General features: G+C 38.0%; 8 protein-coding genes across 11 annotated transcripts; 4 read left to right on the top strand and 4 right to left on the bottom strand.

Annotated features, from left to right (window-relative positions):
* Positions 1-22,210: 22,210 nt before the first annotated feature.
* Positions 22,211-28,547, top strand: LOC117382957 (alpha-internexin-like). The gene is made up of 6 exons (XM_033980202.2): positions 22,211-22,483; positions 22,948-23,175; positions 24,032-24,241; positions 25,276-25,593; positions 27,327-27,451; positions 28,144-28,547. The coding sequence occupies exons 1-6, from the start codon at positions 22,211-22,213 to the stop codon at positions 28,328-28,330; spliced, it is 1,341 nt and encodes a 446-aa protein (XP_033836093.1). The 3' UTR covers positions 28,331-28,547.
* Positions 28,548-31,009: 2,462 nt separating this feature from the next.
* pcgf6 (polycomb group ring finger 6) lies at positions 31,010-39,713 on the bottom strand. The gene is made up of 10 exons (XM_033979727.2): positions 39,228-39,713; positions 38,548-38,644; positions 37,757-37,853; positions 37,414-37,469; positions 37,266-37,325; positions 36,399-36,519; positions 35,391-35,418; positions 34,535-34,633; positions 33,221-33,307; positions 31,010-32,229 (listed from the first exon to the last, which is right to left on the bottom strand). Exons 1-10 carry the CDS (start codon positions 39,306-39,308, stop codon positions 32,179-32,181), a joined length of 777 nt encoding a protein of 258 aa, XP_033835618.1. The 5' UTR covers positions 39,309-39,713; the 3' UTR covers positions 31,010-32,178.
* A 522-nt stretch (positions 39,714-40,235) lies between these two features.
* On the bottom strand, positions 40,236-44,366 carry hcar1-3 (hydroxycarboxylic acid receptor 1-3). Its single transcript, XM_055227248.1, has 2 exons — positions 44,336-44,366; positions 40,236-42,967 (listed from the first exon to the last, which is right to left on the bottom strand). The coding sequence occupies exon 2, from the start codon at positions 42,946-42,948 to the stop codon at positions 42,016-42,018; it is 933 nt and encodes a 310-aa protein (XP_055083223.1). The 5' UTR covers positions 42,949-42,967; positions 44,336-44,366; the 3' UTR covers positions 40,236-42,015.
* Positions 44,367-52,341: 7,975 nt separating this feature from the next.
* LOC117382955 (transmembrane protein 229B-like) lies at positions 52,342-57,871 on the top strand. Its single transcript, XM_033980200.2, has 2 exons — positions 52,342-52,550; positions 55,093-57,871. Exons 1-2 carry the CDS (start codon positions 52,505-52,507, stop codon positions 55,608-55,610), a joined length of 564 nt encoding a protein of 187 aa, XP_033836091.1. The 5' UTR covers positions 52,342-52,504; the 3' UTR covers positions 55,611-57,871.
* haao (3-hydroxyanthranilate 3,4-dioxygenase) lies at positions 57,861-68,264 on the bottom strand. The gene is made up of 10 exons (XM_033979651.2): positions 68,055-68,264; positions 67,900-67,978; positions 65,074-65,157; positions 64,299-64,405; positions 63,579-63,668; positions 63,461-63,504; positions 62,781-62,926; positions 60,038-60,106; positions 59,872-59,954; positions 57,861-59,216 (listed from the first exon to the last, which is right to left on the bottom strand). The coding sequence occupies exons 1-10, from the start codon at positions 68,141-68,143 to the stop codon at positions 59,144-59,146; spliced, it is 864 nt and encodes a 287-aa protein (XP_033835542.1). The 5' UTR covers positions 68,144-68,264; the 3' UTR covers positions 57,861-59,143.
* A 1,539-nt stretch (positions 68,265-69,803) lies between these two features.
* On the top strand, positions 69,804-91,179 carry papolg (poly(A) polymerase gamma). Of its 3 annotated transcripts, XM_033979793.2 has the most exons (24): positions 69,804-70,184; positions 71,577-71,735; positions 71,862-71,928; positions 71,993-72,074; positions 73,721-73,830; positions 75,330-75,383; positions 75,497-75,608; positions 79,072-79,161; positions 79,889-80,027; positions 80,358-80,430; positions 81,954-82,074; positions 82,159-82,243; positions 83,168-83,221; positions 83,296-83,412; positions 83,524-83,633; positions 83,988-84,109; positions 84,199-84,356; positions 85,030-85,109; positions 85,661-85,842; positions 86,431-86,505; positions 86,588-86,641; positions 87,030-87,133; positions 87,597-87,712; positions 88,656-91,179. In XM_033979793.2, the coding sequence occupies exons 1-24, from the start codon at positions 70,168-70,170 to the stop codon at positions 88,826-88,828; spliced, it is 2,454 nt and encodes an 817-aa protein (XP_033835684.1). In that variant the 5' UTR covers positions 69,804-70,167; the 3' UTR covers positions 88,829-91,179. The 3 variants fall into 3 exon arrangements, with proteins under 3 accessions (XP_033835684.1, XP_033835685.2, XP_033835686.1); XM_033979794.2 differs by lacking the exons at positions 83,168-83,221; positions 83,296-83,412; positions 83,524-83,633; ... (7 more) ...; positions 87,597-87,712; positions 88,656-91,179 and having other exon boundaries at positions 69,849-70,184; positions 82,159-82,247; XM_033979795.2 differs by lacking the exons at positions 80,358-80,430; positions 81,954-82,074; positions 82,159-82,243; ... (10 more) ...; positions 87,597-87,712; positions 88,656-91,179 and having other exon boundaries at positions 69,849-70,184; positions 79,889-80,031.
* A 1,182-nt stretch (positions 91,180-92,361) lies between these two features.
* rel (v-rel avian reticuloendotheliosis viral oncogene homolog) lies at positions 92,362-118,211 on the top strand. Of its 2 annotated transcripts, XM_033979390.2 has the most exons (11): positions 92,362-92,460; positions 92,911-92,946; positions 94,377-94,516; positions 95,789-95,937; positions 98,019-98,110; positions 106,801-106,941; positions 109,500-109,604; positions 110,586-110,804; positions 111,747-111,818; positions 112,050-112,106; positions 113,266-118,211. In XM_033979390.2, exons 1-11 carry the CDS (start codon positions 92,454-92,456, stop codon positions 114,081-114,083), a joined length of 1,836 nt encoding a protein of 611 aa, XP_033835281.1. In that variant the 5' UTR covers positions 92,362-92,453; the 3' UTR covers positions 114,084-118,211. The 2 variants fall into 2 exon arrangements, with proteins under 2 accessions (XP_033835281.1, XP_055083116.1); XM_055227141.1 differs by lacking the exon at positions 92,911-92,946 and having other exon boundaries at positions 92,390-92,460; positions 113,266-118,205.
* A 1,402-nt stretch (positions 118,212-119,613) lies between these two features.
* Positions 119,614-122,559, bottom strand: LOC117382954 (gastrula zinc finger protein XlCGF57.1-like). The gene is made up of 2 exons (XM_033980199.2): positions 122,344-122,559; positions 119,614-121,870 (listed from the first exon to the last, which is right to left on the bottom strand). The coding sequence occupies exons 1-2, from the start codon at positions 122,490-122,492 to the stop codon at positions 120,397-120,399; spliced, it is 1,623 nt and encodes a 540-aa protein (XP_033836090.1). The 5' UTR covers positions 122,493-122,559; the 3' UTR covers positions 119,614-120,396.
* Positions 122,560-123,827: the final 1,268 nt, after the last annotated feature.

Below are 123,827 nucleotides of genomic sequence, written 5' to 3'. Positions count from 1 at the left end.
AAAACAAATAGGCCCTGTTTAAAATCAGCATGTAGCCCATACCTTAAACTTCAATTTTATACTTTTTTGATGGCTTCAACTCATGAATGCAATAGTGTAAAATTGTGTAATAAACTGTTATGTGACTGTATGGTAGTCATCTTTTGTCCGAGGTGTCCCTGAATGCATCTGGAGGAACAGCAGCTGCCCCAGTGACTCCCCCCACCCTCCTCTCTCACAAACACAGTCGGTATGCACCCAACATTTCATCTGTCTCTCTCTGTGTCTCTCTCTGTGTCTCTCTCTCTCTCCCCCTCTCACCCTCTGACTGTCTCTCTCACCCTCTGTCTGTCTGTCTGTCTCTCTCTCCATCTTTGTCTGTCTCTCTCTCCCTCTCTGTCTGTCTCTCTCTCTCTGTCTGTCTCTCTCTCCCTCTCTGTCTGTCTCTCTCTCCCTCTCTGTCTCTCTCTCCCTCTCTGTCTGTCTCTCTCTCCCTCTCTGTCTGTCTCTCTCTCCCTCTCTGTCTGTCTCTCTCTCCCTCTCTATCTGTCTCTCTCTCCCTCTCTGTCTGTCTGTCTCTCTCTCCCTCTCTGTCTGTCTCTCTCTCCCTCTCTGTCTGTCTCTCTCTCCCTCTCTGTCTGTCTCTCTCTCCCTCTCTGTCTGTCTCTCTCTCCCTCTCTGTCTGTCTCTCTCCCTGTGAGTGTCTCTCTGTGTGTCTGTGCCTTTCTCCGTGTCTCTCCCTATCTCTTTTTCTCTCTCCGTGCCCCCTTCTGTCCAACTCCTCATCTCTCTCTCTCTCTCTGTGTCTGTCTCTATGTGTGTGTGTCTGTCTGTCTATCTTTCTCTGTCTCTCCCTCACCATGTGTCTCCCTTTCTCTTTTCCTTTCTGTCCATCACCCTATCTGTCTGTCTCTCTCTCCAAGTCTGCCCCCCCACTCTCTCTGTGCCTCCCTTTCTATGTCTCTCCTTCTCTCACTGTTTCTCTTTCCCTTTCTGTCTATCTCTCTCTCTTCCTGTGTGCCTCCCTTTGTGTCTGTCTATCCCTCTCTCTCGCTGTGTTTGTCTCTCTTCCTGTTTCTCTCTCTCTTTCCCTTTCTGTCCGTCATCCTGTCTGTCTTTCTCTTTGTGTCTGTCTGTCTGTCTTTCTCTCTCTACGCCTCTCTTTCTGTCTCTCTCTCTCTATGTCTGTCTCTCTGTGTCTCTTTCTCTCTCTTGCTCTCCCCCTGTCTCTCACTGTGAGTCAGTCTCTGTCTCTCTCTTTCTCTATGTGTACCTGTCTCTCTTTCTCTGTCTTATCTTACTCAGTTTCTCTCTCTCTCTCTGTATGTCTGTCTCTCTGTGTGTGTGTGCATCTCTCTCTCTGTGTCTCTCTCTCTGTGTGTGTCTCTGTGTGTGTGTGTCTCTCTCTGTGTGTTTCTCTCTCTGTGTCTGTGTGTGTGTCTCTCTCTCTCTGAGTGTGTCTCTCTCTCTCTGAGTGTGTCTCTCTCTCTCTGAGTGTGTCTCTCTCTCTCTCTGTCTCTCTGTCTCTGTGTTTGTCTCTGCATCTCTGTCTCCAAGTCTCTTTCTCTCTCTGTATCTCCCTCTCTCTGTATCTCTCTCTCTCTGTCTGTCTCTCTCTCTGTCTGTCTCTCTCTCTCTGTCTGTCTCTCTCTCTGTCTGTCTCTCTCTCTGTCTGTCTCTCTCTCTGTCTGTCTGTGTCTTTCTCTCTCTCTGTCTGTCTCTCCCTCTCGCTCTCTGTCTCTCCCTCTCTCTGTCTGTCTCTCTCTCTGTCTGTCTCTCTCTGTCTGTCTGTCTCTCTCTGTCTGTCTGTCTCTCTCTGTCTGTCTCTCCCTCTCGCTCTCTGTCTCTCCCTCTCTCTCTGTCTGTCTCTCTCTCTCTGTCTCTCCCCCTCTCTCTCTCTGTCTGTATCTCTGTTTTCTCCATCAACCCAAAACATGCACAATAGACCTGACCAACAGTAGCCCAAGATGTGAAGATGGGTCCCACTGCCAGGCTGCCCCGGTTGTATTAAAGGATGGGTCAAATGCAGGTCACAAATTTCCCACTAAAGTGTTGCAGATAAGAATCTGCTCTCCGTGTTTGTCTGGGTATGTTTCACCTGGTACTACAGTTTCAAACATGCACAGAATCAAATCCTTCTGCCTGGTGTAGTCCAGACCCAGATCCTGCTCTGATCTGTGGATGGTCCCTGGGCACTACAGTGTGGTTGCTCAGTGACAGTAACAATAAACAAAAAAACAAAAAAACATAACTAAATTATGCGATTTGCTCATTTTGTCCATTGAAATTGTGGTTTCAATTTCCTGTGAAAAATCTTTCCTTCCTAGGTCTTCAGATTTGCACATTTAGCCCCTCAAAGTTTCCCCCTCCCTCTCATTTTTCTTCCTCCCTCTCTCTAGCTCCTCTCTCCCCTCTCTTCTCTCTGTCTTTTTTCTCCCTCTTTCTTTCTCTCTTCTCACTCTTCCTTTCTCTCTCCTCTTTCTGTTTCTCTGTCTGTTTCTCTCTTTTCCCCTTACGCTTTTTTGTCTCCATCTCTCTTTCTCCATCTCGCTCTCTCTCTCTGGCTCCCTTTCTCTCCCTCTTTCGCTCTCCTCACTCGCCCTTTCTCTCTTCTGACTTTCTCTCCTCTTTCTCTCTCTCTTCTCTTTCTCTCTGTCTCTCTCTTCATTTCTTACTCTTTTCTCTCTCCAACTCTTTCTTTCTCTCTCCCTCTCACTTTATCCTCTCCCTTTCTTTCTCTCTTCTGACTCTCTCTCTCTCTCTCTCTCTCTCTGTGTGTGTGTGTCCGTCTCTCTCTCTCTTAATTTCTTACCCTTTTCTCTCTCCAACTCTCTTTCTCTCTCCCTCACTTTACTTTTTTCTTCTGACTCTCCTCTTTTCTTCTCTCTCCTCTTTCTCTCTCTGTCTCTCTCTCTCTTAATTTCTTACCCTTTTCTCTCACCAACTCTCTCTTTCTCTCTCCCTCTCACTTTACTTTTTTTCTTCTGACTCTCCTCTTTTTTTCTCTCCTGTTTCTCTCTCTCTGTCTGTCTCTCTCTCTTAATTTCTTACCTTTTTCTCTCTCCAACTCTCTCTCTTTCTCTCTCCCTCTCACTTTACTTTTTTCTTCTGACTCTCCTCTTTCTCTCTTTTCTTTCACTCTGTCTGTCTCCCTCTCTCTTAATTTCTTACCCTTTTCTCTCTCCAACTCTCTTTCTTTCTCTCTCCCTCTCACTTTACTTTCTCTCTTCTGACTCTCTCTTTCTCTCTCTTTCACCTCGACTGAACCTTGACTAGTTTGGGTTCATTTGGGGTAAACTTCAGCGTCTGTTTTGGTGAATGCTTCTGCTCTCTGTTACTCGCTCTTACTCTTCTTTCTTCTGCCTCTCCCTCCCTTTCTCTTTTTACTCTGTCGCTCTCCCTCTGTGTCCCTCTCGTGAGCGCCCTTTTCCTCTTCTCTCTCCCCTCTATCCTTCCTTTCTTCCTCTCTCTATCTCCACCCCATGTCTCCTTTCCCTCTCCCTCTCTCTATCCCTTTCCTTCCCTCCTCAACCGCCCCCCCCCCCCTTTTCTCTCTCTGAAACAGTGAAGCAGCAATGGAGGAGGAGGATGTGCTCTCCCCCTCTCGCTCTCTCTCTTTCCCTCTCTCCCGCTCTCCTCTTTCTCTCCCTCTCCCTCTCTCTCTCTGCTCTGTTCCTCCCTCTTTCTCTCTAAAACAGTGAAGCAGAGCAGGAGAAAGATCTCTCTCCTCTCCTTCTCTCTCCTTCCTCTTCCTCTCTCTTTCTCCTATTTCTTTCTCTCTGAAACAGGTAAGCAGTAATGGAGGAGGATCTCTCCCCCCCCCTTCACTCTCCTCTGTTTCTCTCGCCATCTGTCTCCCTCCCCCCTCCTCCCTCCCTCTCTTTCTGCCGTTTCTCTCCCTCCCTCTCTCTTTCTCCTCTTGTTTCTCTCTTTCCCTTTCTCTGAAACAGTGAAGCAGCGATGGAGGAGGAGGATCTCTCTCTCCTCTCTCACTCCCATCCTTCCTTTCTTCCTCTCTCTATCTCCACCCCATGTCTCCTTTCCCTCTCTCTCTCTCTATCCCTTTCCTTCCCTCCTCAACCGTTTCCCCCCTCTTTTCTCTCTCTGAAACAGTGAAGCAGCAATGGAGGAGGAGGATGTGCTCTCCCCCTCTCTCTCTCTCTCTCTCTGCTCTGTTCCTCCCTCTTTCTCTCTAAAACAGTGAAGCAGAGCAGGAGAAAGATCTCTCTCCTCTCCTTCTCTCTCCTTCCTCTTCCTCTCTCTTTCTCCTGTTTCTCTCTCTCTGACACAGGTAAGCCGTAATGGAGGAGGATCTCTCTCTCCCCCTCCTTGACTCTCCTCTGTTTCTCTCTCCATCTGTCTTCCCCCCTCCTCCCTCCTCTCTCTTTCTGTTCTGTTTCTCTCCTCCCTCTGTCTCTTTCTCCTCTGCTTCTCTCCCTCTCTCTCTCTGAAACAGTGAAGCAGCGATGGAGGAGGAGGATGTCTCTAAATAAAGATCCAGGTCAAAAACAGGAAATGTCTGAGTGAGCCGAGTGGGCGGGGCTCTGAGCAGCGCCCAAACAGAAACTACTGTCACTCTACGGACACAGACACACTGGACTGTTAATGCCACAATATGGGGCTTTTCTGCAGGGCTCTAATGCTATGCAACGCAATATTAAAAGGTTCACTAAGTAACTTTTTCTGGGGGTGTGCCAGCGAGAGGTCAGTGCTTTGCGTGGACTGTGATCAGCTTGGGTGTTTTTAATGGAGAGGTCCACAGCCAATGTACTGAGCCACATGCTGCTTTTACATCTGTCAGTAAAAGTATGCGGCTTAGAGTAGAAACTTAATATTGAAAGCTATTGTTTTTGAAAAGACAACATACAATTAAAACCTGGCCTACTGAATATTAACATTTTCCATATTTCCAAAACAGTCCCGTTCAGATTCGACCTACAAACTGCTCCTAAATACCAGTCTTTCAGGGCCTCCGCTCCAGTCCGCTCCTCTCGTCTCTCCCACATTTCTGAGCTGTGACTGCGCCCTGACTCACGATGCGTTCACTGTCCCCTCACCTTTCCAGACAAACCACCGCCCACCTCGCTGCTGCAGGGTTACACCAGCAGAGGCAACACTGTACTCCGTCAGCCGCTAAAAATACTGCAATTACAAATACTCCAAATATAATCACACTTACAGCATGGGACGTTTATAAATATGGGATTTTTAAAAGGAGAATTTCATCGTGACACAATGGGTTACTAAGCAGATATTAATGACCGTAGAGTCGATTTAAAGTGCACTATGTAACATTTCCCAATTTGGAGGCGCCACCGTGGAGATGTTATAGCATTATTTGGAATGTTCTACAGTATGGTATTAAAATCTAACAAGCATTTATTACATTACAAGCTTGAAAATCATGTATTCTGGAGTGGGGTTGTGCTTCTGTAACGGTAACTCGAGACTGGGAGGGCATCTGGCATAAAAAGTGTGTTGTTCTGACAGTGTGCAGCGGCCTGATTTCGTGCTACTTTTAATACAAAAGACAAAAATGACACAAATAAAGCTGGGTACTGTAGCGTTAAGTGGGAGTAAACCCTCGTGAAAATGATTGTAATTAAAAAGAATAACATTAAAAAGTAAATATTAAGCTCTATATACAATCTGTCTCATCTGCTCCTCTGCCTCTTGTGTCTAACCCGCCGATTTGTATCTGTGATTAAATCCTACAGGCCTGTCATCTGTGGCCATTTATCAATTTATAATCACCTATTCATTGTAATAAAAGGTTTGTTTATCTATATCAGAACAGTAATTAGCATCCCCGTCAAAACATTAATAGCTATGGTCCGATATGGATATTCAGAGCCGATACCGCTATGCTTTTTAAAATTCATTGCAAGAACCAAATGAACTTTTAATTTCTGTAAATCACCAATACCGCCGATAACCGATATACCATCCGTACATATTAGAATGCAATTATTTGTCATTTTTACATGTCCGACATTGATTTGCCTGTTCACAGATTAGACCTGACAAAAGGATTGTTAATATATGTATTTGTTCTTGTACATAAGTGAGCGAATTTGACATTACTGTGATATACTCTTGGTTCTAATGAGTGCATGTACTTAAGCCTGCAGTGGTAAAGGTCGCTCTGTGGTTAAATTATGTATAAACCCGACTAATGACAGCATGGACCTTGCATGGGACAGTATTCAAACCATTTCAAGTCTTCTTCTATCTTGTCATTACTGTTCACGTATTAACTAACTAAAATATCTTTCATTTATTCAATTGTGTTCAATGTTCTAGAGTTTGATGATTGGGTCTGTACAACTGTATTGCTGGATGACATTTAACACTAGAATCTGAAAGCCAAACCAAACTTACAATCCACAAATGTTTAAACTTACGGTATAATTATTTGTTTGGGTTTGGCTGCACAAACTTGTTATATTAATCTTACGGCTTAAGTTGGAGTTGAATAATGGCACCACTTTCTGATGCTATTGTGAGAAAATAATTTTACTTTTGTTTATTTATGCTGAAGATTTTGAACTTTGAGTCAGTTTTGGTTTCAGGTGGAAAGGTCCAGTAATTACAGAGATACTAACCACAAACCAGGTCAACAAATCTGTAATCTGACAGTTAAACAGCAAATTCTACCATAGACTTCTGAGCTGTCTCCAGTTCTATTTAAACTGTATTATATCGCAGTCAGTGAGATTTCCAGTGAGATGTCGGGGTTCCGATTTGTTTGCATTCATGGGCTTTTATCTCAGGAAGTTGTAATTTTGATCTCTCAGTTTGTTCATGAACAGTGTTTAACCAGTAAGATTTTTGGTTGTTAGCCGTCTCAAAAGCTAAACATTAAGGATTTTATTTTACTTTAACGTTACGTCTAAACAGTAGTAGAAGAAGTATTGAATTTTGTAAAAGTACAGAGCAAAAAATACTCAAGTAAAGGTAAAAGAGGTTTTTTAACATAAATTGAAATATCTTATTTCCGTCCATCTTCTCAAAGCAATTAACATCAGATCAGGTGTGGAAGTCGGGCTGCACGTTTTAACCCGGGTTCCTGAGTTGTTTTTCCAATTTGTGCGAGCGTTCATGTGCATTTTACAAGTCGGAAAAACATTATCCCGAGTTTCCGAAGACCACATGAATGCAGCATTAATACTGCATAACGCGCAAGTAGTCCGGCAGCAGCTAAATCACATTCTATATCACTGCTCTGCGGCCATCGCCATGACATCACCATAGCGACGGGTAAACAACTGCTCTGAGGAGAATGTGGAAACTAACTTCATTTAAAACACTGAAATATCTGATATTTGAGACATTTACAGACTCTGAACAGGCTTTTCACATTCGCAGTTGAGACATTTCAGTTTGCAGCCGTGGTAGAAGCGATTTACTGCTGGATTCTACAATGTTGTGATGTCTTGAACGCAACCCATTACAGATGTTTGCTCAAAGTCACCTTGAAAACATGTGAGCGGGATTGCCTCTCCACAGAGCTGACCTGTTACTTGGTTTCATGGTGCCACCTGCTTGTCTATAGGAGATATGCTAGTTTAATGTCACACTGTGGAACATTCTGAGCAAAACAGAACCACAAGAAAACTTATAGTTATTCATGGGTTTCAAGCTACGGCAACCATTTTCTGAGGTTATAGCAATTAAACAATACATATCTAAATATTATATCTTTTGAATGGGGAAAGGTCCACGATGGGTCCTCACAAAGTCCTTCAGATAATAATAATAATACTTAATAATATATTGATTAAACAATGACAAAATATATTAGCTGGAAAAATTGTGCAAATTCGAATTGAAGGAGGATTTTAGGCTTTATTCAGTGAGTGAACAAGTCTTTTTTTAAATGGCCTTCTTTGTGAATGTGCTCCACTGAATCACCACCTCTCCTCCTTCTCACATTACTGAAGTGAACAAGTTTCAAAATAACATCATGTTTTTTGTCAGTCTTCACAGTTGACTCAGATGGGTCCAAAAATAGCTCTAAGTCCGAGCTACAACTTTTCATTGCAGTTTGAATCAGAGAGTGAAAGAGAGATAGAGAGATTATTGTTTGTTCTCTGCATTTGACCCATCCTTCAGTGTCTCTGGGTTAAACCTGTCAGGAGCAGCTGCAGGACCCATCTCCAGATGTTGCTAGTCTTGGTCAGGATTACCTCAGATGGAGGATTTGACCTATTGTGCATGTTCTGGGTTGGGATTGAGTTTTCAGAAGAAACACACCCAGACACAGAGACAACATGCAAACTCCACACAGAAAGGCCTGGGAGTCGAACCAGGAACCTTCTTAGAGTGAGGCAAGAAAATTAGCCACTTAGCCACTGTGCAAGTGAAACACAGACAGAGACAGAGAGAGAGAGAGAGAGAGAGAGAGAGAAAGAGAGAGAAAGAGAGAGAGGTGAACAGGAAAATATGGTGGGATAAAGTATGTGTGTTTAGCCATGTGACGCCTTCAGAGTCAGCTGACTTGCAGGAAACCCCAGCACTGTGTCACAGCCAGTAGTGTTGATAGTAACAATCAAATCATAAACAGTAGTAGTAGTAGTATAAGTAACAGCAGTAGTAGTAGTGGTGGTGGCAAGTGAACAGTAGAAGTTTTGAGTTTCATAATTTCTGCAGCAGGCTCCATGTTGTCCTGTTTTCAAGTGACAGAAATTATCAGGAGCCCAAAAGGTTTCAGTAAAACATTGGAAGAACAAGAAGAAGAAGTCTAGATGTGATAGATTTTGTGGAATTAAAAATATTGTAATTTTGGGAACTTCTGGGAGCCCCCTTGTGGCTGTACATTTGCACACTGTGCCTATGCCTCTGATACCTCTCCTTCTTTTCTCTCTCCCCCTCTGTCTCTCTGTTTCCGTCTGTGTCCTGGTTTGAGAATGCATTCACTCCATTCACTGCTTGAGTCTCACTATTCCTACCCCCCCCCCCTCTCTCTCTCCTATCCTTCTCTCTCTCCCTCTTTCTGCCTTTGCTTCATTCACTGTCCAGTTCCTAACCCTCTCTCTGCCCTCCTCCCCCTCTCTATCCTGTCCTTTTTTCCCTTGCCATTGAGTCCTGCTGTTTCTCCCCTCTCTCCTCTCCCCTCTCTGTCCTCTCTCTCTCTGCCTTCTCTCCATTCACTGTCTACATCTAGCTGCCTCCATCCCTCCCCCTTTTTCCTCTACCCTCATCATTCTCTCTCTTTCTCTCCCTCCCTCTTCTCTTCATTCACTGTCTGAGTCCTGCTGCCTCCGCTCTCCGCTCCCTCTCACCTCCCCCACCCCGTTTCTCACTCTCTAGCTCTCTCCCTCTTTCTGTCTTCTCTCCATTCACTGTCTGAGTCCTGCTGTTCCTCCCACTCCACAGGTCTGAGTCAGCTCTGCTCTATCACGACTCAACACTTTCTTCTCTCTCTCTCTCCTCTCTGTCTCTCTGTCTAGCTTTAACTCTCTTTCTTTTACTCTTTCTCCATCTTCACTCTCATTCTCTCTTGTCTGAGGATCTCTCTGGATCTCTCTTTTCTTGTGTCCCTCCCCCCTTTTTTCTCTCTATACCTCTTATATTGCCGTTCTCTCACTTACTCTCTCACCCCCCTCTCTCTTTCTCTCCCTACACATCCCTCTCCAATTTTCACCCATACCTTTCCAGATCTCTCCCTGGCCCTCCCTCTCTCTCGCTCTCGCTTTCTCTCTACCCTCACCCTCATTCTCTCTCTTGCCCTCTTTGTCTCCCCTTCTTTTTCTCATCTCTTTGTCACCACTCTTATCACACTCTACCTCTTAGTCTCTTTCTCTTCCTTTCTTTTTCATCTCTCTCTCCTTTCTCTCATCTTTCTATCTCTCACTTTTTTGACCAGTAAAACCAAGACTCAGGAAAGAATGCATAGTCTTCGCAATATGTTTTAAGACATCTTTTTTTGCACTCTCTCTCCCCACTTCTCTCTCCTTGCACCTTGCTTTCTGCTCCCTCCCTCTTTCTCTCTCCTTCACTCTTTTTCCCTTTCGCTCTCTTTCCATGGGTCAGAGTAGATGGAGAGTGAATGGCCACTGCTCCATCCTTACTGTCTCTCTCACTCTGTCGCCTTCTCTCTACCCCTCTTTCTCCACTCTTATGTCTCTCTTCTCTCACTCTCTTTCCCCCCTTCTCTCATTCCCTGCCTACACCTCCGGAACAGACGGAAAGTGAATGACCACTACCCCTCCCCTCTCTCCCTCTCTCTCTCACAGCTGGTCCGCTCTCCCTCCTCCTCCCCCTTTCAAACAAAAGCCACACATTTCACCACACACACACACACGCACGCACATGCACACACATACACACACACATATAAGAGAAGCCCTATGCTAATGTCCCCACTGGCCCCTGACTTTGGCCCCACATCCATAAACATAACAGGGCCAAATAGACGTTGCGCAGACACCTCCAGACCTCTCCAGACACCAGGCCTTTGTCCATGAGCTGCCCAGAGAAAGAGCTCCGATCTGGGGGGAAGCGGCCGAGAACATGTGCTAGGCCTGTGGATGTCAAAGATTTCACAATATGATGTCAAACTAAACCAGGACCGAAGCAGAACTGAACCAGGACTGAACTAATCAGAACTGAACCAGACCCAAACCACACCCAAACTGGGTCTGAACCAGGACTAAACTGGGTCTGAAATTGGTTTAAAACTGGACTGAAGCGGGACTGAAAGAGGACTAAACCAGAATTAAACGAGGTCCTAAAATCTAACTAACTAAATTATGGCTGTTTCTGTCAGGAATGAATCAGACTTAGGCTACAACTGAACAAGATCTTGACCTGGAATAAAGGACTTAAGCAGGACTAAATCTGAGCTAAACTAGGAATATGTCTCATATCAGGAAATAAATAGAACCTAATAAATAGGTATAAAATGGGATTTCATTTGGCATTTAATTTCCAGTTTTGAAAGTTACTGTCCAACTGTCCTTCACCAAGTTAAAATTATCTTTAAATCGGGACAAATGCCAAACTAAACTAGAACTACATCAAGACTGAAGGACATTTTTTTTTTTTTTACTCAAACCCAAAAATCCTAAAATAAACTTCTGTCTCATCTTCATCAAACCAAACACGCAACTCCACAGTGACGTACCACAAAACAGACACAACTGTCCGGGCGTTTCAATAGTGTTTGTGTACCCCGAGCTAAATGATCTCATCCTCATTTGTGAAGAGGAGGCCCAGATTATGATCCTCTGAAGCCATTTTCACACACCGCCACCGGACAAGGTGCAGAGAATCCTAGCAGGATCATTTCCTGACGATTTCATTCACACGCGACGACGTAGCAGGCTGTTGGGCATATACTGACTCACACACCTGGGTAAACGAGAAGGGCGTAGGCAAAAACATAAGAGCACTGCACTGGAACAGCAGCTCCCTCAGAGGCAGGATAGATACATGTATGGGATGTTTGAGGCTGTTATTGATCTTAGGGTTTTGATGTGCAATGAGGCAGAGAAAATGTAAATGAAGGTTTTATTTATCATGACAAGGAGCATGTATATGGAATTAGAAGAAGGCCGACATTGGAGATAGGCCTACATGTGTAAATTCAGGACAGACTGCTGCTTTTTCTGCATCATATGGCATTTGATCGTAATCTATAAAAGCTTGTTTAAAAAGATAAAATAATGAGTTATTTCCAAAGCACCGGTAGTATAAAAGAAAAAAAAAGACTGCAGCCCTGAGTCTTGTATTCCACATAACCAGAGAGTTTCACAGCTCAATAAGAGGCATTTACTGGACAAAACAATAGCACTTTGTGAATTAGTTTGGGATTACATGTACTTTATGGTAAAAGAGGGGGTATTATGTTAAATTGACTTTTGGCCTAATACCAAAGTTTGATCATGTTTTAATGTTATTCGCTCATCGGACATTTTCCATAAATATACAAAAGCAGGATACAAAACAATACACTACAACTTCACAAACCTGATGCGATGTACAGTAGTTTTGTTAGCAAAATACATGTCAGTTGTGTTGTTATAATACAATAATACGTTGTTTTCTGTGAATATAGCATTAACAATTGCCCCATTGAAGTGTAATAAAGGTAGTTTAGTTTAGTTTAGTTTGAACAGTACTGCCTCAAAAAACATGTTGTTAGAGGTGCACTATGGAACTTTTCTGGTTGAGGTTCTGCCAACTGCTTGTCTCCATGGAGATGTTTTAACTTTGCCAGGAATTTTCCACAACATGTCTTTTAACTTATTTGTCTCCAGAGAGTGGACAAGTTTCAGGTTAGTTCTGTGGAGTAGAGAGACCAGAGCAGAGCAATCATAGCAATCCTGATCTTAGCTAACTAGGTGAAAGTGAAAGAAACAGCGTTCAACCATACCTAGACATTATTTTACCTGAAATTACCTGAAATGCCAGTGCAAAGGTACAGTATTTCAACTCCAAAATAAAATAGGTAATTGCATGTATAATAATCCTTAGCTAAACAATATAACGTCTGATTTTCCCAGATTATCCTTGGACCTCCTATGATCGGCTCTGCTCTTCCTGCTCATGCATTATTGAGTCCTGTGTGTAGCTGCTGATACCCGATGCCCCCGTGTCAGACACACAGGGGCATCTTATGTGTGTGTGTGTGGGAACATGTCCACTTCGGTTGGGTTTATGAATGTAACAATAACCCAAATATCATGATATCGCATTGTCAAAAGTCTCACAATAATATCACTGGCTGTCACAATACTTCACACTACAAATTCCTTTGTTTAAAGTATTGTTTTGTTGCAGCAACAGCTATAAAACAGAGGGACCTACGCAACCTTGATCCTTTGCTCTGTCTCAATGCCGACAGCATGAAGGAATAACTATAATTAATAAAGCCCTTTAATAAAGCAAAATTAACATGTCTACAATTCTGTTAACCCCTATAAATACCATACCATGAGATGAATATCATGATGTTATCGTACAGAGACATTTGGATATTGTTACATCCCTCGTTGGGTTTGTTCTCGTCTTCATCACCGCAGCATTCAAACACATCTTATCTCATGTGTTAATAATCATGCCTTAAACTTTTACATTGACAGTTTAGCTATTTTCTTCTTTATCCGGGGGCCAGGTCTCGAAGGCTGCAGTCTGAGCAGGGACTCCCTCATCCCAGACACTTCCTCCAGCTCTGCCAGGGGGGTCCTGGGGCGTTCTTAGGCCACCCGAGAGACATAGCCAAAGACAGGACATGCTAGGAGGAACTGAGTGTGAAGGAGATAAAATTAGGCAAATAACATTCGCTATTTGCATTAAAATTAATTCAATGCTAGATGGAAATAAGTCTGATGAAGGTGGACTAAAGACACAGGAGCATGTGAGGATGGGTGCAGGCAGCCTACAGAGTGTTTTCAGAGATAGCTACAGCATGTAGGATTACTTGTGTTAAAGAAAAAGAACAACATCCCAGTAGATGTAATCCAAACCAAAGAAACAAGTAGTTTATAGCTGTAGAGGGTAAAACATGGCCAGCAGAACTCTCCAACCATAGGTATACACCAGACCAGGTCCTACCACCTTGAGATTGAAACAGCTAGGCAGGGTTAGGCCTGTTAGTACTGCAGTGGCTCTAGGGCGAGCTGCTGTTGTGTCCGTAGGCAAGACACTTCACCCATCAATGGCCGATGGCACAGAAGCAGCCTCACTTCTATTCAGTCCGCCCCAAGGCAGCTGTGGCTTCATTAAAATACAGAGGGAACATTTTCAAATGGCACCAATAAAGTCAAAATTTAAATTTAAAATAAAATATTACATAAAAAATTCTAATGCTGCGTTCAGACTGTGGCCTGAGGGGTGTGGGGTTTACATGTAAAGTCAATGGAGGACAAATGTCTAGGCTGGTGCAACATAACTGCGGTTTCAAGTGTTCATGCAGCACATCTTGAGCGTTGACACCACAGGTGTCAGACACCAGAGTTGAATAATTTGAACTTTTGCATCAGTGAGTTTCAAACGTCTGCCCTCAAATGCAAAGGCCTCCAACTAGAGGCATTTGGAGCGGTGTTGATGCCACAGTGTGAACTGAGCGTAATAGGTGATAGAATCATCCGATTTGCAACCAATTCACTGTTCTTATTGGTCAGCGGTCGCCAATCAGTGATTATAACCATAGACCTTTAGTTTAGTAAATCCAGAGCCATGTGCTGGACAGTAGTAGTAATGACAGAACTCAACCAGGACTCAACCAGGACTCAACCACGACTCAACCAGGACTCAACCAGGACTCAACCAGGACTCAACCAGGACTCAACCAAGACTCAACCACGACTCAACCACGACTCAACCACGACTCAACCACGACTCAACCACGACTCAACCACGACTCAACCACGACTCAACCACGACCTAACTAGGATTTAACCAAATAATGTCTAGATCTGAACCTGGACTAAATGGGATTGGACTACAGGTTTAATAGAACAGTATGTAAATGCACCTGTTTGTGAATCCAGAGCCATGTGCTGTGGAATAGTAGCAGTGGCGGAGTATTATGGCGATGCTATCAGCCACTCTGCTCTCCAGCTATTTTTAGTTCACTCCCTCTGCCTCTGTCTCCCCGTCAGACCCAACGACACAAGCAGAAAACCAGACTGAAAAATAGACTTTCCAACCACGATTTAGACACACGGATGCAACACTGTTGACAAGCACCTAACAGAGAGCACAGAGTAGATTAATTAGGGAGTTGCATGTTGATTTGGCACAGGTTTAAACCAGATGCCCTCCACGATGCATCTTCCTTGATGTGGCTGGAGTGTTTTGCTCACTAACAGGGAATTAAATCCAACAAACACTGAAGGAAACACAACTTGGACTTAATGAACAGAAGCATTTAGTTGAGAAATAGCTAATATAATTGTTTTATATTACATCTTTTGATCTGCATAATTTGTAAACACTAGTTGGGAAATTTATAACAAAATTTATATTTATGGTCTGCAGTGAAACCTTAAGTAGAGATATAGAAATAAAATTAATTTGGTTGAAAACCCTAATTGCACAAAACTGGTCTATAAAGCATTGACATTGAGCTGATAAAAAAGGACAAATTTCTCCACTGTTGCGTTGCGTTGTACATGAATTGAATTTCAAGCTAAAGATATTTAAAGGCACATTTCTGATGAACTGCAAAAACATATACTCTCATCTTATAGATTTAAGTATAAATATATAAACTTTTATCAACTTTAATTTACTCTAAAACACAGTTAATGCATCTGTTTTTCATATAATTATAATGATTCTCAAGGTCGGCGTGATGTTTTTGGTCAGGTGACTTACTTTGCAATGCTATTCACCTTATTTATGAAAAAGGGAAAAGCTCAATGGAAAGTAATGGACAACTTGGCTCAACTCATCAGAATCTCCCAAAATAATACCACAAATGACTTTGAATTGCACACAACAATAGATCAAAACATCAGGAAGCCAAGCAAAGCATCACGCGAACACTGAATACCCGGATGACCGGCCGTGAGAATGGACAGCGCAGTCAAAGTTAAGTCCTTCTCTGCATATGTGCCGCAGACCTATCCTCTGAGCCGCACAACACAACACAACCCACAGATCTCTGTCAGAAGAACAGCGTCTTTAGTCCTGAGACCTGAGACCTGAATCCTTAATCTGGATTATGTGAACGAGATGCCTGGGTTTGATCTCACTGAGGATCTCACGGGGCATTTGACTCCACTAAGTTCATCTATGCACCCAGACCGAAACACAACAACCGTCCACTATTACTCTCAACTTACTTATATAGACTATACTGCATACTGTTTACATTATGCACTACTCACCACTCTGCCACACTGAGAGACGTTTTCAGATCAATATTGTTTTCATCAACATAAACTCTATACACAGTCCGAATTTGGCAGAACTTCCTACTGACCACAATTTGTTTATTTTTATTGTAAAAGATCTTAAATGATTCATAAAATACTTAAGTAAATCAAATCTAAAATATTCTAGTTTTGTAAAAAAAAAAAATGTATTAAATATCTCATCAACATAAGATCTACACACAGTAAAAAGAAGTTGGCACAGATTGGCAGCCTTGCTTTCATCAGTCAGCCCCTGAGCAGACATGATTTTTAAACAGAGACAGTATAATCAGAAAACCAACAACTTTCAGTCGTTTTAATACAAAGCAGTCCTATGCTATTCATCTTCTACAATATAAATATCAGTGGGCTACTTCGCTACGTGTTGTATAAATGTAACATGGATTACAAGTAGCATTTTACCATCTGTATTTTTATTTTAAAGTGGATACTTTTTACTTTGACTTTACTACATTTGAGAGAAGGTATCTGTACTTTCTACATTTTTTAACTGGACTGAAGATTATTTTTGAGACCTGCTGAAGAGGCTCAAGGTTTTTTAACATGTTCATAATTTGATCAAACAAAAATATAAAAAGAAAAAAACAGGTAGTAAAAAAAATAATAATCGTTTCTGTTGAACAAAATTCTGCACCGATCTCTCTAAAGAAAATTAATAAATAAAAATAACTGCATCTGAAGCCTTATAAGGCCTCATAAGATTTGCACGAAATACTTTTACTTTTTACTCTTTAAGTGCACTTTTAAACGGGTACTTCATGTGATATTTTTACTTTTACTATCTGTACTTTTATTTAAGTAACAAACCGGAGTACTTCTTCTACCACTGTTCAATACAAATATCAGTGGGCTATGTCTCATCAATGTAAGTCATCCATTTTTCTTTTTACCAACTCATGTAAATAACTTGTTGTATAAAAGTAAAATGGATTACAAATATCATTTTCTTTTAGTTTAACTTTACCCTAAGGACCACCACACCTACAGTCTACTGCACCTGACACAGCCAACATATCACTGCCATTTCAATTCTCTATAATCACATTACTGAAGGATAATTATTGTATTGTCGCTGTATAAACAGGCTTTGTTAGACCAATCTTTATGTTTACACAGCGTTCTGTCTGTCACTGCCCCGCTCCTGTTTCTCTGCGCTGTTATATAATCCATCCAGACCAAGCAGTAGGAGCAAACACACAACTTCACCAAGCGCGTAACTCCACCCACAAGAAAGTCACTGAAATGTGGACGGACAACTTTTAAAAGCCACTCTACGGCAATAACACCAGTGCAGAATCCCATAGAGTTTATGCAGATTTCTTCATGCACCCGTGTCATGCAATTTGAACGCGCTTTCAACTTCTCAACTTGCACCAAAACATCTAAAATGCAACATAAACCAAACCTGAACGAGAATATATTTGTATAACACACGCCGAATTATTCAATACTTTCTATCCAACATAAAACAGCGTATAACTTTGTCCTTTATGGAATTAACATGCAATACAATGAGAGAATATGTTAAAAAGCAAAGTTTTCAGGCGAGATTCAATTGCGTAAGCGTGCGTAAAGGGATTTCCACGCTTGTTGACTCGCGTGTGAAGTCCCCGTTGTAACAAGTATCACGTTGGACAGTTTGGTTGAAAAGTATGCTTGTAAATAACTTTGAAATCCGAGTCCAAAACAAGTCAAATTGCACGTACCACGTCCAAGCAGTAGTCTAGTTCAGCACTACGGTCCAAGGTGGTGAAATGAATCCTCCGGAAAGGTACGATCCGCGCAGAGAGGTGTGAAAAGATATAAATGTTACAAAAACTGTGAATGGAGATACGATTAATTGAAGTTAAATGTGATGCACCATTGAGTCTTCGCTGCCTCTCCAGTGGCACAGAGCAGGCACGAGGAGACAGACTCGTGCTGCGTTCAAGGTCCGGGGAGATAAATGGGATTACATTCTTTTCGTAATGTGAAAGGACTGCATGCCAAACATTTAGGCTATTCAGAAATTATATTAGTTAAGTTGGATGTTGAAATTGTTGAATTCCACTTTATATTCCACAAATATGTGTTTTCCCACTGGGTTTAATGATGATTTCAAGTCAGAATAAAATCATGAATCCATTACAAATTCACTTAGACTAAATATATAGATTGGAATTAACTGTATATGCTAAATTGGTTATGTAATTGAGTTTTAGCAAATATAAAAAATATAAAATTACAAATAATAGGCCTATTTCTAATTCTATATAAGTAAGGGACTGACAAAGTCTTATCTCATTTCCTACGGTCCCTGAATCCTCTCGGAGTGTGCGTGTGACAGACAGCTCGTGCACTGACTCAGAGCCTCGTGTCCCGCCCACAGCGCGTGCACAGGACCAATGGAGCTCGTGTGGAAGAGAGCGGTCACGTCACGCAGCACCCACAAGCCCACTGTGCGTGCGCTGCGTACTGGGTAGAATCTCCAGCAGGGCCCGCAGGGAAAAGGGGACGACCGGGACTAAACCAGGACTAAACTAGGACTAATCAAGGACTGAACATTAAGGACTAAACTAGGACTAAACTAGGACTGAACATTAAGGACTAAACTAGGACTGAACATTAAGGACTAAACTAGGACTAAACATTAAGGACTAAACTAGGACTAATCAAGGACTGAACATTAAGGACTAAACCAGGACTAAACTAGGACTGAACATTAAGGACTAAACTAGGACTAAACATTAAGGACTAAACTAGGACTAAACATTAAGGACTAAACTAGGACTAATCAAGGACTGTACATTAAGGACTAAACCAGGACTAAACTAGGACTGAACATTAAGGACTAAACCAGGACTAAACCCTGACTAAGGCAGGACTGAACATTAAGGACTAAACCAGGACTGAACATTAAGGACTAAACCAGGACTAAACTCGGACAAAACCAGGACTGAACATTAAGGACTAAACTAGGACTAAACCAGGACTGAACAAGGACTGAACATTAAGGACTAAACTAGGACTAAACCAGGACTAAACCAGGACAAAACCAGGACTGAACATTAAGGACTAAACTAGGACTAAACCAGGATTAAACAAGAACTAAACTAGAACTAAACCAGTACTAAACTAGAACTAATCCAGGACTAAACTAGGACTAAACCAGGATTAAATAAGGAATAAACCAGGACTAAACTGGGATTAAACAAGCAGTAAACTAGGATTAAATCTAGACTAAACTACTAATAGGACCACACTAAACCAGACTGAATTAGGAGACCACCACCAGGGCTAAACTCAGACTAAACTACCAGGAGGATTATAATAAACCAGACAAAAACAAGGACTATACCAGAACTAAACAAGGGAGGACTAAACAGGACTTAACCCTTATTTAACTGGGACTAACCGAGGACTAAACCAGGATAAACCGAGAGACCAGGACTAAACCGTCAAATCATCTCAAGTAGTACCGTGAATGCCATAAAACAGGTTGGTGGTTCAAATCCAACAAGGCTAAACTGTCATTGTGTCCATATGAGCAAGACATTGAGTAAGTGAGTGACTGGTGATGGTTGGCACAGACTGGGAGCCACATCTGTGTCAGTCAGCCCCTGGGCAGATGTGGCTATCACTATAACAACACAGCAGGTGGATAAATAAGAGCCAACTTTAGTTTTTGGAGAAATTAAAAATACTGAACTAGTGCTAACCCACTAATACCAGCTTTGGAAGATTACACTTGATGTTTCTGTTTGACTTATTTTCATTAGCTCTTTTTGCTGTCATTTTAATAGTCTTAATTATAGACAATACGCTGATTTATTATAATTTTGCATATCTCCAAAACAACTATTACTGTATAATATTATAATTTTCTTCCTATGTATTTCCCACCTATTCACAATTAAATCAAATCTGAAATATTTAGATTTTGGAAAATTGTGTGCAAAATCTCTTTCGCTCTGTTGCCCAAATGTCCTTCTTTGGCCCCTCTCCTTCTCTCCCCCCCTCTCTCTTCCTCCTCTGCACCTGCTTCTCTCAGACCCTTTTATTTCTGCATCTGTCTCACACTGACCATTCCCTGAAAAAAAAAATATTACTGGGTTCATAGGGTTCAAATATTACCTTGTGTTGCCCTCTGCTGGTGTACAATGGAACTGCAGCACTAGTTCAAATCTGCCACAGTAACACAGAGAGGACGTGCACACTCCACTCAGAGAGATTAGGAGTCTAACCCTCAACCTCCTTAATGAGAGGAGGAGACAGGATAACCACTCTGCCACTGAAACACAGGTAGAACATGCACACAGTCTAACCCAGAACCTCCTTTGTGAGAGGAGATTACATATATTTTGAAACCATCCTGTAAATTTGGCCTGGATAAATGTTATACAATGTAATTTGGCCTGTTTTGCCTGTGAAAATCTTGTATTCTCTAATGAGTTCTCCAGCGCTGGCCTCAGATGGATCTGTTCTGTCATTGATTTCTGAAGCGACTGTAGTTTTAATAATGAATGAGCCGCTGCAGTGAAACAGGAGAGGAACAGGGAAATAAACAGGACCAGCACAAACACAACACAAAACCTAACTTACCATTTAAAAGTTGCACTACATCATTTTTCTTATAGGGTTCGCCACCTGCTTGTCCCCGTGGAGATGTTATTGCGTTGCCTAAGATGTTCCACAGTAAAGCATTAAAGTTATATTTTGCGTTTATCTCATTATGGCTCAATTATACATCCAAAATCATACATTTCGTACAGTAAGAAAACTCGCCTTTTCTACAAATCGTAATACTACTAATTGTAACTTAATCCATCTGCTTGTCTCCATGAAGATAAATTTGGTTAAATGCCATACTGAGTAACATTTCAGGAAAAGCAATGACAACTCCATGGAGCTAAGCATGTGAAGACTCTCCAAAATAGTCTGAACACCACGTAAGACACTAAGTATGTATTATAGGCCTAATTATTTTATCTAAACTAAAGCACGATTCTTGAAAAATATGTCTGAATAGAGTAAAAATAGAGTACGCTATTTTCTGATCTGTTGTAATGTTGTTTCCTCATCACAAACAGACCTGGTGTTGTGTTTTGTTTCATTCATTCAGGTTTAACACACAAACCAACACACAAAAAAGGAGTTCTTCTCTCAAACAGAAAACACTCTGTTCCACCTTGTGATGTCATGTGGTAATACAGGAAGTGCTCCACTGTGTTTTTAAACTCCATACACCATCATTAGAATCATTTGGATGATTTCAGCTCTGGAATTTCCAATCTCTGCTGAATAAAAGGTAAAGTAAACCACCACTACATGACACAAGGTGGAACAGAGCTTAGTCAAACATGTGTGAATGAAACAAAACACAACTATATGTTTCTGATGATGTAACAGCGTTCTAACACGGCTTAAAGCTCACAACAGTCAATTTTATGTAATATAGAACCTTTAAGCTTAGATTAATTTTCCCTCTGTGTCAACGATTGTGAAACCACGAATAAATGTGTAGATGTATATAATGTGCTTTTCATCAGGTATTTGTTTTAACCCCCTTTTTAATCACGAAAAGAGATAATATGAGATGAAATTGAAACGGTTCATGTTTTGTTGAGTCCCTGTTCATCTGGTTGTGGAGAGGAAAAGCTCGCACTAGTGTCGTGGCTCTGTCCCCGTTACAGATTGACATTTTGCACATCAACAGCCTGAAATTACAAGTCAAAGCGCTTTACAGTACATTTCTTTGGAAAGCGCTCCCTCTGCTGGTGAGAAAAGGTATCATTTTTACGCGCAAAGATTTTTCTTAAAACCATTGGTGAATAAATACTATACTAATACTATATTTTGATACTTAAGTGAAAGTACAAATACCAAGGCAAAAAATACTCAAGTAAAAGTATCACATGAAAAAATGCTAATGTACCTGTTTAAAAATCTACTTAAGAAATGTAGACTACTCTTAATAATTGTCTCTATATTACAGGCTTTACAAACAAATATATCAGAAAATGTATATGTGGACTAAGCAATCTGACTCAAATTTTATCATATGTAGATTTGTTAAAGGTGCATTATGTAACTTTCTGGAGGAGGGTTCACCATGTGCTTGTCTCCATGGAGATGTTATTGAGTTGCCTGAAATATTACCATAAAACTTATCAGTCTTACCATATCTGTTTGATTTGTGGAGAGGCAAAAGACAAAAATGTACACCTGGACCTCACACCAGAAAAGTGACACAGCGCACCTTTAAAACTCCGTGCGTAAAAGTGGTTGGCTCCACCTGCGCCGGTCCCTTAAGCCTCTAAACCCGTCTAATTCCTTCACTTTTATCCGCGGCTGGAGCAGGTATGAGCTTCGGGGAGCGCTCCTCGTCTTACCGCCGTCTCTTCGGGGACTCTCCGCGGTTCTCCGGCGGGACCTCGGCTCGCAGCGCCATGGGGTTAAGAGCCATGCCCGGGCCGCGCTTCTCCTCCTCGTCCGCGGGGATGTTCCGGAGAACAGGCCGCTCCGTGCCCACACTGGTGCCGCTGATTCACACGGACTCACTGGACCTGAGCCAGAGCACCGCGGTCAACAATGAGCTGAAGATCGTCCGGACCAACGAGAAGGAGCAGCTGCAGGTACGAGCTGTGTCAGAAAATGTAGAATAATGTAGTAGTGTAGAATAAAGTAGAATAAAGTAGAATAAGAATAATGCAGCACGTTTGATACGCACTGAACGAGCAGGTTTAGTCAAATGTAAAGCATTTTATGTGTTTAATACTAAGTTGCACTAACTTTTCTGGGTCCACCACCTGCTTGTCTCCGTGAAGATGTTATTGCTTTGATTGGAATGCTGCACAGTGTGGCATTAAATTGTCCATCTTGCATCATATTCAATTACAGTTGGCTGTTTTCATTGCTTTAAAAAATACATACTTACAGTGATCAGAGTCAACTGCTTGTTTTCATGGAAAGAAAACATTCCAATAAAAGTAAATAATTTTCCCATGAAGACAAGCAGGTTGTGCACCCGCCACAAGAGCCGTCCTGTTTCCTCTCCTTGAGCCCTGTGACCTCTCCATAACCCTGTGTCTGACCTCAGGGCCTGAACGACCGCTTCGCCGTGTTCATTGATAAAGTCCGTCAGCTGGAGCAGCAGAACCACAGTCTGGAGCAGGAGCTTCTCACACTGAGGCAAAAACAGGCCGACTCCAGGGTGAACCAGGTCTACAAGGATGAGATCAGGGACCTGCGAGCCCAGATCGAGACTCTGAACCGGGACAAGAACAGACTGCTGGTGGAGCGCAGCAACCAGGACGAGGAACTACAGGTCAGATACATCACTGCACAGGGCTCCATTACAGGGGAGATCAAAAGTGTACTATGATGAAACATTCCTGGGGGAGGGTCCTCCACCAGCTTGTATCCATGGAGATGTTATTGTTTTGTATGGAATGCTCCATTGAATAGCATTAAATTTTCAATTTATTCAGTTGCCAGTGATTTTATTGGTGTAGAGAAGGTGGTCTGTGGTCATTTGGACACTGTTCAGTGACCACAGTTGAAACCTTCTCTACAGTGAACCACTTCTTGTGGAATTTCATGTCTTGTTTTTATTGATAAAAAAAATACCTTGGAATTCTAAGCAGGGTCCGGCTTCAGAAAGTGATTCCCTTATTCAACCCCAAAGACGTGATTGTTGTCAGTTGAAAGGACTGAAAGCCACAAGATTAATATGACAAGTTTGTGGAGTCAGGCACAAACAAATAATGATAAGGTTCAACATTTGTGGATCATAGGTTTGGATTCTCTTGCAAAAACAGTGACTCTCACGTGGTGTTTATTTACCTGTTGCATAGAGGTGAGAAATATATATCAAAAATGGATAGTATCACAATTATTTTTAGAGATATGTACAATTAGAATATTGTGTATATTGTCTATGAATGAAACTATCAAAACTCAAAAACACAAAGAAACATCTAGTATAATCTCCCAAAACTTTACAGATAGTTGTGTGTGTCACGTTTTTTGCTACACTTCAACCTCAACCAAGACATTGACAGGCACATTTAGCATGTTCCTGATGCATTGGCAAATTATTGTCTGTATATTGTTATTGAAACTATAAAAAAGAAATATTGAGGTATTAATTTTTGTCAGTATTGCCCACTCTCCCGTTGCAGCGTGTGTGTGCTCGGCTGGAGGAGGAGACAGATCTTCGGGCCCAAGCGGAGGCCTCTCTGAAGGCCTTGCGGAAGGACGTGGACGAGGCTGCAGCGGTCAGACTGGACCTGGAGAGAAGACTGGACTCTCTGACCGACGAGATCGCCTTCATGAAGAAACTGCACCAGGAGGAAATTCAAGAGCTCAGCAGCTTCATGGAGGCACAGCAGGTAAAAATAAAAATAAAAATAAAAATAAAAATAAAAATACAAATAAAAATAGTAGTAGTAATGATAAAATACAGGGCATAAACACAATAAAACAGAGAGATAATAACACATTTTTTATTTTGATATATTGCTACATAAATATACTATGAAAAACTATAATATCGATACTGTGCTATACCACAGACAGAATAACACTGAAACATAAATAATCACAGTAAATCCTTTTTGTAAACATATAATCTAGTTAAAAACATGACCTGCAATAAATACATGTCAGAAGAAACACTTTAGTAGTTAGTTAGAGCTGTAGAGGATCAAAAAATGACTTGTGACTCATTATAGAAGTAATTTCTTTGACCCTCTACAGCTCAAATCTTATGGTACTACAAAAAAAAACCAATAAGTTCCCAACTAATGCAAAGAAAATGTACACAAGATAAATATTGCCCCCTAAAAATATTATTCCATCTTTCATTTATTGAATGATGAGTTGATATAGTATCGTCACAGGCCGAGTTTTCTTGCCTCATAAAAAGAAGGTCCTGGGTTTGACTCTGTGTATGTGGAGTTTGCACGTTCTCTTTGTGGCTTTTTTTAGTTATAAGATTATTAAAATTACAGGTAAAATAATCAGATGTCATGGTCCCTCTGATTACTCACATCAGATTTTACAGTTTGCATGCTCGTCATTTATAGGTCTAGAAATCACATATTATACAGATTTTCAGGAGCTTGTTCAAGAGTCAATTTAGTGTAATATAGGTTTTTTAATATAATATGAATATTTTCCTCACAAAGGAAAGGGGAGCGATTATTCAACCCCAAAGACATGATTGTTGTCAGTTGAAAGGACCTAAAGCCATACAACAAATAATGATAAGGTTCAACATTTGTGGATCAGTATCATTTCAATATTCCTTTCAAAAGCAGTGAATTTCCCTTAGAGTTAAATAGGCATAAACATTATGACATCATCATATTTTAAAACATGAACACAATGAAACGTCATCATCACTGTGTTTCCTCTCACCCAGGTGTCGGTGGAGGTGGAGCGGTCCACACCCAACCTAACCTCTGCTCTGAAGGACATCCGGAGCCAGTACGAGTCTATGGCCGTGAAGAACCTGCAGTCTGCTGAGGAATGGTACAAGTCCCGCTTTGTGAGTCTCTCTGAGCAGGCATCCCGGAGCAGTGAGACTGTCCGGCAGAGCAGAGAGGAGCTGGGAGAGTTCAGGAGACAACTACAGACCAAAACCATCGAGAACGAGAGTCTACGAGGAGCAAATGAGAGTCTGGAGAGACAGATCAGTGAGATGGAAGACGCGCACACGGCAGAGGTCACAGCACTGCAGGTACTACTACTTTAACTACTATTATTGCTACTACTATAACTACTATAACTACCATTATTACTGCAATGGCTGTTGTGACTGAATGTTTGCTACAGTGGCCATGATTCCTCTAGTTTTATCATATCTGATAGAGACTGATGTTGGGTTTGAAATGATTGTTTCAGTAATGGTGACTGAGTGTTTAGCACTCTCACCTCAAACTAAGAAGGTCCCATGCAGGTAAGGGCCTGGAGTTTGCATGTTCTGTTGCCTACTATGTAACTTTTCTGGTGGAGGGTAACCTGCTTGTTTCCATGGAGATCTAATTGCATTGCCAGGATTGTTCCACAGTAGCATTAAACTAATCTGTCCAGCATTTACAAGAATAAAACAAAAGCATTAAGTAGCGGGAAGAGAAAAGTAGTCCAGCTCTCTGCCAGTCAAGCTTGTGCTGTCTATAACTGTTCAGATCCATTACACTGTCCTTTTTCAGTCTTTCTAAAACTGCAGCAGAGAGTAGTTCCGGGTCAGAGGTCAGGCCCTTGAGACAATGTTGACAGGGGGTTTAGACAGAGGCACAGTGTAACGAGCTCCAGAGAAACCGATAAATCAGATTAACCCCGACACTAAGCCCAGAGAGTGTAAAGGAGGAGCAGAGAGGTTTTCACTGCTGCACGCAACCGACCGTCTGAGCAAAGTGACCTCCCACCACCAAATATATACATTTACTAATATTAAACACATTTATTTCATAATCAACCACTTGTAATGGGCATAATTGTAGGTACAACTTGAATGGAGAATTTGAGAAAAGTTTTACTGCTAAAATGTGATATAAAGTAGGTTGATTTTGTGTAAAATAAAACTTACTGCTGTACAGAAACAAATCTTCAATCCCCTGAATTACAGACAATAACTTGTTTAAGATATCATTATTTCTGTACTAGATTATGGAGATATAATGTACATGTAGAATTCAGTCTCTACTTTGAAACCTTTGGATACACTCTTTCAGTAAGCCCTTTGTTTCATAACAGGTGTTGAATTTAAAACCCATCACTGTTCACTCTATGGAAAAGTAGGTTGGCCATCGCTTTCTATCAGAAGAAAACAACACTATATAAAATCTATTTATAAGAGACTACATGATAGACTGCCTGAATATGCTTGTTGAATTTTTATCCAGGAACTAATACAAAATCTCATGATTGTCTATGTTTAAAAACTGGCCACACAAGAACTAAAATGGGAAAAAAGCTTTTGGTTATTTTGCTTTCCAGAAATGGAATAAATTTCAAAGACATGCAAAACTGGACACTGGCCTTAAAATTACTTATGTACTTATTTGTTTTATTTTAAATACCCTAAAGGGAGAAGTTTTAACCTGATATTGCCCTGCCTTTGCTTACATACTAGCACTTGACTGGCTTCATTTCTCATTTGAGCGGTTACTACAGTACACAGCCAGCAGGTTGTACCATAACTGAGAGGCAACAGAGGGTGTGGGCCAGACTGATATCAATCTGTATAAAAATACAGAAATATCATTCTGGATTTTCTAGGCAAGATAGGAGGGGCATCTGGTATTTAAAAAAAGTAAAATGCCAACTCTGGTTTGCTGTGGTGACCCCTGACAAAAGGGGGATCGTTTGTCATGTAACTTTATACCTGGGTTGAAGTGGTGTATTGTAGTAAAATGTTCCCATATCGATTATAATATTTACCCCGTGTGTATTTACTCATGTGTAATTCAGGAGACCATAGCTCACCTGGACGCAGAGCTGAGTAACCTTAAAGGGGAAATGGCCCAACACCTGAGAGAGTATCAGGACCTGCTTAATGTCAAGATGGCACTGGATATTGAGATCGCCGCCTACAGGTCAGACTGGAAACAACAACTGTTTATTGTCATAGAAATTATTGCTGCGTTTCAAATTACATCACAATATTCTACTGTTCAGTATTGTACAAATATATCATTGGTAAAGGACTTAACTCCTTCCAGACCACTATTCTTGACTTTGACCTGGTTTAGTCTGGGTGAAGATAGACTTTCAGTTAGACTTCATTATGGGTTAGACCTTGTTTACTTCTGTTTTTTGCCCTGCTTTAGACCTATGGAAGTTTTATATTTGGTCTGGATCTGACTTAGTCCCACACTGAAATTAAAAGCACTGTAACCAATTTGTCCCTTATGTACATGTGCAAAATGCATCTTGCCCCATTAGGGAGGAGGTTTGCTATTAATATGCTAATTGTTGTTTTTTGGTTTATGTGACTGAAAAACTCCACTCTTAGACACCCATACTCATGTACAGCAATTTCCCAAAAATATACAAAAGCAGGATACACAACAATACACTACAACTTCACAAACCTGATGTAATGTAATGAGAGCGATGCATGCTAATTGTAATGTGACATCACTCTGAAGGGAGAGTGACTTTGGGCAAATATAGCATATGTGTTAACAATTAATACTCCATAGATATGTATTATCCCCACTTTAATAATTGTGACAGGCCTGTGTGTGTGGTACCCAGCCTGTGAACATGTGTGTGTGTCTTTAAGGAAGCTGCTGGAGGGAGAGGAGACTCACTTTAACTCCGGACTTTCATTCGGAGATTTCAGCCCTCAGCCCAGAGTCACCGGAGGTCCGTCCCAGCACAGAGAGTCCAAACGGGGCAAAGAGAGCAGCGCGAAGGAGGTCAGCGCGGAGGAGAAGGAAGAGGAGCTCCTTACCCAATTCAACGAGTGAGAACAACGAGAAGAGACCGGAGCAGAGACAGGAGGGAGGAGAGGGGTAGCGAGCCAACAAAGCTATGTTAAATGGACATATTACTACTACTACTATGTAACTTTTCAGGTGTAGGATGTGCCACTTGCTTGTCTCTATGGAGATGTTTATAGGTTTCCTGGAAAGTTAATCTATTTTCATTATTCAGGTGGAGAGAGTAACAAAAAATTGTACTCAAGTAAGAGTAATGTTACTTCATAATGATATTACTGAAGTAGAAGTACAAAGTGGTCCAAAAAATTACTTAAGAGTAAAAAAATATTAGCAAAAAGTTCTACTGATGTAAAAGTAACTTAAAGAGTAACCGTTGGGATGCAGCATCTGTTTTATAGTTTCAAGTTAATGTAATTGGAAAGACAAAATATGAAATAATGCACAAGATCTGGTGATTTCAAGGGATAAATAGATAAAAAATAAGACTTACAGTGGGGAAAGTAAATACAACTTTTACTCAGGTAAGAATACTGTTACTTAAATAAAAATATTACTCAAGTAGGGGTAAATGTGTGCTACTGCAAAAGCTCTGTGAAAAGTAGAATTCCCTTAAAAATTATTGTAATTGAGTAAATGCAACTGAGTACTACCCACCTCTGCCTATTTTGCACTTATTTAATTGTGGCTCTTATATTGCTAAAAAAAAACAACCAAAAAAAACCCCAAACATGTATACTTACTATGAGCAGGCTTGCCTCTCCATAGGTCTGACATGTAACTTATCCTGGTGGCATCACCTTATGTCAATCAAGATAGATTCAAGTAATGCCATACTGTGAAAGGTTCCCAGCATCTCCATGGAGACAAGCGTCTCAAACAATAGTCAGGTATATGATTATATTTAAGCTGTTGTATTGTCTCATTGTTAAATACTGTAAGTTTGTTTATTTTTGTCCTGTAGTAAAAGTGTAAAGCTGTTTTATCATATTCGACACATCATTACACTGTATTTCTTAACCCAATTGATACTTCATGCTGGGGGTGTTCTGCATCCATTTCTGTGGCGGAATATTCAGCAGTTGCCATAGTGATACAATACATACATCAGCAAACAATGAAAAATATTTTTAGATTGTTTGAAAAATACTAAATGGATTTAAACATGTCATTTCAGAAGCTTTCATGGTCACGTTTAGGTGTTTTATTTTCAACAAAGTATTGAAAAACTGTTGGCTAATGCAGGTTAACTTTATTTATGGTCAGATTGGGTTAAAACAAAGCTCAGATTAAAGGTGCTATGTGTGGTTTTATACCCAAAAAGGCCATGATATTTCTTATTTTATCTTTTTGCGAATCTATATCTGTACTGTACTTTGTCTTTTAATGAACAACAATCACTCCTTTTGGGCTGAATAATGGCACCACTTTCTGAAGCTACTGTGAAAAAAATGTTGTTTGTGCTGACCAACAAGACATTGAATTTGTGTCAGTTTTTGTTTCACGTGGATCAGTCCAGTAATTACAGAGATATTAACCACAAACCAGGTCAACAAATCTGAAATCTGACAGTTAAACAGTAAATTCTACCATAGACTTCTGACCTGTCTCCAGCTCAGTTTATACTATAGGGAATCTACATCGAAAAATAATAAGATTATATGTACAGTCTATGGGATTATAGTATGTAGTGGTGTCACATGAACCATAACCCTACACAGTCAGACGTTGGAGTCCTGTCTGCAGACTATCGTTTCTGGGCCAGTGTTAAACAGTTAATCTGTAATTAGACAAACGTATTAAGAGCTAAAACTGGATACTGGTTTACATCCTGAGCTTAATAGAGTATCCTGTGTCTCCTTTGAACATTTGTACTGCTTTTGTTGTAACAATAAAATCATCTGAGCACATTTAAAATACATTTGTCAATTAGGGCTGCAGTCGATAAAAGAAATTCTTGATAGACTAAAGATCACTTAATTGACTAAAAAAAGGAGCGGCAAAAGCTCTGAAAACTATTACATATACCTCATTAAAAACATACCTGTTGTGTTTTGTTTCATTCACAGATGTAATCCTGCATTATTAAGCAATCTACATCTCTAAAAGTAACAGAAAACTTAAATTCTGTTAGACAAAATATTTTTTGAGTTCTGGTCATTTCAAAAGCTCAAAATACTCTGTTCCACCGTATGATGTCATGAAAAGGTAGTTTTTACCTTTTATTCAGTACAGGATGGCAATTCCAGAGCTGAAATTATCCAAGTGATCGTAGTGAAGTTGCAGTTTAAAAACACAATGGAGCCCTTCCCGTATTACCACATGACATCATAAGGTGGAACAGTGTTTTCTGTGAGAGAGAACACAGTCTAAATATACAGGATTTATGTGTTAAAACATGTGTCAATGAAACAAAACTCCGAGTATGCTTATAATGAGGAAACCACATAACATAAATCAGAAAACAGTGTAACATGGATCCTTTTGCTTTTTTTACATATCAAATTTTCAGCTAATTCACACATTCACTAACTTCTCCTTTCTGCTGATGTCCTGTATAAATCCTTATATTCTGAATAACAAGGTAAGTCCACTGATTCAGTGTTACACTGATACTGATACGAGTTTTAGTCGACTAGAGACACCCTCAATTGATTAATTTGCTAAATAACTAAAAGTAATGCTTTTTAATATCACAATGATACTCCAAAACACAACACATTTATTTTCTTAAAATGCCAGTTTAAGATTTATGAATACTCCAGTTGCCTGGAGAATTAAAAAAATAAATCAGAACAAATCGTATAAATGTTAGCAGCTTTTTTACAAATCTCAAAAACAGCCCTTTAGTTTGACACCCTGAAAGACACTAAAAATGTTCAAATATAACAAAACAATATAAATAAGGAAATCTGTAGAAGACAAACCATTTCTTATGTACAGAAAATAAAAAATACAGTGGAAAAAATATGTAAGTAGTTAATTTAAAGTATTTAAAGTCTTAAAGGCTTTCAGAATGTGTATCTCAATCAACATTAAAGGGGCACCATGTAACTTTTTGGTTGAGGGGTCTGCCACCTGCTTGTCTCTATGGAGATGTTATTTCTTTGCCTGAATGTTCCACTGTATAGTTATGGATCTTGCATTTATTCAATTAGCAGTGACTTTATTCCTCAAAATACACTGAAAAACAAGCATTCCTAAAGTGAGCAGAGTCACCTTTCCACAGATCTGACCTGTAACTGTGTCCATGGAGATAGTGGAAGTTTACTTCTTTTTTTTTTTTTTTTACATACAGTGGAAAATCCAGGTATCTCCATCGAAAGATGGCTTTTCCACCAGAAAAGTTACACAGTGCAACTTTAAAATAAAACACAAAAATATTACAACAGTCCAAAATTTGCATTGTGCAGTATTGTAAGAAGTAGATGCAATGGACTTTGCATAAAACCCCCTCTTTAACCAGGATTTGACTAAATTATTGGTTAAGTTGTGGTTAACCATTCTTAATCTATGGGAAAAAGATCATAGATTAGAGCTGGTTATAGCAGCAACATTTCCGTTTATGTTCCCAATACGCTTTTAAAGATTGTTTTCTGTTTTCAAATATTGTGAAACAAAGATTTAATTACCAGAGGAAATTAAAATTTGGTGTTTTTTGTAAAGGTCTATACCCTCTTCTTTTAGAAATTAGACATGTTTTTGTGTCAGTGTTAATTCAACAGTGTATATGAAAAATAATATTGTTCAAAAGTAATGCCATTTGGAAAAACAAAAATGTTTTTATACATTATACGTACAATATTAGCCCTGATGAAGCCATATTCTAGAGGTAAGTTTAACCCTTGTTTTTTGTGCAGAAGTTTGTATTTTCCAGCTCACTGGGGAGAGGGCAGAACCAGGCCAAAGTGAAGCACCAACAGTCCATCCTGAAACATTGAAAAACATTTTAGAATACTGAATTCAATGAAATAGGCTCACATTATAGTAATACATAATGTAAAAATTGTGAGATTATAAGCAATATTCTACCATCAGAAGAACTAAATGCACCAACAAAACATTAAATTTCAATTAATTATTATCAAATTTGAAAATATATATATATTACTTCTACTACCATACACATAATTGGGTTGGGCATACAGCAGTATATTCTTGTCCATATGCCGCATTGTACATAACATAGTCATAACCACTTATTGTGTTGAGTCTTTTGTAGCCTTATCACTTTATTCTGCTGACACAGAGTTGGCATTTTCATGCTGATCTTGACCTTTGCTTGCAAAACTGTTGTATTTGGAATTTCCCCATTGCGGGACAAATAAAGGTTAATCTTACTGCAAAAAAAAGTAAGCATTTTTTTACCTCATCATTTTCATCGTCACAATGTTTTATTATATTTTTAAACAAAAACAAATGATTATTCGCTTCATAAAAATAAATAAAACAAACGATTATAACTTGGTTCCATTAAAACTCATTTGCACAGCCTTTCATCATGTTATTAGTTCAGAGGAATAGGCCATATATGGACTCAAATATCAGTACCGGACATTATCGAGTTTTGATTTCGTACTGGCCGATATCAGTAATTAATACCAATATTCAATCCCCCCCTCCCAGTCTGTGTGTCCTTTGTGCACAGACTAATGAATAAAAATGGAAATAGAGGAGGCTGTATGGCTGTATATTTACACAAACATGTAACAAATGATTTTATATCCTAGATAAATACATTATTATTTTTACAAAAAAATCAGCCCAACCCTATTGTTTCAAGCACGATTACATTGATTGAGAGTTCCTACATGCCACCATCTATGACATTTCAAATCTACATTATTTCCATATTTGATGTTTTAATTGTTGATAATATTTTGAAGCACTTTTTTGTTTTTTTGAGTTTTAGAGTTTTACCTGCAGAGCATCTTCTCCCACTGAGTTCTGAATTTCTTTGAGTGACTGGAAATGGTCCAAAAGATGATCTCCACAAACTACATCCACCTGAAACAGAACACATGATACTACATTAGTCTTAGCTCTGAAGTTACAGATCACATCTATGGACAAGCACCCTCGCTCACAGTAAGGAGTCAAACGCATATCTTTACAGGTCTTTTTTACAATCAATTCATGTTTAATTAAATAAGTGCAAGATATACAAGTTTAATGCCATTGTAAAGTAAAGGTGACACTACAAAAAATACACAATGCATCTTTAACACAAAAAAGTCTGATTTGTTCCTGAACACTGCTCCAAACCACATAGTTTTACTGACAGAGGCTGTAGACCTGTCCATTAAAAAGACCCAAGCTGATCATTGAAAATTTAGTGTATTAAAGCTCATTCTACCTCCTAAATTTGGGTCAGGCAGCGAGGTATGTATATTTAATGAGGAGGAGGTGCCATGATAAAAATTAAAATGTCAATGTTGCACAGCGTTATTTACAACCTTTGTGGACTTTTGAGGAGGTATACCAGTGATGTTATAATGTCCTTGTGAGCCCTGATAGAGCTATGCAGTATTGGTTTTAAATCCTAATCCACGTGTTTCTAAAAACAAGATGGCACCCGCTCAAACTCCCACAGACACTTTAAACTAATCTGATTTAAAGAGACGCCCGCTGGGTTTTGGCCCGACCACAGATGACCTCAGAGGTGAAACAGTCTTCTGTTACAACTGTTTAATCTCCACTGTCCTCTGGAAATGATGTCCTTCAAATAATATGATGTGGGGACCTGTGTGTTGTAGGTTTGGAGATATTCAGACGCCAAACTCAACTACCAAATAACAGATTAAGATAACTTTATTTATCCGCAAGGGTAGCTTGTAACTAGTGCACTTCTGATTCATGGATTACCATTCATGTAATTAAGTAAAATGCGTCTTGCGCCTGTATAGATTTTAAAAGCAGCTCTTAGGGTAGAAACGAGGCCGGTGAGTATTGTCTGCACATAATTATAAAGCGTTTTTATTAGCTACGAACCAGGAAGTAGTGCCTTGTTAGCATGGTGGTAGTTGTTAGCTTTACCATCACGGAAATTCTTCACTCTAGTCTGTGAGGGTTTTGAAAAGCTTATAAACTGCAGAGAATAATTAGGATGCTCTAAATGCATAAATGCAAGTAAGGAATAACTTTGGATGTTTTTTAGACAGCAAAAATCCAGTACTGTCATTTTACGTTTCCTACAAAAGCCGTACCCTCCTGTACATTGACTAGAAAACAAACCTGGCAGCTCGGGCTCAGCTCCATCTTCTTCCTGATAAACAGTTCAACATGGCGGATTGTGGCCTCTCCGGAAACTCGCACAAAACGACGCTCCAATGGCTGAACAGGACAAGAGGTTTACACAATTATAAATGAAACTATAAATTACACACAAAATTATTACGAAACTAAAAATAAAACCTTGTAATGGAGTGATTTTGTCAACTAGGCCACATTATGGACCTACTGCAAATTTTGGACTAAAAGTAAAAAAAACAAAAACAGATGGCCCGTGTTGGTGCATGCAGATATGTTCAACCCGTGTTGATTTATTGGTGCCATCTTTCTGTGTAAATATCTCATGTTAGTACAGCTTATATATGTACAAAATGTATTTTCTTTTAAAATGTAGCTGGTGCAGGCTATATTCAGGTGCACTCAACAGTCCCAAATTTACGGTATATTTCTGAGGTAGATTTTAAATACATTGAGCCAGATATAAAACAATAGGTGGCATTCATGTGCTAGAATTTTATTTCAGACGAAGGCAGGGACCTGTATAACTGGAAGATTCACTGGAGATTTCTAACAAAAACAAACTTATGATCCACAAATGTTGAACCTTATCACTAATTGTTTGGGATTGGCTTCACAAACGTGTCATATTAATCTTATGGCTTAAAGTCCTTTCACCTAACAACAATCAGGTCTTTGAGATAGGCCCAATAATTACAAAAATATTAACCATAAACCAGGTCAACAAATCTGCATAGCAAATTCCACCACAGAATTCTGACCTGTCGTCCAGCTCTATGGGAATTCTAGAAAGTTGTGATATCCTGTAAATGAAACCTATTATGTAACTTGTGTTCAATACCTTATAGTGCTGCACTCCCTCCTCAGCTCTGCAACAGAAACAGAGGTTACACATTGGCAATGGCTCCATCTAATGGCCAAATGAATGATCCACACACAGTTCAGTTATACAGTGGTCCCTCGTTTATGGTTTACATTCGAAAAATAACCCACAATAGGCGAAATCCGCGAAGTAGTCAGATTTATTTTTTACAATTATATATATGTTCTACGGCTGTAAAACCCCTCACCACACACTTCATGCATTTTTCTAAGACAGGCATTAACATTTTGTCACATTTCTCTTGTTTTCTTTGTTAAAAACAGTTCTGTTTAGTTGTGCATATGAATGAAAGGTTTTTATTCTGCACTCTTCTGTTTTAATGTTAATTTTATGATGATTATTTGTGATTATTTATATTTTGATTTGTGTTCATCGACATTATGGGTTCTGTCGGGGAGAAAACTTGCAAACATACAGCACTTCAGAGTCACACTGCTAGCGATTGAACATTTATGTAAATTTGGCTAAAGACATTCTGTACTGCACAGGAGACACAACACGAAGGAGACTGACTCACAATGGTCTAGAGTCCCTTAGCCAATCAGGACGCAGAACACTGCACATTCATACACTCTAAAAAAGTATGCAAAATTGCACACAAAAAAATCTGCGAAACAGCAAGGTCACGAAAGGTGAACCGCGTCATAGTGAGGGACAACTGCACTACACATTAAGGCTGCAGGATTATTCGCAATCGTATCAAAAAAATCACAATTTCAATGGATGCAAATGGCAAATTCTGCATAAAAAATTGCTAACCCTGTAGTTTAGATCATGTTCTGAGGTGTGATTCTTGTATTACTTTGTCAGTTTATAGTTAACTCTTTTGATCAATACTTGAAAAAAATGTGAACTTTGAACAGAATCCTATTATTAAAACAGTAATCATATATCTAATCATAATGCAAATCAGAAAAATCGTAATTCCATATTTTTCAGCCCTGCTACACAGAGGCAGTTTCTCACCCAACAAACTCGAGCATGAGCGACACATCAAGCTCTGGAGGCATTGTGAAAACTGCCTGAGGAGGAGCGTCTTTTTTCTTCTTCACCACAACATGACCCGGAGGAGATGAGAATGCTGTGACTGTAGAGAGAAAGGGACTGGGTTAGAGTTAGGAAAAAACGTTGAAACTCAATGGGAACATCTTTATGGCCAGTAGAAATCAGATCGCTATATTAATCAGATAACCAATAACTGGTGTGTTTTTACAGCACAAGAGAACTCTGATCATTAAAAACACTTAGTGACATGTGTCAGCTTTTCACTAGATTTTTAGAATAACTGTTGTATTTGGAAGACAAGATACAATGAATATTAAAATAACTTCAATATTTAACATTTTCATTTTTGTCTTTGCCACATTAGTTAATACTTTGGTGCATAATTTCCCTTGTACACCTGTGAACTATCAAAAAGAAATCAGATCAATCAGTTCAGATGGTAATGTTCGGATGGAAATACATGACATTTCAATTTTGGTTTGCATGCAAACATAATCAGTGTACGCCAATGGGGTGGAATGACAACTCACACAAACCACATTTATATATATAAAGTCTCTTACCCAAGGACACAAAAACAGTATGCAAAGCTTGGAGCTGGAATTGAGGCCCCAATTTGGGTATTTCATGTCACAATGCTAATGCTACTACAAATGAAAATGACTAAATCTGGTATGTTTTTATTGCAAACTGATATGCTACATGTAAATAAGTATTGTCTCATTTCAAGTATAAAAGATTTATCATATGGTCTACATTAATATTTGATGAAAATGTGAATGTATGTACAAAGATATTCAAAATAAAAATATTCACTAATGGTTTTACCTTGCTTTGGCACCTCCAGACCTCTTTCTTTGTAAAACTGACACATTTGGTTTCTCTCCACTGTGGAAAAATATAATAAGTTAAGTACAGTTGATGTAATCTCATATTTGAAGATTTAAAACTATATAATTTAATAACTTCTACTCACACTCTTCCAGAAAAGGGACCATTTTGTAAACAATATCCTGCAGCTGTCTGTCAGGCCTAAGGGTAAAGCATAAAAAATCAATATTTAAAGGTGCACTGTGTAACTTTTGTGGTTCCACCAGATGTTTGTCTCCATGGTTATTGCTTTGCCTAGAATGTTACACCATATGGTTTCAGATTACTGATCTGACTTGTAACTTGGTAACATCAACAGTGGCATCTCCATGGAGACAAGTAGGTGGCCAGAAAAGTTACATAGTGGCATCTTTAAGTGCATGTGTAATTGTTTTCTCATGTGTGGCTTCCTACGTGCTTCATTTAATTATATCTGGGGTTACGTTTACCTGATGTTATAGTGAGGTTGAGTTTGATGAACGACGACGGTGCAGGTGGGACATCTGTTACTGTAGAAAAAGTGCTTCACAATGCAACTTTTGCAAACTACAAACAAAAGACAAACAGCACACCACAATTAATCAATCAAACAAAATATTGTAGTTGTCAATAATAGTGGACACAACTCATTTAAGAAGCCCAGTATATATTAAAAAAGGCATCCTAAAATATTCCGCAATATAAAAGAGATCTTGTTCAACAGTCTGACATTATTAAGAGCCCTATGTGCACAAGGAATAAAAGAATGCTTAAATTGGTTTGTTTTGGCTCTTTTTAAGGGCAGCATCACAAACTCCTCCCACAGAGGGTGGTCAGTGTTAAACAGAATGGACTGGGCTTTCTGCAGCAGCTGTTTGTGAGGCTGAGCTGCTCTGACCATTTAGTAGTATAAAAGAAATTTACCATACCATAAGTCTATTTCTGGGTCCATTAATTTGAGCCTAATTCATTACAATGAAATTTTGACCAATTTTAACATATTTCAATACTTCGTGGAATACTCTTTTAAGATTTGCACATGTAATGCTTTGCCTTTTTTTCTGTCAGCAGCAAGGATGAAAGGATGAAAGAGGGTTATAGTGTATAGTATTGCATCAATTGAGCTGTTTAATGTACTTTGTACTACTACTGTGCAAGGGCAAACTACTTTTCATTGCTTATGGAACCTTGTACTTCATGCACAAAATAACTTTGTTTTAATTAAAACATTACAGAGAATTAGATCATAGCTGGAGCTCACAGGTGTGTAGACATTCTGTGATGGTGGTGGCATCGATGAGAAAACCGCAGCAGAGGCCGCAGCGAATGTAAGGGTAGAACTGGTTTAGAGGCAACGTCTGAAAACACAAAATAAAGTTACTGGACTATAATGTAACTATAGTGTGCTCTACAACTAAGTAGTGTTGTCAAGACACAACATTTTTTTAAAGTCATTTTCAATATGAAGGAATAGACTTGGTGCTCAACACTACAACTGAGCCACTACCGCCAGTGACTTACTTGAAACAACCAACATTGTATTACAGGAAAGAAATTACATATCAAGACGTTAAGAACAGTACTCTTAATGTCATTAACGTTTAAAGGTGCACTATGTACTTTTTCTGCTGGTCTCATACAGTAGATATTATTTCTTCTAATGCGAGTCTGATCTGACTCCACGGACATAGAAATGTTAAATATCATAGTTTTGAATATGCCAGGCAAATGGCAGATGCATTTCCATGGAGACAAGCATACGACAATCAGAAAAGTTACATAATGCGTCCTTAATAAATAATAGCTTCAACAATGTACACTCTTATCATGATCAAAACTTGCATAATAGACAGATACAATCCAAAATGTAGTATAAATCCTCTTCATACTGCTATAATAGTGTAATAACATCGGTATAATAAACTTACTACAGATTCGTACCTCTTCATCGGAGTCTTCGTCGGACTTCTCCATTGACACATTTGCGCTCCTGCTTCCAAACGGCACCAAAGTCACCTCCATTTTACCACAAACCCCCCCAAAACTCAGGCAAAATACCGGTAATTGAATGGGTTTTTTTTTCTCCACAGTCCAAGAACCACCGAATGTATGCGAAGTTTAAGCGCTTTATAACGACACCTGTTCACTTCTCTGTGCGGTTAGCATTAGCACTTAGCTCCAATGCCTCAAATAGCGCTTTTAAACCTTTTCGAAAATGTCCCAAACCCGCTTGTATGTTTAGATATATTGGGCTTGTTATTCCGTGTCGGGCTGTCGCATGGAAAGCGTAGTCGAGTGAGTTTAAAGGGCGTAAATCACTTTTTTGTAGTGTTTTCAGACGCACGTTGACGTTTCCCGCGGAACAAACAGCAACACTGGTACTTCGTGTGTTCACAGGCGGAAGGGCTCTCACTACCGCCCCCCGACGGGAGGACCGGGAATAGCAGGTAACTTTGTATTAAAAATTAAAATAAATGAAACAACTATATAAACAAACATGTAAATAAGTAATAGATTAAGTCAAAGGTTAAGAACAAAGGTCTACAGAACGAATAGTGTAAGAATGCCGCCAAAAACAGACTGAAATAAAGGTATGTATTGTATGTAACTTTTTAGCCAAAAAAAAAAAAAAATAATAATAATAAAATGCCCCAAAAGCTTTTTTTTTTTTTTTTTTTTTTTTTTTTTTTTTTTTTTTTTGTTTTTATTGCACTGAAAAACGTAGAAAAACATGTGTCCTTACTATGAGTGGGCTTGCATCTCCACAAACTGAACTTGTATTTGGTTTAGAGGAGGACCCTATACTGCTTGTTTCCATGGAAATATTGTTCTTTGGTTATAATAATTTCAGTAAAATCATGTAGGTGACATGCCACCTCCAGAAAGTTATGTAGTGCAGGTTTAAATTGGCTAATTGTTTAAGATAATAGGCAATCTGAGAAACAAAAAACAATCATGTTACACTTTTAATTTCATTTTCTGAGTGTATTTTTATCCATGGAATCCGGAATGATGAAAAAATAGGATTGATGATAGGATAGATATTAACAATTTAATATTATATCTTTTAGATGAAAGCCCTTAAAATGTCACATATAACATGAAGCTTCAGCCCATGATTAGGCCTTCAACATACAGATACAAAACACAAAGGCTATATGCATATTAGGTCTTTAAAATTTTAACAATAGACTCCTCCTTTTTTACAATCAGAATACATATCTGAATGTATATCTAAACACATGTAACATAACAGGCTAATATAAGTGTAATATTGAGTCTCCGTCACTGGGTAGCGCTAATGTTACAGATGATACACCTTACAAAGCACAACTCTCTTGTTCACTGAACATACAGGGAGCTCCACAGGGTCTTAGAAAAGACACAAGTTAAAAATATGTGTAAATATTCTCATATTATAGGCCTATATATGTACAGTTTTTATAAAGACCAATTACAGTAAGGTATTTACACAGTCACATATACATAGATAAATAGTGGTAGGCCTATGCAATATTAAGGCTATTTCATATTTAAGGTGCACTATGTAACTTTTCTGGTTGTCTGCTTGTCTCTATGGAGATGTTATTGCTTTGCCTGGACTTACTGTATGGCATTAATCTATATCCATGAAAACGAAAAGGCGACACCACCAAGTCTAGTTGCACAGTACACCTTTAAATAAAAAATAGTGGATTCCTTAACAAATATTTCACATTTCGACTTAAACAATAGCCCTTTTTTGTGTTTGTAAGACATGAAATTTACATGAAACATATGCTAAAAGAAGTATTATGTGGCGGAGAGGAGTATATTGAAAATTTGTGCTCAAGTAAAAGTACAGATACATGGCTCAAGGTTATTCCAATGCTATTCAGGAAAGGTTCATTTCTGTTTTGTGAATGTGACTTTCTTAGTATTGATACCTTCTCAAATGAGTATCTAGTATCAGTACTAGATTTAGTATCGGGTAGTATCTGATTTTTTGACATCTTTTGACAACTCTACTCTTAAACCCACTATTAAATAGCTTTAGGCTCACCTGTGCAAATATTTACAGTTTAGCTTGAATGCATTTTTCAACAGTTTAGGCAAGTCTCACATAGTTTTCTGAATAAATAAACTCACTTCAGGCATGCAACATTCTGCAACATGTGTTTTAAAGACCAAGCACCAGGAGTAAACCAGGACTGAACAGGGCTAAACAAGAACTAAAGCAGGATTAAACCAGGACCACACCAGGACTGAACCGGAAGCAAACCAGGATTGAACCAGGAAAACAAAAAACTGGAGCAAATGCATTACTTTTAATCTAGAATTGTAATTTTTCCACAATAGTCTCCGCAGAGACAAGTAGGTGGCGAATCCTCCACCGGAAAACTTACAAAGTCCACCAATAAACTACAACAGTTCAAGGTGTTGGAAAGTGACTTCAAATCAATCATGGAGATTATTGTAAGTCTAGGAATTCCTTTTATGTATAATGAGTTTGTGGATTCTGAAACAGGAATAATCTAAAACAAAAAACTGTTGAGTGACAATATCAAACAAACATTGGAGTCTGTATCACTTTTTTCATTGAACTTTGATATTGTACTCATTGGGCTCTCCCTGTATAAATAAAGAAAAAACAAAACGAAAACAAAACAACAATAATAACAACAACAAAACACTACATTTGCATCTTTGTGGATTTTTTCAAATTATTGCATTTTCATATAATTTCACATTAATTTTTAAAGACGTTTTTCAGCGCTTTCCGGAACATTGAGCTGGAGAAGGTGTAGATAACGGGGTCCAGAGCACTGTTCAAATACGTGAGTCCAACACTGACCTTAAAAGCCAGTGTCATTTTTCGGAAGCCTTCACAATCTCGCGGTCTGAACCTCTTCAAAGCCAAACTGCCCAACCCAGTGACAATTGTGAGCAAAAAACAAAACGTGAACACCAGATTTATCACTACAATCGATCGTATGGCTTTCTTAAACTTCTTTTGTTGAATAATTAGTTCATGTCTTTTTAAATACCAAATGATTCTTGTTGAACAAAATATTAACAGAAACCATGGAATGATGAATTCGGTGATGTACGCAATGTAGTGCACAGTTATCGCCAAGGGTGGATTCTTGAGGGAGCTAAAACTTTGACAGATTGATTGATTGTCCTTAAGATACAAGAGATTGGTAGTTAGCAACGGAACTCGGAAGATTATAACAACAACCCATATCAAGATGGATAACCAGATAGCATAGCATGAAGACATCAAACTAATGCAATTCAAAGGGTGGAGGACTTTGAAATAGCGATTTATAGCTACAACAGTCATGAACGCTATGCTAGCTGAGCGATTCACAGCTAGCATGAAGAGGTTGATCCTGCAAAATATCTCTCCGTAAATCCAGTGATTGCCTCGCACATGTGTGTCGATGCGAAAAGGGACGCAAGCCAAAAGACAAAAATCTGCAAGCATTAAGTTGAACAGAAAAATCGTGTGAGGTTTCCAGAATTTCATGCGGCAACAAAAGATCCACAAGGCCAAAATGTTCCCGGGAAGGCCAACCACAACTTCCACGATCATGACCACAAAGAGGAAGGAGGTCCGGGTCTCTGGGGTGTAGGAGCAGTGCAGGATTGGGCCAGCGTTGGTGGAGAAGTTGGACATTTTGAGAAGTGTTTGAATTCTGTAAGAAAAGAGAGAATAACATGTTGTAAGTAAAATATTAAATAACATATGTCACGGTGGTTGAGGTGACTTGGACGGTCGTCTCACAGTGAGAAGGTCCCCTGCTTGCATGCTTTTGGTTGATCAGGAGAAACAGAGGAAACTCACACAGACACAGGAAGAATATGCAAACTCCAAAATGAACCTCTCATGGACTGGGAATCAAAGATCCTTCTGCTATGAGTCAAGAGCTGTAACCACTAACGCTAGACTGGCTAGTACTCATACTTCACAACAAGAAGTTTTCTCCAGGCATTGCGGTATCCCCCAACAACCCAAAACATGCACTAGGGGTCAAATCCTCCAGCTAAGGTTGTCCTGACCAAGCCTAACAAGATCACGGGGATGGGTCCCGGAGCAGTGCGCTATGGTGCTCAGTGCTCCTGATAAAGTGCCCCAGCTGCACTGCAGAAAGGGTTAAAAGCAGAGGACAAATTTCTCTATGGGGACAATAAATTGTACCTTACCTCTGACTATTGCACTGTCCTAATCCTAACATGTTAAAGCAACCTATATATATTGCTAATATGCTAAAAAATCAACTAGTATATTGAGTCTATTCAAAATAAATATTTCTTTCTAACAGTCAAAGCAATTCTTCGCAATATGTCATCATATTTGGTACAACATACAACAGTACATACAACAGTAGATACAACAGTTTGTCGGTTGCACAGGTCAAATTAGGACATCAGTGTTAAAACTCTCACTGGATTCTATCGAAGGAGAAGAGTTGCAAATGAAATGATTGGTCAAAAGTCATTCAAACAGCAGTTTTATCCTTTTTTGTGTTATATTATTTATAGCATATGAAAACTTAAAGCTACACATTTATCACTATATCTGTAAAAAATTAAATAAAATTACTGCTCACCAAGTCATGAGGTATGTATACAGAGTTCAGTTATTAAAGAGCAACTTTGACAGTGCAAATTGAATAGAATTATCAGATGTGCGGTGACTGTTTCAGGGCAATTTACAATAGTTTTAACTTAAGGCAATTTTCTCAGAATATTCAAGTATTTTTAAATATGTTAGTACAAACGTTAAAACATCCACTCTTGAGTTCCAAACATCATTAAATCCTGTAATGCAGACGTCAGTTGGGTCAGGTTTTTGGGTCTATAGAAATGATCAGGTTTGTACATTCACATTTTACATATTTCATATCAAAGCACAATGTAATCAATAAGGAAAACTATCCCAGGTCCCTATCTGGGAGTATGATATCGTAGCATTCAAGAATCTGAAAACCTACACAAATACTATACTATACTATATAATAAATTCTACACAAATACCTGTTAAAGTTGTATTTCAGCCTTACCTCTTGCGTCTTGTGTCTGTCTTTCCTCTGCTGTGTGTTACAGCCCCACTTGGTTTTATTTATAAAAAAGAGATCATGAATAAGGATGCTCCCCCCCCGTTTTCCCTCGACTTGTTCAAACAAGACTTTTCTTTCCGAGAGATCCTAAATCGTACGCCATTACAATTCAGAGTAAAATAGGACTAAACCCTGAACTAAGAAACCAAGTCCACAATTGTATTGTATTGTAATTGTAATATAATTGGTTGAATTTTGATAATTTTATACAGTTTAAAAATGCTTGTTTTATATTTAAAGTTCTACACGGACTTGCTCCTCCTCCGCTGAAAGACTTTATCAAATTAAAGACTGTGACTGGGATGGGAACCGGGGTCACATCTCGAGGAGATTGTGATGTACCACACAGACGCACTAAATTTGGACAAACCGTGCTCTCTGTTAAAGAGACTCATATTTTGAATAGTCTTCCTCAGACAATAAGAGAATGTTCATCTCTGTCCACATTCAAACTGCACCTTTGTTCAGCAGTTTCATCAAAGTCAGAAGTTTACATACTGTAACATTACTATGACTTTAAACAATTTGGTAAAACCCTGATGATGATGATGATGTCATGTCTTTGGAAGCTTCTGATGAATATTTGAGTTAATTAGAGTCACATGTGTGAAAGTGTCTGAAGGCACACCTGAAACACACTGCTTCTTTATGTAACATCAAGGGAAAGTCAAAAGCATTCAGGCAAGATATCAGCAAGAGAATTGTGGACTTCAAAAGTCTGGGTCATCCTTGGGTGCAATTTCCAGAAGCCTGAATGTGCCATGTTCATCTGTTTATACAATTATATGCGAGTATAAACACCATGAGAAAGTCCAGCTATCATACCGCTCAGGAAGGAGACAGGACGGAATGTGCTTTGGTCCATATCAACCGGTAACACTGGTAAGAGTGTGTCATTATCCACAGTGAAACGACCACTGTACAGAAATGGCCACCCTGCCAGGAAAAAGCCATTACAAAAATTGAACTGTTTGTCCATAATGAGCATCACTACATTTGGAGGAAAAAGGGGGAAGCTTGCAAGCCTGTCAACACCATCCCAACTGTGAAATATGCGGGCAGCAGTATTGTGTTGTGGGGTTGTTTTGCTGCAGGAGGGACTGTTGCACTTCACAAAATAGATGGTATCATGAGGAAAGAAAATTATGTGGAAATACTGAAGCAACATCTCAAGACATCAGCCAGGAAGTTAAGGCTTTTTGGCGCAAATGGGGCTGCCAAATTCCAACGACCCAAAGCATACTGCCTAACTGGTTACAAAGTGGTTTAAGGAGAACAAAGTCAGTCTTTTGGAGTGGCCATCACAAAGCCCTGATGTCAATCATATTGAAAATTTTCGCGCAGACCTGAACAGGCATGTGCGAGCAAGGCTGGCAACAAACTTGGCAGTTACGCCAATTCTGTCAGGAGGAATGGGTCAGAATTCCTGCCAACTATTGTCAGAAGCTTGTGGAAAGATATCCAAAATGTTTGACCCAAGTCATACAGTTTAAAGGCAATGGTACCAAATACTAATGAAATTTATGTAAACTTCTGATTTTGAAGAAAGTAATGAAAATTTGTCTTTTAAAGATCCTTCTCTTATTATTTTGGAATTTAGCAAATACTTATCAAAAATTTTGATAATCCTACTTGACCTAAAGCAGGAAACGTTTAGTCTGATTTCATGTCAGACAGTGAGAAAAAATGCATATGTGTCTTTTTATATAATGTATGTAAACTTCTGGTTTCAGCTGTAAATCTTTTAAATGATTTAATGATTTAAAGTTCAGTTAAGTTCAGTTGGGTTAAAATAGGTTTAGGTTAAGGTTAGGAGAGTAGTGAGTAAGTCGTTAAGGTCGGGATCAGTCTCCAGGAAATGAATCAAGGTCATTTCCCCAAGAAGCGTGGAATGTCAACATGCGTGTATGTGCACCTGATCTTATCCTGTCTGGGAATCGAAACAAAGGATGAGCTGATTTATTTGGAACTACAACAGGTGAATTAGCATGAACTGTTCAACTGTTTTTCAGTTAGTCACACTCAACATTTTTGCTAAAAGTGAAACATCTGAACAGAACCAGGAGCCCTCACATTGATTGTGGACTTCAGGAAAGTCACAGCCCCCCTGCCTCCCCTCACCCTGACAGACTCCCCCATCACCACTGTGGACTCTTTCCGCTTCCTGGGCACCTGCATCACCCAGGATCTCAAGTGGGAGCCAACCATCAGCTCCCTCATCAAGAAAACCCATCACATGATGTTCCACCCGGTCCAGATGATGGTGCAGTTTTACACGGCCATCATTGAGTCCATCCTCACCTCCTCCATCACTGTGTGGTTCGCTGGGACCACTGCCAGGGACAGACAGAGACTGCAGCACATTGTGCGCTCTGCTGAGAAGGTGATTGGCTGCAGCCTTCCATCTATACAGGACCTGTACGTCTCCAGGACTCGGGGGCGAGCAGGCCGTATAGCAGCTGACACTTCTCACCCTGGACATGGACTATTCGAGCCACTTCCCTCTGGCAGGAGGCTACGGTCCATTGGGACCAGAACCTCTCGTCATAAGAACAGTTTCTTCCCCTCTGCCATTTGTCTCATGAACACTTTATAATATTTGCACAAAACTGGACACTTTATAACACCGGTCACTTTAATAAGTCATGTTTGCACTGTTGTTCTGATGTTGCTGTTGTATATATATTCTACCTTTTATTTTAATGTTTTTAAGCATATCTTTTTTTTTAACTTCGTGCATGCCCTTATTTGTATTTGTATTTATTCAGTGTGTTTTTATGTTGCACTTTATCACCAAAGTAAGTTCCTAGTTTGTGAACTGTGTTCACAAACGATGGCAATAAAAGGATTCTGATTCTGATTCTGATCACAGGCTCCTAAAAGTGTGTTGTTTAAATCCAGTTTGAGTTTTTTCTTGAGTTTTCAGACAGAAAGCACTAAAAAATGTCTTCATCTTTTTTCACAGTGTTTGGTCATGTGCACATTGTGTTTCTGTGGTAATTGCTGAACATGCTTGTTTTTACATGTAGAACACCCCCACCGTGGTGCCATTAAAAAGTTTCAATAGTCAACTAATTGAAAAAATGAATTACATTAACTAAAATAAGCCCTTACAGCCAGCTCACAGCAATTTCACCTCACTGTCTCTCTCTCTCTTTCTGTCTCCTCTCATTCTCTCTATCTCCTTCTCCTCGTCCCTCTCTTACCCCTTCTCTCCTCTCTTTGTTGCTTCTCCTCTCTCCATCTCTCACTCTCTCCTCTTTTCAACCTCTCTCCTCACTCCCCTCCCCTCTATCTTCACTCCTTAACTCTTCTCATCTTCCTCTCTCTCCTCCTCTTTCCCTCTCTTTTCACCTTCACCTCTATCCTCCTCTTCTTCCTCTTTCGCTCCCTCTCTCCCTCCTCCTCTCCCTCTTTCTCAGCTAAACTGCCCCACCACTGAGCAGCCCTGTCAAACATCACAAAACCAAACCAAGAGAAAAGAGAGGACAGGGGTGGTAGGATAAGGAGATATGGAAGAGAAAGAAAGCAGTTCTGTTAATAGGTTTTTTAAGACCAAATAAAATTGTCTCTAGTGCTTACCATAAAGGACCTGCAACTAGCAAGATAAAAGTGATTATAAAGGCCCAGCCAATGAATGCTACAGTATTTAACTCCAGGTATAAACAAATTTCTGGGCTATCTCTGAAGCCCAGACTCTATTTCTGTCATCTGGCATGTTTACATTTTTTATTACAGATGTTATAAAGAACCTACTGTGCTTGTGTTCGCTACATAGTTATAATCTATGACACCCTCGGATATTTATGTTACAATTTGAATATTTTAAATTGCAATATTCATCCACTTAATAAAAAAAAAACGCCACCTGACATTATAAAATGGCTGTGTCCAATGTGCACAAAGAAACATGCATGAACTACTCCAAATACAATTTCGAGAGGGTAAATGAGAAGAGGAAACAACTGTAACAGCGTTAAAAGCACTGAAAAGTCAATTTTACAGAATAGATCTGCTTTAATTCATGTGCAGCGTCCTTACTAAATAAACTAGCCATGCACAGACAAAAATTAGAGGAAAATGTGATACTACTAAGTCTTTTTATAGTTATTTATCTAGATTTTGATTGCATGCTCCCTGTTCTCCTGTTGTTCTTGAACATGGCAACACTGGAATTTCCCTATTGTTGGACATCTATTTTATCACAGGTAAATCATAATCTCAAACATGAGATTTAGGGACTTGTTATTGAGTAAAAGTGGGTGGCAGCTTTCTATTTGTTTCACAAGCCTAGGTGAGCACATTGGTGGACAAAATGGAGTAAACGTTGTCATGAATTTTCAGCTCCAAAACTCAAAGTTAGCCTTATACTGTAACAAGTGTAACTGAAGCTAACAACCTGCTGTCAACCCTTTCTTCATTCCGTTTGGTTACTGTCCTCATCACTTCCCTTTTTAAATTCTACCCCCCACCCCCTTCGCTCTCTTCTGTTTGTGGACTCTGATCTGAACATCTCAGTTTCATTTTACTGTTTTATTAGCTCATTGAACAAGGTGCTTCTCTTCCAGCTTAACTATAGCGCATATGTCTTTCTCCCCCTCTCCTTTTTCTCCTTTCCACTCTCCGTCAACAGCCCCCCTTGACTCTCCTCCTTCTCAAAACTCATTGAACAGAATAGAACAGACAGAATAACGCATCTCACCCAACTCTTTCCCTCTTTTCTCTCTTTCTACTTCTCTTTTTCTTCCTACATCTCCCCCTTTCTATTTTTCTAACATTCTCTCTCTATATCTCTCCTGCTCTCTCACCCCCTCCCTCTCCCCCCCTCTCTCTCTTTCTCTCTCCTTTCTCTCTCAGGCTTTCTCTCTCTTTTCTCTCTCAGAGCGGAACAATTGATAAGGCTCTTCTCTTACTCATTATCTGTACCACATGTTTTATGGCCCCTATTTTATATTTTTCTTATCTGTGACAGGACAAGGAACCATTGATAGTGATCATCAATATTAGGCCAATAAAATCACTCTATGAATAGGGAAATAAAATCATTACGCAACAGATCTGGCAGACTGTATGGGTGCGTTCACTTGTCCTTGTTTGGTCCATAGTTTGAGCCCAATTTCAGTCCTATAACTTGGTTTGGTCCTGGTCTAGCCCTGTTGTGGTCCTGGTCTAGTTCAGGCCCAGTTATGGATTTTGTTCAAGTTTAGAACTAATTTAAATGACGTGTTATAATGCATTCATTAAGTAAAACAAACACCTGTAAATTAATAAAAACAAAATTGTTAAAGGTCCTATATTACAGAAAAGTGACTCGACACGAAATACAATGATATTTAAATTGCCTTGTTAAGGTTGCCTGGCAAGTCCTGGTCACAACTCAACACTTAGACAAAATTTTGTGAGCTTTAAGACATGTTATAATGTTGTTACCTCCTCAAAAATATACCTGGAGTTGTGTTTTGTTTCATTCACACATGTTTGAGTAACCCATTAGCCTGTCTGCATGTCCAAAGAGCAAAATGATCTGTTCCACCTTCAAGTTAGATAGTAGAACTAAAGGTAAAAGGTCCACTTCCTGTATTACCACGTGACATCACAAGGTGGAACAAAGTGTTTTCAGTTTGGGAGAAGAACTCAGGCTAAATATGCAGTGTTTGTGTGTTAAACATGTGTGAGTGAAACAAAATATAGCTCCAGCATTATAACAGAGATCAGAAAATACTGTAATATGGGCCCTTTAAGGTTAACATCTAACATCTCTGTGAAGCAGGTGACCGAAAAGCTGCATAGTGCTTATTTAAGACTAAATGTAATTCTCTGCATATATTTAATGCAAAATAAATTCCCTTACATGTCACTTTTTGATCTCTACTTTGCCATTCAAGACACTCTACACACACCAGTCCAGACAATGAAGAGAGTGTGGGAGAAGTGTCTTGCCCAAGGACAAGACAATAAAAGCATGCACTGGAGGGGGTGGAGATGGAACTACCAGTAGCTAAGATGGGTCAAATGCCATGGAATACATTTCTAAATCTTATGGCTTTGCATTTCCCAAACATTTGCACACATTATCATGTTTTCCTCCTCATGTTTTTGTTCTAATTTAGTCATGTTAAGACAACTTTAGCTTTGGTTTAGTCCAGCTTTAGTACTAGTTATGTCTTGGTTTAGTCTAGCTTAGTTCTGATCTTAATGTAGTTCTCTAGTTCTGGTATAGCCATGGTTCAGTTCTGGTTTAGTTCTGTTTCAGTCCTGGTTTAGTTTTGTTCCGTTCTGGTTTAGTCCTGGTTTAGATCTATAACAAATCTACAGTGGGGCAAAAAAGTATTTAGCCAGCCACCAATTGTGCAAATTCTCCCACTTAAAAAGATGAGAGAGGTCTGTAATTTTCATCATAGGTTCACTTCATACACTTCAACTATGAGAGACAAAATGAGAGAAAAAATCCAGAATAATCGCATTGTCTGATTTGTAAATAATTTATTTGCAAATTATGGTGGAAAATAAGTGGTCAATAGCAAAAGTTCATCTCAAGAGCAATGATGTTTTGGGGCTGTCGCTGGTCAACACGGACTTTCAACTCCCTTCAAAGATTTTCTATGGGGTTGAGATCTGGAGACTGTCTAGGCCACTTCAGAGCCTTGAAATGCTTTTTACGAACCCACTCCTTCATTGCCCGGGCAGCGTGTTTGGGATCACTGTCGTGCTGAAAGACGCAGCCACGTTTCATCTTCAATGCCCTTGCTGATGGAAGGAGGTTTTCACTCAAAATCTCACAATACATGGCCCAGTTCATTCTTTCCTTTACACGGATCAGTCGTCCTGGCCCCTTTACAGAAAAACAGCCCCAAATCATGATGTTTCCACCCCCATGCTTCACAGTAGGTATGGTGTTCTTTGGATGCAACTCAGCATTCTTTCTCCTCCAAACACGACAAGTTGAGTTTTTGCCAAAAAGTTCTATTTTGGTTTCATCTGACCATATGACATTCACCCAGTTATTTTCTGGATGAAATGCTCTCTAGCGAACTTCAGACGGGCCTGGACATGTACTGGCTAAAGCAGGGGGACACGTCTGCCACCGCAGGATTTGAAGCCCTGGTGGCGTAGTGTGTTTCTGATGGTAGCCTTTGTTACTTTGGTCCCAGCTCTCTGCAGGTCATTTACTAGGTCGCCCCGTGTGGTTCTGGGATTTTTGCTCACCGTTCTTGTGATCATTTTGTGAGATCTTGCTTGGAGCCCCAGATCGAGGGAGATTATCAGTGGTCTTGTATGTCTTCCATTTTCTAATACTTGCCCCCACAGTTGATTTCTTCACACCAAGCTGCTTACCTATTGCAGATTCAGTCTTTCCAGCCTGGTGCAGGTCTACAATTTTGTTTGTGGTGTCCTTTGACAGATCTTTGGTTTTGGCCATAGTGGAGTTTGGAGTCCGACTGTTTGAGGTTGTGGACAGGTGTCTTTTACATTGATGATGAGATCAATGCCATTAATACAGGTAACAAGTGGAGGACAGAGGAGCCTTTTAAAGAAGAAGTTACAGGTCTGTGAGAGCCAGAAATCGTGCTTGTTTGTAGGTGACCAAATACTTATTTTACTGAAGAATTTACCAATGAATTAATAAAAAATTCTACAATGTGTTTTCCTGGATTCTTTTCCCCCATTCTGTTATAGCTGAAGTGAACCTATGATGAAAATTACAAGCCTCTCTCATCTTTTTAAGTGGGAGAACTTGCACCATTTTTTTTTTTTACTCCACTGTAGTTATTTCTGTTTTCTTCCTTTTTAGTTTATCTTAAAACCCACTGCCATAGTCAGTGGTCTCTTTTATCAATAACATGTTTTTGGGCAGCGCAGGCACACCCTTAACTGTCTGCTCCTCTACTGATAACCCCAAACTTAATCTAAAACCGATCTTCTACATTCTCTCTCCTCATTCACAACAGAGCATTCATTTTAAACAGCCAAAAATCAATAGGTGTCAAATATTATCCCTGGTAGTATTAGCAGAAGAGTTGCACTTCCGTATGCTAAGTGTCCTATCAGTGGCTTAATGTTTAGCCCGAGGAGCTAAAGACTGAAGCAGGATTAGACCAGGACCAAACCAGGATGGAGCTGAGAGGGAGGAAGATCCAGAGAGGGAAACAGAAACCAGGTGAGAGACAGGGAATCTATCATTGAAATTTGATCAGTTTTAATATGACTTATTATATGTTGTATGGTACTTTTTGTACTAGTAGTAGTAGTAGTAGTAGTAGTGGTAGTAGTAGTAGTAGTAGTACTAGTAGTAGTAGTAGTAGTAGTAGTAACAGTAGTAGAATAAGACAGGGAATTACGCAATAACTCGGATCACTTTTGACTTGACTTATTAGATTTATTTATATGTTTTTCCAAATATTTCTTGCCAAGATGTAGTAGTACTTCTGATTAAGCTGTTGAGAAAGTATAGACCTAATATATTTTATTAGTAACCTTATCCAGATTAGAAAGTGTCTAGCGAGCTCACCAATCATACTGAATAGAGTTATAATCGACTGAAACATAGAGGTGGAAAACGTGTACATTTTACAACTAAACAACAATGTCATTAAAAAGTGCTTTGGGATAGTTTGGATCTATTTTTTTTTTTTATTTGTATAATAGTATTTTTTCATAGTAAAAGTAATAGTATTAGTAGTGGTATTTGTGACTTCTCTTATAGCTCTCTTGTATAGTTCATAGTTTCAAAATATAATGACAAAAGTTTTAGATGGTGTTTTAAGTAGGTATAAAATAGTACCTATATTTTTGTAATTTCACTTATATTTTGTAGATACACTTTATAGTAGTTGTAATAGTAGTGGTAGGTTAGCAACAATACTTGTTTACTCTTAAGTGCTACACTGTTTTACATAGAACTTATATTGAATTGGATCAGTTGGTGGTTTTCAGATAACAGAATATTATGATGCCATACTCCCAGATGGGAGGCAAGAAACTGTTTTTTATTGATTATGTGGTGTTCTCATAAAAAAAATATAAAAGCTGAATTCATACATGTTGAACCTGATCAATTCTATTACTAAAAAGACTATAGAACTTCAAATTTCAGCTGGTCTTAATCTGTTTTAAATATTATTGCCCTATAGAATGCTGTGATGTCGTCTGAAACCACCAGTAGCAGTGAATGTGTAGTGAGTTTACCAGGATGAGCGCTGAGCCTTTAACCTGCTAATCTGATTTTAACAAACTAATCCACGTTAAATCCACCTTAAGACTGAAAACATTGCCTCTCCAAGGACAACTACACCCTGTCCACCATGACCCACTTACATCAGGCGCAGTGGTTAGCACACTCCCCTTGCAGCGAGAAGGTCAGAGTTTTCAGGTTTGATTCTTAGATAAAGTTTGTAGTGTCTGTGATACAAAATGAAACTGTTGGATACTATAATGGGCATTTGGTTGGATAAGAACCATATGAGAGCATTTTTTTTGTCCAATCAGGTGTAAGAACCATGAGAACTAGGGCTATAGTTGACTAAAAACATGTTCTGCCAAAACCTCCCAAAATGAGAAGATGTCTGTGTAATCCCTCAGTTGTCCAGGCCTGATCCATAGTACAGACAGGTTTAACTTTGGGTTTTACTCCCTCTCAAAATGATTATGTAGCTTTGTATCTGACCCAAGCTGCACTCACAAGACTACACCTGCACTGCGCACATGCAAAAACAACTATGCAGAAAAAGGTATTAGGAAACAATTTATTTATAAAGGCTGATTAAACTTATGAATAATTTAATCTGTCTTTTTACAAACTAAAAATACCAAATCTTCAGATAAGCCCCTTCTGCCCTACTTCATATCATGTGCAATTCAAAATGTTATTGATATAATGTCTGCACTCTATCAGTCCACTTTATTTGAAGCAGTTACTACAGCTCTATACTTCACCCTGAGGCCTGAGGTCAGCTGATCAGCTCTTGTTGGCTGTGCCCAAAGCCAGGCTCAAGGCCAGAGGTGGCAGAATCTTTTCTGACTCTGGGCAGTGACCAGATTATTGAACAGCCTCCCTCTGCCTGTCAGGCCCTCGCAGTTTTGCAGTTTAAGACTAGACTAAAAACTCACATCTTCCCCCTGGCATTTAATACTAGATAGCAGGATTTCTTGGTGTTTCATTGTTCTTTTCCTATGTATCGTGTTATCTGTAGATTTGTTTTTTGTTTACTTTTATCTGAAGCACTTTAGTTATCTGAAGTTGTTTTAAATGTGGTATATAAATTAATTTATATTGAATTGAATAAAGGACTACAGCTCTAATGAGAACAAGTTGTTTGTCTGTTATGATTCTCTGTTATTGAAAGAATGACCAGGGCTAAAAGTTATTTCTTGAAACATTGGGATGTTTAACCAGAAGCGGCACCAGATGTTTTTTGTAGAAGGGGCTAAGGGGTCTTCCACATATAACATGTTGAGCGTGTACTCCCCACCTCGTGCCATGTTTATCTCACTGTTCTAAACACGTTTAAATGTAGTTAGGCCTCCTGTAGTGAGATATATTATCCCTAATGTGGAATTTCTTGTTTGAACAGTGTGTGGTTAACATTTGAGCCGTTTTAGCTGAGTTGGATGTCTTATGAAAAAGTAGGAACATCTTTGGGGGTTCTGGGTGTTTGGGTGCATTGGTTATTATATTCTAAATCTATCTTCGTCTTTTACAGTGACCTCCATTGAGAGTCCAGCTCAACTCGAGTTCAATGGCCAATCTTCTTCTCCTCCTCCCGCTTCTCCCTCCTCTCCACCTCCTTCTCTCTGTCTCTCCCCCCTCTCTCGTCTCTACCTCTACTCCCTCCACGGCCTCCTGTGTGAGCTCCTCTTCACCTCCGTCTGGGACTTTTTCTCCAATCGAGACATTCGTCTTCAGGGACACAGCAGTCTCTGGGCCCTCCTTATGTACTCCACCGCTCTGTACGCCATAGAGACACTGCAACGTCAGCTTTTAAACAGAAATCTACCCCTCCCATTGAGACTGGCTGTGTACACTTTGCTCATTTACATGTGGGAGTTTGTCTGGGGGGCGGGGCTGTCACTTTTGGGGGCGTGTCCATGGGATTATTCAGATTTTAAGTATAATTTTAAAGGACTGATCACATTGGAGTATGCACCGTTTTGGGCAATAGGGGCTTTTATAGCAGAGAAATTTGTTATCAAGAATACGTTAAGAATTCAGTTGCAATGAAGCAAATGGATTCTAAGTGGGATTGCGGAATTTATTTTTTTATTTTCTATATCATGTTATTGCTAAATTAATCTGATATTTATTTTTATTTGTCATATTATTCCATATATTTAAATTTGGTTTAGGTTTACAACCATTTTTTGTCATTTTAATTCCCTTTGGTGTTCTGGCTCTATTGATACTTTGCAGCTGATGTCATCAACATTCCCTGGGGGTGTGATGCTAACTGGAGGCACTGCTTTGTCTGTGGCCCCTGTTACTTTAATCTGATCTTTAGGCTATTTTAACACAATTAGATCAGAAAGAACTGACTTAGATGAATCTACAACAGGTGAGCTGATTTGTGTTGTTGATGAAATCCCTCTCAAATTACATTCCAGCTAGCGTCAGCCAACAGTTTTTTCAGTTAGTCACTCTCTGTTGGTGGAGATAGCTGGGACTGTATGAGATGTTTGCTGGGACACATCATCCAAAACAGTACTTTGGTCAGAGAGTGGATGTGGAACATTTACGCAAGAATTAAATAAGCAAAAGTCCATTGATGGGTCATTATAACATATTTACAAACCCACCTCTGTCTTAGATAAAGGGAATGAACTGAAGTTACAGCATTTAGAAGCAAGAGCATTTCCACGGTAACTATGCTCCCTATGACCCTTTAACTGCCCAATGAACGCCAGATGTAAATATTAGGGAATTTATAAAACGTTCACCTTTTTTGTTAAAAATCAAACACCTAAACTGGACAATGAATACTCATATTGATCACAGATATTCTTTAAATACTTTTTTTTTTTTTTTTCTTGAGCTTTCAGACTATCTTAAACTTTTTGGCAGTGCTTGCTAATGTGTGCATTGTATCACCATGGTAACTGATGACCATTCCTCCATAGACATACATGCCGAACCTCCCCAGCATGATGTCACTGCAAAGTATCAAAAGGCAATCCTGTTGTACTGTTCTTCCAAATATGGCTATAGTGTGCCAGTTGACCGTGGTAATCTTCAAAATAAGATAACAATACCAAAAATGTCAATATTTAAACTTTGGCACATCTATTATGTAATGTAATTTCATATTTTTATGATAAGAATTGATAGTTTTGTAAAAATTCTAAAGGGCAACTATATCAAATCACAGTGTAATTTTTGTGTTAATAATATGTTGTGAATTCAATTGCTATAAATTACTAGATTAGAACATTGTTTATGGTAGGACTAGAACCTAGTTCTATTTCTTGTAAAATATTTTTAAAAGATCATATTACCATATCACCTTTATTTTTCATTTCATTTGTCATATTTTTATGTAGCCTATTTAAATAAGCACTTATTATTACTTACTATTATTACTTTACTTTATTCTTTTAATGATGTCTTCACCCAACATTTGGGGACATCTGTACTGTTCTTAAAACTAAAGGGCTTTGTGCATTTCAAAATAAGAGTTTGTATAAAATGCTAAAAATGTCTATTTATTTAAACATTGGCATTGTAATTATTTAGACGTATTTAATATTTTATTATTTGAATTGCTTAAAGCCACAGTATGTAACTTTTTAGCCACTTTTTAGCCGGCCTCTCCCTGCTTGTTTCCATAGATATAATCTTTGACCGTATCTATCTCCATGGAGAATGATCCAAAGTATGTTCTATTTCCATGGAATTATACAGGTGACATGCTGCCTCCAGAAAGTTACATACTGTACCTTTAAATGTGTACAAAGTTGAGAAAGGCATCAGTCAGTACAATGACTTCACAGCAATGTTGTTTTTCAAATTGTTGTGTGATATATGTTGCTGTCTACAGATTTCTAGGCATTATTTAATGATAATTATTAATTTAATTAATATATTTATTTTGTGTTAATAATTTTTGAATACTTTTCATTGTAAAAGTTACTTTTAAATGTTGGGAACGTGGATGTCAACAGGTTATGCCAAAGACAAAGCAAAATTTATCATCATTTCTTGAGACATCTCTTTATCATGTTGCCAAAAACAGAAGTTGTTTGAATTTTAATTTTAAAGCAATGAAGCTTTTTTTTTTTTTTTTTTTTTTTTTTTTTTTTTTTTTTTAATCAGCATCTTTGGTTAAAAAAAGGCGGTGTCTGTATCTTGAGTTAATCTGATGTCATGTATTCCCAATGATGGACACAATTGCATATCATATTTTGAGCACTTTTGTAAAGTACTGGAAATTATTTTTATGATTTTTTTAAACCTTAATAAAACAAGCACTTAAATGCTCATGCTTTAGTATTTTATTTGTAAACAATTATTTTGTCATTGTTTATGATGATTTAGTGCTGATATTTTTAGCCTGTTGTGTGACAGGAGGAGACAAATGAAAGATAAAACACTTGGAACATCACCTTTCTGTGACGGATCTGATTAGGTTAAGCATTTTAAATACATGTTAAAACTTGGACGTGGAGGCAGTGGAGGTGACCAGAGAAAGTAGAAAGTCACATCTGTGGAGCGGCTGCCCTACTCACAGAAAGAATGCCTGTTTAAAACACATTGACTGAATAAATGCAAAAAGATTAATTCTGTACTGTGGAACATTTCAGGCATTGCAATAACATCTCCTTGAATACAAACAGGCTGCAGATCCCCAACAGAAAAGGTACATAGTGGATCCTTAACTTATGTTATCTTGTAAGGGGGGTTTGAAAGGTGAATTAGACGGATATTTAAAACAAACGCACACACATTCACATTCAAATAAAGAGATAATCTTTATTTTATGTGGTTCATATTCATTTTGTAACCTGCCAATTCTAAAAAAAAAAAACTTTTTGACAAAACAAAGCAAATTTAGACCTAAAACTATATCAAAATCACATTCAGCTTTTTGAAAAATTCCTGTTGATGCATCAGTGTGGCACCATTTTCCCACAAACACAGTTATCCTAAACAACAGCCACTTTGTGTTGGTTAGACTGGTGCTTTCTGTCAATATATATTTTTTCACAATCAGGTTGAGGTAAGGGTTAGGATTAGGGTTAGGGTTAGCATCACGTATGTTTAGGGTTTTGGGATAGGTTTGCTAAGTCTTGGCAAAATTGATCTCCAATTTTAGGCATTTGCTGCGAGTACACCTGCTGACGAACCCACTTTCTATGGAAATGCAGAGAATTTAGGAAGTCTCAGCACATTCTTGGTTCTTGGTAAAGTTAATAATTGTACTTCCTGGTTGGACGTAACTGTTACTAGGAACCAAGGGCCAAAGGGTTAACATCGTCCAAAATGTGCGTGAATAGTTTTCTACATTTTCATGGAATTTTCTTTGTTGATGACATTGGCCAGCTCTGCTTCCTGTATTTGTGTACTCTTGTCCACTTTTTCCCCACAAACTGACACTTAACTGATGTAAAACTATCCCACCAAACCAAGTATTTCCATAATTAGAAAAACATGAAAACCTGTTTGTGTTATGTTGTGATAAATCTGTAGACCTTTCTCTTAAATGTTTTGTTTGAATGTTTGAAATATTTTGTGATGGCTTAAAAATATAATTTCTGCAGAGTTCATGGTCTTTTGCGTTCAGGATTTTGAATCACAAACAAAGCCACAGTGCCTTCATCCCGCTGCCACTGGTACCTGCAAAAAACACAGGGAGACAAAATGGAGTCAATGGTTTTAAATGGGACATATTGTGCTTTTCTCTGGTGTATAGTTAAAATCTGTGACACCCATGGATTATTATGTTATAATTTGCATTTTAAATCTCAATATTGATCTAAAATGAGTTAAATACAGTAGGTTGCAGTAGTGTTACAGTGCCACAGGCTGTCAGCCGCTCCTATGGACAGCTGCAGGTCACACTAGCGAGCAGCAAATTTGTGCCAAAATGTGTATCACAAGTTAAGAAAAAAAATCTGAAAATGAAGTGCACAGCAGTATGGGGAGTAGAGGAAAATGGGTCAGTTCTGTGTAGGGGCAAATTCATGTTTTCCAAGGCACTTCTTCACAAACACCTTTATTTGAATAAATGCCTGATGCACAAGTTTGATAAGATAAGATAAGATAAGATAAGATAAGATATGCCTTTATTAGTCCCACAGTGGGGAAATTCCAGTATTGCACCGCACAGTTAAGAACAGAAGTAAAATGGTACATGCAATAAAACAAGATAATAGATAAATACAATACTGTGGAGCATTCTAGGCAAAGCAATAAGATCTCCATAGAGACAAGCACGTGGCAGATGCTCCAACTGAAATGTTACAAATTGCAGCTTTAAATGCATACTCACTGGTTATGTTCAGGGATCAATAAACTATCCCCAGTCTCAAGCTTGAACTGGCTCTCGTTCATAGTAACAGTCGACTGTCCCTCCTGAAACACATTTTTAAAAGTTTTTTCACACAATTTAAAAACCTTTAAGAAAATATTTAAAACACATTTATTTATTCACATACGAGCTGCCAAATCCATGCGTCACTTGGTCGAGTCGTGTTCTCTGTCTCTCCTGGGCCAAACACCATCGCCTGGACACAAAATACAAGGATATTTAAATTGGTTTGTTAGGTTGCCTGGCAAATCCTGGTCACAACTCAACACTTAAACGTCCTATCTTACACAACATGTATTTGTGTGAGCTTTAAGCCATGTTATAATGCTGTTACCTCGTCAAAGACATACCTGAAGTTGTGTTTTGTTTCATTCACACAGGCTTGAGTAATCCTTTATCACTACTCTATCTATATCTCCAAAGCTCAAAATGCTCTGTTCCACCTTGTGATGTCATATAGTGGTAGTTTTCAAGTTAACGGTTACCTTTTACCTTGAGTTCAGTAAAGACTGGCAATTGGCAATTGGGCTGAAATCATCCAAATAATTTTAGTGAAGGTGTATAGAGTTTAAATACACAGTGAAGAACTTTCTGTATTACTGCATGACATCACAAGGTGGAACAGAGCGGTTTCAGTTTGAGAGAAAAACTGAACTGAAACAAAACTAAACCAGGCATGTTTTTGATGAGTAAACAACATTATAATGTAGATGAGATAATAGCATAATATGGGCCCTTTAAAGCTCAGTCAATGCGTAAAATAGGACCTTTAAAAGGCAAAAACAAAGCTAGAACAGCTGTGCTGCCAGTTGGACCCACAAGTGGCATCATCACTTAATACCTCTGTAAGTGGAAAGTTTGTGGTTCAATCCCTCTTTAGATCAAGACACACTGCTGCTGTGTTTTTGAGCAAGACACTTCATCCACCTTCCCTATATATGACAGGTGAGTTTGTAGTTGGTGATGCAGCTGGTGTGAATTAGTGGTCACATCTCTGTCAATCAGCCTCAAGGCTGAGATAGTGCAACATAAAGACTAGCACTTTAGAGGAGTATAAATCTTTGACAAAGACCGATAGGAGTCTTAACCTGAAAAATATTTTGAGAACTATTACTATGGAACACACTTGGATTACTGAGGGATTACACCAAATACATCTTTTACATTATAACATAAATGTGGCCCTTAAGGTGGCGGTTTTGGCCCTACCAAAAACCCCAGCATATAGTTAAAAATCATTGATCTGTGTGACAGTTTTGTATTTTACACTTAAACTTGCAAATCTTTTCTTTAAAGGGATTGTAAATACTTTAATAGTTTATACATGTGTTTAATAAACATTACTTGTGACCATGAAATTACACAACTCCTTTTCCTCTTTAATTGATGTGACTCATAATATAGTATATAATAGTAGTTATAGTTTTCCTCAAAGTTTATTTTTGGCTAATCTGATTAGGACTGTGCTGACTCAAATATGGAACAGTTATTTTTAGAAATATAAAATGGCTAAAGTTATTCACAATGAGCACATCTTGTGATTGTATGTAAAGTGTCTACATTTAAAGCACACTGAGACTCCACTTGTTTGCAGCTTGGAGCACGGACTGTGTCCTGCCCAATGAGCCCCAGGGAGCCCCAGACTCAGCAGGCTTTTTCCACTCCATGGTGAGAAAGGGCATTTATGTAAGCTTTTCACTCATCCAAACACCAGTCTTTTGCAGTCTACCACAGTATCAAAAGTTTTGGATACAATTTTTTTTTAAATGTATTTTTTTTTAAGTACATTGTTTATATTTTAGCTTATTTGCAGATATATTTATTTTTAGATTTGTTCAAGCTGGGGTACAGCGAAGATAATTTTGTTTCATTGTAATGTTGAAAGTGTCTCTAAACTGACCCCGGTGAGTGCCAGTGTCAGTGCAGGTTGACAACAGCTTCTAAATTTATTATTTGATTTATTTATTTGAAGGACAGTGTGCAGATACATTAAAAAGATGGCTGCACCAGATTTAGCAAAATGCTAATTTCCATCTGTAGTCCTTGATGTCACAAACATTAAAAAACAATTTACATACAATTTAAATATTTGCTCCCAATATAGCTTTGCGCATAACATTAAGTATAATAGTCTGAAAAGTCACATTATGATTGCAAAAACAAAAGGAGACCAAAAGCTACGCATCTTTTCCTGTGTTCTCTCTGGTAATGCCCTCCAACTCACAGATGAGATCAAATATTTTTACCAGTGACCTCTCAGATGACAGAAACTTGTATAGGCGGCAGTGTAAACTCTATGGTCAGGCTAATATGCTTGCCCGTAAGCTCCAACGATGTCAAAAATGCACTTTTCAAATCTTTCTGCTTGCCCTTATATCGCACATCTCTGGCACAGTTACAAGACAACGGTGTTTAAAACAAGTTTAACTGTGACTTATAATGACTTTGAGAATATTATTATTATTAAGCGTTGAGGTAGTGTCAGTGAAATGTGATCATTCAAGCTCTAGTCTATCCAATAAGGAGCTCTGTCAGATAATAAGATGTGGAGACATTTATTGAACATAAATAAATAAATAAATAAATAAATAAATAAATAAATAAATAAATAAATAAATAAATAAATAAATAAATAAATAAAGGTAATCAATAAAAAGGTGGAAACATGAGTGTTAAAGTGATATTTCAGCACCTTTGAGTAATTTTTTTCATGCATCCTTTTTGCGAAATATTCAGTATCATAGGCATTTCCAAGGACGTTTGGTGGATGAATTGTTAAAACATAGTTTGAGTCATCTGGATAGTAATACAAAGTGACATTATTTCCCACACCTAGTATAAAGAAATGTAAATACATGCATTAGCCACACCTCTGTCTCAAACTGAGCTCCGAATAGGTCGATGGGCCCTCCGCCTCTCAGAGCCGCACGGTGTTTGTTTAACCAGGATTTAAAACAGAAAGGAGACATGACGTTCATCGTGTTCATTTGGAACGGAGGGTCCCTGAACGTCTCATCTGCAGTAGAAAGAGAAGCACTTACTGTATGAGACAGGGGTCAGAAGAGAAGACAATTCAATACAGTCCTGTACTAAGTGCATTATTAACCAAATTTGACTTTTCAAACCTAAATTTTTCTGGAGTATGGCGTGTCTTTTGAGTTGATTTATCTGTAATGTTCCACAGTATGGCATTCTTACAGTGAGTGGACTTGCTTCCCCACAGATCTGACCTGTAACTTGGCTGGTGGTGCCACAAAAAGTTACCTTTAAACACATAAGCATAACTATAACTCTTCACAAGGGAAAACTAGTATATTATAAAAAAAAAAAACAGGACTGCCTCATGGTGTTGTCACGACACCAAAATTTCAAACTTGACTTCGATACAAACGAATACACTTGATAGATGTTGATGAAATGTAATACTCTTGTTTATGTGCTTTATAGCGTGGTCAAAAACTGTGGAGAAAGCACAATATGATATAACTAATGATAATTAGGGCTGAGCAACAAAAGAATATGTTTTATGATTTTTGGACTGAAGACTTACTAGGATCTGGTCTGCCTGTTTTGGCCTGTGTTGATGCCATGAACCTGTGTAATAGAGATGAGTTTAGTGAGTACAAATAAAAACTTTGGATTAAAAATGAAAGAATGTTTCATCTTACTCTCTGATGACAGGCACCAGTTGAGTCCCCAGGTCCTGGCAATAAAACCACCTCTCGAACAGAAGATCAGTGGTGTTCTCCACATAATACCTGTAACACACAGCAACACACCACAAGTATAGAAATATGAAAAGGAATCTGACATTTTCATGATAATAAAGCATTTGCATTAGATGTGTTACAGTGCATTTTTCATGCAAGGTGGACTGATGGAAACGACACTACCAATCTGAACCATCAGCCCTCCATCCACCAACACTTAGGCACACATTCATAGGCAAACTTGGTGAAGTGTTCACCTAAGGACACAACAAACGTTTGCACTAGAGCTACTGCCATCCCACTGTGAAATAAACCAGGTCTTTCAGTAATTGCTAGAGATATTTGAGCCAAGAGAGCCAAGATGCATGAAAACTATTAAATATTGGAATGTTTAAAATATTATACCATTGCCTGTTACAGAACACAAAAGTGAATAGTAGAAAGAATATAGTAGAAATATGAAATATATTTGTCGGTCTTTCTTTCTCGTACTTGTGTAGGACTTTTGACATTAGAGAGCCCCTTCAGAGAAAATTATGACTGTTCTGCCTCCTAGTGGCTGGAGTAGCAAAATTCAGTTAGTGATTTTTTATGAATGTAACCAATAAGACTCAAACGGTTAAACCTACTCATTCATGCATAAGGCTAATATAGTTGATCTGTTTTTGTTTTTTTTACCTGAGACAGTCTGTTTCACTGGGGAGCCTCCTCCTCTCCACCACCAAACCCACAGTATCTGCCTGTCTTTGAGGAGAGTGGGGGATCCGGGCTGGTAACAGGAACATCTGAAAGAAAAAGAAGGCTCATTTAAAGCATTTTATAAACAAAGGAAACCCAGTGTGCATTACATATAAAGTACAACACGGGAGTCCAAGAGACAGTGCATGAAAGTTTTATGTGTTTAATTAATGTGTGTGTAATTATTGCTTTGTTTTGTGGGATAGTATCCATGGTAAATTATTGTCATAGTTTTACATCAAATGGGAGTTGATTTATCATTATTTTTTAAATAAAAGTTTTAAAATACAAGAATACCTTTATGTCATCAATACACAATGCAAGTATTTCCATGCATTTGAGCAAAATTTGTCTTGTCCCAGTACAAATATACTATAGCAGCTCTTGAAGTCAAAATAAGTCAGCTGTGTGCTGTCTGTATTTAATCACAAAGCATATTATTATCATATAATCAAGAAGTGTGCAGTTAGTATGATAGTTGTTGTTAGCTTTACCTTGTTGGCAAAACTCTAATGTTGCTGTTGTAAAAAGCGCTTATGAACTCATTGCGGTGAATAATTAGGATGCCCGTTATGCATAAAGTAAGTGAGGAATAACTTTGGACCACCTTCACATTTTTAATACAGTAAAAATCATGCACAGCACCTTTAATAGCAACCTTTAAGCCCATTCGAATTGCAGTACAGTATTGATTAATATTGGACTTGAATCGTACCTCTCCCTCCTTAATGTGGACATCTTTGTGTCTCCCATTCTCCACCACTTTTAGGCACATGTCACCTTTCACCTGGTAGAACAGCTTCAGGGCAGAAGAACAAACATTTACTATAGACAAACACAGTGATAGCAAGTTACATTTAATTACCATAATTTACTTGAGTTACTGTAATTGTAGTAAAGGCATGATATGGGCATTCGGGCCAGTGGTGGTCGGCTATTTATTGTATTTTATTTTATTTATCTTTATTTATACAGGGGGACCCAATGAGAGCACTTGTGCTCTCTTTCCATGGGTGCCCTGTTTAAAATACAACACAAACTGAAAAAACAATCAAAACAAATAAGTCCATGTAAAACATCAATAACAAGTTCAGGTGTGTGTAAAAGTTTGTTATCAGATTATTAAATTGCAATTGTGTCACCAACATGTCCAGTTTTGCTTTTCCTTGGAGCATATTCCATTTTTGTGAAGCAAAACCGCTAAAAGCCCTCTTTTCCATCTCAGTTCTGGTGTGGCTCGTCCTTAGCCTTATGCAGTCGTGTGATCTGGTATTAAATGTTCCAGTATCAATAATTAACAAGCAGGTGAGGTATTCTGGCAGTTTTTGAAGTAATCCCTTATAGATAAACTTAATGCAGTGCTGTTCTCTTCTAACAGACAGTGATTCACCCTCGCTGTGTGAAGGAAAGGTTTCAGGTCTTTCCTTCCTGCTGCTGTCAGACTGTACAATGAACACTGTTAACACTGAACATGTGTCATTCATCCATACCTATGTGCAATACTCAAGTCACTTTACGAAGATGTTATATTAGAGTCTATTTTTAGTTTATTTTTAAGTATATTTTTAAAATTATTTTAAACTATTTATCTATTATCTTGTTTTATTGCATGTGCCATTTTCCTTCTGTTCCTTAACTGTGCGGTGCAATACTGGAATTTCCCCACTGTGGGACTAATAAAGGCATATCTTATGGCCAATCCACTTTTTCATAGAGCGTACAGTGATGAGTTACAAATCTATCACTTGTAATAAAACGGAGGGAGGAGTGAAATAGTGGATCCAATGGTTTCAAACTAGAGGCTGAAGTCTGTATGTACCACATCCACATAATCCAATACAGAGAGGAAGGCTGCTTGCACTATTTCTTTTCTGTAACTCATTGGGATACAATATTTGTTTCTGTAATAAAATGATAATTTAGATTTTAAACTGTTACATAATTCTGAGATCAAAATCAGAATCCTGAGATAAGTTTTCATCAAGCCAAAATCCAAGATATTTATAAGTGTCGACTCTTTCAATGAATGTACCATTTAGTGTGTAAAGATTTGTAGCTTGCATGTTACTGAAATGTTTTTTAGAAAAAATCATATACTTAGTTTTACTTGCATTCAAAAACAGCTTAAGATTTATGAGGGAGTTTTGGATTTCATTAAAATCTTGCTGCAGTTTTAGAAGTGCCTGATCAGCAGAAGGAGCAGTTGCATACAAAACAGCATCATCTGCATATAAATGTATGTGGCTTTCTTTTAAATTGAGACCAATTTATATATTGGTCACAATTTAAATATATTCAACAGCATTATTAAATATGGTCTGGAATTACAGTACCTGTATTTTCACTTATTTATTTATTTATTTTATTTAATTATTTACGCCTATTATAAGGTTAATACTAAATAACATTTTTTACTCTTACTTTAGAGTATATTTGGATAACTACACTTTACATTCTGCATTATTTGAAGTTCTTGAGAAAAATTATTAGCTCACTTTTTCCACTGTAAGTAACATCAAACTTGACCAAAGCTTTATTTTAATAAAGAAACAAGGTACATAAGTGTTTCTTGTAGGTTTAAAACATTATATTTTTTGCATATTATCATACATACATCTTTGAATATAGAACACTGACATAATACAGAAAATTAGCAAGTCATGGGGGCTAAAAGGACATTATAACATTGAGTAAAGCCACCCAAAGGCTGTCACCAAACAAACATACTGAACTTTGACCCTGTTTTGGGAGGATGGGCCTGGTTTGAAGCATGGCCTTAATAAGAGAGTTAATGGATAAACTCATAAAAAGCAAATATGTGTTCTTCTAAACTTACTGCAGTGTAAAAGTGAATCTCTGAATTCGCTAGGATAATTTGAATTTTAGATTTCAACTGTTTTGAATAAAAGGTGTTTTTTTTTTTTTTTTTGATTTGACCTTAAGATAACCATGACTAGTTTCAATACTGTTTTGCTCATTTTATGCAAAATATATACTAGGAAAAAGAAAAAACTTACTACCTACTACTTACTAAGAGATAATGTTTGCTGTTTAGATGCTTGAAATAACAAAAAGCATGCATGTTAAACCATCCAGAAATACCCAAAAGATGTAATTTTAATAAATTATTTTTTGCAATGTGAATAATAAGATAGATAGTTAGAATTTGCAATTATCTAAACTATTTTTGTTAAATTTGCATTATGCAACTTTTATGGTTAGGGGTCTCCCACCTGCTTGTCTCCATGGAAATGTTATGTTATGGCATTAAATGTATCTCCACAGAGACAATCAGGTGATGACTTTAGGCCAAGTCAGATCTGCAGGCCAGTAAGAATGCAGGTTTTTTCAATATGTTTTTGAGCAACAAAAATACAATACAATACAATAGAAATCAACTAAGCGCAAGACAGATCAATTAAATGCCATATTGTTAAACTTTCCAGGAGAAGCAATAACATCTCTATGGAAATAAGCAGACACCAGTGCAGTTACATAGTGCACCTTTAATTTTGTCAATAAACTTTTTGCCTATTCTTACCTCTTCTCCTTCCTCTATGTGATAGTCTTTTCTTGTATTGGGTCCACCAACAAACATGATGTTGAGTTGACAAAAGTGCCTGCAAACATAATGCAAAAACACAGCTATGTTTTTAGCTTGTTATAACTTATGCAATAGCTAAAGCAATTACTCACATGAGCTTGTTGCAAACTGGTGGATTAAAAGAATGTTTGTTGACTTCAATCCATTTCTCTACATTGACAAGAAGAGAGCTGTCGGTCATGGTGAGAGAAAAATAAAGATAATTTATCTTAAAGAAACAAAAGAGGTTGTAGATTTCGAGATTTGCTGGATGGTAGCTTTGTTAGCAATGTGAGCTGGAAAAGTCCAAAATGCAAAAGGGGGCGTGTGCAGCAGTGGGAGGCATACTTAACTGTTACTGCGGACTGGACTGTGGACCCTATCAAGTATCAATGAATCGAAAGTAAACAGTACAGAAAACAGTTTTTTCACAGGATTTCCACTTTATCAATTCATGGTTTAAATTCAACTCTGTGAGGTTCTAACCTTAACACTACAAAACAGTTAAGCCCTAAACTTAACCATTATCGTACAAAAAGGCCCTGAACTTAACCAAAACCTTATCTTCTAGGTCTTCTTGACCTTGTGCTAATAATATATAAGTCCCTAAAATGTGTGAAAGGAAGATTTATTTTCACTATTAACATTTTCTAACATATGTGGGAACATATTTTGTGTGTTCTTTCCACCAATGGATTACTGGGAGGTCAGATGGAGGTCAGTTGGGGGTCAGATGGATCTCAGCGTGAGGTTTTATCAGTTGAGTTTTTAGTTATAGTAACAACTCAATCAAGTAATAAAACAAAGAAAATGATCAAATTGTCAATGAATTAGTGTATTAATTTGTTCATTCATAAATGGGTCAGAATATAAAGACAACATAATCAATATATATATTAGTATTATCACTTTATTAGGGAAATGTCATATTCACAAATGTAAAATCCAAAATCTTGCTTGTTATTCTTCGTTATTCTGTGGTTATTATTAAAATAAACCAAAAACAAAACAAAACATTGAATATGTGATGGATTCAAAATATATATTCAAGTTATGTTTATTAATCTCACTGTGCATCTTAAAGGTAATGTAATGTTCACTCTTATTATATTCATTATATTCATTATATTCACTATGTAATCTGCACTAATGTCTGTTCTTGAGTCTTGCAGAAAATGTCTTGTGAAGTTTGCAGGACCACACAGGGGAGGTCGAGGTCACTGTGAATTTGCAAAAAGTCTTTTCTTGAACATCCTGGGATGGTATTTATGCAAAAGGAAATAACCTTTGAAATGCAGGAACGGAATGTATTTTTATTTTTATGTCGTAATTTGTTTTACGCACTGCTCGCTAAATATATTCCCCCCTTCCCCTTGAGAGTGGGCAATGCATTTGTAACCAGGGTTCCTAACTTTAATAAAAGGAGGTGAAAGGCGGTGGAGACTTCAGAAGAAGAACTTTCTCCTCAATATTGAGACAAAGTAATCTCTCTTGTCTTCTCTTCTCTTTTGAACTGTAACTTAGATTAAAGGTGAATCTATCAATATGTATGAACATTACACTTGAGATAACACCTTATATATTGAGATAATTGCCTGACCAGCCATTCCCTTCTAAGTTTTATCAAAGCGTGTGGTTTTGGCTGGCCAGGTAAATGAGATAATGAGATGTGTTTTTTGGAGTGTACAAGAGCATTGCTTATTGTATAGTGTTTGTATCTATGATTAAATATTATTATAAATACAATGATGTATATTTATATATTGTTAGTCTTATACCTTGACACTTTGTTCTTTTTTCCTTAAATTCCCAGTTGTTTTTCCTTTTGTTGTCATTAGCTTTGGTTTGAATGAGGTAACTCCACACACTGGAGTCACGTGATTTCTGGCCTCCCAGCTTTTTGCAAATGGTCGCTGCTCTTGCGTACGGCTGCTGCTAACGCGTGCTAAAACTCCTCTAATTTTTGACCAAAACATCTCCTGGACCTCTTCATCCGCTGCTATCATCTACTTTAACGTGTTATCCGCGCAGAAAGACTTCGATATGCGTGTTAATTCAGGGGTACAAGCCGAGATTTCGCGTTATAAGAAGTAATTCCGGTTCAAAGTGACCATTGTTGAGTAGGGTCGAGATTGTTAGCATAGCATTCCCCCTCACTTGGCGGACTTTCTTTTTCTTTTCTACCTGTGTACAGCGCATAAAACAACGCAAATCTGTTAGCGTGTTATGAAAGAAATGTCCAGGTAAGTCGTGCATTTCATATACTTGTTATTTATTTGCAATGTGGTCAACTATTTCGGAGTGTCACAAAGAATAGGCTAAATGCTAACGTTAGCTAACTGTCACAACAACCAAACAAGGCCCGTAAACGTTTTTTGCATTAGGTTTACATATGCTTCTAAGTTTTAACCGTTTTTATTTGAATTTGCAAGCTTTAATTACTCAGATGCACGCCTAAAACATGTGGTTTTAATTTATATTTTAGTGCTAAATTAATAAATGCCGGGAAAGCAAGAGGTTTTCCCAAATTAGCTTTCATTAGTTACCGTTTCATGCTTCGAACCAGCGTGTTTCAAACCATAAACTTCTCTTTATTTCCGTATTTAACATTTTATCAGTACTTTGGTCGTAGTGTGGTCAATATAAGGTGCTATGTTAGGAATGGCTTGCTGCCAGTCTCGTTCAGATGGATTATCTAAATTGGCGGTGTAATTTGTAAAGCATCAGGTTGTAGAAGCTGCATTCTTGGCATTGTTTCGCTGTAAACATTGAGAATAATATTAAGAAAAATGGAGATTAAATGATCAAATCTGAGTGGTAATCCATTCTATTAGTAATAAATGCAAATGTATAGTTAATTTAGGAACTACATTTAAAATATATACGTTTTTTTTAAATCTGAAAATGTTGATAAAGTAAATCTAAAGTCTAAATATTACATTCCAACATCTGACTTTGTATTGTTTATTATATCTCAGTTTGTGTAAACCATCTGACTCAATAATAGTAGATTGTATTAAATACAAATTATTTATTGCATTAAAATATGATTTGGCTAAACCATTGATGCAATCTTTTAAATTATTATTGTGTTTTTTGTTGTTCTTCTATCTAGACTGCTGTTAATCTATCAACTTTTCACTTACAAGATAAATCGCAATCAAATCTAACTTCTGCACTTTATTGTTTGGCGCCATTGGCAAATCATAAAGATGGACAATTTTCAGGCAATATAAGATACAAACATCAATATATCCCTGTTTTAGACATGTGCCTGTGTTTCTTGTATTAGTTTAGCAGTTCATTCATTTGTCTGTTCTCTTACTTTAAAAAGTAAAACTCAAATCCATTTTTTAACTTAATACAATTCAAAAATGCTCTCCCAATTTTTATTATTATAATATTTTATTTTTATATTTTACTAATACTGTTCTTAGCAGTGCATGTTTTTTGTAGTTAGTTTAGGTTTAAAAGTTAAAAGTAGAAGGCTAAAATATGAACTGCTAAATGTGAAATCCAATCCTAACGTCTTACTTGATGCAATTGAATGTTTCTCCAAAAATGTGTCGTTCACTTTTATGGTCATATTGTAGGTTTATTTTTATCTTTTCTTAATACTGTTGTCTCTGGCTCAGTTCTGTGCCTAGTGGACAGCAGCCTCCCAAACACTATGGCATCACTTCTGCCATCAGTCTGGCTCCTCCTCGGGACATCGACCATCAGTACACTGACAAACTGTGCGACGCCATGAAGCCGTTCGGGGTGTTTGAGGACGAAGAGGAGCTCAACCACAGGTAACAGAGCAAAGGATTTCAGCTAAACATGTGAACTTTGAACTCCATCTAACCCTCTCGACTCGCATCCACTTATCCATCCATCTATCTTATCTTAATGTTCCAATTGTTGTCTCTTGTTTGCAGACTTGCAGTCCTTGGGAAATTGAATAATTTAGTTAAGGAATGGATCGCAGAGATCAGTGAAGCAAAGGTATGTATTTGGACCAGTTTAGTGAACTTTGTTTATTTTAGTAATGTCATTCTTTTCTTTGCAGAACCTTCCTCCATCAGCAATAAGTTGTGTTGGGGGCAAGATTTTCACATTTGGCTCATATCGCCTTGGAGTCCACACAAAAGGTACATGAATTTGAATTTTGTAGTTTGCACATTCCAACCAATTCCAATATGAATAAATTTACTTGGGATTTTGGGAAGCCATATATACTTAAATTGCTGTTCTTTGATTTGTTTGTGTTTGGGCTGTAATGACAAAAGAAATTTTTGGTTGACTCAAGCCTTGCCTTGTGGATAGAATAATTGACCAAATGGGGACCTGGAATTAGCAAAAGGTCTCAAAACTATCTGGCCATCTCCTTTCTGCTGTTCTTCATACAAAATGCTTTTTAATAAAAATGAAATAGGTTTTAAAAATGTATGTCACTTTAAGCTTCAGTGTGGATTAATTGACCAAACAAGTTGGTTTCTGTCCTCTCTCATGATCCTTAATGAGTTTACAACATGCAACACACGCAATTAGATTTTACCCAAAATTGTTTAGTCCTACTTTCAATCTTTTCAGTCTTTTACAAAAGAGGTTGTAAACATGTGGTTGCTCAGAGCTGTGGGTGCAGTATCATTGTTTTGTGGCCGTTTGTCGGGACTAAAGCGTGAGGCCAATTTGGGGTCTGTTTTTGAAAGTGAAATTTGTAAACAGCAGGTGGACTGAGTGTGGAAGCTTTTAAATGAGAGCAAAAGTGAAAATGCAGAATTGGTTAAATTTAGCTTAATGCTGTGGTTATTTTTGCCTTGGTTTTCATGTGAAGGAGCAAAAAGTTTTCAAGGACAGTTTCCAAAATGTGTTTCCTACTGTCTCATGACACTACTGCATGATATCAGCACTGTACCTGTTACCACAGGGCACAGAAATTGTTATTTTTCCATTGTGATGTTTTATGGCCACATTTCTTCATTAGCAATATATTGTGGTTCACAGGTTGTGGATTGTGTTGGTCTGTCAATATTTCCATCACTTAGTCTTTTTGAACAAATTATGTTTAGGGATTGTTGTTCATGGTGCAGATTTTTACCGCATAATTTTGAAAGGTCTGGATTGATATCAGAACTAGTATAAAATGACATGGCAATAACAAAGAAAGAAGTATTAATTTGTGTTGACAAATGCAACATATTGTCTAAAAGATATCTTTGTGGCATCATGTTTCAAGCCTCTAATTGCTGAAATTGAGTTTGGGTAATACTAACATTTCAAATTGTGATTTTTGTATTGTGATTATATTTGCAGCTTGACTGTCATAGTATTTTATAATTATCTGGATGTTTTACCTATAGCAAACAACAAAGTTAAATCTGTCAACTGGACAAATCTTGTAGGAGTGAAGACGTTTCGCTGCTCATCCAAGCCGCTTCTTCAGTTCTGGTCAGAATGCTGGTGGCCACTGCCTTTAAATCTGTCTAAGGGGAGGGGCTAACTACACTGAAGCGGTCTCCAGTTTCAGCTGAGACTACCTTATTCAGCCCTTAACGACCCCTTCTGACCAAAACTGAAGAAGCAGCTTGGATGAGCAGCGAAACATCTTCACTCCTACAAAATTTGTCCAGTTGACAGATTTAACTGTTGTTTGCTATGGATCAGACCTGGACGACTGAAGGTCTACACAGATGTTTTACCTGTTTAATCTCTTGTGTTGCCTTGCTTGTATTTAAATGACTATAGGGGTTGATATTGCCTTGTGTGTGTATAACTATTGTGTATTGTTTTTCAGGGGCTGATATTGACGCTTTGTGCGTGGCTCCACGCCATGTCGAGAGGACAGACTTTTTCCAGTCGTTCTTTGAGAAACTGAAGCAGCTCGAAGAAATCAAAGATCTGAGGGTGAGCCACAGGTGTCAATGGGAATCACAATGTATTTGCTAGTCACATCCAGTTGCATCACATGTCTCTCAAATGTGGAAGACCTTTCCTCAAATTCTTGTTTCATTCATAACTTTCTTGGTGGATTTGCAGAAATCCACACTGTTTTTCAGTCCTGTCTCTTCTGTTTTAGAGATAATGTTTCATTGTAGTTTTGGTTCAATGAATCTCACTTAAAATTTTTATTAAATATGTTTCTTGGAACACTGGACCAGCTCTATACTCTCCATCGGGTCCTCGAGGGCTCATGGGAGTATGCCCAACCAGTCCACATGTGTTTTGTGGATCTGGAGAAGGCATTCGACCGTGTCCCTTGTGGTGTCCTTTGGGGGGTGCTCTGGGAGTATGGGGTCCGGGGCCCTTTGCTAAGGGCTGTCCGGTCCCTGTATGACCGGAGCAGGAGCTGTGTTCGCATTGCCGGCAGTAAGTCAGACCTGTTCCCAGTGCATGTTGGACTCCGCCAGGGCTGCCCTTTGTCACCGGTTCTGTTCATTATATTTATGGACAGAATTTCTAGGCGCAGCCAGGGGCCGGAGGGGGCCTGGTTTGGGAACCACAGGATTTCATCTCTGCTGTTTGCAGATGATGTTGTCCTGATGGCTTCTTCGAGCCAGGACCTGCAGCAGGCACTGGGGCGGTTTGCAGCCGAGTGTGAAGCGGCTGGGATGAGAATCAGCTCCTCCAAATCCGAGGCCATGGTTCTCGACCGGAAAAAGGTGGTTTGCTCTCTCCGGGTGGGTGGTGAGTCTCTGCCCCAAGTGGAGGAGTTCAAGTATCTCGGGGTCTTGTTCACGAGTGAGGGAAGGATGGAGCGTGAGATTGACAGGCGGATCGGTGCAGCGTCTGCAGTGATGCGGTCGCTGTATCGGTCCGTTGTGGTAAAGAAGGAGCTGAGCCGGAAGGCGAAGCTCTCGATTTACCGGTCAATCTACGTTCCTACCCTCACCTATGGTCATGAGCTTTGGGTAATGACCGAAAGGACAAGATCGCGGATACAAGCGGCTGAAATGGGCTTCCTCCGCAGAGTGGCCGGGCGCACCCTTAGGGATAGGGTGAGGAGCTCGGTCACACGGGAGGAGCTCGGAGTAGAGCCGCTGCTCCTACACGTTGAGAGGAACCAGCTGAGGTGGCTCGGGCATCTGCTCAGGATGCCTCCTGGACGCCTCCCTAGGGAGGTGTTCTGGGCATGTCCCACCGGGAGGAGGCCCCGGGGAAGACCCAGGACACGCTGGAGGGACTATGTCTCTCGGCTGGCCTGGGAACGCCTTGGGGTCCCACCGGAGGAGCTGGAGGACGTGTCCGGGGTGAGGGAAGTCTGGGAGTCCCTGCTTAGACTGCTGCCCCCGCGACCCGGCCCCGGATAAGCGGAAGAAAATGGATGGATGGATGGATGTTTCTTGCATTATTTTTGTTACTTTTTTGTTACTAAGTTGTTTCCAATCAATTTCATGTTTTTTCAGGCTGTTGAAGATGCTTTTGTGCCTGTGATAAAGTTTAAATTTGATGGAATAGAGGTAAGACATTCACCTCTCATCACACACCTCTGTATATGTTTATTATTACTGAATATGTTTGTTTGTGCCCAAGTTTATGTATATTCCTGAACATGTTTGTTTCATGTGCTCAGATTGATCTGCTGTTTGCGCGTCTGGCTCTTCAGTCGATCCCTGATAATTTGGACCTCAGAGGAGACTCTATCCTCCGAAACCTCGACATCAGATGTATCCGCAGTCTCAACGGTAAAATACACTTAGTTTTACATTGACCAAAGTTACATGAAATGTGAAAAATATATTATAATGTACCCTGTACGTCAGGGGTGTCCAACCTAAAATTTTTAGAACATTTTTGTTGAAAACCATTTGTTTGGAAGAAAATTCTAATTTGTTTCCCCCACTTTCTTGTATTGGAAAGATGGAGCATTCTATGGCCCGCTCTCAAACCTGCACAGTTTCGCCGAGCTATGGCCCAGTGATATCATGCTGCCATGTTTACATGTAGTGCAGCGATGCTAACGCTTTAGCGGGGGGGGTGTCGAGCGGCAGAAATATCCCAAAATAGTGAGGCAGATATGAGTCCTGCTGTGATACGCTCCTCCATGAGTTTATGGATTAAACAACAATGTGGAGGAGCGAGGACTTCTGTCTGTCACAGTCCTTATTGAAGATAAGTGCGGGTTTACCATGAGTTTGGAGCAGAGTTTGTATGACACTGTAGTACTGTAGACAGCGCGCACACAACAAAGAACAGGAGAGAGCGAACAGATCATGATGCAGGACAGTGAACAAGAAACACTTTTGCTAAAGAGTTACTATGGAAAACATTTTAATAGGGATGAAAAGAAAGGCAGAGATAGACGGAGGTAATGAGATGCATGAAAGTCACCCGAAAAATAAGACGAGGAAGTCTGATGAAGTGTATGGAGCACTTGGCTTCACCGTGACTGTGGTGGGACACGAGGACAGATCAGTGTCTGCTGTGGCAGCGGACAGTATGAAGCCAAATAAGTTAAGGCGCCACCTCATTACACCTCAGTCACGCTGATAAGACGCTGGAGTTTTTTCAGCGTAAACGTGCCCAATATTGACAACAATCATCCCGCTTTGTGAATGTCACTTAAACCAGCGAGCACTGTTTGCATCATATAAGGTGGCGTACCAAATTGCTAAATTGCTTGTTTTAATTTGATATTTATTTAATTTTAATGTATTATTTTGATATTTATTTAATAAATTAATAAATTTAAAATTTGATATTTAAGTAAATTTCATGATATTTTATTTTATTTTTTGAGTACCAAATGGTTCAATCAGTTGTGCCAAAAATATGTATAGTTCAAATAAGGATAAAATTAAAAAAATAAAATATTTAATTATTTAAAAATAATCGCGGGGGGTGGGGGGGGGGGGGGGGGCGTGAAATGTTTTCTTCTTCATAGGGGGGGGATGATAGAAAATAATTGAGAAGCACTGGCATAAGGCAAGAGCAAACTTTGAAATCAGTGACGTGAAAGTGTAAATCACATCTTTTCCCCCACATTAGCTACGAGTTTAACGTAAGTGCACTGTTATGATTAGTTTTAACTCAGTTATAAAATGGAGATGAATTTCCCCTGTTTGCCAGTGAGTTGAGTTAAATAGCGTCACTTCTCAATACATTGTTCTTTTAAATAAAAGCAACTTAAGAATGTGATGTCACTTCAACTTGAATTTAAAGAGACTTTATGGACACGCTATACTTGGGCATGGTTCGATTGGGCTAGTTTTGACACCAAGACTAGTCCAATCTGTAAAGAATGGATAGCCCCTAAAGTGCGGTACATTGGTCCATCTCCTCCAACTGGGCCAAGTCCCACTCACAATGGACAAAAGTACGGCACAATTACTCATTTACACAAGCACACAAAATTTATGTTACAAACCCCCTCTTGTGTGCAGAGAGGATGGACGATAAGAGGAAATTACACAGGCAAGTGATTAGATATATTAATTAGATTTGTTCTATTGTACTCTAAGTTTTTAATCACATTGGGGTCTGCATGTTCGTGAGTTCCTCAATCAAACATTTTTGGACCATTGGATTAGAAGATATGGACCAGTTCCATGGCCACCATGTTCACCAGATATCACACCTCTGGATTTCTTTTTGTTGGGCTATGTTAAAGATATCGTGTATCGAACAAAGATATGGGACATTACTGAACTAAAGCGAAAGATAACAGGTGTGATTGCAAACCATGAGGCTACCTGATTTCTTGCCATATTCGCTGCAGCATACTGTCTTAATGTGCTTCATGCAACGAATGGTGCCCATATAGAGGTGTATTAGATGAGGTAAAACACTTGGAAACCACTGAGTATAATAGAACAAGTCTGATTAAGATATCTTATCAATTGCCTTTGTAATATTTTTTTAAACATTTTTTGTTTTGACTATTTTCTGTAGTTTGCAGAAAATGTTGATGTGAGTTCTCTGTTCCCACAGAAAATAGTCCCTGTTCCTTGCACTCGTTTTACGAGTGGTGAGTGGAGCATCACTTCTGGGTGTTTTTTTTATTTTTTATTATTAGAACAAAACAAAAAGATGGTTGAATTTAAGCTGCTGAGTGGCCTGGGCTCAGCCTCCACTCAGCTGTGTCTGCCTCTCCTCTGCTCCCACAGCAGCAAAAGAGGAGACAAGGGGAAACGAGAGGGAGCGGTGTGACTCGTCTTAGTTAGTATTTACATTAAATGTATTGCGTAATAAGTAAGAATTACATCTCTGAAATTGTGCACACCTCACATAAATACCTAAATAAATCTGGTTGTGCATGTGCGAGTGCTTGAAAAAAATATTCGCACAGATTATTAAAGATATGGTGCCTCTGTCAAAACAATGTAAAATTAGTCTATCTGAATAATCCACTGGCTTTACTACTGCTCTGTGGCCCTCTGATTCAAATGTTTTAAGATTTGCCCTTTGGGAAAAAGGTTTAGACAACCCTGTTATACATGAATGTACCTAATTAGTCAATTTTACATGATGTGCCTTTTAACTACAATTTAATATCATATAATAACCAACCAATGCCTTTAACCTGCCCCTAACCCTTACTATCTTGTATTTGCATGCTATTACTACTTTGCAGCTGATGTCATCAACATTCCCAGTGGGTGTGATGCTAGGTGTAGGCACTGCTCTGTCTGAGGCCTGGTTAGACTTCAGTCTGAGTTTTATTTTAACAATCTTAATCATATTGATCAGATTGTTAAAATCAGTCATGTTGATCACAGGCTCCTGAAAAGGTGTTCTTTAACTCAATTTAGTATTTCTTTCTTGAGTTTACTGTCTTAAAACCTTTTTCTTTGACAGTGTTTGCTAATGTGTGCATTATGTCTTCATGGTAACATTCTACCATAGTTATACACGTAGAGCACGCCCAGCATGATGTCACTGCAAAGAATCAATTAGTTTAATCAAAGTAGTAGCAGTAGTAGTAGTAATTAATTAGATTTGTTAAAGTTGGTTAAGTGGGATGAGTTGAACTCAAGGCTGCCCTTCTAATACAAAGAAGCAAAATTACATCATTCTTGCTATTATTTAAATATCATCTACAGTATTTTAATGCTTGATATATTTCTTATGTAACAGGCTGACCAAAAGAGTGTTTTTGTATTCTGTGTGATTGTTCTGTTCTGATTTAACCCTGTTTATGTGTTATAGGCTGCAGAGTCACTGATGAAATCCTGTATTTGGTGCCAAACAAAGAAAACTTCAGGCTCACATTGAGAGCCATCAAACTCTGGGCAAAACGTGAGTCACACTTTCATGATGTCACTAGTTTCATTATTTAAATATCTGCAATAGTATGGACGAGGATGGAATTATTACATGATTACATGATTGACCATGCTGACCATACCTGTACATTTCTATTTATTAAATTTATGCATTAAAACAATGTAAAATCATGCACAAAGTGAGCACCTTTCATACAAGTAATTAAAATGTTTATTTCAATTTTAGCCTTTTACAACAGCAAATTACTTTTGACAATACCAATCTCTGGTTGAAAGACAGACATGAACCATATTTGCATTATTTTATTTTTTTATTTTTTAAATCAAATTTAAATCATAAACAAACAAAATCAAATCCCTCCCCTGTTTGCCATCGATGTGTTTTTTCACCTACAAGGGGAACAACTGGTAAATAAGATTACATTTAGCCATATCTGAAAACCAGAACTGGTCATCCCAAATTTGTTATTTCTTTTCTATATTATGCAAAATCAACTTTTTTGAACTTTCTACCATGTTTAATGTTCCCCCATCAAAAACATGCCATCCATGCATGTTTGAGTAATTTACAGATCTTATTCAAACCCTTCTTGTGCTTAGTAGTACGATTTTGCACAATGCAACAAAAATAATGCCCATAACAAATAATTTTAAAATCCCCCCCCAATACTCTCAAACTATTCCTGTTTGCCCCATAGTATATTTTATGACCGAAATCAGTGAAGATATCTCTCTCTCAGGGCGGGGGATCTACTCAAATATGTTGGGGTTTCTTGGTGGAGTTTCGTGGGCGATGCTCGTGGCCAGGACCTGTCAGCTTTACCCCAACGCTGTGGCAGCAACGCTCGTGCACAAGTTCTTCCTTGTTTTCTCTAAATGGTGAGACTTTAATTTTAAATTTTAAAGGTCCACTATGTAACTATGTGCGCTCTGGTGGGTTTTCTGGTTTCATGCATAGTGATTTGGTTGTTGTCTCCAGGGAGATGATATTGATTTGCCTGGAATACGCCACTGTATAGCGTTAAACTTATCAAGTTCTTAACAATTTATTTATTTGATTATGGGTGGTCATTGATCAAAACACATCCTAACTGTGGCGTTACCTGCTTTTCTCCACCAGAAAAGTTACACAGTGCATCTTTAATATTTGACAATATAAAGGTTTATGAACATTATTCTCATGTTGTATTTTTCCTTTGCTTCCTTCAGGGAGTGGCCGAACCCTGTGCTTTTGAAACAGCCTGAGGACAGTAATCTGAACTTACCGGTGTGGGACCCTCGAGTGAGTATTTTAACAATCGCTAACTCTATGTACAAAGCCACTTATTATTTTTATATAAACCCTCTGTATTGTTTCAAACCTTTTCATCCACTGTATTCACTTGGTGTCACTACGAAATAAACACTTAAGTCCTCTCTTGTGTTCATTTCCATTCAAAGTAAAGTTTCCAAAGACTTGAAAATATATTAAAACTGTAGTGTTGTCCATGTGAAAAATTAAAGACATTGAAATAAATGTCCCTTGTTTATTTTTGTATTAAAATATTATCTCTTGTACTTTTTGTCCATTGGATTTGATTGCAAGATTGTCAATAGATTAACTTAATACAATTTTCTGCCAGTCAGTCACCCTCTTAACTTGAACTCAGTATAGCTTTTGTGTAAAAATATAGTAAAAAGTAAATTTGTGGCTTCAATAAAGACTCATTGCTTACACTTTTGACAGTCCTTATTCATATTTTGCCGTAAGTAACCTTTTTAGTCTATTGCTCCATTTATGACATTATTAGTGTAAGTTGCACTGTAACCTTTCTGGTGGAGGGTGTGCCATTAGCTCATTTATGTGAAGATGTTATTGCTTATCCTGGAATGTTTCACAGCATGGCATTAATCTTGTCATGAAGACTAGCAAGTGACCAAGCCAAGGTCAGATCTGTGGAGAGACGATCCCATTCACAGTAAAAATTGTTTGATTTACACCTTGAAAATGAAATGCCAGCTATGTTTAATGCTGTACTTTGGAACATTACAGGCGATGCAATCTCCATGAAAACAGCAGATGGCAGACTCTCTATCAGAAAAGTTACATTGTCCACTTTTAAAGCATTCTAACTTCTGGACACCAAGCTAGTTACCTGCTGTTACAGCAACTGGGACTCCTATATCTTGATACTAGCTTAAGACATTGTTTTGTAAATAATGCCCATATATTATAATTATGGACAATATTAACATTTTAGTGTGAAAATTGTAGTTGTCATGATAAACTTTTCTATATTGATATTCATTTCTATTGCATTTTGTCTGCTTGCAACAAAGGTGGTAGGTTTGTAACGTTTAAACTTGGAAAAATGACACCAAAACAACCTGTTACTTTTTAATATTTTTGTTCACCTAAAGCAGTCATGCAAGTATCTTTACAGTTCTTAACTCTTACTTGCTTAAAGGTGCACTGTAACTTTTATGGTGAAGGATCTGTCACCAGCTTGTTTCCATGATGTTAATGTTTTGCCTAGAATGTTCCACAGTATGGCAATGAATGTCTTGCATGTATTCAATTACAGGCCTTATTCTCACTCACAAATAAAAAAATATATATATATTGGGAACGTTGCCTGCTTGCATTCACGGGGATCAAGAAGTTAAATTTCATACTATGGAACATGTAAGGCAAAGCAATAGCACCTACGCGGAGACAGGCAGGTGGTAGAATCTCCACCAGAAATGTTATAGTGCAGCTTTAAGTTAATTTGGTTCATTTTATTCAAATGTGAAAACTCCTTTGTGGTACCTGTCATGTTTTAGGTTAATCCATCGGACCGATATCACCTGATGCCTATCATTACCCCAGCCTACCCCCAACAAAACTCCACCTACAACGTCTCTACATCCACGCGAACCATAATGAGTGAAGAATTTAAATACGGTAATGTTAAAATCATTTTAAAATGCTGCTTAAATTGGTCTGGGTAGTGTTGTGTCTAATGCATTGTGCTTATGTTGTGAGCAGGTTTGAGTGTCACAGATGAGATTCTTCAAGGGAAAGCAGAATGGTCAAAACTGTTTGAACCTCCAAACTTTTTCCAGAAATACAAGTGAGTGTGCAATTTTATTAGGGATGCACCGATTCTGCTTTTTCAGTTCTGATATCGATGCTTTGGGTTTTAGTATCTGCCCTTATATCGGTTCATACCAGGTATCTGCAGAGATGAAATGGTTAATTTATCACAGAATTCTCTTGTGTTATGTAACTTATGTATTCTTCAAATGAGATGTTCTGGGTCTACATCAGCCAGGAAATAGTCTTCTTGCATCTAATTAAAGGCCCAACCAGGATATCAGTTTAATTGATGACATGAAATAGATGCCTGGTCCAGCAAATTTTTTGGCATTAATATTCTATACCAGTATTGGTATTAGTACATCCCTAAATTTTAAATAGCTTAATTTCATAGCTGGTGAATAACTTGACCTTGGTGACTATAAATTATTCCTACTTCAATTGATTTGATCAATAAAAAAAAAAATTACTGGCAGTGTATTTTTGTTTAGATTATGCTGTATATTTTTAAGAATTTTCAAATTAAAATAAGTGAATGTACCTTTCAAAGGTTTTGGTTTCTAATTTTATTTTTTTTATCATACGACTGCACTGTACAACTTTTCTGATAGAGGTTTTGCCATCTGTTTGTGTCAAAGATGTTGATACTTTGCCAAGAATATTTCATATTATGGCATTAAACTTGCCTACCTACCACTTATTTTCATTTTGTTATGTGAGCAGGGTCACCTCTCCATAGATATGACTTGTAACTTGTCTCTTTAGAAATAAGTTTAACACCATGCTGTGAAACGGCAAAGCACTAGTCTCTCAGAGGAGACGAGCAGGTCACAAACGCTCCTACATAAAGGTGCATGTTGCACTTGAAGCTTTTATTTTGTTCCATACTCTTAATGGTCTTTTGCATTGTCTTAGCAAGCTCCAGGCTATTTAAGTAACGTTCTCTAATCTTTTTCAGACATTACATAGTTCTCAGTGCCAGTGCATCAACAGAAGATAATCACTTAGAATGGTGAGTGTAAAGTGTCTAACATTTTAACTGAAAGAGAAACATGTCATGTAACGTTCAAACCTCTTTCTCTTAAGGATTGGTTTGGTGGAGTCAAAGATCAGAGTTTTAGTGGGAAACTTGGAAAGAAACGAGTACATAAACCTGGCTCATGTGAATCCACAGTCCTTCCCGGGGTCAAAGGAGAACCGCGAGTGAGTACAGAATGGCATCTATAGTAACATAACATTGACTTTATTTCAGTCACATGTTTACAGACGCGTCATAACTTAAGTGCAGATTTTAAGCAGTTTTTTGCCTTACAGAAATGATTATATGTCCATGTGGTTCATTGGGATCCTCTTCAAGAAAGTGGAAAATGCAGAAAGTGTCAACATAGATTTGACCTACGACATACAGTCCTTCACAGACACAGGTGAGATGGAACATTTCATCACATGTTGTGAGTACTTATAATACTAAGGGATTGTAGGTAGCCTGGCTAGCCAAGACTACATGCTTTTCCTATTCTATACAAAGACCTGGCGACAGTGGCTCAGTGGGCAATGTGGTGTGAATGAATAATTACTACAGTGTAGTGCTTTGTGAAGCTTCGACAAGCCTGTAAAGCATCGAAGTATAAGGCATTATATCTCCCTGAATTTTGGTTCAATGGGTATGAATAATCAGTAAACAAAACCAAACTGCATTGAGTAGGATTCTAGTGGCTTTTGCATTTTATGTATTTGACTTAGCTTTAACTAACCAGGATGTTTACTTCCTCCTTTAGTTTACAGACAGGCGAACAACATCAACATGCTCAAGGATGGGATGAAGATTGAAGCGACACATGTCAAAAAGAAGCAGCTCCATCAGTATCTGCCCCCAGAACTTATACAGAAGAAAAAGAGGGTACATAACATCATTTTAAATGCCAAATATCTTCCATATTCAGTCTGTTTTTCATTATTAAACCTATTTCTCCCTGTGTCTCTCTCCAGAGTATAGCAGAGTTGAATCGCAGCTCGAATGGCGGTAGCTCCAAGCGTATTTCTCTGGACAGTAGTCACTTGGACAGTTCCACAAACACAGACTCAGGGACCCCCATCTGCTCCCCGGCCTCCAAGCCCCTCAAGCCCACCTCCGAAACGGATGAAGGGTGAGAAAGGACAAGTGATCTGGTGCTCTGTGTCATATAACACTAAAACATTTACAACAACAGGGTCTATTCTTTGGCCAGGACTACATTGTAAAAGTCCATCTTTGGCTAAGAAAAGGTTACATTTAAAATATATGCATAATACATTTCTCAAATTAAGAAAATACAAAAAGACCCTGAGCCATCTTTCGGATAAAAAAAGCTCTTTGGCCCCCAGATAAATTTTTGTTGGCCTCACAGGCCCATTAATGCCGGGCACTAAACCTGGTATTTTTTGTCATAGTTTTGTTGGATTTTGTACACCCAATTTCATAATGCTTTTTCTTCCATAGGAGAAACATGTCTTGCCATCAACACATGTGCTACAAGACTGATCCCTCTAGTTGCAGATTTTAAGTAGCACCAAGTATATCTATAGTAATATACACTTTACACTAAAAAAAGATGAACAAAATTCAGGACTTTTTTCAATGTTTATATATTTCTATTCATCCTTTCAGAACAGCCTAGTTTGTAAATGGTGCAATACCTGACTATCAACACCTGGGGGCATCAATGGCTCAACAATATATTTAAAGATGGCAGTAGAGTATAATGATTATTATTAGCAGAGATTTTATGCAGCATAATTGTCTTTCTGTTGCACTAAATTTCAATGTGGTTGTGTTTTTAGAGCAAGTCCTCCTAAACCACTGTTTGTGGAGAGCTCTCCTGTGTCTGCATCTGAGGCCCCTGAGGCTGTGCAGGGATCAAGTGAGTCAGACCACACATTTTATCTTTATTTTACACAGTTTTTACTACTAACAGTGAATATTTATGTATAGATTTGTTTTGCTTTTTATAGGAAGATAAGTCTTTTGTCATACATAATATAGAAATATATTACCGAACATGAATTGTCTTCATATCAAATAGCATTTCAGCAGTCCACATCTGAACTAGTTTTGATTCCCTAAAATAGCAAAACATGTCATTCAAATCATTGTTTTTATAGCACACTGAACAGATAAAAAAAAATTGATCCTGGTAACTTTGTTTGAAATTTTAATAATAATCTTAAGTCATTGGAACACATCAAATTGCCTTGTAGTTTATAGGATGAATGACAGATTACATTGACACATATAGTTGTATTGGTCCAAAAGTGCGTTTGTCTTTGTTGTTCATGATTTAAGGACAAAAATGCTTCATGTATTCACCAAGTGTTTGTTTTGAGCAGGTTCTGAACTATACTATAACTGCTGTCTTATATTAATGCTTTGAGAAATTAATTAAATTAATTATTTACCTTTTGTCTTCCTTAGAGCCCTCAGTGAAACCCTCCAAGCCACCCTCTCCTCCTCCCGTTGCCGCAGTGTTGCCAAACGCAGCGAGCAGTCCCAAAGAAGAGTCAAATGGTGCGGCGGACGATTCTGTGAACGGAGCCAGTATAAAACGACCTCACTCCCCGACTCAAGAGGAGCTCAGCAAGAGGCACAAGGACGAGGTACAACATGGACTGTTAATAAGATGCAGGGTTAAGTAAAGGAAAAGCCATCCGTTCATCTGTAAGAGGACTGTCTAAAGACTAAAGAAGTCTTGGTCGATGTGTCCTGTCAAAATCTCAACTATTACGTATCTCTATGTATCTGACCCAAACTGCACTTACAGGACTACACCTGCACGGAAGTTCATGCAAAAACAACTATTTATGCAGAAAAAAGTACTAGGAAACACTGCATGTATATAAAACCAGATTTAACTTGTGAATCATGAGTGAATCTGCCGTTTTACATATAAATACCAAAAATAATAATCTAAATAAAATGATTAGTTGATTAATTCAAATGTTGATTTGACTAAGACACCATTGTCTGATTAATCTACTAAAGGCCTACTGAGCCTAAAAAATATCAATTTCCTGTTTTGTTATATAAAGCTCTCAGGGTTCTGCTATTCAATTTTAACCAAGATTACGATTTTTACAATTTACAAATTTTGGATAATAAGAATGTTGTCTACACATCAAAATATACAAGAGTGTATTTTTGTGGTGAAGTTTTTGGTATAACAAATGTTTTGTTTTTTATTTCAGGCTGTGTCGAACGATGATGCTACTTTCAAAGAGCCTTACCCTCCTTCAGACGTCTGCTCAGAAGGAATGAATGTTGTGAGTTGCAATACATAGTTTATCCACAGGGTTGATTTGAAACGTCTTAAAAATAAATATTTCAATATTTTCTAATTTTCAGAATACCGCATCAAAGGCAAAACCCATTCCAACCCTCGATACCTCAAGAACACAGGTAATTTATCATTTGAATCAATTATTCAAATTATGCAATTCCATCTCAACTGAGAAAATCCAGTATTTTGTTGGCATAAGGTCATATAAATAAAAGGATTGTCAGGCTGTTCATAAATGTACCAAGATCAATGGAGCATGTTGAATTATTTTCAACATTAACATCTCCCACTTCACTTGAAAACTATCTCGGACATAAAACTTCTCAAATGGTAACAACCAGTTATTTGGGTATCTTTGTAATATACTTTTGGGAACAGGGAAAAAAGAATTACACAAACGTTGGATGTCAACTGAATGAACCAACTGTTAAAGACAGGGCTTATTTTTTTCTATTTCATAAAAATAAAAATACATAAATTGGAAAAAATGCATTTTTTTTCCCACAGAGACTTCCCAGCATGGAGCTGCCCGATGCCTCGTCTCCTCTTCCGGCCAGTAACAGCTGCAGAGTCGTCAAGAACTCCATCAAACTGGCTCTCAACCGCCACAAGTCAGTATTTCATTTCACTTGCACTACCAGCTTCTATAGTTGAAAAATGTCTGTATTTGAAGTAGGAGGTATATTGAAATAATCATTTTTGAAATTTGTTAATTTTTAATATTTGGCAAACCAGCAATTTTGAAAAAGCTACAGAAAATTTGCTAACTGAAGTTACATTTAAATTCAATTTTTCAAATAAGGATGATTTTTGTGATTTATTCTAGAGCAGTAGTTTTCAAAAAAACTTTTGTCTTCCAAATACCACCAAATCTAAAAGTTTATTAACGCGACTTTCTAGGATTAAATTTGGACTAAACCAGTTCTAAACAATGACGAACTTAAAAAAAGGCCAAAAATGAATGTTAGATTGACTTGCACTCAGCAAATATTTGGACTGTAGAGGAATCCAAAATATTGTACTGTTTAATATTGTTGGTAATATTTGTTATTGATTTGTCTTTCTCTCCCTCAGCATCACACCTCAAAAGCCCGCTGTGTTTGAGGCCCCTCCCCCCACAGAAACCCCTCCAGCTTCGGTCGCCACAGTCACAGCAGAGAAGGGCATGTCCATTCCCGTTATTGGCTCAAGTACGATCTGTGATTCCATTCAGTAAATTGAATTTTACACCAACACTGAGCCAGATTTTAGAAGTTATTTCTTGAGTCTAGAGTTGAAACAGGGTTGTTAAAGAGGAGGTAGTATGCAATATGGACTTTTTGGAACTTTCTACCTTTTATTATGACATTGTTCCCTTATTAAAATTTGCCTGAAGAGGTTTTATATCATACATGCATGTTTGAGTAATCTAGGGAGCTCTCCCGGGCACTATTTGAATCTTCTTTACAGTTAGCTTTACAAAGCTCTCCAATGCTCAGCCCACAAGCCTATGTCACCCATGCTCCCGTACAGCAATTTTCCATAAGTATACAAAAGTAGGATGCAAATAAAAGAAAAAAAAAGCTAAACTGAAACTAATTACATATTATATAGCATATTCAAAACAATAAAGGGTAACATGATGAACATCTAACATTTAAATATGCTATATGTCAGCGCTTAATACCTGACAGAAGTGTAATTCCCCCTCTTTAAAGCCAGGGCATCTAATTTTTCCATTTTAATGCCATGAGAGGACAAGAAGGGGACTTTGGCTTAACTGATACAGACCAATATAAACCAGGTTGGAGGTGTCAATAGTTATATATATATATAAGTGCTGATATATTCAGTGTTGTAAGATTAACTACCGGTAGCTGATTATAAAAGGGGCTAGGTCAATTCGTTTTGAAGTTGGGTTTAAATAAGCTACATATACTATTCTTACTATACTATCACAACATTTCTTTTCAAAGGAACTCTGAAGATTTTGATTTTAAATTTCATAAGCAGGACCTAACTGTGTCCCCAGGTACGAGATGACAGGTTCAAATGAAATGTACTGACAACGGTTGTAATGCTGATTTATTGTTGGCGGCTAATCAATATACGAAAATGCCTTCTGCCTTACTAATGTTAATTTCTCTCCTGCAGAGCATGTGTCTAAGCTGGGAGCGCCCCCTGTTGGCAGCTCCATCCCCACGCTGGTGAGTCGAAGCACGGACCCTTTAAACGGCTCCTCCTCTAAAAGACCCCACTCTCCATCAATGGAGGAACAGGCCAAGCGACTAAAGGAGACCGAGAAGGCCCGAATCCACATAGCCTAAAACACAGTACAATATATAGACTTTAATACCATTCTCACACTGAAGATTTGACTGGCAACAGAACCGTCAACACTCTAAAAGTCAAATTGATCATGGATTTGAACATTTTTTCTCAAATTCATTAAAAGCTCTCGAAATATTCTCACAATTTTTTTTTTTTTTTTACTTCTGCCATTGCGTTTGTAAGCAATGGGAAACAATTAGTTCATTTACGTTTTAAAAAAGAAGTCCCAACTCTCTTTTTGATTTTGTACAGTAAATGTTGATGTACATAACTTTGTCTTAAAAATCACTGTTTAAAAAGTCTTTGGATCGCTCTATTGTAGTTTTATCTAAAAACAAGAAAAAAGTTTAAAAAATTGTATCTTTTTCTTCTATTGCTTGTCAAAAAAAAAATTGTCTCCAGATCTGAGTTTTTGGAAATGTTTGGGCTTAAAGGAGGGATTTTTTTTTGGATCATCACGAAGAGACAGTTCAGGTTGGTATCAGATTACAGTGAGTAGCTTAAAAGAACGAATGGATGTGACTATATGAAGCTATTTCTAACTGTAAAAAGACACATCTTTAAAACTGGATTGTCCAAACTTGGTCCAGAGAGCAAAATTGATACTGTCCATTGCAACCATTTTAAAGCATTTTTAAAAGAAGGCATTCTAGTCCTTTAATCTCAAAGTAAATTATTTATCAAAAATGTCCAAGAAAGTCAATTTTTTTGTTCTTTTGTGGCTTATGACTTATTAAATTAACCAGTTAACCAGTTAAAATGATTGCAAATCTTGTTTACAGTAAGGTAATGTATTTTATATCAGTTGTTCATTCTCAGTTTTCAAAATGACCTCCCAAAACAAGTTCAAATAAGACAAAAATAATAATTAAAAATGTCAATTGTTTAAATACATGAATGTGCATCATTGACTTTAAAATCAGATTGTGCTTTACCAGCTCAAGTTTTTGTGGCCTTAGCAATGCAATTGATTGTTAACATTCAAAATACAGTGCAGTACATCATTGAAATCTTTGGACCAATTTGCTTTTGAACAAGTTTGGACTCTTGTTTTATATCAATTGTACTGGACATTTTGGTATAACACCAACCAAAACGCTTAAGTTCAGCGTCTCAGAGCCTTAGCTGCTTGCTCTTATTTGAATTCACTCTCAAAACTTCTTAATCCATTCTTTTATCATAACTTCTCTTTAAACCACGACCCCCATCCCCACCCTAACCTCATTTTTCCCTGGTTAATCGTTTGTCTTGGCTGCTTCGTGGACAAAATCTGTTAAAATGTGTAGTTTCTTGACGTATGCATGTGTATTGGGGTATCTGGGGAATGATTTCGAATGGTTGCGTGTTGTGTTCGAGTGCATGCATCGTTGGTTGTGATTTTTGCGAGAAAGATTGAAATTCCCGGTAGTTTGGGTGTTGCCGCTGCGCCTCCCGTGGAGGTTCTTAAACACATTTGGGCATCTCCTCCTCTTGGGGCCATGGATGGGGGTCCGGAGACAACTTTTTTGTGTTTTTCCTAGTTTTTTGGTCATGTTTTTTCAAGTAAGACTGAATTTTAAGTGCAATTCAAATGGATGGATAAGTATTGTATGATGGGTCTATTAGATGCAAAGAATTTGAGGATAGGCTGTTACTATTTAAAGATATACTATGTACTTTTTCTGGAGTGTCCACCGCCTGCTTATCTGGAGATGTGGCTTTGTCTTAGATGTTTCACAGTATGGCATTAAACCTGTCCGTCTGTATTTAATTACAGCTGTTTTTCAAAAATACTTTAAAAAATATGTGTTCTGAATGGTCTTGCGTCTCCACCTGGTCCTTGGGGGTGTCACTTTTTTGTCTCCATGAAGATAAATATGTTTATGGAGATGAGAAGATGCATACTTTTTACGGAAAAGTTACATAATGCACCTTTTGTTGTGATATTACATACTGTAGTGAACAATTTAGCTTCCATAGAATGTAATTGGTTTATATTAATACAATGCTTGTCCATCCCTTAAAAGTTGTGCATCAAAATCCGTTTTATTTGAAAAATTGTGACAAACTCTTTTCTTTCTTTGTACAGATACGGTTTTTGAGAAAAGGCATTCATCAAAGGGGTTTTCTTATGATATTATTTATATTTGCATATTTGTACCATGTGATCTTTTTTTAATAGCATTCATAGCAGGTAGGTTCATATTTTTTTCCACATGAAACCTTTGACCACATGTTTTTGCTGTTTGAAAACATTTAAACAGAAAGCAGTCATTTAGACGTTCGTTTCTAAATTGTAACAAATTGGTATTTTTCTATGTGTTTATCACTTCCTTTAATGAATCCGTACAAAACATTAAACCCCTTTAAAAACGAAAATGTCTGAGCTTCATTTATTTACATTAATTATTTAAAAACTTTGAGTAGTAGTTATATTAAAAGTTACTTTTTAGACATACTTTTAGTCATTATAGTAATATATAGTATAATATTTGTAGTAGTATAATATAGTAATATATTTGACAGTGTAACTTACTTGAATAAAACTTTTTGTTACTCTACAAGTACAAGAAAGTCTATAAGTGGCAAAATACTTCATGCTTTATGTTGACAATATGAAATGATTTGAATATTTGTTGCTTGAACCGCTCCTTTAGATATGATTTGTTTTTTTCTCATTCTAAGGTTAAGGTACACTTTAATGGCCCACTAGGGAAATTTGTCCTTTGCATCCTTCAATTCTGCTGGAGCGGCCTGTGCATTATTTATTAAGGGTTCGATTTTCCATCTACTATCATAATTATAAATCTGATGTTTTGTCTAAACCCGAGTAGTTTTGGCCAAATACATTTTTACTCGTCTAATTTCATGGACCAATACTTTCTTCTTGAGCAATTGTTTAAAGTAACTTTACTCTTGGGGACATTTTTTGGCTACTCTACCCACCTCTGAAAATAACAAACATTGTCCTTCAGTGAGGTTGCAATCCTCAATTTCACCACCAGATGTCTCCCAAAACCCCCACATAAAATTCCTTGCTATGTAAAATTCTGCTCTGTGATTGGTCGGTTCAGTCCAGGAGGCGGGTCTTTGTGTGTATATGTGAGTGTACGTGTGTAAGTGTGTATGTAAAAGTCTGCTCTGTGATTGGTCAGATCAGTCCAGGAGGCGGGTCTTTGTGAGTGTTTTGTGTGTGTGTATTTGTATTTATCTGCGTGTATGTGTAAAATTCTCTCTGTGATTGGTCCGTTCAGTGTAGGAGGCGGGTCTTTGTGTGTGTGGGTGTGGGTGTGTGTAAATGTGTATGTATTTATTTGTGCGTATATAAAAAGTTCTGCTCTGTGATTGGTCCGTTCCGTTCAGGAGGCGGGGCTTAGTGTGTATGTAAAATTAAGCTCTATGATTGGTCCGTTCCGTCCAGGAGGCGGGACTTGATGTGTGCGTTTGTGTGTGTGTGTGTAAAGTTTTGCTCTGTGATTGGTCTGTTCAGTCCAGGAGGCGGGGCTTGAGGGGGGGGAATTCCCGGTTGACTTTTTTTCTGCCAAATTTCACTTTTTTCTCTCTGCATCAATCATCCAAGCCTTATTTTCACACACGGACAGTAACCAACACCCAAGCGGGACATACTGACATCCTACTACAATGGACGGTGAGTTTTAACACTTTGAATCAACATTTATTATACTTTGATAATGCGTGTATTGAGATCAGTGCTGTCAAGTTGATGTCATGTTCAATACTTACATCGTTTTGCGCCTTATCCATAAACTTAACACTTTTACGCTAATAAAGCAAAGTTTAATTCATTTTGGCAACATTAAATGTACACTTTAAATTTCTTTAACGTGTTGCAAAGGTTTACAAAGTTGTTTTTACAAGATAAGCGTGAAACTTCCTCTTTTTGCGTAAGTGGCAGTTGCTTTATTGATAGCAACTTACAATAAATGCAACTCAAATACGATTTAGTACTTATCTAGTACTAGTTGGTACTATAGCCAATAACTTTTTTTTTTCTTTCATTTTTTTAATAGCATTTTTAGCAATTTCTGCAGCTTAAATTGAGTAATTTGTTTAATTTACCTTGTTTTATCCCCTGCAGTTTTTGGGCCCTCCATACTAAGAGACCCACATTTCAGTAAGTGCAAGCTATTATTATAAAAAATCTAATAACCCGCCTGTCTCTACAAGTTGAAACTTTAGTAGTGCTAAAAACAATCCTTCTTACTTCCTCATTTGGTGTTATTGCATGATATCTCACACCTGGAAGTAACAGTTTCAACTCTTCTTTTATCAAATATGAAGCTTAAATGTTCCAAAAAAGGTCTTTATTTTGAATGACTATACAAAATGGAGGTACAAAACACGTTTAAGTAGATTTTTGATAAAGGTCCAAGTTGTCAGGTCAAAAATGATACAAGACAGGTTTTGTTATTTGGACTTGATAATAGCAGTCAGTCACATTCACAGTAGTACTTTAGTGCTGTTGAAAAAGTGGACTATTGGGTCAATTATGAATAATTATAAGCCTAGATCTTAAACTCTCTTGCAGATTATATGGATTTACCTTGGTCAAATTATAGGTTAGAAAAAATGCTTACACTGGGAGTGTTTTATACAAATTGTGTATTCCACAAATTAAGTTTCCATACATTACTATAAACAATTAACCCTTTAAATGGCAGTTTATGCCCAACACCATGAATAGCTAATTTAAATCATATGCAATAATTCAATAATAATATCTATTTTTTACCATGTGAATGGCCTATTAGTGTAGATAATTAGTGAGAAGATTAACTTTGGTGGATTTCTTATTTTTGCATCAAGCCAGTTTGTCGCGTTGCTCTTCATAGACTCCTATTATAAAATGCCTATTTTGATTAAGACTTGATGTCCTAATAAAATTCACAATTTGCAAGTAAGACAGTGTTTGGGATTTTTCTCTGTTGGTATTATTTTGCCAACCTTGTAGTTTAGACCTCTACAAACATGTTCTGAAATGCATGGGATTCTTGTATTAGTTTAACAGTTCATATTTCAGCTGTCTCTCAAATGTTAATGCCCCTAAATTTTTTTGAAATGTTCAATATATTGCTCACAAAAATGAAAAAAAATCTCATATTTTCTATATTATGGGTTCAGATTATAGTGAGTTTAGAGGCTAAATTGCCATTAATATGTTATTAGATATTCTGGTGTAGATTCATTATAGATAAAATGAATGGGTCTTTCATGTTTGTGGCTGTCAGTCTACCGCAAGACAGCTGTAGCTACAATAGTAACTTACCATCTACCAAGTATGGAGTGAATGAAAGGTGCTATATAAAGCCAATGCATTATGTTCATGCGGCTCCAACAAGGGACACTTCCACCCATCCACTTATCCCACTGGCCAGGCCCTATCCTGGTCTGAGTGAGATGGAGTTAACAAATCACAGTTAATCACTGAAGTAGGATTCCACAAAAACAGCAAGTGATCCAGCCCTACTTTCTACTGTCTGAAAATTGCTTCTATTACTGTTATTATTGACTGTTAATAACTGACTCCCTGGTTGTGTATCCCAGTGGGTGAGCCAGAGGTTCAGATCTTCGAGCAGCCCAAACAGAGAGGCATGAGGTTCAGGTACAGAGTGGAGGGTCGCTCTGCTGGAAGTATCCCCGGAGAGAAAAGCTCAGAAAATAACCGCACTTACCCCAGCATACAGGTAACCACCACCACAACTTTCCAAACATACAGGTAAAAATCACCCCAGTTTACAGGTAACTGGGGGTGGCTTTTACCCACAGTTAAACGGTGTATATGGTGTTTGAATAGCATTAAATGTGTGCGGCCTCAAGTGGCCACTGCAATTCCCAGTAGCTGGTGATTGCCCTGAGCAAGATGTTTCTGATTACAAACACCTGGGTGGATTTTGAAGTGTGGATACCTGTTAGACGAATACCTCCAGATCCTTCCTCTCCTCCTTTCTCACTCTTTTTTTTAGTCCTCCAGGTACTGCCTAGTTTAGCAGCTCTGTTTGAAATGTGGTTGTGGGCTGAGTTTTGGTGTTTAGTTCCATTTTAATATACTAGTAACAACCACACCCACCTGTACAGCAACAACAACAACCGCGCCCGCCAATGTGCAGGTAACTACCGCATCTAAGTATACAGGTCAGTGCTATAGTTTAGTAGGGTAGTTTAGCTGACAAATTGTCACTCTAAGAAAGAGTCAGTTGTTAACCTGGTTTTGCAAATGTTATGGCCTCAACACAAACCATCTTTTAAACCATTACGCAATAACAAACTGTATTGTCTAAAAATAAAATGGAAAAACAGTTTGTTCTGTGTCCTCCACTAATTTCTACAACTGGTTTGAGTTTTAGAGACTTTCTGACTCCAAAACTCAACAAACATACAGTTCTTCAGTAGTTATCCATGAATTGCTAGTGTTTTTAAATAGTCCCCAGCCTGATTAGCTGGTCTTTGGGTATAGTTATGTATGTGTGAATAGAATGAAAAATAGACTCTTGTGTAGTCCTTTAACTAGTTATGTAGTCGATTTACCAGTCGATGGTGTCTTAGTCAAACAATAATATATTATGTATTAATCAACTAATCAAATTTTATTTAGATTATGAGGATTTGTATGGGACAACAACAGAAAGGAGAAATTAGTGGGAGAGTGACTTAGCTGAAGATTTGGTATTTTTTGGTATTTCTAGTTTAGATTAAACTCATGATTCACAAGTTTAATCTGTCTTTATATAGATACATTGCTTCCTGGTACATTTTTCTGCATACATAGTTGTTTTTGGATGAACTCCCGTACAGGTGTAGTCGTAATAGTTTTTAGAGCTTTTGCCACGTCCCCTTTTACTTGACTAATTGATTAGCAGGACATAGTTGATTGAGAATTTCATTAATCGACTACAGCCCTACTCTTGTGTATGGCATATGGTGGACGATAATACAGTAATTGAAACCTATTTTTGTAGATCCTGAACTACTGCGGTAAAGGGAAGGTGCGCGTATCCCTGGTGTCGAAGAGTGAACCGTACAAACCACATCCTCACGACCTGGTGGGAAAAGACTGTAAAGACGGCATCTACGAGACAGAGTTTGGACCGGACCGAAGAGTCATCGCGTGAGTGCAGCAACCAGCAGCACATCTGACATTAGAGTAAAAACTACATAGGCTGATTGTTTTGTATAGGGCTGGGCAATTAGTACAACTTTAATCAGTCACAATTATTGAATAATCGGGACCCAATCAGTAGGGTTTGATAACAACACTGGTTGCAACACCAAATCTTACCAAATCAGTAGACGCATCTGTTGGGGTTTATTGAACTGCTTTTCTGAGCTTTTAACCATGTCACAACAGGGTTCCTACATTGATTGATTCATGCATCTATGTGTAATCCTGTATTGTTCTGCATTTAAGGCTTGAGTTCTCTAAAAATCTCTGTTTTCACCTACCCCCTATGCTGTGGAAGAAATATAGTGTTCCTTGTTGAAATGCAATACAGAGTTTTAAAGGTTCACTGAAAATTAAATTTGGTATTCTTAAAGTGCACTTTGAGGAACCACCATTGCTATGCCTGGAATGTCCCATAGTACGGTATTAAACTTATCTATTTCCATAAAGACGAGCACCAGGTAAAACCACCGGGCCAGGTTAAAAGTTATATCTATGGAGAGGCGAGCCTACACATATTAAGAATGCAGATTTTTCATGTAATTCTTCTGCAATGCCATACTGTGGAACCTCCCTAGCAAAGCAATACCATCTCTGTTAAAGCAAGCAGGGGACAGACACTCCATGAGAAAAATTACATAGGTTGAGATACATCAAATAGAAACACAAAAGCTTTCTAGTAAATATCCATCCACTTCTTCACAATGACTCAACACTTTCAGGTTTCAACTGTAATTAATATCCTTTCTATTAATGATATTAGTCACTTTCACTTCTTATCATCTGGCTGCATAAAACTTACTGATGAAATTTGTACAATTTTATTTTATATAGTCTTTCAAAATTAGTTTCCTATTGATAATTAATACAAACTTTGAATTATTGGCAACTTAACCCAAAAAATTGTCAAAATTTCTTCTCCACAAACCACATGCATTAACATTTGAAGGAATGAAATATGGCTGTTAAACTAATACAAGAATCCCATGTATTTCAGAACATGTTTGTAGAGGTCTAAACTAGGGTTAGTAGCTTTTAAACAGAATAAGTCCCCATAGAGACACAAAGGACTAGATCATTTGCTAATTGTGACCATTCAGATGTTTCTTTTAGCTGTATCTGTAGTAGAGTTTGTTGCATCGTGTTTGTGATGATGTATTGTGGGAATTCCCCGGGTGACATCATCCTTATTTATAAGAGGGAACGCTCAGTGTCTACTCGTCTACTGTTCAAGTGTATAATTTGCGTATAGCATGTGGTTCATGCTTGTAAATCTTTAAAGTTATTTTAAAAAGCTTTTCATCCTTTCTACGGCGACGCCTCTGTCCTCTGCTGTAAATTTAAATCATTAATGTGTTTTTTAAGTGTTGAAAAACAAGATGGCCGACTGGCTGGTTGCATCGTGTTTTCAGAATGACAAACAGCAGAGAACAATGAAAGTGTTTATGTCTATGGTTCAGCATTCACATCATGCTCTAGCAGAAGTAGTTATGGTAGTAGTTTTGTAGTTGAAGTATTTGTTGTAGTATTAGTTACTTATTAGTAGTAGTGATAGTAGTAATAGTTGCAGTAAATGCAGTACTTTAGGTAGTAATAGTGATTATAAAAATAATGGCTGGCACTTGTAGTATGCTTAACAGACTTCTCAAAGCTCCATGGTCATTATTTATTCACTCCATATAACTAGTATTTTAGCCACAGCTGCCCTAGGGTAGACTGAAGAAGGCAATGTCAGTCTGTCCCATTAGACCACCATCGATTACTCATTCCACACACCACACTCTTATTAGGTAAAATGGCAGAAGTGTCTTGCTTTAGGACATGATGGCAGAACTAGTAGCAGCAGTAGTAGCAGATCTAATACCAAACTAATCTTTGTTATTAATGATGATGATGGTTACAAAATTAGTTCGATCCTTGTGAATTATGCCATGTTTCAGTTGGAGAAATAGGGCTCCGTAAGAGACAAATGTTGAGATCCACTGCTGTAACATAAATAAAGTGAATGTGTTTTATTTTCTTGTCAGTTTTCAGAACCTGGGCATTCAGTGCGTGAGGCGACGGGAGGTGAAAGACTCCATCGTCCAGAGGATCACCAGAGGAATCAACCCCTTTAACGGTCAGTCCACCATTTAATGTCTGATCTATTTGATTTATTGTTTAATATCTAATATAATCCAGTCTATTATCAAAATGACTTTAGTTTGTGTAATGCTGGTAATTTGTGCTATACCAGGTTTTGAAGCTCAGTATATAGGAGACAGTGGTCCCTCGCTGTATCACGGTTCACCTTTCACGGTCTCACTGTCTCACTGGATTTTTTAGTACTATTTTTTTATCCTTTTTTTACAGTGTATGAACGTGCATTGTGTTCTGCGTCCTGATTGGCCAAGGGACTGTAGACCATTGTTAATTAGTCTCCTCCGTGCCGTGTCTCCTGTACAGTCCAGAATTTTTTTGGCCAGATTTACATAAATGTTCGATCGACACAACAGCGGAGAGGTGCCAGGACGAAGAGGCACGGTCAGAGAAACTGAAATATGCATGACTCAGTACTAATTAATTGAACAAGAGAGAAATGTGAGAAAATGTTAGTGCCTCTTTGAGAAAAGTATATAAAGTGTGTGGTGAGGGGTTTTACAGCCTTAAAACATATATAATTATTGTAAAAAATAAAGCTGACTACTTTGTGGATTTCGCCTATTGCAGGTTATTTTTAGAACGTAACCCCCGAGATAAACGAGGGACCACTGTATTCCTTACACTTGAACTGAATTAGACTGGCAATTATTACTCAAGTTGCTCTAGTATATAAATTAAAATTGATGCATTTAAGGTGATGTAATATAAAGGAGCAGGCGGAAATTGGCTCAGCAGTTTTTTATTAACATTTTAACCAAATTAAAATGTTCAAAATTATAAACTGTGTCACACCGTATTGCAGACAAAAGCGTAGTATGTCTATCCCCCCTCCTTTCTCTCTCTCTCTCTTTCTCTGTCTGACTCTGTCTCTTTTTCTCTCGTGTACTAACAAGCGCTGTTATGTACTTCCTCATTCTTGGACATAGTTGCTCAATGATCTACGTGAGATCATTGAGCTGGGACTGTCGGATTTTAAAATAGGGAGGAGGGATTGAGAGGTAGAAGAGAGAGAGAGGAAGAAAGAGAAAGGGATAAGGGAGCAAAAAGTAGAGGGGGAAGATAGGAGGAGGATGGAGGAGAGATTGGAAGGGATAAGAGAAGGGAGGGAGGGAGAGGAAAAGGTGGGGTAAGATATAAGAAGAGGGAATGAAAGAGAAGACAGACAGGGTAAGGAGGGGCAAAAAGGGGAGGGAGGGGTGAGAGAGGAGCAAGTGAGGATAGGAGGAGGGAAAGAGTGGGAGAGAGTGGAGGAGGGAGAGAGGAGGAAGGGAAATAAGAGGAGATAGAGGTGCGAAAGGGAGGGGGAGGAGGGAAGACAGAGGGGCTTCCCCAGAGAGACATGATCACAGAGAAGAAAAAGTAATATCTTCATTTCTGCTGCAGCGAGTGGTCTCACGTTTGGGACTAGTCACTTATTCTACATAATAGCTTTAGCTTTATAGTTTTGTTTTTTTACAGTTTTCATAGACTGTATTTTATTCTTATTAATCTACTCCATTTTCCTATTATTTACTATACCGCTAGATATAATTCTCCTGTTGTGTTTGTACTTTAGGGATGGATGACATTGGCTTGTGGGCTGAACATTGGACAGAGTCATACAGCTAACCATAAGGAAGGTTCAAATAGAGCCTGGGAGAGCTCGCTAAATTACATGCATGAATGATATCTAAAACTTCTTCAGGCATGTTTTTGATGAGGGAACAATGGTTGATTGTAGAAAGCTAAAAAAGATTTTGCATAATACCCCCTCTTTAAAGTTACAAAAAATAAGTTTAGTATAACACAAGATTACATTTCAGCATGCACTAATGCACAGATGCTATGCCCTATTATATTATGTAACTGCATCTTGTGTAAAGCTTTCTAAATAAAATGACTCTAAACTGTCCATGTTGTTTGCAGCAATGTTACAGATTTACAGGCAGTGGTTTCTCAGTCACTTCTCAGTATCGCGATTTCAGAACTGGAGTTTGTGGTCTGGACTTCCTGGTTTTAGTCAGGACTGAGACAGCAGCAAATCACATTATTCTAATCACACTTTTCCCTCTTGGTCCTTTGCATATTCTATTTGTACACTTTCCTAATTTCATATGGAATTTTATTGTAATGTTATGTTACTCTTTAGCATTACTTCCTACTGTATTCCTTATGCAAAATTGACTTTTTTGAGCTTTCTACCATGTTACAATATTGTTTTCTCATAATAAGCAAGCCTGAAGAGGTTTTATATGTTATCCATGCATGTTTGAGAAATCTGGCGATCTCTCCTGGGCCCTATTCAAACCCTCCTTATAGTTAGCAGTACAATTCTGTCTAAGGTTCAGCCCACAAGCCAACACCACAAGCCCACAAACTCCCACACTGCAATTATACATACATATAAAAAAAACAGGATACACTGCAACTCCACACACTTGATGCCATTTGTCATAGTTTCATTAGCAGTATGCAAGCCAACTGTTATGTGATAGTGTTCTGAAGGGGGCATGACTTAGCCTGGAGAGCAGACTCGGGAAACTCAAGTCTCAAAAACAAAAGTGCTAACATGGTGATCTACATATGTAATAGGTTAGCAATTAATACCCCATAGAAGTGTAATACTCTTTAACAAGTGTAATACTCTTTAACAAGGCTTTTTCCTATTTTGATTTACTTGTGGTTTTAACTTAAATTCCAAGATTCCCTTCACCTCAGTGACAGCAGTCATTTTAAAGGTGCACTATGTACTATCTTGAACTAGAAAAGTAGTCTGTCCGTGCTCCACATTAGAGTGCAGTTTGCAAGGGATCTTTGAGCAATACAAAAACTAAACTAAATATCGTGGTCCCCTGTTTATCGTGGGGGTTACATTCCAAAAATAACCCACAATAGGAGAAATCCACGAAGTAGAAAGCTTTATTTTTTACAATTATTATATATGTTTTAAGGCTGTAAAACCCCTCTCCACACACTTTATACACTTTTCTCAGACGGGCATTAACAATTTCACATTTCTCTCTTGTTTAAACACTCTTAAAGGTCAAACCTTTGAAAATAAGCACAGTATTATAGAATGAAACCAAATACTATACTGTACTGTAAATAAAAATGACAGCTTTTAGAAATACTGTAACAAATTTAATTTTAATGATCAACCTACGAGGTTGGACACATGAGAAATGATTAATAGTGACTCACGTGTATTTCACAGTTCCTCTGACCGCGCCTCTTCGTCCTGGCGCCGATCCACTGTAGTGTCTCGTAATGTTCTTTTTCCTGCAGTCACTGATCCACAAAGCTAAAGCAAACACCATCCACACAATGGTCTTGTTGCAGTTACAACCCATTTTGCATCTTTGTTAAAACTTATTGCTTCTGTCGTCCTTATGTTATTTTCCTCCTTCTTTATGTGACGAACCAAAGATTCATTTATTCCGTAATGGCGCCCTACAGCCGCATAACTTCTACTTTCCTTCAGCATGTCCAGAAGTCCCACTTTTTCTGCGATGGTTAGGATCTTCCTCAATCTTTTTGGCCATGGGCGCAGGTCCCTTTATCGCTGCAGAACGTTTCATCGACATTGTGGGTTTTGTCGGGGAGAAAACTTGCAAACATACAGCACTTCAGAGTCACACTGAGATCCAACATTTATGTAAATTTGGCGGAACACATTCTGTACTGTACAGGAGACACGGCACGTCCCTTAGCCAATCAGGACACAGAACACAATGCACGTTCATATACTGTAAAAAAGCATGCAAAACAGCGAGACCGCAAAAGGTGATATAATGAGGGACCACGGTAGTCAATTTCCTCCTTACTATCTCTTTCTTTACCATTTCCCCAATCTGTTCAGACTATTGAGTTCTGCTTCTCTTTTACTTTTGTTTTCAAATTTACTAAGACATTTTTTGTCATAAAAGTACACTGCTGGTGACTCTGTAAACTATCAGCACTTGAACTACATAATAATAACTAATACATATCGGCCTGTATTGAACTAAAGACATGTCCTACTGATCAATTAGTTGACTAAAAAGGGGACATGCCAAAGCTCTCAAAACTATCATTTGTCTCCATTTGTCTGACCCAGACTGTATTCACAAGACTACACCTTCACGGGAGTTCATGCAAAAACAATTATTTATACAGAAAAAAGTACTAGGAAACATTGTGTTTATATAAAGACTGGTTGAACTGTGAATCATGAGTTTAATCTGCCTTTTTACATATAAATGCTCCAAAATACCAAATCTTCAGCTAACTCACTCACTTCCCCTTTCTGTTGTTGTCCCGTAAATATCTGTATAATCTAAATAGAATGACTAAGAGAAACACTGGTCGACTAAGACGCAATCCATCCAAACGACTAAAGGTTCACAGCGCTAAACACGTCTCATCCCATGCATTTCAGACAATGTTGCAGAGGTCTAAACTAAAAGCTCCCTGGGTCTGGGTGGCTGACCAAGACTAACTCAAGATCCTGAGATGGGTCCCACTGCTCCTCACAGTTTTAACCCAGAGACACTGAAGGATGGGTCAAATGCAGAGGACATATTTCCCTACGGGGACAATAATGCGTACGTTAATCTTAACCTTAACATTTAGATCTGTGTGAAGAATTTTATTATTACCTTAAAATTGCTCTGATTTATCTCATACCCCACTTGAACCAGGTTATAAAGGGTTAATCCAAACTTGTGAAGGTATGATTCATGAGTTACTTTCTGTGGCTGCTTCCCCCTTCTCACTCTGTGTCACTCCTTCAGACCACTGACGCCCACTTGTCAAAGATCTCCTCCGTCACCGAACACACCACAGGAGCCTGAATGCATCACGCTTTACTCTGCAGAGAAAAAATGTGTTAATTTGAATGTTATATTAGCACTTATGATGTAGATCAGATACACATATAAAGGTTACCCCATAGTTGTTTGCAAAGGTTGTCAATGCTTGTATTTTTATTTTTTATTTTTTGCAACAGTGGCAGTTATAGGGTTGTCATCTTTTAACCCAAAGGTTGTCGGTTAGATTCCATGTCAGAACTGTGTATGCTGCCATTGTATCTTTGAGCATTTTGGACACTTAACCCACCTTGTATGAATTAAATGTATAGTAACAGATGTATTAGGGTCACTTTATTGTCTCGTAGGAAAATGTGTCCTCTGCATTTGATCCATCCTTCTGTGTCTCTGGGTTGAACCTGTCAGGAGCAGTGGGACCCATCTCCAAATCTTGAGCTAGTCTTGGTCAGGATGATCTTACCTGGAGGATTTGACCTGTTGTGCATGTTTTGGGTTGATGGGGGAAAGCAGAGTGCCCGGAGGAAACCCATGACACTGGGCAGCCTGGGAGTCTCGCTGTGAGGTGTGAGTGCTAATCAGAAACTGTGAATGAGGTTGTGCATTACAAAAGTGAAGAATCATATAGGATTGCTACCAACAGTTTAGAATAAAATCTTTAACTGTTTGAAGATGGTAAAATTAGGTGCTGGGACTTAAAGGTGCTGTACCTGATTTTTGTGCTGTACCTGATTTTTTGTTAAAAAAAAAATAAAAAAACAGAACTAGTTCAGTTTGCAGTGGTCCTGACACATTCCGAGCTTTCTAATTATTCACCTCACTGCGTCTCAAGAGCTGCTTATACAATACGCCTGTACTGGGGCAAGGCTAATTTTGCCCAAATATGTGGGAAAAATTGGGGCCTTTAAGCATACATTTTATAGGACCCAAGTAGCAGGTGCGGAGTCAATCTGACCACATACCCACCTGCTCTGCCCCAACCACCGACCCGATACTTGGCTACCTCTGGTTCAGGCTTTCTCTGTTCCATCACAAATGTGTTTCCCTCCTACAGATTCTCCATTCAAGTGTGAATAACTAACCACCTACAAACACCAAACCTCTGCAACCACGTCTCTCGTCAACACAAAATATTATCATGTACCTAGTCTGCTACTGTTATGTCTATGGCTGTTGCTACTACTACTGCTACTACTATACAAGCCTGGTGCTGTTGCTGCTCCTGCTGCTGCTACTGCTGCTACTGCTACTACAACTACTACTACTGCTACTACTACTACTACTACTGCTACTACTACTACTACTACTGATAATACTATTTTAGCTAAAGTGGCCATACCCTCTTGACAGTACTGATCTTGTCTTCTCTGAAGCTAAGCACTGTTGGCCTGGTTAGTACTTGGATGAGACTTCACACACTTTACCTAAAATGAATGTGGTGTCTGAGTACTCAGTCTACCCCAGGTCAGCTGTGGCTACAAACATAGCTTACCACCACTGAGTTTCCTAGTAGATAGATGCGTTTAGTGCCATACTGTGGAACATTCCAGCCACAGCAATAACATCCCCCAGAAATGTTAGAGTGTGCACCTTTAAAGTAACATTTTACATTTTTTTGTCTCCTGTGTGTCTTCTGCTGGACAATACTCACTGCTCATACCTCTACTGTTGCCACTTCTTTTAGTGTTACTGTACTAACAAATGCTACTCTTGCCCCTCCAAACCTCCATAATATCTTAAAATGCGTTCACATAATTTAGAACACAAACTTTATACTTGCCTCTTGTGTTGAGTTCGTATGAAGCAGTGATCTCTGATGCAAAGACCTGTGGTTGAACCTGTAGTGTCCTGGCTTCGCCTCTGTCTCAGATTCTGCTGTTTGTTTTCACATTGTGCACATTTTTCATTGATTTTAATTCAGGCTCAGACAAAAGAGAGGTATTATTGTTTCAGTGGAGATGTTTTAATGATAAGTAGGACTAAACTTCTTGTGAACTTTAAGACATGTTGTCACCTTGTCAAAATCACACCTGGAGTTTTTTTTCATTCACACATCATTTTATATTAGTCTATTTATGTCTCCAAAGTTCAAAATGCTCTGTTCCATCTTGTGATATCATCAAGTGGTAGTTTTCAATATAACAGCTACCTTTTACCTTGAGTTAAGTAGATTGGCAAGGAGTGAAATCATCTAAATGATTGTAATAAAGGTGTTTTGAGTTTAAAACACAGTGGAGCAGTTACCACTTGATGAGGTCATAAGGTAGAACAGAGTGTTTTCAGTTTGAGAGAAGAACACAGCCTAAATATGCGCAAGGTTTTGGTGTTAAACATGTGTGAATGAAACAAAACAAAACTCCAGGTATGTTTTTGATTAGGAAACAACAACTATCAGAAAATAGTTTAATATTGGTCCTTTAAATAACATAATTTACTATATTTCATCATATAATATTATTGTATTTAAATTCACTGTATCTTCTTTTTTAATGTCAACTTTGTGTTTTCTTCTAAAAAGTGCCTAAAACATGCCAGATCATAGGTTTTTTGCACTAGTCTTATACCATGTATGCAAAAGAAGTGGATTAGAATAAGGGAAATGGAAGTGAAAGAAAGAAAAGAGAGAGGAGAAATAGGAAGGCTTGTAGAGACAAAGTAAAGAATAATACAATGATGGGGGAGAGGAGGAAGGGAGTGGACCAGAAAAAGAGGACAGATAAAAAAAAAAAAAATTAGACACAATTTAAAAAGGAGAGACAGGGCAGAGAAAGAAAATGAGAGGGGAGGAGATAAACGTATAAAGGCAAGGAAAGAAGAGGGGGAGAAAGAAGACGATGAAAGAGGAGAGCGAGAGCTGCTGCAGTGTATAGGAATATATTTGTACAGAGGAGGTTCCGTGTTCATTGTGGTGTGTTCGGAGGCCCTCTGTGACGTGGTAAATGTGTAAACGTGAACGCCGTGAATGTAGGACGAGGTGTGACGCGTTCAGGTTCAGCCACAGTGAGGTTTTAGACACATCCACCCACACTTTACAGAGTGTGCACTGTCACTGCACTGTCATTGCACTAAGAAGACGTCAGGTACCTTTCCTGAATAGTTTTACAATGATCTTGAGCTGTATCTAAATAAGTATGTAGTATGACCACATAGATATCGGAAACAGTATTGAGTATTGAGTCTATTCCTTCGTATCAAATTTGAGTTTGAAATTTTAGTATCGTGCCAACACTCTATACAACACCTGTATTTAAAGATGCATTCTAGTGGAGGGTCTGCCACCTGAATGTCTCATGGAGATTTTATTGCTTTGGCAACAGTGTTCCACAGTATGGCATTAGACTGATATACACCACAATTGTTATATAGTGTATACATAAAGCTTATTTGGAAATCGAAATAGGAAATTTTAGATAATAGAATGTGATTTTCAACATTAAATTGTATTACTTTCTTGTATATTACATGTGGCCTTATATCTGTGTCATCCCTCAGTGTCCAGGTTGGTTCCATAGTGGTCCATGTGCCTTTACTAGTCTATTTGTCTTATATTTGTACTGATACAGCTCAAGATCATTCTAAAGTTATTCAGGAAAGGTTCATTTATGTCCTATGGATGTGATTTTTTTTTTTTGTGTGTATCAATACCTGCTCAAATGAGTATCTAGTTTTGAAACTAGTTTTAGTATAGATTAGTATCTGATTTTTGATGCTTGACTTGACAACTCTAGTTCCAGATCAATAAAATATTGTATACGTGTGTGGTTTAGGCTGTCCAGGCTAGCATACAGAATGGTGTCATTGTGAGACCTGGATATTGATACATATGTATGGTTAGTATTGACCTACTGTACAGTAGACTAATATCTCTTTGTTTGTTTTTCAGTTCCCAGAGAGCAGCTGCTGCAGACAGAGGAGTACGACCTGAATGTGGTGCGTCTGTGTATCCAGGTTTATCTGCAGGATGAGAACGGACAGTACACCAGAGCTCTGATGCCTATTGTCACCAATCCAATCTATGACAACAGTAAGTTTTATAAAACTACTAATACTATGAATACTACTACTTCTACTATTGCTGCTGATACCGCTACGACTGCTACTACTACTACAGTACACCAGGGTTCTGAATCCTATCACCACCAATCCAGTTTATGACAGTAAGTTATATACAACTAATACTACTGCTAATACTACAATTACTGCTCCCCCAAAACTGGGGAAGAACGTTTAATTTGAACGTTTAATGCTATAGTGTGGAACATTCCATTCAAAGCAATAAGATCTTCATGGAGACAATAAAGTGGCAGACCCTCCACCAGAAAAGTTACATAGTGTACCTTTAATCTAACCGGATGCATACAAAACATTCCTGTGATTGGGACATAATGTGATGGGTAACAAGTAGAAGTTGCCTAAACAGTTTTAGTTGTGAGAGTTGTGTTGACGTGCCTCAAACATAGTATGTCTATTTTCCATTTATTCGATTAGAGGTGTTTTATTGTCAAAAAAATACTTGACCTGGTGGAGTCACCTACTTGTTTCCATGAAAATGTTATGCTTTTATCTGCTATGTAGTTCTAATCTATGGCATCTGTGGATCACTATGCTATTGATACATTGCTGTTAAGTCACGCAGCAAACACTGTCCAAAAAATTTAGGAATTCAAGAAAAAACACAAAATGTTTTTTAACAACACATTTTCAGGAGGCTTTGATCAATGCGAGCATTCATGATCCTGTTTGGATTTTGATTTTCAACAAAAATGGTGAGTGTGAATAACTGAAAAACTGTTGGCTAATGCTAGCTAGCTTGTGACTGTAATTTTATATGTAAGAGACTTGTTTAACAGCACAAACCAGCTCAACAGTTGTACTTCAAGTCTAACAGAGCTTCAAACAGAGCAATGTATAAAGTTAGCTTCACATCCCCAGGGAATGTTGATTATTAGCTGCAAGTTACCAATAATTTGGACATCTTAAATCACAATATTGATCTAAAACAACTTAATATTAGAAAACTGTAGTGTCCAATGGGACGTTGCCTTAAATGTCATCTCAACAAAATGTCACTCTGCTGGACCATGCATCCTACAGATCGTGTATCCTACATGTATCACTGATTTAGAAAATAAAATTGGAGAACAAATTAACTACAAAGAGCTTACCAGTGACAGTGAACAAACATGCACGAATCACGCCAAATATAACTTCAACTGGGTAAATAAGAAGGGAAAGAACTATAACATGGTTAAAAGGTGATTTTGCATAATAGCATGTCTCCTTTAATGCCATACTGTGGAACATTCAAGGCATCTTAATAATAAAGTGGCAGACCCTCCACCAGAATCTAACTGGATTCTTAGAAAACATTGCTGTGATTGAGACATAGGTGTGATGTGGCACATATGGAAGTTGCCAAACAGTTTGGTACATTCAGTTCATTATTAAATGTTGTTAAAGTTGTGTGGACGTGGATCAAATTACAGGCGGGTTCCTCCTAGAGACTGAAACAGGAAGTAGTTTATAAACTCTAACCCCAAAAAAAGCAGCGTTACCATGGCACACTTCCTCTTTAGACCGATCATGTGACCAGTGTCTCAACTCAGCTGCAACTGTAAAACAAAAACTAAAATGGTGGAAATACAGACAGTACTATTCACTGGCAGTAATTGATTTGTTTATGGACATTTACCAAGGTTTAAAACTTATTTACAGTTTTGGTCCAGAAAAATTTGGACAGTTTGGACATATATATATATATATATATATATATATATATATATATATATATATATATATATATATATATATATATATATATATATATATATATATATATATATATATATATATATATATAATTTTTTTTTATAATAGGAAGGAATTCAATACAGATTCCCATACATATGTTGTCTGTGTATTCCCTCAGACATCCAGGTATATCCCATAGTGGTACATGGGCGTATAATAGTCTATGTGATTCTAGTCCTGGTATATTTGTTCTGATAGAGCCCAAGATCATTCTAAAGATTCAGGAAAGGTTCATTTCTGTCCTGTGAATGTGGCTTTTTTTAGTATCGATATCTGCTCAAATGAGTATCTAGTTTCAATACTAATTTTAGTATTGATTAGTATCTGATTTTTGATTCTTGTAGCAACCCCAGTGGCCATGCACGTGTGTCGTCCCCTTCTATGTCCAGTTGCCTTTGATCCACTGAATTGGGAAACTTCATGTTAAGAAGCTGAAATTAGAGGTGAAATTAGAGTCAAAGCCTACTTTGGAACAAGTTTTATGCAAAATTGTGGAATATTATAGGCAAAGAAACAACATTTAAATAGAAATGAGTCAGGTTTGGCCCATGTTTTTCTAAATAAATTTAGAGCGTAATGCATGTGGTTTGCCCATGTATGTGTTGCTGTAGTAAGTCTGCATACCAAATTTTGACACACATTTGGTTCTGATTCAAATCGTGGAATCACAGGGACAATAATGTTTACAAATACAATACAATCTGTGCATTCAACCACGTGTCTGTTGTAAATGACCTTTCACAACAGTATATTTTTTTGTTTGTGCCCCAGGATCTCCAAACACAGCAGAGCTGAGGATCTGCAGAGTTAACAGGAACACTGGAAGTGTCAAAGGTGAAGATGAGATCTTCCTCCTCTGTGACAAAGTGCAGAAAGGTACAGTGCCTCCAGTCTACAGTTAAAAAGATATATCTGCTCAGTATTGATACTTTGCAGCCAATGTCAGCCAATAGGGTTGAAACTACAACAGGTGAGCTGATTTTGTTCTGATGATAGACAAGTCCCTCTCAAATAAAATTACAGTCACAAGCTAGCTAGCATTAGCCAACAGTTTCTCAGTTAGTCACTTTCACCTTTTTTGTTGAAAATCAAACTCCTAAACGGGACCGTGAATGCTCGTATTGATCACAGGCAATGTATTGTTTAAATCTTTTTTTTTTTTTTAAGTTTTAGACTAACTTTTTGGCAGTGTTTGTGAATGTGTGCATTGTGCCACCATGGTGCTGAACATTCCACCAGTTTTTTGTCACTGCAAAGTATCAATAATACGTCTACTCAGTTATAAACAACATATATCTTCTATATTCATATCCTCAGTCTTCAGTTATACTATTACAGTATATATAATATATTATATATTCTCTCTGGCTCACTCGTCTCCCTTCTCTTTCTCTGTCTCTGTCTCTCCTCTCCTTCTCCTTTCTTTCTTTCCCTCTTATCTCTCCCTCTCACTCCTCTCTGCTTTCTGTCCTTTTCCTTTCTTTCACTTTGTCCTTGCCTTCTCCTCTCCTCTTTACCACCTCCTCTTTTTCTTCACCTTCTCTGCTCTTCCTCTTTCTCTCCCTACTTTCTCACTCTCTTCTCTCTCTCTCCCTCCTCTCTTTCTCTGTCCCTTTCTCTCTTCCCTTTTAAATGCATTCTATTCTATTCTCTTATTCCATCTCTCTTTCTCCTCTGTTTCTCTCCCTCTTCTCTCTCCTCTCCCTTTTTCTACTCCCTCCCGCTCTTTCTGTCTACTCTCCTATCTTTTCCTCTTTCCTCTCCCCCTTCTCTCCTCACTTCTTTCTTACCCCCTCTCTTCCTCCCTCCCTCCCTGCCCCTCCTCTCACTCTCTCTCGCTCCCTCCCTCTTTCACAGATGACATCGAGGTGCGTTTCTTCTCAGCAGACGGATGGGAGGCTAAAGGTTCATTTTCGCAGGCGGATGTTCACAGACAGGTGGCAATAGTGTTCAAAACCCCAGGGTATTATAATCCGTCCATCACTGAGGCAGTGATGGTGCAGATGCAGCTCAGGAGGCCGTCGGATCAGGAGGTCAGCGAACCCATCGACTTCAGATATCTGCCCGACGATAAAGGTGAGGCTGGAGTTAAAGAAGGCTCAGTATTAAATGTTCTATATTATATTCACTCTTGTGAGCTTTAAGCCACATTAGAATGTTGTTGCCTCTTCAAAAACAGACCTGGAGTTGTGTTTTGTTTCATTCACACATGTTTGAGTAACACTTTATTATTAGTCTGTCTACATCTCCAAAGCTCAAAATGTTCTGTTCCACCTTGTGATGTCTTGAAGCAGTACTTTCAAGTTAACAGCTCCTTTTATCTTTTGTTTAGTAGAGATTGGCAATTCCAGGGTTGAAATTATCGAAATGTTTCTAGTAAAAGGGTATGGAGTTTAAAAACACAGTGGAGCACTTCCTGTATAACCACAGAGTGTTTTCTGTTTAAGAGAAGAACTTCTAAATGCAGGATTTGTGTGTTAAACACGTCTGAACAAAACACAGCTCTGAGTTTGTTTTTGATGAGGAAACAACATTATAGCATAGATCAGCATGGGCCCTTTAAACTATAACTATAGTTATAGTTAAACTATAACCAGCGGTCATAAGTCATACACACCTTTGATGGTAGAAAATGTTTCATAGGTAATAATCTAGCCCCTGTTTTGACATCAAAATGCTCAAATCCAGAAGCCATTTTCAATTCTGTTCATCTGGTTTGAGGCGGTGGGTGTAAATAAACCCAGCCGTAAAGAGAGGAGTTTTAAAGTGAAACTGTCCCACCCTTATGTACAGCATAGCCCCATTTTTGGTTGTTCAGATTTCTGTCTTCTCTCAAATATGAATGCTCCTAGGTATATTTAAGACAACATGTTCAGAATTTTGTTTAAATAAAGGCATGGCAATTTAACACATCATTTTGTTTATCTTTTATTTTGTACCAGGATAATAAAGGATCTGAAATTATTACACAATGTTCTGCTCAATATTTTTGACCTACCCTTCATGTGTTTTTCCCAGATCCATATGGCTACAATGAGAAGAAACGCAAAAAAGAAAACCTGATGAAGTTCGCCACACTTCAGTCACACGGTTCGTTAGAATGGTGATATTGAGACCTGTACAATTAAAATTATGTTGAATTCTGATCTAAATATGTGTGCTCATTTAGCAGAGCAAAGCCACTTCTGTAGTCTACAGTAGCTCTAAACATAACTAATACATTTTACCAATATATTATTCATTGATAAAAGTTCAAAATTGATTTAAATCTTTTTATACAAGAAATTAAAACTTGCAATTTTTTTTTATTTTTTTTTGTAGTGAATTCTTATAGTTTGAACAGACCAATGGCAACAGCTTCTAAAAGTCTACGGAAAGGTGAGAGACCACAGACACATCCCATATTGTATGTGCCACTAACCTCAGCATCCTTCACAAAATAGCATTAAACGTTTCTATCTAGCCTTACGTTATTGCTCAAAAATATAAGCATTCTTATTGTTGTCAGGCTCACGTTTGTGCTGATCTGAAATGTAACTTGGCCAGCTGCTTTTCTACAAGCAGATATAATTTTCTAGTGTGGAATATGCCAGAGAGGTTGGATTTAACCTTGAGCAGCAAGATAAATTCTTCAGATATTTGTGAATTCACAAACTCACAAGAGAAATGAACTCTTGTAAGACTCCTGCTATTGTGACTGGTGCAGTCTCGAAACCACTGCTTGATCTGGCCCAATCAGAGAACAACTCTGTGATTTGGGCAGAGCCAAAGGTGAAGTGCCACTGTATGCAAATATATGTGAAGCAAATGTATGCGCCACAGCAGGAGTTTCTTCCCACAGGTGATGATCACAATGCACTTGGGGACTGCACAAGAGACTTTATTTTGCATATCTTTGTTTAAATTATGTATTAAGATAAGATAATCCTGTCTCCCTTATTTGTCTTGGGACAGGGGGTCACATGCTTTAACACAAAGAAACATATCAGCAACATAAGCCATCCACCATTTAACATAAATAAATAGGAGACCAAGTATAACCATGAATCAGAAAACCATCAGGGACCTTTAAGTCACTCTATACAGACAAGCCCATTACAGTCTTATGTTCTATTAGTAACTGCACACTCCCTAAGCCTGCATGTAACAGGTGCCTACATTGTCACTTGTCAATGATTTTTTTTTTTTTTTTTTTGGTAGATTATCAGCTTAAACTGAGGTAGGTTGTGTCCCTGGCCACCTGCCTGCCTAGTTTCCTTACATTCTTCTCAAACATTTGTGTCAAAAAAAAAAGTGAACTAAGGGCCATACAAATTATTTTATCCCCTTTCTTAGTCGAGGTCAATTTTGCGATTTAAGTCTGACCGAGAGGTTAATAGTGTATATCCCTATTCTTCTTTATATTATGTGGTTTGAATTTTAATATTAGACAGAAACATTCCACGGTGCATCTTTAACACATAACCGAAGAGAGTATGCCAAAAAGTTGTGGTCATGATTTTATTCATAATTTTACATTTTGTTTCTTGTTTTCCAGATGTGGGTAACATGTACATCCGTCAGCAGATCGCTTCAATGCACCAGCAGCAGCAGCCTCCTCCTACTCATACTTCGATCTTCGGCTCAAATTTCCACTCCCCTTCTACTCTCCAGACCCTCCCCCCTTCTCCGTGGCCTAGCTCCAGTCCCTCCAATATCCCAATGGATTCTGTCACCATCAACCAGGGATCTGTTAAAGCCTCCCTACAACGCAATCTATGCACACAAGTCAACCACCCAAACCAAAATCCCTCTCTTCCACAGCTGTCCATACAGGATTTGGACTCACAACTTAACCAAGGTGTTTCACAACCTCTGTACCATCTACCGCAACGAGACGTAATCATGACTGAAAACCCACCTGTCAATCAAAACCAAACCGTCCAGATGCAATGGCCAACATTTAGCAGCCCCAACCCAATTCAGAGTGGCTTTGACGGGGCAGTTCCAGGAGGGGGAGGTGGGGTCAGTGATGGAGGTGGTTCAACTGGTCTTGGGTTTAACTTTTTAGAGCAATTCGATGGGGACAACTTGTTACAAAATTTAGTTGGAGGATCGCAAAGTGCTTTCCCAATGAAGCAAGAACCGCAAACGTTAGGGCAAGATACTGCAATGCATTCGCCAAGAGAAAATAGCACCTATACAACTTTGCAGCCTTCTCGTTCCAGTAGTAATGGGGCTATGGGAGTAGATATTAGTAGCAACCAGCCTCTAAAACATCTGGCAAATCCATATTCAAACAGCAATAGTGCGCAGCCAGGCACACATTACGCTACACTGGAAGACTGGTTAAAGTCCAGTCACAATAATCAATAACAAATGGGTTAAAATTTAAATACACTGGTCTGATCATGGTATTTATCTTTGGGAGGTGCAAAGTCTATATTGAAGGTATTAGGCTTTTTGCAGCAAGACAACAGAATTTCGTCAAGCTGTGCTGGAAAAGCAAAACTGGTGAAAAAATAAGGCTTTTGAACAGGGTTCAGTGCTCCCCTTTGCACCAATACAGCTTTTTATTTCGGATACCGATATCAATACTTGATACTTTAGTATCTTATGATACCCAATATTAACAGAGGCCAGCATAGGCATTTTATTTACATCAAAACACAGTTGACTCGCTACAAAATTTATCCAGTTGTGTTATTCATCCAACAAGTAACTATTGAACAGCTTTGTATGAATACAAATTCAAACATTATGAAACACCAGCATCTGCATGTAAATGGTTTTATTACAACCAATAAACTGCCCAATCAGGATACTGGTTCAACCAATATCATGGGACTAATATCTGATCAACCGATATTCGATATCGGTGCATCCCTACTTTCCTATCAAAACTATCAAAACTAACTAGGTTTATTAGATTGAGAGAAAACAAATTATGGGCATATATTATGAATTATCTACATTTCTAGATCAATTATTTAACTTTAGCAATAGCAGAGAATGCAACTAAAGTACTTTTAATCAGGCAAAAACAAAAGCTTGTACATTTAGATTTTTAAATACATTTTTAACTAAATAAAGGCTGAACATTTGGTGACTGAAGGCGTCTAGATAATAGAATATTTACAAATAAAATGTATTATGGATGAAAAACATAATTGTTTATTATTTTTTAAAGAAAGTTAATCTGACTTCTTTTGACATTTTGATTTAATAATACCACTGTCTTTGTTATAAAAGACATGTGGTTTAACATCTGTATAGTTGAGATAACGAAGATCAAAATATGATTATTTTAGTAATCAACTAGTGGTGACTATTCTGATCATTCTTTGCAGCCCTAGTAACAAATGCATGGAGATTTGGTCACTGAAATGATCAGAACAAGTCTGACGAGGGATGGATTTAAAAACCGATCTGGGAGATCACCAGACATGAAGCAGGGGGATTGAGCACTGAGAGAGAGACAGCTTAAATATGGAGGATCACTCAAACACGTGCGAATGAAACAAAACACATCTCCAAAGGTTTACTTTAATAGGACCTTGTTATATAATAATGCCTTAACCGTAATATGATTTACAAAGGCTAGTCAGAGCCTCTCAAAGCCTCTGTGTCATTATTCATTCACTCCACACTCGGAGCTGTTAAGCTGCTGTTGTAGCCATAGCTGCCCTGGGGCGCTGACGCAAGTGAAGATGCCAATTTACCAAGCTGTCAATTACCACCAATCACTCACGTTTATACTTACCCACATTTATACTAGGGCAGTGTTTCTCAAACGGGGGTACGCGAGCCTCCTCAGATGGTACTTGGACAGCTCTTTAGTTTGTGGCTTTGCCTGACTTAGAGTTAATTTTATCCACTTTTTGTCCTCTTTTGGATAATTTATTGTTTAGAACTACAGTGGAAATAATGTAGCCCACTTTTAGACCTGGTTTAGGCCTAGATAAGACCTGGACTACAGATTGACTTTAGATCTAGTGGTACTTGGAAAAGCCAGATCTTTTCTTTGGTGGTACTTGGTGTGAATAGTTTGAGAGACTCTGTACTAGGACAATGTAGTTGAAGTGTCTTGCCCAAGGACATAACAACAGAAGTAGTCTTTAGTGGGAATTGATCCTCTGACCTTTGGGTTGGTGGGCAAGTATTCAACTATTGATACTTTGCTTTGTGACACACACTGGGGGAGTTCTGCAAACAAACACTGGTTAAAAAAAAAAAAGTTTTAAGATTGTCTGAAAACTCGAAAAACAAATGCAAAATGGATTTAAACAACTAGTTTTCAGAAACCTGTGATCAGTACGATTATTCATAGTCCTGTGATTTTTAACAAAAAAAAGGTGAGAGTGACTACCTGAAAAACAGTGCAAATGTAATTTTCTGTGAGAGGGACTTAACAGCACAAATCATCCCACCTGCTGGAAGTTCCAGATAAGTCAGCTCTTGAGGTTTTTTTTTTCTTTTTTAAAGAGACAGAAGTGCCTACAGTTAGCATCACACCCTCAGGGTATGCTGATGCCATCACCTGGAAAGTATCAGTAGTGTTTCAATCTGTGATATGGTGTATATGGTACTACTTTTTTCCCGTGGACACAATCAGAATAAGACATCCATTGTATCCATTTGTTTTTAAAGAAATATCACTGGAGGAAATGTGTTTATTTTCTGCCCCGAACAAGTGAATGTACTACTGATGCTCAGGTCTGACTGTAGACTGTTTCGTTCTCTTGTGGGCACTGGTTTGGATATAATATAATGAATTTTAATGATCTGTTTTATTGATTTATTTGTTTTTTTAGTAAAGACTTATACATGTTTCTTTTTTTGTGACGCACTCTTAAGCCTTATTTTAGAGGTGGGCGATCTGCAGTGTCAAGATATATTCCAAGATAAATATAAACATGTATTAAGTTTACTGTCTCCACAATACGAAAACTCAAAAAGACATATACTGGCAGGTTTTAGCGCATTTATGGACAGTAGGGCTGCAAGATTATTCACAACCGAACTCACAATTTGAATGAATGCAATTAAGAAATTACAAAACCGGTAATTGTTGAAGTACCATAATTTCCTCCATAAACAACAAAATCTCCTGACTTATTCTGCATAAAAACTGCTAATCCTGTAGTTAAGATCTGTTTGTTAGTTCATATTTCAGTTTTTTTGTCATTTAAAATGTGAACTTTGGACAGAATCCTATTAAAACAAATCGTGAATCTAATCACAATCACAGTGTTGTCAGATATTTTTCCGAAATTGTTCAGCCCTAAAGGACAGCAAAAAATACCACTGCTTTATAAAAAAAAATCCCAAATGTATCGAGAATTATATCTGTCACTGTCGCCCACCTCTGATTAGAGCTGAAACGTGGACGCTCTGAAACAGCGCAGTTCTGATTTCCATTGATAAAGTGGAGGAGGCTTTGTCTCTGTGTAGTGACTATGTCATATCTACATCACTGTTCGGGCCCTCAGATTTATAACACACTGAGATATGAAATGTTGACCTTAAATAAATCAGTTATGTCACCTTTTCCATTTATAATTTTTTTGTTAAATGGACATTTTCATTTTTAAGGCACTGTACCTGATTGTTCCCATGTATTTGAGCAAAATGTGTCTTGGTTCAGTACAGTAATATCATATAAGCAGCTCTTGATGTTAAAATAAGTCTGCTGTGTACTGTCTGTGTCTAAGAAGAAAGCGTTTTATTATCTAATAACTCGGAAGTGCATGTTAGCTAGCTAGTTGTTGTTGTTAGCTTTACCGTCACAGAAAACTTTTGTGAAAAGTGCTTATATGCTCATTGTGGAGAATAATTGAGATGCTCAGAAGGTATGAGTCAAGTGTGGAATAACTTTGACCCACTGCAAACTGTTTAAATGAACTAGTTCAGTTTTTCACATTTTTAAGACAAATCAGGTACAGTGCCTTTAAATAGATTAGCTTCAAATCAAAATTATTTGCTTCAGATTGACATAAAATATTTAAATGGAAAAAGTGACATCATATATCCAAAGGTGCACTCAACACATGTAACTTTGCTGTTAGAGGGCATACCATCTACTTGTCTCCATGGAGATGTTATTGTTTTGCCTGGAATATTCCACAGTATGGCATTAAATTTATCTCTTACAATGGAGATGTGCAGGCTACACCACTAGACCAAGTTACAGGTCAGATCTGTGGAAAGGCAAGCTGGCTTCACAGTATTTTTAGGAATTAAGACAATTGAATGCGTGCAAGATAGTTTAAGGCCATACTGTGGAACATTCTAGTGCACCTTTAAGGCCAACGTTTACTGTTTTGAGTGAATATTTTGTGCATTTATTTCTTTGTCTGAGGAGCACTTTTCTGTGCACCTGCTGTCATCACTTTTATTACAATATTAATTCAGTTTATAGAAGATTGTGTCATGTTGTGATAATATGTTGTAAAATATTTAGATTTTGTACTGGTTCATTTGTTAATAAAGTTTTTCGCACACAATGCATTTTTGTTATTAGGATGTATATAACACTTCTCATTTACAACTTTAAAGATGCACTATTCTGAAAGGTCTCCCACCTGCTTGTCTCAGTGGAGATGTTATTGCTTTGCCTGGGATGTTTCACAGTATCCATGAAGAAAACCAGTTAACACCACCAGCATTAAACTTATCCATATCCAAAGATATAGATACATTTAATGCTATACTGTGGGACTGTTACAACATTTCAGGCAAAGCAATACAATCACCGTGGAGATAAGCAGGTAGTGAAGGTAGAAGTTATTTAGTGCACCTTTAAAGTCTTTACCTAAAAAACCTCTGAACTAATTGTCCTCATGACGTCATATTGTCTGATGCAATCCTGTGCTGCCCTCTGTGTTCCTGTGTCATCACTGTGAACTGGAACCAACAGGACAAACCAGTTTAGACTTTTACCGTAAAAACACGCCTATTGCTGCCATGGCTCCACACCCTGCTGTCCCCTCTGTGAATCATTAAGATCTATGCAGACTATGACAACAAAAACATGAGTGTAAAATGTAGGCAAACTTATTATTACTTATACTTATTAAAGGGGTTGAACTTGATTTTTGCTGTCTAAAAATAAACATGAGTAACAGAGCTAGTTCATTTTAAACAGTTTGCCCTGAGTTATTTACGGACGTCCTAATTATTCACCATGAAGAGTTTATAAGCACTTTTCACAACTTTCAGAGACCACAGCAGAGTTTTGCTTGCAACAACAAGTAGTATGCTAATGCACACTTCCTGATTCTAAGACAAGAAAAGGCTTTCTAATTTGATCAAAATAAGTCCTCTATGTTAATATGCAATCCTGATATTCTAAAGAGCCTAAAGTTCAAAATGGAACTGAGGTCAGTACTCTGACAAATCTGGATGAAAATTCTACTCTCAACATCTTTTGTCCATGTGATTAAAAAAAAAAAAAAAAAAAAAAAAAAAAAAAAATATATATATATATATATATATATATATATATATATGTATGTATGTATGTATGTATGTATGTATGTATGTATATATATATATATATATGTATGTATGTATGTATGTATGTATGTATGTGTATATATATATATATATATATATATACACACACATATATATACATACACACATATATATGTGTATATATATATATATATTTATTTATTTTTTAAATCACATGAACAAAAGATGTTGAGAGTAGAATTTTCATGCAGATTTGACAGAGTACTGACCTCAGTTCCATTTTGAACTTTAGGCTCTTTAGAATATCAGGATTAAAATACTGTGATTGAAACTATTTTCCATGACTTCTCAAATATGGAATCTTTGTGTCTACTAGTGCTGTCATGATTTCAGACTCGATATTCAATATCGATTACAACACCAAGATAATAATAACACTCTTTATTTAGACAACAGATTGTGATTTTCAGCATTAAATGGTAGTGTCCAGATAGGTTCCGTGATGGTACAGGGGCATATACTAGTCTGTGTGTCTTATACTTGTTCTGATGCAGCTCTAGATCATTCTAAAACTATTCAGGAAAGGCTCATTTCTGTCCTGTGAATGTGACTTTTTTAGTATTGATACCTGCTCAAATGAGTATCTAGTTCCAATATTACTCAGCATTGACTAGTATCTGATTTTCAATACTTTTGACAATGCTAGTGTCTACAAATATATTACCCCTTTTGATAAAGTTTTTAATAAATATGTAATCTAAAGCTATACCCAAAGTCCACAGTGATTGCAAATTAATTAGACACGAAGACAAACAATTCACACATATTTTCCAATGTGGTATAATTGCATTATATATTCAGACATATAGATCAACATAAAACATTTTCTTATGGTAGAACTGAAATTATATGGAGAACAGATATACTGTGGACCTAGGCTTGTACTCATAGTAGATTTACTGTGTTTACTGTGGAGATGATGGCAGCAACAGTCTATTCATTTGATATCCAGTTTTGTATGTATATCCAATAGTCTATCAAATCAAAACAAGGACACATGTAGAGTCATTTTCCACGACATTTCAACATGTTGTCTTTTTCTGTGTGTTCTCCATGTCTGGAAAACAGGCCAGTGATTTTCAAGGTTTTCCAGGATTTTGAGGACATGTGGGAATGCTGAATGTTCTAACATGAACATAGCAGTAAAGCGTCAGTCTTGCTCTGTGCAGCTGAATGGTTTCTCTTTGGGAGTGTCTTCAGTGATTATGGCCGTGTGGGTTTTTCTGTGTTTATTTAGCTTACGCCTGTGGGAAAATGTTTTGTTGCAGACTGAACAGCTGAAGGACTTTCCTCTTGTGTGGCATTTCATATGGTATTTCAGTCCATTGAGTTGGGAAAAGTCTTTATTACAGATAGAACAACTGTACGGTTTCTCACCTGTGTGCGTTCTCCTATGAGCAGTTAGAGAACTTTTTTGGGAAAAGGTTTTGTCACAGTCTGAACATTTGTAAGGTCTCTCTCCTGTGTGTGTTCTTGTATGTAAACGTAGATGAGTTGCAGTGGAAAAAGATTTCTCGCAGCTTGAACAGCTAAATGGTTTTTCGCCTGTATGAAGCCTTTTATGAGCCTTTAGATGGCCTTTGTGGGAAAATGTCTTATTACAGATGGAACAGCTGAATGGTTTCTCTCCAGTGTGCAGTCTCATATGGCCTCTCAGTCCAGTTTGGTTGGTAAATTCTTTCTTGCAGATGGAACAGCTGAATGGTTTTTCACCTGAATGTGTTCTATTATGAGTCTTTAGATTACCCATTGTGTGAAAGGTTTTGTTACAGGTTGAACAGCTGAAAGGTCTCTCTCCTGTATGTGTTCTTGTGTGTACACGTAGAGCAGAGTTATCAGGAAATGTTTTCTCACAGACTGAACAGCTGACAGGTGTCTCTCCAGTATGTATTTTACTATGTACAACTAGCCTAGCCCTATTTAGAAATGTCTGATTACAGACAGAACAGCTGAATGGTTTTTCTTCCAAGTGCTTATTCTGATGGCGTTGCAGTCCAGAGAGCTGGGTAAAGTCTTTCTCACAGATTGAACAGCTGAATGGTTTTTCGCCTGAATGTGTTCTCTTGTGAACATTTAAAGCACTTACCTGGTAAAACGTTTTGTTACAGATTGAACAGCTGTAAGGTCGTTCTCCTGTGTGAATTCTTATATGGACACGTAAATAATACTTATTGGCAAATGTCTTATTGCAAGTTGAACAGCTGTAAGGTCGCTCTCCTGTATGAATTCTAATATGTCTCTCTAAACTCCCTTTTATTATTTTGGTACAAAAAGGGCACTGCTGTGTCTTGCCTTTAGCTCCCTCGGCTGTTTCTGACTTGTCTCCATTGCTCACAGTGGCACTGGTCTCTGGTGCAGACTTGTATTCGGGGGAAAGACCTGAGTTTTGTGCAGTGGTGCTTATTGCCCCAATCTGGTCTTCATCATCGGACCAGCTGAATGGAGCTCTCCAGTCTTCTTCATTATCAGTGTCAGAAGAGTGCTCTGTGTCTCCCTCCGTCTCTGAGTGTAACTGTGGCTGTGCGCTGATGTCCTCTCCCTGTGTTTCCTTTTTGGGCTCCGTTTGTTGAAGCAGTGAAGACTCTTCTGTCTTCACAACCACAGCAAAGTACTCTTGGACACATCTGAAAACAATCAAAACAGGATCATAAATCTAATCACAATTATAGCAGTGTTGGAAAGTAAATACATGTACCTAATATACCTTATCAGAAGGTTAATTTTGAGTAACTGTATTTTGGTAGTCACTCAAAATCAGAATCCAGGCATGTGGCAGAGGACCAGACAACCGTGATTGGAGTAACAAATGCTCATAAAGAAATTTCTGTAAACTATCGCTTACTGTAATCTATGACTATTTTTATTAATATTAAAAAAATGCGGGGGGAGGGGCGGGTTGATCGCATCCGGCCCATGGGCCGCAAAATGCTCAGGTCTGATATTCAGAATACAGCACTCTGATTGGACCATTAAACAGAATGTTACAAAATGTATTTTCAATGCAAGTATTCAGTATTCTTGAGGTCTTCTTCTCAAGACTGAATACTAGTCAGTAACCATCAGTGACAGTTCTGTGTGTTTCAATGGCGGAGCTTACACTGGTAGCTGCTCTTCCTCCTCTTTGATGCTCTGTTCCTCTGGCTCTTCTTTAATCTGTATAGTCTCTGGGATTTCCTGCTTCAGACCATGGTTCAGACTGGGCCGAGGACTCGATAAGGGACTCGTCTCGTCTTGGCTTTTAGACATTTTTGCAAACCCTTTCAGCTTTAGCTGTGAGCTAACCACAAAGAGACCGTCCCGAAACAGGAGCGCGCTGCACGGAGCCAGTCCAAGAGCCACGGCTTCTCTGCTCTGATTGGTTAGTCTGAACTTCTCAGTATTCCTATTGGTTGAGACTGGAGTGGGCGGGACATGTTTTCCGGAAGTTTTTTATTTTATTTATTAATTCATTTATTTATTTTTGAAAGGTACATAGTACATATTACCCATACATTTAAATGATTTTCATACAATTAGTGCAAATATAAAATTACAATATTATACTTTTATGGTTTTGTTTTTTATTGACATCCAATTGTACCCCATTTCTAGTCTGGCTGTCACGGTTGTATCTACTACATTTACACTTGCGACAGCTAAGGATGGATCTATAATAAGCACTTGTACAGCATAAGCTGCAATGTTTAGTTCGTCGTTTGTTTGTTTACTTAATTGCTGCTCTCTGAAAATCTGGAAACCCTGACAGAATAATAAAGAATAACTCATAACTGTATTTATTTGTATGTTTGTCATTTATCCATGTTTTTTAAAATGTCAGTTGTGCTACTGCACTCTGGTCAACTCTGTTGTTTTTAAAGTGCATTAGAAATAAAGTTGGATTGGATTGGATAACTCACCAAGGCTCTGAAATAGATTACTATTAGAAATTATTCCACCACATTTCACAGCACGGCATTAAATTCACCTTGCACTAGTTCAAAATGTGTTTATTTATTTATTTATTTTTTGATTTAAAACATTTTGAAAAACATGCATTCTTACTGTGAACAGACTCACCTCTCTACAGATCTTACTTGTAACTATAGGCCTGGCAGTAATTGGCAGTAGTTGTCCATGGAGACTATTTGTCTCTATGGAGATAATGGCATAATGTGAAATATTCTACGCAAACCAAAAAAAATAAAAAAAATAAAAAAATATATAAAAAAATAAAAATCCAATAAAGTTAGTTACTAGGCTATCCATGGGTTTGAGAATATGAAGAATTAGTATTTAACAATTGAAATGACCTGACTAGAACCAAGAGGTATGAGCTCATAAGTCCTGTGCTCAGGTCTCTGCACTGGCTCCTGTGTATACTTTGTGTACGAATCTCTCCATGAACTAGAACCAGATTACATCTCCAACACGTTGCACTGGAGCACAGAGTCAGAGATGAACATGGGGAATCAGGGGAATTTAGTTTTATGCAGCTAAAGTCTGAAACACTTTTCCTGAAGTTGTGATACAAGCCTCTGCTTTGACAATGTTTAAGTCCAGTCTCAAAATAGTTCTGTTAAGCTGCGCATATGACTGAAAGGT

Source organism: Periophthalmus magnuspinnatus, chromosome 15 (assembly GCF_009829125.3).
Source record: "Periophthalmus magnuspinnatus isolate fPerMag1 chromosome 15, fPerMag1.2.pri, whole genome shotgun sequence".
Classification (NCBI taxonomy): Eukaryota; Metazoa; Chordata; class Actinopteri; order Gobiiformes; family Gobiidae; genus Periophthalmus; species Periophthalmus magnuspinnatus.
The sequence above is the reverse complement of the archived record's forward strand: the minus strand, read 5'-3'. Positions and strand labels throughout refer to the sequence as shown.

Bases quoted from the DNA above. Each gene is read 5' to 3' on its own strand.
- LOC117382957 (XM_033980202.2), top strand. From the start codon at position 22,211: ATGAGCTTCGGGGAGCGCTCCTCGTCTTACCGCCGTCTCTTCGGGGAC. The intron at 22,484-22,947 runs GTACGAGCTGTG...GTCTGACCTCAG, and splicing joins ACGAGAAGGAGCAGCTGCAG to GGCCTGAACGACCGCTTCGC. The intron at 25,594-27,326 runs GTACTACTACTT...TGTGTAATTCAG, and splicing joins CAGAGGTCACAGCACTGCAG to GAGACCATAGCTCACCTGGA.
- pcgf6 (XM_033979727.2), bottom strand. From the start codon at position 39,308: ATGGAGGTGACTTTGGTGCCGTTTGGAAGCAGGAGCGCAAATGTGTCA. The intron at 37,470-37,756 runs GTAAACGTAACC...CTTTACCCTTAG, and splicing joins CAACCTCACTATAACATCAG to GCCTGACAGACAGCTGCAGG. The intron at 37,326-37,413 runs GTGAGTAGAAGT...ATTTTTCCACAG, and splicing joins GGTCCCTTTTCTGGAAGAGT to TGGAGAGAAACCAAATGTGT.
- hcar1-3 (XM_055227248.1), bottom strand. From the start codon at position 42,948: ATGTCCAACTTCTCCACCAACGCTGGCCCAATCCTGCACTGCTCCTAC.
- LOC117382955 (XM_033980200.2), top strand. From the start codon at position 52,505: ATGGAGCTGAGAGGGAGGAAGATCCAGAGAGGGAAACAGAAACCAG. The intron at 52,551-55,092 runs GTGAGAGACAGG...CGTCTTTTACAG, and splicing joins GAGAGGGAAACAGAAACCAG to TGACCTCCATTGAGAGTCCA.
- haao (XM_033979651.2), bottom strand. From the start codon at position 68,143: ATGACCGACAGCTCTCTTCTTGTCAATGTAGAGAAATGGATTGAAGTC. The intron at 63,669-64,298 runs GTAAAAAAAACA...TGTGTGTTACAG, and splicing joins AGTGAAACAGACTGTCTCAG to GTATTATGTGGAGAACACCA. The intron at 59,955-60,037 runs GTATGTGAATAA...AATGTGTTTCAG, and splicing joins ACGCATGGATTTGGCAGCTC to GAGGGACAGTCGACTGTTAC.
- papolg (XM_033979793.2), top strand. The intron at 83,222-83,295 runs GTGAGTGTAAAG...CTTTCTCTTAAG, and splicing joins GAAGATAATCACTTAGAATG to GATTGGTTTGGTGGAGTCAA. The intron at 87,713-88,655 runs GTACGATCTGTG...TCTCTCCTGCAG, and splicing joins CATTCCCGTTATTGGCTCAA to AGCATGTGTCTAAGCTGGGA.
- rel (XM_033979390.2), top strand. The intron at 95,938-98,018 runs GTGAGTGCAGCA...TTTTCTTGTCAG, and splicing joins CCGGACCGAAGAGTCATCGC to TTTTCAGAACCTGGGCATTC. The intron at 106,942-109,499 runs GTAAGTTTTATA...TTTGTGCCCCAG, and splicing joins CAATCCAATCTATGACAACA to GATCTCCAAACACAGCAGAG.
- LOC117382954 (XM_033980199.2), bottom strand. From the start codon at position 122,492: ATGTCTAAAAGCCAAGACGAGACGAGTCCCTTATCGAGTCCTCGGCCC. The intron at 121,871-122,343 runs GTAAGCTCCGCC...GATTGTTTTCAG, and splicing joins GAGGAAGAGCAGCTACCAGT to ATGTGTCCAAGAGTACTTTG.